The sequence below is a fragment of the Colletes gigas genome, unplaced genomic scaffold (genome assembly GCF_013123115.1).
Source record: "Colletes gigas isolate AHSC1104 unplaced genomic scaffold, ASM1312311v1 Colletes_gigas_Sc00059, whole genome shotgun sequence".
Classification (NCBI taxonomy): Eukaryota; Metazoa; Arthropoda; class Insecta; order Hymenoptera; family Colletidae; genus Colletes; species Colletes gigas.
This window is the reverse complement of record NW_025106688.1, coordinates 243,546-381,369: the sequence shown is the minus strand read 5'-3', so window position 1 is coordinate 381,369 and position 137,824 is coordinate 243,546. Positions and strand designations below refer to the sequence as shown.

General features: G+C 33.5%; 4 protein-coding genes across 11 annotated transcripts; 2 read left to right on the top strand and 2 right to left on the bottom strand.

Annotated features, from left to right (window-relative positions):
- Positions 1–3,169: 3,169 nt before the first annotated feature.
- Positions 3,170–22,042, top strand: LOC122403538 (esterase FE4-like). The gene is made up of 8 exons (XM_043407104.1): positions 3,170–3,304; positions 14,617–14,905; positions 15,000–15,185; positions 16,025–16,224; positions 16,314–16,470; positions 16,547–16,873; positions 21,072–21,216; positions 21,637–22,042. The coding sequence occupies exons 1-8, from the start codon at positions 3,170–3,172 to the stop codon at positions 21,818–21,820; spliced, it is 1,623 nt and encodes a 540-aa protein (XP_043263039.1). The 3' UTR covers positions 21,821–22,042.
- Positions 22,043–22,836: 794 nt separating this feature from the next.
- Positions 22,837–26,191, bottom strand: LOC122403551 (peptidyl-prolyl cis-trans isomerase-like). Of its 2 annotated transcripts, XM_043407141.1 has the most exons (4): positions 26,043–26,175; positions 25,823–25,979; positions 23,957–24,310; positions 22,837–23,754 (listed from the first exon to the last, which is right to left on the bottom strand). In XM_043407141.1, exons 2-4 carry the CDS (start codon positions 25,889–25,891, stop codon positions 23,683–23,685), a joined length of 495 nt encoding a protein of 164 aa, XP_043263076.1. In that variant the 5' UTR covers positions 25,892–25,979; positions 26,043–26,175; the 3' UTR covers positions 22,837–23,682. The 2 variants fall into 2 exon arrangements, with proteins under 2 accessions (XP_043263076.1, XP_043263075.1); XM_043407140.1 differs by having other exon boundaries at positions 25,823–26,191.
- A 1,600-nt stretch (positions 26,192–27,791) lies between these two features.
- On the top strand, positions 27,792–36,665 carry LOC122403530 (cell division cycle and apoptosis regulator protein 1-like). 2 transcript variants are annotated; one of them, XM_043407086.1, is made up of 15 exons: positions 27,792–27,944; positions 28,573–28,700; positions 29,071–29,342; positions 29,541–29,795; positions 29,933–30,196; positions 30,263–30,488; positions 30,970–31,247; positions 31,963–32,218; positions 33,236–33,301; positions 33,380–33,583; positions 33,679–33,858; positions 33,977–34,327; positions 34,418–34,787; positions 34,866–35,209; positions 35,293–36,665. In XM_043407086.1, exons 1-15 carry the CDS (start codon positions 27,887–27,889, stop codon positions 35,575–35,577), a joined length of 3,537 nt encoding a protein of 1,178 aa, XP_043263021.1. In that variant the 5' UTR covers positions 27,792–27,886; the 3' UTR covers positions 35,578–36,665. The 2 variants fall into 2 exon arrangements, with proteins under 2 accessions (XP_043263021.1, XP_043263022.1); XM_043407087.1 differs by lacking the exon at positions 27,792–27,944 and adding an exon at positions 28,071–28,169.
- A 5,174-nt stretch (positions 36,666–41,839) lies between these two features.
- On the bottom strand, positions 41,840–133,950 carry LOC122403531. 6 transcript variants are annotated; one of them, XM_043407093.1, is made up of 15 exons: positions 88,951–88,960; positions 88,673–88,770; positions 88,303–88,485; positions 84,113–85,799; positions 83,276–83,432; positions 82,829–83,035; positions 52,477–52,594; positions 52,274–52,405; positions 52,068–52,091; positions 51,836–51,871; positions 51,492–51,656; positions 49,941–50,060; positions 48,729–48,802; positions 46,529–46,537; positions 41,840–44,517 (listed from the first exon to the last, which is right to left on the bottom strand). In XM_043407093.1, the coding sequence occupies exons 4-15, from the start codon at positions 85,743–85,745 to the stop codon at positions 44,157–44,159; spliced, it is 3,036 nt and encodes a 1,011-aa protein (XP_043263028.1). In that variant the 5' UTR covers positions 85,746–85,799; positions 88,303–88,485; positions 88,673–88,770; positions 88,951–88,960; the 3' UTR covers positions 41,840–44,156. The 6 variants fall into 6 exon arrangements, with proteins under 6 accessions (XP_043263028.1, XP_043263024.1, XP_043263023.1 ...); XM_043407089.1 differs by lacking the exons at positions 88,303–88,485; positions 88,673–88,770; positions 88,951–88,960 and adding exons at positions 110,299–110,421; positions 133,822–133,950; XM_043407088.1 differs by lacking the exons at positions 88,303–88,485; positions 88,673–88,770; positions 88,951–88,960 and adding exons at positions 110,299–110,421; positions 112,451–112,855.
- Between the last annotated feature and the right edge of the window lie 3,874 nt (positions 133,951–137,824).

The following is a 137,824-nucleotide window of genomic DNA, read 5'->3' as shown; positions in this document are numbered from 1 at the left end:
GACTGTATAATCTAGAAGGTCTCAGGTTCAAATCTTGGCAATCCATTTTTTAGTTTCTTTTTGCAATATCCAATTTCTTCGTATAAAATTTAATTTTACATATTCATTAAAATATTCCAATACGATAAAAATCAAATTCTGAAATTAAGAAAACACCATTTCTATACTATGCAATACTTATATTCGTATATATTCATATATTTAACTAATTACACCATCTTACGAATAATTTTTGTATACAAGGTGTTCGGCCACGCCTGGGAAAAATTTTAATGGGGGATTCTAGAGGCCAAAATAAGACGAAAATCAAGAATACCAATTTGTTGACGAAGGCTTTGTTAAAAAGTTATTAACGTTTAAAGTTCCGCCCGTTCTGAATTTTTTTCTCGAAAATGCGCAGGATTTCAGGGGTATATCTACTCACCAAAAATGATTATAATTGACCCTCACAACCGAAAATAATTTTTTCAGAATGATTTGAAATTTTTTTTTTCATTGAATTTAGGAACTTAAGTAAATTTTCGGTAAGGAATTTTTTTCTCGAAAGTGTATAGAATTTCGGGAGTATGCGTAATGACCAAAAATGATTGTAATTGGCAACCGAAAATAATTTTTCCAGAACGATTTGAAATTTTTTAATGTAATTATTAATAACTTTTTAACGAAGCCTCCATCAACAAATTGGTATTCTTGATTTCCGTCTTATTTTGGTATCTAGAATCCCTCATTAAAAGTTTTCCCAGGGGTGGCCGAACACCCTGTATAGTGTATAATTTCCAAGTAATTTGTATTTATAGATTAAAATTGGACATCATGTATAAATATGTATATTGCAATAAATAGTCGAAATTAATGTTAAAATGAATGTACTTGAACTTTGTTCAACTGTCGACACTTTTTATCAGCGTGTCATTAATGAACAGCAAAGAGATTATTGCAGGTTTTTTTAAAAGATAATGCTTAAGTTAATAAAAAAAAAGGACTCTACACTTCTTGTTGCCGCGACGTATCAGAAAGATAACCTATTATGGGAATAACGGACGCAACATGGATTTTTCCTTATTTGTCATTAGGAAATGACATGTTGACTGATAGATAGAAGAAAATTTATGAAATCCACCATATATTATTAAGAGATCCATTGTCGATTGTCATTACTGTTCAGTTGTATTGTTATTCAGTAGACGCGTGAATTCGAAAAAATGATAAAGGTTTAGGGTTATACGAGAACTCGAGAATTTCGGATCATGACCCCGAGACTCGATTCAGAAATGGTATAGAATTTAGGAATAAAGCGAGTATCTTCAACGAAAAATCAGTTACTTTTGGTCATACATTTATTACGAATTTATGAATCTCCAAACTTTTTACAATGCTTCATGCATTTGTTATGAACTTCAAAAATGTAGAAACTTCTAAAGTTGTACTATTTTTCGATATTTTATTATAGATTTATGCGTGTTTAATTACTAACTTACTTACTGATATATTTTTCAGCAATGAATTTAATTTCTTCCAATATAGGGATAGCATGAAGCAGGATGATATTCATCGTAAAGACATATAAAACACAAGAATTGCAGGCAATATATAACATTAAAGTAATTAATATAAATGAATAATAATTAAATCTAAATTTAACTCATTCGATAACAAAAAGTCATAATTAAATAATATAATACGTAATATTAAATTATTTGAATTGCTTAAAAAAAACTTTAAATTATAATCCAAATAAAAAAATATTAAGTTTCGACAGCTGCACAGTGTTTAATTCCGTCGAACGATTAGAAATAAACATTGTAGCGTTTATACATAAGATCTCTGCATTTTTAAACAATAATACCGGTAACGTTGGTCCTTCATTTGTATTATATAAATAATAAATGAAAAGTTGTATGCTTTTAAGTCAGTTAATTTTAATTATTATACTATAAAAATCAAATGTTTTTTAGATTAAAACAGCAATAGCTCTCAATCTCTCAATAATAATTTTACCTTCCTCCTTCAATTGATTCCGCATACCTTAATATTTTTTTTTCTTTTTCATTTTTGTTTCAAGATATTCATTATATCATTTCATAAAATTCGAATATTATATTAATTCTCATTCTACATATTTTAGAATGGTTTGAAACCGAAATTATTGTTAAAAGATATGGAATGAAATAGAAACGTTTAGGTTCCTGGAAAACTTATAAATAAAATTAAAAAAATTTTCTGATAAATTAATATTTCTCACTATTCTTTAGAGAAGTTTGATTTTTAATTTTAAAAAACACCAACATAATTTTAAATAATATATGAAATGCTCGGTAATGTAACAATACAAATTTGATATAATACTACATATATCTTTTGAGTGAAAATAGTTTGGTCCAGTATTTGTTATCAATGTTCACCTCGACATTCTCGCGGGCCTAAGTTTAAGATCGCTGAGAAGCAAAGAGGGAAAACTGTTTCTGGTGCTGATGTAACGTTGATTCTTTTTAATTTTTGTCAAATGTATTTATGAATATCGGTTGCGAGATGAGAGGGATATGTATACATTCTCGATAATACTTACTAGTTGACTTGCGTCAATACAATACTAAACACCAATAAATACATCTTACCAATATCAATGACAGCTTTTCGATAAATTTTTGATAATACAACAGGATGTTCAGATATCGATACATGAAAATATTAACGATCGTGTCGATGGATTGATACAATCATAGAAGTCTACTATCTGATTTTTACTTGGGCAAAACATGTACATTACAATGGTTGTCGATGGTTTTCATCTTGTAAAAGAAAAAATGTCCATGAACATATCTAAATCCCTAAGCAGCTAGTGTTAACAAATGCTATCATATTCGGACATGAAGGTTGGAGGGGTCAATAAAGCTATTTAGATTACTGTATCTGGAATGTCGTTCACATTCACGATTCTTGCAAGGGTATAAATAATACATCTCATATTGCAATTTTTACATTCGCGATGTCAAGTTCGAATAAGATGAGTCTTCTTTGAAACGCTGTTGTGCTGGTATATCCGAATCTGTGTATAAATCAGAAACTATTGTAATTAAAATTAAAATCAGTTTCCGGCAGGGGTACAGATCGCCTCAAGAGCAGATCCCGTGTAGAGTGCAATAAAGTGTTATTAAGTTATAAGTCAATAATGTATAAGCCGCTGGTTACTGTAAAGGAAGGTAAAATACGAGGTGTTGTCGTTAAAAGTGTTTTAGGCCCTTCTTACATCGCTTTTCATGAGATACCTTTCGCGGCATCTCCCACTGGAAAACTCAGATTCAAGGTAACAGACATACTAAATCTACTAGTCTTATTAACACTATACTTATGGACATTAAGAGGATTTTTCTACTCTAGAACCTTAGAAAAATCGATTCTTTTTGTTTGATTTTACCGAAACCATATTTTTCGAAATGGCTGCCGTGATATCACAGACGAGGTATACGAGTTCACCCAATGTATTTTTTCGGCCCATTTTGCTGGGGCTCTAGAATTTCCGTGTCTCTCGCAACATTACTAACAGGTTACACACATGAACACAAGAGGAAGTGGGACAGAAAATGAAATTACAGAAACATTCCTGGCCACACATTATATTTTCGGTAAAGAATTTTTTTCTCGAAAATGGTTAGGATTTTGAGGGTATGTCTATTGACCAAAAATGATTGTAATTGATCCCTGTAATCGACAATAATTTTTCCAGAGTGCTTTGAAACTTTTCAATTTCGCCGAAAAATTTAGGCATTTAATCCCCCCTGTCAATTTTTACTAAAATTCGTTTTTAATTTTTAATAATTTTGTTTGACGCCCTACAGAAAAGTTGTTAAATACTTTCTTGTGGGTACTCATGAGCTCTACGCCAGAAAAAAGTTTCGTTGAAATATATTCACTATTGTAGGAGTTATGGTTGTTTGAAAATTGGACCATTTTCATGGGGTTTTTCTCACTTTACGGGGTCAAGGAATAACTTTTTCAATATTGTCAGAATTTCTACATATTCTTCACAAAAATACGCGTTATTTGCATTTTGAAACATTAAAATCCTTCAATTCGTTCAGCAGTTATAATATTTTAAAGATACCGAAATTATATTTTCGGTACGGAATTTTTTTCTCGAAAATGGTTAGGATTTCGGGGGTATGTCTATTGACCAAAAATGATTGTAATTGACTTCTACCATCGAAAATAATTTTCACCAGAGTGATTTGGAAATTTTCAATTTCGCTCCTATCAATTTTCCTTACAAATTCGTTTTTAATTTTTAGTAATTTTGTTTGACGCCCTACAGAAAAGTTGTTAAATACTTTTTTGTAGGTGCCCATGAGCTCTACTTCAGAAAAAAGTTTCGTTGAAATGTATTCACTATTGTAGGTGTTATGGTCGTTTAAAAATTGCATTTTTTAATCCGTTCCATAGTCAACTCACATGTATTTATGCACACACTACAGCTGCTGCCCATCAATACTAATTCAGTGAATAGTTTTTTAATTGACCACCATCCATGAGAAGAAGCTGCTACAATCACAGACGAGGTATATGAATAGACCTTTCACGTAATGTAATTTTTCGGCCGGAGTTTCTAGGGTCCCGGGACCCCATTACCATTTTCGTGTCACTCGCAACGTTATCAACAGATTCAGAAATTAACACAAGAGGAAGTGAGACAGAAAATAAAATTACATAAATTTTATTATTTTTTAACGGAATTAAAGCTGTAGGGTCTATCATTGGACATTAATCGATTAATTTCATTGGAGAAATCAATCGATTAAGAGTATTTAAAAATTTCAAGATTATTAAAATTCCTAAGGATGTATTTCATTGATACGTACACCGCAAATTCTCTATTTTTTATTTTAAATTGTAATACATCATTTATTAAAAAAATAACTCGGCAGAAACGTATTTGTGACTCGAAATCAGTTTAATCAGACTGTGCATCGGGGCCCCGGAAACTTCTCATTCCTCACTTTCGCACACTATGCCCAATTGTGTGTACGTGAGCTTGTTGAGTTTCGGAGGAGCCAAGAAGAACAGGCTGATACTCGCTTTCCTTCTCGCTCTTGCATCGCTGACGTCGCTTACATTTCTCGAAAGCAAGCCTGCTGGCATCGCCACCCGTTCGAATCGTCAGTAAACGACAAAAGCCATCGTGACTGACAGACCTTACATTTCTCGTAATCGGACCTGGGCGCTTTTTGAAGATTCATTGACTTTCCATACGAAGCGACCATGCGTTATATACATATACATGTTATACATGCTAGGAACTATAAGTTGTATAACTTACGTCGTATATCTACTTTCTAATAACATGGGAAAATTTTAATATATAAAAAAATGTAAGAATACTGTAGAATTTTTGCAATAGAGAATTATTGAAGGAAAATGAATTGATTATATACATATGTATATATCGGACACATCCCTCGCAAACACGCTGCAAACATTAATGAGAACAAAACTGCAAATCTGTCCTTTTTTAAAACCCCGTAACGGATCTTTGACTCGGAACTCGTCCTCTTCATTTAGCAATTATAATAAACGTAGACTCATTAAAATTCGTAAAAATAACAAAGTTATAGCCATTTAGAGGGAAGAGTACCCAACAGTTAATAATCATACCAGAAATTTTAAATGAGTTTTTCTCGAAACCATACTTTCGAAATTGGCTGACATGATATCACAAATTCATATTGATTGATGGATTTGAAATTTATAGAGACATGCCTGTATGTTAGAAATTTTGCCTTTGACGGTTCTGGGGTAAGTCCTGTGCCGTTCCTCACAGTGCTCTTACCGGAAAGTCCCACGCCTTCCCCACTCCGTGGCCAGATCCTTCAGGACAAAATCTTTATTTTTTCCAGCAGTACGACGTCAGGTCGTCTGCCTCTTTTAACTACTCTCTCTCTCCATTCATAAACAATCAATGCCTCGACACGCGCTACCTGGAGACCCAACGCGGTCGTCCGCTATCGCGTCACCCGTTTCCCAGCCTGTTTAGTCTCATTCGCTCTTTAGGCCGCATGCACCCCAAAACTCTGTCATAAATGTATCGTAGACTGAACGTCCTTCAGTGGTCCTTACATTCGACTCTCTTGGAAAATACATTGTCGCTAGCGTTTCTGGAAAACAAAAGCCGATCCCCTATTTCGGGGGAATGTCCACGCGTCGCGTCCAACCATTGTTGCCGTGGCGAAATCGACTTTTTTGCCTTCGCCTTCGAGAAAGATTAAGTAAAAGAGTTTCCTTCATTGGAAGAACAATAATTTTCCAGTCCTTTATTTTCAGTAGGGACGGTGTCAACTTCCATTCATTTTCATATGATTGATTTTAATGAGTCAGCGTTTTTTTAAATTGCTAAACAAAGAGGACAAATAGGACAGTATTCTCAAATATTTTCCGATTTAAAAATTAAAAATTACAGTGAAATTTATTCGGTTGTTTAGACCCAATAGTATTAATAGTATAAATATGTGAACGCACGTTCATAAGCATAGTAAAAAAATGTGTTTTTTTTAATAGATAAAATATGATCAAGGGGTCCTAAAACGTGTATTTCCGTAAAAAAAATTTTTGTTTCATTATGGTATTTTGCTTATACATTGTATACGCCTACATAGGTCGGAAAGTCAAAAATGCCTGGGCAGTCGAGAATCTCGGCTTAAGATTATGCGAGATCGAATTTCGGCTGTGGTAAGAGCAAGAAGGATAGACTGACATTCGCCACCTTTCTAATCCTCGAAGAGATACGAAACGCCAGAACTCATATACAAGGAGGTTGGCATTAGTGTGTGTAAGTGGTGGGGCAGCTCCCTTTGGGCACGGGTCTGCCATCTGATAATACTGCACTGTCTTTTTCAATTCCCCCCATAGTCAACTCACATGTATTTACGCACACATTCAGCTGGCTGCCCATCAATACTAATTTAGTGCCTAGTTTCTCAACTAACCGCCATCCATGAGAAGAGGCCGCTAAAATCACCTCCGAATTTTCAGGTCGGTATGGCAGCAGTGTGGCCAGATCGGGCATAATTGAGTGCATCGAAATCGACAACAGTGACGACGAACTTCCTTAGCGTCTAACGGAATGGTGGGGATAGCAGGCATACACTACCGCACGAGCCACGTGTACGTGAGCTCGGCACTTCGCACAACTTCGGCAAATCGATAAAGAACGGTAGTGTGAGCCTTTCCTTCTTGCTCTTGTAAAAGACAAAACAACTGAAATACGACCTCGCGATAAGTGGCATACGATTCCAAGTCTCGACTGCCCCAGCATTTTTACTTTCCGACCTATATGTAAGGTATAAGGAAATTTATAAAGTATCATAATGAAAAAAAATTTTGAAATTTTTTTTTAGCGGAAATACACGTTTTAGGACCCCCTGATCATATTGTGACTATTGAAAAAAAGACATTTTTTTTGTTCCTCAACGACTAATAATAAGTGAATTGCAATAACGAAAAAAAAATTTCGAAATTTTTTTTGCGGAAATACACGTTTTGGGACCCCCTGATCATATTGGGACTATTGAAAAAAACGATATTTTTTTTGTTCCTATGCTATTAACATGAATGCATTAAAAGACTAAGTGAATTTCAATAACGAAAAAAATATTTCGAAATTTTTTTTTAGCGAAAATACACGTTTTAGGACCCCCTCATCATATTGTGACTACTACAAAAAAACATATTTTTTTTTGTTCCTATGCTATTGACATGATTGCGTCTAAACGGCTGAATGAATTTCAATGAAACTTAACATTTAAGTTTTATGTTCTCGTTTTAAGGTCTCATTATATTTTAAGCGTGATCAGCTCCCATATAATGATGATTATACGTTTTTAGTTTTATAATTATTTCGATACATACACATCATTTGTAACAAATTTTTAAAGCGATTTATATAAATCTTAAGAAGGATTAAGATCAAATATATTTTTCTCCTATCTTTCCCTAGACAGGAAAAATTAAACGAAATCTTATGCCTTGCATACCTACCTAAACCACATAAAAAACGTATTCCACAAATATTTTAGAATAATGTTGTTCAAAGCAGTCTTACTCGTAAAGGGTTAATTAAGGGTTAATTAAAATGAAAAACCACTCTTAGCCAGTACCGTGCACGCTACAGAAATAGATTACTACTGACTTTTCCCACTATGTTTTTTAATAACCGTATCAAATTGTTACACACAATCAAATGTTATATATTTGACTTAACTTTACATAACAAAATAATTGTAACGATAGGTAAAAGAATAACGTGCACGCTACCGTTCAATGGAAACCACGGGAAGGTGGTGGTCACTTCCATCAGGAGGGAAATGTAAAAAATTGTTATTTCTTTGTAACATTATCACATGCCATATATTAGAACGTCTATATTCTTCTTTCCTTTTTTTTTGATTCCCCTCTAAATTCATTTCTGCAAAATGAAATATATTAAATTGACGTCTATATACTGCTATTCATTCAATAGAACTTTATTTCTAATTATTGCCTTTTAAAAACCTATGGGAACTGTGCTATATATATCTACGTCCTTTCTTCGTCCGGGCATTTCAACGGCCCATCGATGCGCGAGCAGTATAAACAAAACACTATCGCCACGTGCTCGAGCCACTTCTGTTTCTCTTGAGTCAGTTGAATTCGGTCGACGAGGACGAACATCAGGACAAATTTAAAGGTACGTGCCGTAGGTCATTCTGAGATATTTAAATTGAAAAAAAGCTTTCGCGTAATTTCTGTAATTTTCTGTTCTTTCGCTTTTCTGCTTTTATATCATGGAAACGGTTGTGAAATCGAAGAATAAGTGTAAGCGCGGTTTTTTATCTTCATGGATAAATGATCATAGGTTTAAATCATGGATACGTGCAGTACCCCATGATAGAAGTCGTTTTTATTGTACTTTATGCAATAAGTCTTATTCTTGCGGTTCCTCAAACGTGTATAGACACGGAGAATCTGGGTGTCATAAAAAAAATAGTACTTCTAAAAGGACTTTTATGCCTCAATGGCTTGAGAATGATTATTTCAAGCCATGGTTGCATAAAGTCGACGGCGACCCTTATTCGAGGTTCTGTTCGGTTTGCAACAATCAATTTTCATGTCGATTATCGACGATTTATAATCATGCAGATTCTCAGTGTCACATTGAGAATTATAAAAAGAGTAACAATAACGCAGACAATTTGAATAATAATTTTACGACGCAATCCGAAGAATCGCCTCTGTCGTTGGATGAAAGGATAAAATCCGCGGAAATCAAATTTGCCAAATTAATAGCCGAAAAAAATATTCCGTATCGAACCGCAGAGACGATTCTTGAAGTTTTCAAAGACAATTGGGCAAGATCCTGATGTCTTGAAACATATGTCGTTCGGTCGAACAAAGTGTTCAAATATTATATCAAACGTTTTGTATCCTTTAGAAACAAAACGTATTTCTAGTGTTTTACAAAACACTAAATTTTCTATTTATATTGACGAAACATCCGACTCGACCAACGAGAAATGGATGACGTTTCTTGTTCGTTATGTTGCACCCGAGACTTTGGATGTTCGAACGGAATTGGTAGAATTATTACATCTTGATGCCAGAAATTGTGGCGCAGATAATTTATTTAAAACATTTGAAATTGCCATGATAGAAAGAGAAATTCCGTTCGAAAATATTGTCGCGTTGTCATGTGACAACGCTGCTGTCATGACAGGGCGACACTCGTCCTTTATGACAAAGCTTGCAACAAAATGCAGGGACAAATTTTTGACTGTCCGCTGTTTTTTTTTTCAATTTAAATATCTCAGAATGACCTACGGCACGTACCTTTAAATTTGTCCTGATGTTCGTCCTCGTCGACCGAATTCAACTGACTCAAGAGAAACAGAAGTGGCTCGAGCACGTGGCGATAGTGTTTTGTTTATACTGCTCGCGCATCGATGGGCCGTTGAAATGCCCGGACGAAGAAAGGACGTAGATATATATAGCACAGTTCCCATAGGTTTTTAAAAGGCAATAATTAGAAATAAAGTTCTATTGAATGAATAGCAGTATATAGACGTCAATTTAATATATTTCATTTTGCAGAAATGAATTTAGAGGGGAATCAAAAAAAAAGGAAAGAAGAATATAGACGTTCTAATATATGGCATGTGATAATGTTACAAAGAAATAACAATTTTTTACATTTCCCTCCTGATGGAAGTGACCACCACCTTCCCGTGGTTTCCATTGAACGGTAGCGTGCACGTTATTGTTTTACCTATCGTTACAATTATTTTGTTATGTAAAGTTAAGTCAAATATATAACATTTGATTGTGTGTAACAATTTGATACGGTTATTAAAAAACATAGTGGGAAAAGTCAGTAGTAATCTATTTCTGTAGCGTGCACGGTACTGGCTAAGAGTGGTTTTTCATTTTAATTAACCCTTAATTAACCCTTTACGAGTAAGACTGCTTTGAACAACATTATTCTAAAATATTTGTGGAATACGTTTTTCATGTGGTTTAGGTAGGTATGCAAGGCATAAGATTTCGTTTAATTTTTCCTGTCTAGGGAAGATAGGAGAAAAATATATTTGATCTTAATCCTTCTTAAGATTTATATAAATCGCTTTAAAAATTTGTTACAAATGATGTGTATCTATCGAAATAATTATAAAACTAAAAACGTATAATCATCATTATATGGGAGCTGATCACGCTTAAAATATAATGAGACCTTAAAACGAGAACATAAAACTTAAATGTTAAGTTTCATTGAAATTCATTCAGCCGTTTAGACGCAATCATGTCAATAGCATAGGAACAAAAAAAAAATATGTTTTTTTGTAGTAGTCACAATATGATGAGGGGGTCCTAAAACGTGTATTTCCGCTAAAAAAAAATTTCGAAATATTTTTTTCGTTATTGAAATTCACTTAGTCGTTTAATGCATTCATGTTAATAGCATAGGAACAAAAAAAAATATCGTTTTTTTCAATAGTCACAATATGATCAGGGGGTCCCAAAACGTGTATTCCCGCTAAAAAAAAATTTCGAAATTTTTTTTCATTATGATACTTTATAAATTTCCTTATACCTTACATATAGGTCGGAAAGTAAAAATGCTGGGGCAGTCGAGACTTGGAATCGTATGCCACTTATCGCGAGGTCGTATTTCAGTTGTTTTGTCGTTTACAAGAGCAAGAAGGAAAGGCTCACACTAGCGTTCTTTATCGATTTGCCGAAGTTGTGCAAAGTGCCGAGCTCACGTACACGTGGCTTGTGCGGTAGTGTATGCCTGCTATCCCCACCATTCCGTTAGACGCTAAGGAAGTTCGTCGTCACTGTTGTCGATTTCGATGCACTCAATTATGCCCGATCTGGCCACACTGTATGGCAGTCAGATTCGGCCGCGAAAGTCCATAAGGTGAAAGGTCTATTCATATATCTCGTCTGTGGTGATCGTAGCACCGTAGAATATGTAGATACATGTAAATACATGTGAGTTGACTATGGGAGGGATTGAAAAAGACAGTGCAGTATGATCAGACGGCAGACCTGTGCCCAAAGGGAACTGCCCCTCCACTTACACACACTAATGCCAACCACCTTGTATATGAGTTCTGGCGTTTCGTATAGCTTCGTGGATTCGAGAAAGGCGGCGAATGTGAGTCTATCCTTCTTGCTCTCAACACAGCTGAAATTCGATGTCGCATAATCTCGAGCCGAGATTTTCGACTGCCCAGGCATTTTTGACTTTCCGACCTATGTAGGCGTATATAAGCAAAAACCATACTGAAACAAAAATTTCAAAAATTTTTTTACGGAAATAGACGTTTTCGGACCCCCTGATCATATTTTAACTATTAAAAAAAAGACATTTTTTTACTATGCTAATGGACGTGCGTTCATATATTTATACTATTAATACAATTGGGTCTGAACAACCAAATGAATTTCAATATTATTTTAAATTTTTAAATCTGAAAAAATTTTAAAATACTGCCCTATTTGTCCTCTTTGTTTAGCAATTTAAAAAAACGCTGACTCATAAAAATCAATCATACGAAAATGAATGGAATTTGAGACCGCCCCTACTGAAAATGAAAGACTGGAAAATTTTTCTTCTTTCAATGAAGGAAACTCTTTTGCTTAATCTTTTTCGAAGGCGAAGGCAAAACAGTCGATTTCGCTACGGCAACAATGGTTGGACGCGACGCGTGGACATTCCCCCGAAATAGGGGATCGGTTTTTGTTTTCCAGAGACGCTAGCAGCAATATATTTTCCAAGAGAGTCAAAGGTAAGGGCCAGTGAAGGACGCCCAGTCTACGATACATTTATGACAGAGTTTTGGGGTGCATGCGGCCTAAAGAGCGAATGAGACTAAACAGGCCTGGAAACGGGTGACGCGATAGCGGACGACCGCGTTGGGTCTCCAGGTAGCGCGTGTCGAGGCATTGATTGTTTATGAATAGAGAGAGAGAGTAGTTAAAAGAGGCAGACGACCTGACGTCGTACTGCTGGAAAAAATAAAGATTTTGTCCTGAAGGATCTGGCCACGGAGTGGGGACGGCGTGGGACTTTCCGGTAAGAGCACTGTGAGGAACGGACTTACCCCAGAACCGTCAAAGGCAAAATTTCTAACATACAGGCATGTCTCTATAAATTTCAAATCCATCAATCAATATGAATTTGTGATATCATGTCAGCCAATTTCGAAAGTATGGTTTCGAGAAAAACTCATTTAAAATTTCTGGTATGATTATTAACTGTTGGGTACTCTTCCCTCTAAATGGCTATAACTTTGTTATTTTTACGAATTCTAATGAGTCTACGTTTATTATAATTGCTAAATGAAGAGGACGAGTTCCGAGTCAAAGATCCGTTACGGGGTTTTAAAAAAGGACAGATTTGCAGTTTTGTTCTCATTAATGTTTGCAGCGTGTTTGCGAGGGATGTGTCCGATATATACATATGTATATAATCAATTCATTTTCCTTCAATAATTCTCTATTGCAAAAATTCTACAGTATTCTTACATTTTTTTATATATTAAAATTTTCCCATGTTATTAGAAAGTAGATATACGACGTAAGTTATACAACTTATAGTTCCTAGCATGTATAACATGTATATGTATATAACGCATGGTCGCTTCGTATGGAAAGTCAATGAATCTTCAAAAAGCGCCCAGGTCCGATTACGAGAAATGTAAGGTCTGTCAGTCACGATGGCTTTTGTCGTTTACTGACGATTCGAACGGGTGGCGATGCCAGCAGGCTTGCTTTCGAGAAATGTAAGCGACGTCAGCGATGCAAGAGCGAGAAGGAAAGCGAGTATCAGCCTGTTCTTCTCGGCTCCTCCGAAACTCAACGAGCTCACGTACACACAATTGGGCATAGTGTGCGAAAGTGAGGAATGAGAAGTTTCCGGGGCCCCGATGCAGTCTGATTAAACTGATTTCGAGTCACAAATACGTTTCTGCCGAGTTATTTTTTTAATAAATGATGTATTACAATTTAAAATAAAAAATAGAGAATTTGCGGTGTACGTATCAATGAAATACATCCTTAGGAATTTTAATAATCTTGAAATTTTTAAATACTCTTAATCGATTGATTTCTCCAATGAAATTAATCGATTAATGTCCAATGATAGACCCTACAGCTTTAATTCCGTTAAAAAATAATAAAATTTATGTAATTTTATTTTCTGTCTCACTTCCTCTTGTGTTAATTTCTGAATCTGTTGATAACGTTGCGAGTGACACGAAAATGGTAATGGGGTCCCGGGACCCCAGAAACTCCGGCTGAAAAATTACATTACGTGAAAGGTCTATTCATATATCTCGTCTGTGCAATCACCTCCGAATTTTCAGGTCGGTATGGCAGTCAGATTGGGCCGCGAAAATCCATAAGGTGAAAGGTCTACTCGTATACCTCGTCTGTGGTGATAGCTCAAGTTCTATAGGACCGATTTAGAGTGCTCAAGGTCACGCGAAGGACATACATTAGAGAAACCCAAATGCATCTTTTCATTTATAAAATTTTCTTTCACAAGATTCTTCTTTAGAAACCATTCAAATGTTATCATTAAAAGCGAAGGAAATATTTAGCTGGCCTGCTTCAGCTTGGATACCCCGTATACTCATACCTTTACGTTAATTAAATTGAACGAAAATTGCCAAGAAATAATAATTACGAGTTCTATAACTCAATTATTAATGTATGCAGGCTACTTTATAGTCACGATTTGCAAGTTGTTCTCTTTTGAGTCGTGTCGTTTTCGCGGTAAGGATTTTTCATATTACGGATCAAATGTTTAAAAAAGAAGCGACAGAATACACGCCAGATTCTGGCTAACGATAAATATGAATCTAAACAAAAACGTCAATATATTGCTGACTACCTGGCAAAACGCAAAGAACGTGGTCCCTTTTCGATAAGTATGACCTCTTCGGTCCCGAGTAACGCAGTAACGCTTAAGGTTGGAGCATCAACTTTTTAAACGACTTTCGTATAAAGCCCCTATAGGGCAGTATGATTTTCGCGTATGATTTCAAAGACAAAATTCAACCGAAAATGTACATTTTCGTAAAATAGGATCCACTACCACCTGCACTATGGACGGGTATAAGAAACGCCACCGTGTGTACCGGGAAAATTTGTACACAAGCAGTAGACTATCCACCTTACAATATTATCGGAGAAGAGGATTGTCTTTATCTCAATGTTTATACAAATTCTCTTAGTCAATCAAAGCCAGTCATGTTTTGGATTCATGGCGGCGGATTCGTAGCAGGAACTGCAAGTTACAGACTGATAAGGCCTGACTACTTACTTGAGAAAGACGTCGTCATAGTCGCAGCTAATTATAGATTGGGAGCATTCGGTTAGTTGGACTATTGCTTTGAAATCAATAACTAAATTTTATTTCATTTATCGAGCGACATTAACACCGAATCGTAACACTTGCAATTTTAAAGGTTTCTTGAATTTGGGGCATCGAGACGCGCCCGGAAACCAGGGCCTAAAAGACCTAATTGTAGCTTTGCAATGGGTCAAACAGAATATTGCCAAATTTGGAGGCGACCCTAACAATGTCACGATTTTCGGCCAGAGCGCTGGAGGTGTATTAGCTCATGCTTTAACTGTATCGCCAAAAGCAAAAGGTACATTTATCAATTTATATCAGCCATTTTGACTCCGGATCCATTTTGAACCGAATTTGAATTTCGTTAATTCATATTTCTGTGCAAGGTTTTCGAATTTCTGCATTATTGTATTTGTAAATTCCTTATTTTTATGATTTTGTGTATTACTATGGTTATTCGGTAAAAACTAAAATAAACTGTTCAATGTTAATGAAAAATAAATTCAGGATTCGACGTTCTTCCATAACTTGGCATAAAAAATATAGCATTGCTCTACCCGTAAAAAAAAGAAATACACAACAGTCGGGCTATTTACTATATTTAATTTGTACGCGATTGTAAGTATGCGCTGCATCGAACAAGTTTACTACATACAGGGTATTTGACCACCCCTGGGGAAAATTTTATTGGGAGATTCTAGAGGCCAAAATGAGGCGAAAATCAAGAATACCAATTTCTTAATTGAAGCTTCGTTAAAAAGATTTTCATGTTTAAAGTTCCGCCTGTAGAACGGCAATCTGTGAACAGCTACGTACGCGCGATAGTGGTTCTCACTCAGCATGAGAAACACTACTTACAGACTTATCAGCAGCCTTACAGTTTTCTGAGTGATAACCACTATCGCGCCTACGCAGCTGTTCGCAGATTGCCGTTCTACAGGCGGAACTTTAAACGTTAATAACTTTTTAACGAAGCCTCGACCAACAAATTTGTATTCTTGATTTTCGTCTTATTTTTATTAAAACTTTTCCCGGAAGTGGCCGAACACTCTGTTTAAGTGTGGTCTGTGGCTGGCAGTTTTTCAACCAAATAGCGAATAATAATCTGATGAACGAAATTTTCTTCTCTTTCTTCAGGACTCTTTCATAAAACGATCTTACAAAGTGGATTCTTGACGTGTCCCTGGGGTTTCGACCAAAGTCGTCCAGAGCGCGGTTTCAAGCTTGCGTCACTTCTTGGAATAAAGTCAACGGACCCCGAGGAAGTTGTCGAAATGCTGCGAAAGCTGTCCGATAAGGATATCACCAAAGCTACTTCTTCCATTCTCACTGAACAGGCAAAAAATGTTTTCTCATTACTGCGTCCCACGACAATCGTACAACTCATTCTAACATATCAACTCAAGTTTCTTTTATTGTTTTGCAGGAAATGAATATCTTTAACATGCCGTTTGGCGTGAATTATGACGAAATAGCCGAAAATCCCGTTTTACCAGCACCGATCGAACAATTATGGTCGAACGATATTAATATTCCCATTATGAGCGGACTTGTGTCGTACGAAGGCATTATGTTTTTCTATGGTGATTTTTCTCCAACAGAATATTTCAACGGCTGAAAGAGTTGGTCGTATTCATTTTATTTGTTTCTTTCTTTCAGAGCAAGGAATAGACGCGATCAAAACTTATAATTATTATCTGCCCGAGTACGTAAAAATCTTAGGGGATTTGAAAAACTTAGGACCAACGGAGATCGAAGAATTATTCCAGTGCATCAAGGATCGATATTTCAATGGGAAGCCAATTACCACGGACAAACTACTCAGATTTATGCACTTCATAACAGATATTTATTTCGGAATCCCGTTGAAATTATACATCGAGGATCGCGTGAAGAGAACGTCCACGCCCAATTACGTCTATAGGTTTTCGTATTTTGGGAAAGAGAGAACGTTCACGGATCTTCGGATAAAACGTCATATCAAAGGTAATTGTACAGTAAGGAGCAAAACTGAACACACATACGACATTTAAAAAAAAATAATTTTTTATTCAATATTCGCATACTAGAATACAAAAACGACAAAATACTTAGTATTATTTACAATCTTCTGGCTCTTCAAAACAAATTAAAATTTGTGATACCATTATTATTCCGTTTCGTACAATTTTTTTTTCGTGTAGTCAGTTTTGCACCGCAACTAATTTTCAGTAAACATTTCGAATTTTGGTACACTTGATATTTTATTCATAAACCTTTAACCTTGATAATTGCTTCAGTATGTTTAGACATACAGGTAACCCTCCTATAACACGGTAGATAGGTTCCTAGAAAATGCCATGTTGTGTGAAACCGTGTTATATGAGACCCAAAGCCAGTACAAAAAGGGGGGTTACGTTCCGAAAATTTATTAAAAACAAATATTTTTTTTAATTCTACATAAGTAACTTAATTTTTATGAAAAATATAAATGTATGTATATGATAGTTTAGAATATGCACTCAGTATTTATATACGTGGATGTAGAAGGATTTCACACAGTCAGACACGTTTTCCAGTTATCAATTTATCACAACGTACTTTTTAAATATAGTATACAGTTTGTAACAGTGCTGCCAAAATTGACATTCTTACAAGTGATACCAACATTGTATTCCAATATAACAACAGTACAACACAAAACAAAAGATATTATTTTAATTTAACACAACCTTAATTTAATAAATTATAATTTGTTTATATATTTTCATGTAAAGCCACTATAGTTCATTATTCCTTCGCGTCATTACTTTGAGGTAATTTAGTTTTTAAATTTGTTAAGCAAAAATCATATTATCCAGTGCTGTAGAAGTACAGTGTTGTACAAAGGTTTTCGCAATTTTCTTATTATGTTAAAACGAAACCGTGTTATCAGATGCCGTGTTGTAGGAGGGTTCTCGCAATTTATGAATCATGTTATAGGATGCCGTGTTGTAGAAGGGCTACATATACTTCATACATTTTCGTGATACTCTGGTGTAATAAAATACCATTGTTCTTGTACTCTATGACACGAATCAGTTATCGTTATTGAGAGAGTACTATATTTATTTTTCAATTTCATTTTTAAGTATGCCCAGACATTTTCAATCGGGTTTATGTCTGGGCCTTAAGCAGGCCATTCTTCATGCTATTCGCACAATGCCTAGGAGTGTTGCCATGTTGGAATACAACATCACACTCTAGTACCAACATATTTTCAATTGTTTCTAGTAAATTTTTTTCTAAAATATCCTTATACATATACTAGTTCACCGTACCTTCTATTCAATGTGCTGAACCTACACCGTACGCAGTAATACATCCCTATACTGTAAGTGAACAACCACCAAATTTAATTGTTTGCTTCAGATGGCACGGTAAAAGAGATTCGTCTTGCTTTTTCCAACACCAACAATAATTTTTGATTAGTTGGAAATAATTCCTTTTTGTCCATTGCTCCATATTCCAGCTTAAATGTTTTTTTGAAAAATTCAGTCGAGCCTTGACATTCTTTTTTGATAGGGTAGATATTTTTTCTTCTCAATTGCTGTAAAATTGGTTTCTTTTAATGCTCTTCGAGCTGTCCACTTATTAGTGTCCTTTCCAATATCACTTTCTAATAGCTTTGCAGTCATTGATGCTATTGTTGCAATTTCTGAAGTAACATATCTTGTCAATCTTCTCTTGTTCTGACAAGATAGTAATTTTGAATGGCTTCCAAAAGATGCTGGGACTTCATTACATTTTCTCCGTATTTTATGTACAACTTCCTGACTGACAGCAAATTTTCTAATAATTACTTGCATTGATAAACTCAATTTTGATTGGAAAATGATATTATTCTTTATATCTTTAGAAATGGTTTCATGACATCATATTGATGCTATTCTATTGCACCAGAGTATTGCGAAAATGTAATATTAAGTATGTTTAAATGTATTGAAGTAATTATCCAGGTTGAAGGTTTATGGATGAAATATTGAGTGTACCAAAATCTGAAATGTTTACTCAAAATTAGTTGAGGTGCAAAACCGACTACACAAACAAAAATTCTACGAAGCGAAATAATAATGATATCACAAATATTAAATTTGTTTTGAAAAGCAGAAGGATTGTAGATAATACTAAGTATTTTGTTTCTTTTGTATTCTACATGCAAATATTGAATAAAAAATTATTTTTGTTACTGTATATTATTTTGAATACAAAAACAAAATGATGGCTATGGATTAACTCATTTGCATCGTACAAAATTCAGTAACTACAGTGCGTATCATAAATATACCAACCCCTTAAAATGTAAGGAATTTGATCTTTTGGAATTAAATTAAGCTATAATAGTAGTTTCTATTCCTTGATAATACTATAAAAATAAATATTCAAAAGCAGTTCCATTTGTTTGTTGTGATTAATAACTTAAATTATGAAAATACTGTTTAATCTGTGTTTCATAAATATATCAATTATAAACAAAACTCATTTTATTTTAAATCTTATGTACGAAAACAAAAATTTAATAATTTATTACGTTTCCACCATTACGAATTATATCGAAAATTCGATTTTGAATACTTGCAATAAGGTTTTTTTATAATATTTTTATCTATATTATTCCAGGCTTCAATAATTGCAAGTTTTAATTCTTGTACATTCGCAAATTTTTGATTATTGCAAAAGATGCGCCTAACTAAAATTTCCCACAAATCTTCAATAGAGTTGACATCAGGGGAACGTGTAGAACAGTTTAAAAGAGGTATATTATTTTCTGCAAACCAGTTCAACGTATGGGTTGATCTATGAATCGCTGCATTGTGCATAAAAATTAAATTTTGATCATCGTTTTCTGCATCAAAGGGTTTTAAATAATTTTCTAACATATTTGCGTAATCCATGCTCTGCATTTTACTTGAAATAAAACTTATGGAACTTTTGCCATGGATTGAGAAGCACGCCCAAATCATCACTGATCCACCGCCAAAATTGTATTTAGAGAAGTGTTTTACTTCCTTTCGTATACAGGGTGTTTGGCCACCTCTGGGAAAAATTTTAATGGGAGATTCTAGGGGCCAAAATAAGACGAAAATCAAGAATACCAATTTGTTTTAGGGAGTTTTTCTCACTTTTCGGTGTCAAGGAACGACTTTTTCAATATTGTTAGAATTTCTACACATTCTCCACTAAAATACGCGTTGTTTGCATTTTGAAAAATTAGAATCCTCCAATCGGTTCTGGAGTTATGACATTTTAAAGATTCGCATGAAATTTCGGAGAATCATTTCTGTTCTGGTCAGACATCGTTTAGAAATTTTTTTTTCGAAACTGCGTAGGATTTCGGGATATGTCTATTCACCAAAAATGCTTGTAATTGACCCCTATAACTAAATATAATTTTTTTCTCAAAAGTGGGTAGGATTTCAGAGGTATGTATATTCACAAAAAATGGTTGTAATTGAGCCCCGCGACCAAAAATAATTTTTTCAGAATGATTTGAAGTCTAATTTAATTTTTTAATTTAATTTTTTAATAACTTTTTAATGAAGCCTCAGTCAAGAAATTGATATTCTTGATTTTCGACATATTTTGGTCTCTAGAATCTTCCATTAAAATTTTTCCCAGGGGTGGCCGAACACTGTATATTATTCTGAAGTGCCGCATCATCATAATCTTTTTCTAATCTTTCAAAATATTTAAATATAGACGGGTTGGTATATTTATGATACGCACTGCATTTACAATGTGAATGAAATACACGTATCAAAATGATGCAAATGAGTTAAGGGAGGGAGCTAAAAGCTACGTTTTTCCCAATACTCCACGAAAAAGTTATTTTAGATTTGCTAACGTTTCTTCAATACGTTAAATCATTTTTTAAATCTTGATTTCAAAGTATTTACACATTCCATTTTGTTACAATGATCGGTCGTTTAGATAGTCAAAGGTCTGATAATCAACATTCTACTGTAGTTAAAATTTGTCAACGTTAGATAAGTTCCGATATGGAATCAGTACAAAACCGATATTAGTAGAAAATTAGAACCGAAACCAGAACTGATATCATAACAGTTTTGCAACCTTACTCGAAAGCTTTGATTTGGCCTCGTGAGGCGAACACGATACGTATTTAGAAATTAAAACATAAATAACATTATAAAAAAACGTTTAGGAGCATCTCACATGGACGAACTGGCATATTTGTTTTACTCGCCTCTTTGCAAAGCCGAAAACCCTGAACCGCCTGCAAGTGGCACAACAGACAGAATTATAATTGAACGTCTAACCACGTTGTGGACCAACTTTGCTAAAACAGGGTAAGTTCCGTTTCCACACTCTACCTTTAACATAAAACACATAAATTCTGTTAACATTAACATTCAAATTAAAATTAATATTACTAACTTATAACTTATAGTTAATTACATATACTCAAAATAATCTCTATAAAGCTACCTATTGCTAAACCAACCATAGAAAACAATTCTGTCTTTATTCTATATTGCCTCTCTCTTTGGTATTAATTGTTCTCTTCCATTGCACTTTTACCTTGCCTTTTCTTTCCAACTTGATTATCCACTCCTTTCCTAATAATATTCTTTTAATATGGTCTTGCAATCTCCTTGATTCTTCCTTAAACTTACTTCCCCTCTTTGATCTCATTTTCCAATTTGTACCAGTTCAATTGAATATTTTTACTATAATACGCTATAATTTATCCACTGTTTGTAATATAGAAATCCAACTCCATCCGACGATAACGTTATCAAGACTAGTTGGAAATCCACGACGAAGGATGAGTTCCATTACTTAGCAATCGATGAAGAGCTTGAGTTATTAACCAAGAAATCGGATCTATCAGTAAATTTAGTAAACAATCTCGACCATTTCACAGTGAAAACAGATTTCAGAGATAAGTAATTACGCGAAACGCTCGTAAGATTATATGCTAATGGTGATAAAACTACGGCTCTTCTAGACCCTTACTGCGGCTCCAGTATACTTACACAATTTGTTGAATCGTTCACAATTAACAAATCGACATAACGCAATTAATACAGTGGGCAATTACTGAATACGAATTGAATTTTAAACAATTAGCGTCACGATTACAAATTTACAACCTTCTACCAGCACAAGTAACGAAAGAAAAAATATTAATATGTATTTACATAAAAAAAAAAAAATTAATTTATGATAAACTTATTTTCTTAAAAAGATATTTTTCCCAGATGGTCTTCTTTACATACCTACCCAAAACTCGTTCTTTACAGTGGCATTCTTATTCGGTGACGTCTATGTTAGGCGATTTTTGGAATAAATTATTACTATTTGTCTAACTAAAGAGATTTAAAAATATTTCTCATGCGTTTAACCATCTTTCGTATACAAAACATTTGGATAAACTGAATCATGTTTACACCAAGGAGAAGCCTATAAAATAATATTTTAGTTCACAATCACTATTTGACCTAAGGTCAAACCAGCACTGATTAGAATATTCATATTATTGTTTTATCTAAGGGCTCCTGTATTTTTATCTCAGTATTAGTTTCACTTATAATGTGTTTGACAATACTATACTCCAATAATGAGAAATAATTTTTTTATTATGTATTATACATATATGTATAATTAAATGCCATACGAATAATATCGTATTTGGTCTTATTTTAATCAGAAAACTTCAAATACGTTGGTAAAATTCACTTAAAAAAAAAAAAGAAATAAAAAAGTTCCATCTTTGCATTAATATTGTTTCGACGATATATTTTTTAAATCACCTTACTCTCGACCATCTCTTTTCTTCGTTTGCCATCCTCTTCCACGTTCGACAAAAGATAGAAGATATGAATCAATATTTTCATTGGGTAAGTGCAAAGCTTGAATCCCAAAATTTTTGCATTTATCAGTGTAAGCGCTAGAAAATCACAACAATGCTTCTGAAAACAATTTTATTTTATAGAAATCCGTTGCAACTACATCCTTCGTTCAACGTTGGTGTTACATCAGTGTAAGATAGAATTATAATCTAGAGGCATTACCTGACATTACAATTCCGATTAATCAAACGCATGTTATCAATCATTCTGTCCTGAGGGGAAAAAGGTGTATACACATAAAATGTTCAAGATTATATGAGCATACTTTTCATGGATCTACATATAAAAGAAAGATAAAATCTACACAATAAGATAAAATATTGTAACTTTGCAGAGGAATCGCATTGTACAATAATTATGTAACACTCACTACTCGTGGACTTTAGAAATTTAAATGCTTGTTAATTTTATTCTTAACAGATATTGAAATTTGAATAGTATACACACAAACAATTATTTTATGAAATGCACTTTTCATATATGTACATTCTAATGTGCCATACCACTTAATACCATTAAAAGAGGAGTATTATATGGAAGAATGAAGATCTAACATTTTTTTAACTGTCTCATATTCCATTTTAGTATACAAGATGTGTGCTGCTTATTAGAGATAAGAATAAAAATGAAATTGAACAATTATTTCTGGAAAAAGATGGTAATAAATTCTAGCTCACAGTGTACTTAAACGTCAATTATTTATAATAAAAAATAGCATAATGCAAGTGATTTGTTGTTTCAACTTGATAAAGTATACTTCTTTACGTAGAGAATTAAATTGATAGCATTGAAGACAAAAGATGACGACTGGAATGAATGTATCATATAATAAAGACAGCAACAGTTGTATGCGCAACAGCTAAATAAAAATGCAGTTATTACAGTATCTAGTTGAACGATCTACAGTTCTCCACAGTCAGCTATCACAATCTTCTTTGAAGTCTTCCCGCTTTCAGATCCCATTGCCTCCAACTATAGCAAAAATAAAACAAATATTGAATTTTAATTATGACAAATATGTATTACACGAATTTACTAATATTTTCAATTACTCTAAAACGTTAATTATTATCATTGGAAAATTTCAAAATTAATTTATAATAAAATTTTATCTTTTTTTTTATGATAAAAAAAAGCAAATAAAAAATAAGATATAAAGAAGGCAATTACATACTTTTCTAAATACATCCATTCCTTCAACAACCTTTCCAAATACAACATGTTTGCCATCGAGCCAACTAGTCTTGCCACTGGTAATGAAAAACTGGCTACCATTAGTATTTGGACCAGCGTTTGCCATAGAAAGAATACCAGGTTCGGTGTGCTTCAATACAAAGTTTTCATCGTCAAATCTTTGACCATAAATAGATTTTCCACCAGTGCCATTATGATTGGTGAAATCGCCACCTTGGCACATAAAAGTTGGAATCACTCTGTGGAAGCTACTTCCTTTGTAGCCAAAGCCCCTGTCACCAGTACAAAGGGCACGGAAATTTTCGGAGGTCTTTGGGACAACATCGCTTCTTAACTGAAAGTTAAATGAATATATTCTAAAAAAGTTACAATACATAAAGTAGTTTTTAACACTAGATTTACAGAAGCCATCAATTTAACGCGTAAATATTATTTTTTAACAACTTATGTTGAATTTGATTAATGCAATGGCATGAATACATAATCTAATTAAAAGAAAAATCATATTTTAAGGTAATCGTTAACATAAAAGGTATCAATAGATGTATGTGCGATCAGTGCCTGTAAATCTAGTGTTAATGTATGTCAATTATATTGCTGACCTAATGTAACGCAAAATGAAAGATAAATTTTCAAATATCAACTAATAAATATGTTTTCTATTAATCCATTATAATATAAACAAAATAACATTACGTAACACACTATAAACTTAAATTATAATTATAATATAAATTATTTTGATTCTTACTCGAAATAATTTATTTAAAATATATCTAAACCAGAATATATTTTGACATGGTAAATGTAAAGATTAAGATAATATTTTAAATGTACCGTAAGGACTTCAAAAATGACATAATATTAGTTGAATATTCAAAAAGTATTATTATATTCTTTTATGCTTTTAACTTCTAAAATTCCGAAATATTTGGAATAATTTGTAGCAATGAAAATATGGTTAAAACAAACAGTTATCCAGAAATGAAACAAATTTTTAAAAAAGTGTCCAAAAATCTGTCCAGAAATACTTATAAATTGACCTTGATGGAAATTACAAGAATCGTGTAAATGAATTTTACGTTTAAAATTGTTTTATTCTGATTTTAATTAGCGATGATAAATAACATCGTGTAATTTAATAAAATATAATAATATAATCTAAATAATGAATCTTTTAAGCCACATCATGTGGACTTAATATGCTTATTGAAGCAGATAAATTTACTATTTATATAACAATATATATATACATATGCACATTATCAATAACTAAACTTCTAGCGTACAATAATTAATTTTCCAATCCTAACTAGAAATAATTTTTTCTCCACTACAATCCCTATCTTGTTCACAAATTTCATATATATATATATAATTTTTTTTTTATTTACTATTTTCAATCGAAAAAAAATATATTATATTATTACACTTAAATATGGTACTCGAAATTATCAGAGTAAATGATAAAAAGTTATATGTTGTAATTTACATCTTGAATTTTCACCTGTAGAGGATGCGTAATCAAACATGTCAGCATCAATCGGTGAATGGAAAATTTTATGATCGAGTAGGAATTCAAGTGCGTTGGTAACATAATACAAACTATAAGACCGCGTGTTTTTGCTAAACCTAAATCTTTATGCAAGAAAAATACCTTATTTTTAACGCGTACCGTAATAATTTAAAAAAATGTATATTAAATGGTTCTATGAAAAATTCAAGTCGAAAATCGAATAGCACAACCGGCTTCCAAGAAAATCCAAGATGGCCAGTCATGCCGGGATCGTAGCGACAATATGTTTAAGAAATGAAAAACCCCTTAATTGGGAAGAAACTTGCTCACCTCCATCACGATTCGACCCACAGGCTTGTCGTTCGCATTCATATCGAAGAAAACACGTGGCAAACCCATTTTCTCGGCAACAGCGGCGAATGTTCGTACGAGCAATGCAAAAGACGATCGTCTCGGGCGGGCGGTGGCTCCCAAATGGCTCAAATGGCTGAAGGTCGAATCAATTGACAGCCGGCGGATCAATTTCAACGCCATGTTCAAATATTCTTACCTTTGAGATCAATCTCAATCGACTCAATCTTTTTTCCTACCCTGTAATATATTCTCTATTATATTTTTAAGAGAATCAATTTATTTTGTATGATTATTATGTAACGCAATGGTGATTTTCAGTTTCCCATCGACGGTTATTGAATGAACAAACGTGCTTCCTACTTCTGACCAATCCAGTGCACATTTTCTGAGCTCGTACGAAACAACCAATCGCGTGCCGTGTTCCTAACTCTCCCGAATAAACTAAGCACGTAAATTATATTGTAAAAAAATTTACGATAAAGATAAAACTATAAAACTAGAGAATCGTGTAAATTATATCTATAAATTTATTTCTAGTTGCAATACTTTTATATTTTCGTCATTTGTTTGTTTAACGCAATAAATTTTATACACTTCCGTAGAATTTATGGAGTTTTCAAATAGGTTTATATCATAGCGCCCTAAGCTTTACTACAGTAACAAAAATTTGTTGTGTGACGTAATTCTTCTTCGGTTGACAATCTTTTATTTTTATTCGTAGTCATATTATAATAAATTATCTACGATTAAATATTTATACTATTTAGAAAAGTGTACATGCTCACGCTTGTGCACATATATAGATAATTTAAATAACATGTTTTCCCACAAATAAAAAATTAATTATATTTTGCGGACAATAGGCGCAACATTTGTGAAACTGCTCTATTCAAACCACCTGTCTTCAATATTTTTCTTTGAATACTATTACAACTACCAAAATTTTATTTTAATTCATATTATAAATGAAACGTACAATTATACCAATGAAACTCATTTAACATAACCAAAGGATGTTATGTCATGCATTGCCTTGGATCTTGATAATCTTAATCGTGGACCAATCACGATTCTGTTCAATTTCATTGTGCATTTACGCCGGACATGACGTTCGATTACCACCATTGCGATAGCTCTTTCAACGAATAAAATACACATATACATGTATATGTACTATTCCCTTTTCACGTTGATATTGTTACATGAAATACACTTAAATAATCGACCGCTATTTCATATTTAGATTTGTTTTTTATGTAGCTACATACATATATAGATTTAAATGTATGGAAATACAGGTACTGATGTTTAAAAAACGTACATTATTTAAAACCAGAGTATGATCAAAAACATTTAAAATATAATGTTCGATAAATGAATGTCAAATTAAATACAAATATTTAATTTCTCAAATTTCCATATTATACTTGACATATGACTATATTGGCATTAACTTTAGCATTTAATATTTAGAATAGTAATTCCAAAACATCTACATATTTCAATTAGTATCCAGGTCTGATATATAATTTAAATAAATTAATTCAAGTAAAATCGAACTTTCATTTTCACAACAATGTAAATAAAATAATATTTTTATATTTGTTCAAACTTGAAAATAAAATAATTTAATTATTATATACTATTTAGAAATCGCATTTTTTCCAGCGTATCTACCACGTCTCAACCATCACGGAATGAATTATTCTATACTTCTGTGACATATATTGTACAATACAATCAAATTAAATTCTTATTTCATACTGTTTACAATTATTTAAGTATCCATTCGCAGTACATTAATAATATATTAATAAAATTAATTGTTGGGTGAATTTAAGACAGTATCAATATCGTAAAACGTTTTAGAAGAGACATTTCATTCGAAATTTAAAATTTAATTCACTTCCTGCAAAGGGCAATATTTGATTTCAGTAGTTGCAGCTGAAAAGATGGCGCCCGAATGAAAGACGCTCAATTAAGAGTGTGCAAGATCTTATTAAACTCGTAATATTAATAATTTTACGTACTTCTAAGAAAATGAGTAATCTATCACCATTTGGAGGTGGTAAAAACCCACCATGGGTTCGCAATGCAGGTAAATGGATTTTGTTATTAATGTATCTTGTTGTCGTCCCGTGTGCAAGACAATAACGTTGCCAAATTTCTGTTATATTTTACACAAGCCAATAGAATGTATTTATAAAATGGGTTTTTAACGATGCTTTGTACAATATCGAAGTATTAAAAAATAATTTGTTGTTTCTATTCAACAGTAATGACCTTGGATATGTTTTATAAAGGGAAGGAAGCATTAAAAATTGTTAGTGTTTATTTGTAATTACAATTGTTCAAAGAAACAAATTTTCCCTTCTTTTCACAGTAAACATTATTATTTGTGTATTCGTAAAGTTCACATATGAATTTAATTAAAAGCTGAATCGTTGGGTACAAATTAACAAGAAAATAATACACATGTGTATTTTCATTTTTTCTAGTTTTTGTAGTCGTACAATTTTTTGAGGCAAAAATGTGGAGTCTATTATACATCAATATAGTTCTAAAATATTCATAAAATATATTATATGCGATGAAATAATTAACCAATATCGCATATTATGCAATTGATTTGTAATATAATTTATGTAATATATATGTATATACTCGTATTGATATTAACAGTTAAACATGTATTTAATACACATTTTATTTGTATTTCTATGTAGGTCAAGGAATCCAAAATATTCAACAACAAATGTTAGGTCAGGCGATGGGTAGTATAGGTGGACAACCTATGGTTCAATATCAGCAACAAACTCAACAGGTTTATCAACAAAGTTTGGGATTACAACAGGTCAGTAATAAAAATGAACGATTAGTAATAGAATAAAGAAAAAATATAGTACATATTTACAATGATAAATAAATGTCCTAATGTATTATCCATTTTCAATTTCAGTTTTATATTAATTTTTTTTCTCTTATATATTAATCATTTTACTCCATAATTTAAGAATTTTTGTTTATTAGTTTCACTTTAATATTATAAATATAATATACATACATATTTTTTGTATATTATCAATTACTCTAAACTATACGTAATTTTCTACTAGATTGCTAGAAATATATTGTTTAATTTTTGATAGATAATATTTAAGAATTTAAGAATTTACTTATATAAGGGTAATGTATTATAGAATAATATATATTTTATAAAATAGCCTAATATAACCATGGCTTCGATGGCAACACTTGGATCTAATTTGCCATCGAGTATAGCAGGACAGTTGTACCCTCAAGTTGCTACAGTTTCATATCCAACACCAAGAGCATTAAATACAAATGCATTTCAACCTTCTGTTGCTGGTGTACCACAGCAAGTACAACAGAATGTACCCTCATCGTCTACCAAACAAAGAGTTTTTACTGGCACAGTGACCCAAGTATATGATAACTTTGGTTTCGTAGATGAAGATGTATTTTTTCAAACAAAGTAATGAAATCAAAATTCAGATATATAATACAAGGTGCATTTGAAAATTTCCAGGATATTGATTGCTAAGTGCATTGGAAGCATAGTAAAAATGTGAAAATCGAATTTATAAAAAATGTTGCGGAATTTTATGAATGCAACTTGTATATTAAGTTTGTAACTTGGGATTTATGTTGTGTAATATTATTTTTATTTTAGTGCATGCGTTAAGGGATCGAATCCAGTTGTCGGCGATCGTGTGCTTGTAGAAGCATCCTATAATCCATCTATGCCATTTAAGTGGAGTGCTACCAGAATACAAGTACTTCCTATGGGAAATAATAATAGTAATACTAATACACAGCAAAGTAATCAAACTGCCCGTCAACAGCAGCAACAACAACAGCCGCAACAAAATCGAACCTCAGGAACATACAATGCTGTACCTCCGCCTGCCGAAAATGCTAACAATAGGCGAGTAATATGCATTTATTTTATGCGTCTAATATTAATGATATTTATTGGTATTTTATGTACATAGAAATTAAGATTTGAACGTTGTTCTCGTATAATATAACCATTTCATGGAGCAAGCATATGATTATATATAGATTTACAACTAGTGCAACGAGTGCTAATACAGTTAGTAATCGCAACAAAGTTGGAAGAGTAAGAGAAAGATCTCCTCGAGAACGAAAAAATGAAGAAGATGAAATTGAAAGGAAGAGGCGTCGTGAAGAAAGAATTAGAGAACGTGAAAAGAAAGAAGAGCGTAGTCCATCGAGGACTAGAAGGAGTAAATCTCCAAGACCACGACGACGTACTAGAGTTGTACCACGTTACATGGTACAAATACCAAAAATAGCACTTGATTTGTAAGTATAGTTTATCTATAATATATTTCTTCTGTACCATAATTTTATTGCGACTTATTACTTTAGGCCTGAAGCAGATGTACTTGAGATAAGAAGACGCTATCAAAATATGTATATACCTAGTGATTTCTTTTCTACTAATTTCCGCTGGGTTGATGCATTTCCACCACATATGCCATTTGCTCTTAATAAACCATGTTCTTTCCATGTCATGCATAAGGACGTTGATCCTTGTCTCGAAAATACAGCAATACTAGAGCCCTCGGATGCTGATTATCTATTCTCAGCGAAGGTCTGTGACATTACATCTCTAGTGATTGAAATTGTTGATGAAATGATGGACAATGTTAATGTCTTATAGAGAATTTTATAATGTACGAATGTGCAGCAATTGTTATACTCGTGCAATGAGCTCATCGAGAAGAATTGAATATTACTTTTATCACGATATTTAGTTGGGAACACCTTTCAATATCTTTTGTTAACTTTAAGTACTAGAAATTGAAATCAGCTATTTTTTATTTTACAAGAAACAAATGCGGACCTAATAATTCTAAATTTTTTATTTAATTTTATATGAAGATTTTTTCATTTTATTCTGTATGTATAAATATCGCTACACGCTCTTAAATGCAAAATGCTCTACACGTCTTAACATTGCTCTTCCTATTTAAGATAGATGATTATCTTGTAAACGGATATCTTTTTTAAAATAGTACAAACTTCGAATTTATGTTTTATAAAATTTGACTAAAGTAACACACATTTTGTAGGTAATGCTGATATCCATGCCTGCTATGGAAGAAATATATAAACGGTGTTGTGGTGTTTCTGAGGATAGAGATCCAGATCGCGATTATGTACATCCCACGCGATTAATAAATTTCTTGGTAGGCTTGCGAGGTAAAAATGAAACAATGGCTATTGGTGGGCCATGGAGTCCTTCTTTGGATGGTCCTAATCCTGACAAGGATCCATCGGTTCTGATCAGGACAGCAGTAAGGACGTGTAAAGCACTTACGGGGATAGATCTGTCCAGCTGCACTCAGTGGTACGATTCTTCAGATATTGACATTTCTTTTTGTTTTTATTTTTAGAATACAATTACAGTGTTCGAAGCACTTCGTTAAAAGAGCAACGTGATGCTATCTAGTTTCTCTGCCCGTTTTTATTTCATTACTAGTCGAATACATTGTCAAAGTTACTTCGGTACTATTCAAATGCGAAAATTGAGAATTATTCTCATATTGAAAATTTTGAACGCGTGGACTTTCTCCTATTATATAGATGTGTGATATGCATTATCTTTGGCAACATATATCTTCAACTGTGTTAAAGGCATGGGACACAATGTTGTAGCATTAAGAAACATTCGACAGGTGTATCATCCGTGAGAGAAAGTAACTTCTAATGCGAGTTCTGGCTTGATAAACTAAGGTTGTAGCTCAATCTGTGTAGAGAAGGGAGGTATGTATTTGTACAATAACACGATCGACCTGATGGAAATTGCTGCACTGGATCCTGTATCGAGCACCAAGATGATGATATACGAGCAGTGGTGGCAGACAAATCATCACTATTGTTGTATTGTCATTGTGACCCACTCAGTCGTGCTTTATCGAATGGTCTACATTATAAGCTGTGTGTGGCTTTGTATGCAGTGCGTGGGCTTTACGAACAAACGAGCGAACACTTAGCATATAAGGCAAAGCTAGGCGGGATTAACCTGAGTTGACGTTTGGGTATTGTTTTTCCTTGCGGCACAGGTACCGCTTCCTGGAACTCTACTACAGACGTGCAGAAACGACCCACAAGTCGGGGCGAGTGGTGCCGTCTCGCGTTGAAACCGTCATACTATTTCTCCCAGATGTTTGGAGCTGTGTACCTACCAGATTGGAATGGGATGGCCTGCAACTCAGCTATAAGAAACAACTGGAGCGAAAATTGCTGCGCACTGCCTCTAACCCTGACGAATCGGATGCTGCCAATGACACTGATGAGGCTGCCGTCGCTGATCAAAAGGCACTGCCAACATCATCCCATATTACTTTACCTTTTTATTACATTATATAATCGTGCAACTGTTTTCCCATTACTAAACTGGATTTTCAATAGGCTCTACTTGCTCATTGATCCAAACTTCAAGTATTTTCTCGTCTTTGGATATTTATTTAATTTTATTTTCTGAATAAAATGAATACATAGTCTTTTATTATTTAAAAAAAAAACCAAGAAAAATTTGTTAACAATTTATTTTTATATATTAATGTTTAATATACTGTGTTCGAATGTAGCTAAATTTATTATTTAACGGACTTTTGGTTTTGCATATATATTACTTTTGAGGCTTTGGACTTAACTAACAGTTCTTGCCTCTAACCAGTCTCCTAAGTCGAGGTTTCACTGTACCATCGCAGCAATATATAATCATTTGTATTAAATTTTTAACGATTCACTCATTTACTGTTATCGATATAAAATGTCACATACCTAGTAATATAAAAGTGATATAATAATTATAGATCGTAAATTGCAATATTTTTACGATGTTTACAGTGTCGAAAGAAATATTTCAGTTATCATAAAAAATGATCAATGAGTAATGTATTGCAAGTATTCCCTTAGCCACTGGCAGTCACATTGCATTAACAAGAGAAGCAAGCAAGCCTAGCTCGGAGAAGAGCGCAGCTGAGCCATTCCCTTTCCTGAAACCTTCACCATCATTGATAAATCATTCAAAAGTTTCATTTGATAATCGTTATATACAACATTATTGATATTATCCATAACCTATCAACCACACAGACACCAGAGCCAGGACACTATGAGAATCTAGCAGTTACTTGAGTCATACTTGATGGTCATCGTGAATGAAGAACCGTGTATATCATTACAATGTGAGAGAGTGGTGGTAAAATAGAGAGCGTTGAAAGAATGAAGAGGGAGTGGTTTCGTTTCGTTATAGGGGCTGCTTCTGTTTTGTAGTTTTTTATCCTGTTCGTTACTTCTGCGACATAATGTGTGATTTTTTCTTTCCAGGATGATCCAGTACCCGAGAAAAAGGACCCCGCTCATTATTCTGAGCTGGACCCAAAATCTATGAATGTCAGTACTTTATTGTTTCGGTTACTCCAATGTCTCGTTATTACTTATCCATGCTTATATATTATTAATCTCGTACAGGTAAACGAACTACGTCAAGAATTAGCTGCTCGTACTTTAAATTGTAAAGGCCTGAAATCGCAGTTGCTTGCAAGACTTATGAAGACGATAACCTCAGAACAGGCTAAAGAGGAAGGAAGACAAGACGACATTGAAGAAAATGAAAAAGATATTTCACCACCACCAAAGGAAGAGGACGATAAAAAATTCAGGGACAATAAAGATGTAATATTCCTTATCTATTACTAATCTTTAGTAATTAAAGTTAAAAATTGGAAATAAATATGCATATTTTAAACATAACAAAATTAATGATTCAGCATGATGAAGATAGAAGAAAGCTTTGCGAACGTGAACGTGCTGCTCTTGAGAAACGGTATACTTTACCGGAATCGTCTCACATAATCGTCCATCCTTCCAGAATGGCTAAAAGTGGAAAGTTCGATTGTACCGTTATGTCTTTAAGTGTACTTTTAGATTATAGGCCAGAAGATACAAAGGTACTACAGATTTATATCCAATTATCAGAATACGATTTCTCGATGCTTTCTGACGAATCCTACTTTTCGTGATTAAACAAATAATTATTATGTTACGTAAACAATACATTGTTTTTAGGAACATTCCTTTGAAGTATCATTGTTTGCGGAACTCTTTAACGAGATGTTAATGCGAGATTTCGGTTTTCGAATTTATCGATCATTGTGTAGTCTTCCTGAAAAACCTAAAGAAAAGGATGAAGATAAGAAGAAGGATAAGAAAGATGATAAGAGAGATGAGAAAAAAGATGATAAAAGGAAAGACGACGAGAAAAAGTGTATCAGGAAAGATGAAAGGAAGGATGATAAAAAACGAGAAGGAAGTAAAGATAAAAAGGACGAGAAGGATGGAAAAATTAAAACAGACGATAAGGATCGTGAAAAAGAAAAGAACGATGACGATGATGACGATGAAGAAGACGAATCCGATGTAATATGATATATCTTTGGATATGTTACTAGATACACGCATCTATTTATATTTTCTGTATACATTTGTTATAATGATTTTACTTTGCAGGATGATGATTCGATTAAAGATGGTAGGAAAGATAGAGAAAGGGATGGAAGGAAGAGAAAAACAAAATTGTATACACATGATCCTTACCTTCTACTTTCTTTTGTTTATTTCGATCAAACTCATTGTGGATATATATTCGACAAAGATATAGAAGAACTTATTTATACTTTAGGATTGAATTTATCAAGAGCTCAAGTTCGTAAATTAGTACAAAAGGTAGTAACAAGAGATTCCTTGCATTATCGTAAATTAACAGATAGATCCAAGGAAGATGATCCAAAAGAGGATAAGAAAGATGAGAAAGATACGGACAAGGATGAATCTACCAAGACAGAGAGCGAAGAAGAAATACTACGTTCGTTAGCACTTGGTACATTTTCAAATTCTTACGATTCGAATATTATTAATATTTCAATACAGTACCAATGTTTTCTAATTTTTATTTTAGGAAATAAAAAATTGTTACCCGTATTTGTTGGAAGTGGACCACCATCAAAGAGAGCACGAAGAGAAAATACAGCCTCGGAACAGTCTGACGAGCCAATTATATCAGAAGGTTTTGTCATGTACAAAGGTTCTTTATTAGATGTGGAAAAACTTGTAAGCCAATTAAAAAGATCGGAAAAGGCTCGATTGGATACAGAAGAGCGCATGATGGAGTTACAGCACGAACTAACGATAGTAAACGAAAAATCTGCAAAACAAACAAATAACATTAAAGCCCTTTCTGACGACTTGAAGATGTACAAAGACAAATTAAGAAGTACAGACGAAAAGCTCAAAAAAGTATCGGTAAGTATTGTTTCTTTCATTCGAGGAAACACAATGAACTTGCAAAATATATTAGTGTTTCGTTTTTTTCTTTTTCTTTGCAGACTGAATGTCATACATACCTCACTGCAGTAAAAAATATGTATCACATAGCAGCAAAAATGATGCAGTCTGACACAAAGAAAGTAGAGATTGTAGAAATACAAGATGAGAAAGTTGGCGAAGTAAATGGATCAGAAATTGAAAACAAATTTAAGGCAGATACCAGGTGGGGAGATAATAAGGTTGCAGTAAAAAGAGAATTTGCAGAAACAGATAAAGATAAAAAGTGTGACAATAAAGTCTCGATTAAGAAGGAAGTCGTGGATACTGATAAGGAAAAAAAGTAACAGATATTACATTCTTTATTTATTGTAAAAGATACGAACGCATCGATATAAAATTCTAATTGTACTAGTAACGAGAAAGCTATAAACGTGCTGAGTGGTGATAGCACAAGGGATAAATGGGATATGAAATTTGTCCATATGAAAGTAAATGACTCTGAAGAAACCTGTTTTATAACTTTTTTCACTCAGTGACAATATGTGGTAAACCTGTTTCTCTGCATATTACATTAGAAGAAAGATCACGCGTTTTATTAGTATACATAAGTGATACTGAATAATGCAAATATTAGAACGGATCACTATATTGCCATTTTTCACATAAATTTGTCAAGTTTTATGCAGATAGACAAAATTCTTAAAAATCTTTGAAATACCTAATGTGACTCTAACCTGTTATAAAGTGCCAGATATTAATAGCCAGTGTATATCGTAGGCTTGGAATAAGTTTACATTGAACATTCTCATCATTTGACCAGTACACACTTTCTAATTTTTATTGTATTTTTAGATAAATTCAATCATCGATCAACTCATTGAAATCTAATATTCTTTCATTTTTTATTTCGTTCTGTAATAAACTGTGATTTATTAAGAAAAATAGTGTATCACAATGCAAAGTTCTTTTCTTTTAATAGTTTGTATTTAGAATTACAACGTTAGCATTGTTGCTTCTACGCATGGATTATAAGCATTATACTTTTAATCCTTAAGTGACCTTAGATAAATTTTTATTTATCGTGGGTACTTTTCTCTCGAAGCAGCAATCGATTAACAGGTTTAACAATAGCAATGTGTTTGTATTATGTTGTAAACGTATTTATTGTTTTGTACACAGAAGACAGTATGAAATAAAACTTTTATGCGATATGCATAACACCAATCATAAAGTAGACAGTAATAATTAATTTAAGGGATATCGTTAGCATTATTTTTTTTGTGCTGCATACAAATTAGAACTTTATATTACTCTATATTTTCTGTAATTGTTGTAAATACTTTTACGAAAACGTTACCTAAGAGTAATTTCAGCACCAAAGTATCTGTAGGCAATTTAATTCCAAGTAAATACATTAATGTGTATAAAGTGTAGCAATTACAAAACGTTACGTACATACATACCAGTTCATTTGTATAAATACAAATATGATTTCTGTTAACATTGTTTAATATCAATTTTACAAGGATTTATATATTAATAATTACATACAATGAAAACATAAAAAGATGAGTCCTCGTGATGTCCCTCATTTAAATACATATTGCACTGAATACTCGTAGAAAATCTTATGTGCTGTGTTATTAAATAGTACACAATGCCAAGGATACTATTTTGTATGTGACGATTTACTGTAGAGAATCATTTTTGTAGTTTATGATTAGAAAATTATATTCTTGTCAACAAGTCGTTAATGCTCTAATAACAAATACAATACAATGAATATGTACGTAAAATAAAAATGATGAAAATTGTAAAATTGCTCTCTTGAAAAACAGTACATACTTGGAAATTTAAGTATATATACAAAAAAGAAAAAAAAAATAAAGTTTAAACAGTTTATGTTATTTTTGTTTCCACCTTTTTATATATTTATTACACGAAAATGCGGATTGAGTATAATCATTTATTAAAAAACTCATGTTTGTTGGAAATGTTTGAGTTAAATAATGCAATTGCACCTTATCAAAGCTTAAATCGAGAATTGCAATACGTTGAATATACGTTGAAATAAATTTTAAGTTCGTTAGTTTTTTTTTAAAATGTTACATAAATCTAATCCTGTGAAAAAAATAAAGATGTCAATAGCCAGGTGACAGTAATAACAATTCATTCAAACATAACTTCATTTATTATTCTACCGCATTTAGGGCCACAGAAGCAACATATTTATACATGTAATGTACAAATGAAAATAAGGTTCATTTATTACAGGACATAAATTATCTATGTTCCTATTTAATTACAAGTGAAAGCTTTTATTTATATTTGTTATTTTGTAAATGTTAAATAGGACTGATATTCCAGTTGTATTTTATTAAGATTTTACAAGGTTGACTTGTGGTTGCCATGTTTTTTAATATTAAACATTTAGAGGTGCTTATTACTAGAAGATTTTACATTTTATAAATGCAGTACTACCACGTTCAAGGAACAACAGCATTTATAACAATATTCATTTCGTTATATTTCATTCATTGCTTAAGTTGGATATATTTATGTTTGCTACTTTGTTGAAACTTAATTATGTTCAACGAACACAAAAACGTTTTGTGCACTTCCTAATATTTTTTTGTTTCTTTTAAAGTTAACGATGTTTTTAGAAAAATGCAAGTACAGTTATTGTACTGCATGTTTTAAAGCATTACAATAGTAAAGCATTAAAAGCATTAAACCATTAATTAAAAGTGGTTTAATCGAGAAAGCTAGCTAGAACAAACAAATATAGTTTTTTGTGCAAATTCATTTACAATCAGTTTTGTAACTTAACAATTAACTAAAGTTACTGGATTTTTGTTACAATAAAGTTACGAAAGAGCATCCTGCTGAAAATTTGCTGTTAGTTTTTATACAACAGCTAAGCATGGGTAAAATTTTCTCAACTATGATAAAAGGAAGGTAACAATATACTTGAAATATTGTACTTGCATACTTGTTGTGTTATTCATATTTATAGGATTAATAATTTGTTTGCATTTTAAATGCACCAGATCTCGTAAAACATTCTACAAATATTACAAATAGTACACGAATCAATGTGTTCAAGTATGCCTATTTTCAAAAAGCAGAATTAAATATACAGATATCTCTTTTACACTGTATTTTTTCAGTGTTTACATAAAATTCCAACGTGAAATTTAAGTATCTTTTGGTAAAAATAAGTTAAGATACATCGGCCCAAGTAGTTTTACAAATTTTATATTTTTCCAGCAGGAAACTGCACATGGTAATAAGTAAGAATGATAGAGAAAATTGTTTATACATGATGATAAACAAAGACAGTTTTTGCTGAAATCAAAATATAATGTAAAAGAATATAAATTTGTCATAGAAATATCCTATTCTTTAAACATATAATCACTATTGAAATTTTGTATGGAACATATTAATTTAAAGCAAAGGAAAAATAAAGAGTATTTGAAAAGATTAAATAATCTGTAGACTTTCATTACTCGCCAATCTTTGACTCTCACATTTTATAGCAACAATTAAAGCAAATAAAAAAGTTTCTACCAATCACAAAATGAAATCACTCTTATTATTAGGACAAGTGTACACTGTAAAAAATTCGCGACAACGTTGCCTTAAACCGTTATAACAGAAGAATTAATAATTAGAATCATTAAATATCTTTCCACAGTTTTTTCCAAAGTAGCATTGTTACTTGATATTCAGTCTGTTAATCTAAAGAGGTTTTGTCTACTGTAGTAGGTACACTCCTATACATGCATACATACATCATACACGCATACATACATACATACTTACATACACATCCATACATATTAGCCTGTATTACATTACGAAGGTGAGACCCACTAAATTAAATATTGTTATTGTATTTTTTCATATAAAAAATTGTTTTATCCTCTTAATTATCCTTCTCTTTATTATTATACCATTGTACAAATTAAAATATGAATAAAAGAATATACAATATATGAGATATTTAGTACCTCCTGATATCGATTTAGTTTTACTAAATCAGAAATTAACTTTTCTTCTTTTTATTGTTATGCCAATCGTTTATAGCTTATTGTCTCGTTTTTAAGGTATGTATATAACTACACTGCAATTTTTCGAATTTTCCTTTAAAAACAACCAATGGACATTACAATCACGATTTTTTCACATTCGATAATTCAGGAGAATCTAAATATTATGAAATGAAAAAAGTTGAATAGCACCAAATATAATCTTACAAATCAGCGATGGAATAAATTATGAGTAACATAAATTATAAAGAAATTTACAAGAATACTCTGATCTTAATAGCTATTACTTTACTATTATAATCAGGACCAATTACAACGTATTACTTATCATCTGAAATTTGTACATTAAATAACAAATAATATAATAAAATTAAGCTCGTATGCCTAACATTTCTGAATAAAGTTAATGTTCGTGATATTTTCTGACACATGTAAAAACAAATGATAATTTTCTCCAGCAATATTTCCAACTAAACGAAAAATACAAATTTTATAAAAGCGATCGATAATGAAATATTTTTAACCAAAAGGCAAATAATAAAGATGATATAGTTTATATTTATTAAATTAAGTACTACAGTTGCAAAAGTATACAATGCATAGCTTAAAAACGTTTTGTAATAGTGTATTATATCTGTATTACGAATGTAATACATAAATTTAATACATTTTATTAATGTAATACGCTATATAAAATATATTTAAGTCTAATGGCCAAATTTGTTGTTAAGTGATCAATCATTTAACTTATCAACACAATTCAACAAAGGAGATTCTGATGCAAGTATCGAGGTTGCACTTGTTAAGATTCTACGGTATATTTTTATATCCTGTGCATTGTATACTATGTACACCCGCTGCGATCATTGATTCTGTTGCGAGGTCATAGGATATTGACTGAGTTGTCAAGCGAACAAGACTTCCAACTGGTTGATTTTCGAATTCCGAGACATGTAATCTTGTATAAATGATATAGTTATATACAATATTATTGAAGAAGTAATTTTGATAGAAAGGTAATAAAAGAGCAGGATGTAACAATTAATCATCCACCTCTATTATGTCATTGATGATATAGTCTGCTCACCTGACAACCCTAGATATTAGTATCGCCAGCAAAGAAATGTTTGATACTCAAAATATATGTATGTGCAAAAAATTATTCGTAGTCCACTGCGACATGATTCGAATTATGGGGACGATCCCCAAGGGAGGGGACATTGTACCATCTTCTTCAAGATTTATAAAATTAAAAAACATTACATTCTAAAAATATTTTTGAGTATACACTTGTATAAATAAATAATTAATATGTTAAAATAAAAACTTGAAAACTGTTATAATATACAGTGAGTCACAGCCAAAATATGTTTCATTCGAAAAAAGAAATTTAGAAATGATTTGGAAAAAAAAATAAAGCAGACATACATATATTGTAAATATATCTGTATTTATTGTGTAATAATGATAAAAGAAATGAATATTGCTTAACATAAAAAAACTAAAGTTACTATAATACGGTGCAGAAAACATCTCACAGCTAAAATCGTACGCTATTCTCCTATTTGGTATTCCCCTCCAGGAATCCCCGAAAAGAAACAGACGACACTAGAGGTCCGAGAAATTGTTGTAAAGAACTTTCAAAATGGTAAAAGCTATCGAGAAATTGCAAAAATTATTGGTAGAAGTATTAACACTGCTCAATACATTATTAAACGCTATAGAGAAGAAAATAAAAATATAAATAAATTAAGAACAGCAAAGCTGAGTGCATCTAAATTGTCGAACGTGGTGGAAAAATATTTGCAAATTTATGTTAATCCAGAAACTGAGTAGAAGAAGAATACTAAGAAAGAATACTAAGATTACTAAGATTTTCATGGACGCACAGCAAGAAATAAACCATTTGTCAGTGATAAAAATAAGAAAAAGAGACTGGAGTTTGCGAGACAGTATCTAACTAAGAATTTTAGTTTTTGGAAAGAAGTCATTTTTGCCGATGAAAGCAAGTTTAATCATTCTCATTCAGATGATAAAGTTACTGTATGGCGTAAACCTAATGAAGAATTTAAAATAAAAAATATGAATCCTACTATTAAACATGGAGGTGGGTCAGTGATGGTTTAGGGGAGTATGTATATCAGCCACTGGAACAGGAAATTTGGAATTTATTGAAGGGAACATGGACAAATTTGATTATTTGAATATTTTAAAAAAGAGTTTGAAAAGTAGTACTGAAAAATTAGGAATTTTGAATTGTTTTAAATTTTATAGTGATAATGACCCAAAACATACGTCGCATATTATCAAAATGTGGCAATTATACAGAGTGTTCGGACACCTCTGGGAAAAATTTTAATGAGGGATTCTAGAGGCCAAAATAAGACGAAAATCAAGAATACCAATTTGTTGATGGAGATTTCGTTAAGAGTTATTAACAATTAAATTCAAAAATTTCAAATCGTTCTGGAAAAATTATTTTCGGTTGCGGGGATTCAGTACGGGCGGAACTTTAAACGTTAATAACTTTTTAACAAAGCCTCCATCAACAAATTGGTATTCTTGATTTTCGTCTTATTTTGGTATCTAGAATCCCCCATTAAAATTTTTCCCAGGGTTGGCCGCACACCCTGTATAACTGCCCAAAAGTTATTAATATACCTCCCCAATCACCCGACCTAACTGTAATTGAGAATATTTGACATGAATTAGAAGTAAGGATTAGAAAACATACGATTTCTAATAAAAATGATTTAAAAAAGGCATTGCAAGAAGAATGGAGAAAAATTGAATCCAATTTTACACAAAATCTAGTAAAATCTATAAAGTACTAATTTTTAATTTAATTTAAATATAAAACAATATTCTTAATATGTACGATTTTAGCTGTGAGATGTTTTCTGCACCGTATTATAGTAACTTTAGTTTTTTTATGTTAAGCAATATTCATTTCTTTTGTCATTATTACACAATAAATACAGATATATTTACAATAATATGCCTGCCTTATTTTTTTCCAAATCATTTCTAAACTTTTTTTTTAGAGTGAAACATTTTCATATACATATATGTGATGTACGATTTTGGCTGTGACTCACTGTAGGTTTAGGTTCTTGAAACAGTTATGAAAAACCTTTACTCTAAATATCTGTTATAAAGGACCTGAATTTCGGACTAAATCATTCTATGTATAATCGTCATATTTTAGGTTCTATATAGGTTTTGAAACGATTTCGAATTTATGTAAATGTAAATATGTATTTGCTGTTCTCAATGGTCAGATCAGATGTTGATTATCTTTTCAAGATATTCGCAAAGTAAAAGTAATAATAATAAATACGGAACACCGACAGTGAAAATCATTCGATAATATGTTTATTTAATTAGGAATATTTATCGATCGACTTTAATCCGAATTGTGTAGCAGTGGATGGCGAATAACTTTTTGCATATATGCAGATCTTGCGCGACAATCGATTCTCCGTTGTTCCGTGGACCTTGCGATAGATTCGATGGTCGTCGGCAGAGTTGGGCAAATTATATTCGCGAATAACAAATAAAAATGTCAGGTTTGCTCGTAAACTGACTGTTGAAAAATTCTTTAATATATTCTAATTTATTAATGAATTTATGAATGAAACGTACATGGCAATTTACGTATCAATCTAAAATTTGTATTCGTTATTCATGAATAAAATTTGCCTAACTTTGCCCAACTTACACAGGTCATCGATGTACAGCAGAGAGCAAAAAATCTATTGCGAGGTCATAGCGTACGTATGACGATTGTTAACACGTTGACTGCCACGATAGTTTTCCGTGTTTAGAGATTGTTATCAATATTTTACACACATGTTGCAAGATATAACTGAAAGAAAAAAAAAACATTTAGAATTCTTGAAAACGAATTTTTAAAATACAGTCGCATATGAAACAGAAGATGAAGAGATAAAATCTTCAAAAACGCAGGCATATACAGAAATGCTATAAATTAATACAGAAGGAATCACAGATTGGTACTCTTCTTATAATATGCATGAAAGGAAAAAGAAGTTTCCTTATCGCATGATTATTATTTTCTAGCGGCATGTCTGTTCACTGCGTGTGTCTTGCTTCTTTTTTTTATTTAATCGATTCTGTTTGCTTCTCTACTGAGTCCGGTTTTGCTGAGTACGTTTCATTGTAAACAATTTTGAAACACGTTGGAAGTTGAAAGCACCAATCACTAGCGACTACCGTGGCAGCAAGCGTGTTAAGAAAACGTACGAACAAAAGTGAATTTGTATAAAACAATTGGAGATTCTTTACAGTATCGCGAACACTATGTAAAATATTTTTCAAATTAAAATTAAAACTGTGCATTTATAATAAATGTACACCTTTAAACAGTCTGCTAAAACTCGATGAATAATTTACAATTAAAAATTAATTTATACAACTTTTCCAGTCTATTATGCAAACGAATTCAGCGATCCTGTTGAAAAATGATTTTATTTCCTTCGTTATGTGAAGCGTAAGAATTAAACGAGAATATAAACTTCAAAAGATAGGAACTTATGAATTGTCCTTAACTCTTCATACATTATTTGTACATTATTTTTGTTATTTATTTGTACCGAATATGTATTAAGAATATTGTGTTTCTTTTGTTGCTCATCGAATGACTGCAAGAGAAATTTTCCATCGTTCGTTTATGTTTGTTAATTTTTTATTTAGAAAATTACGTTCGCGGATCATTCCGAATCACGTTCTACCGATCAAAGGCAAGAATTCGATTTTGTCAAGCTGTCTGTGCAGAATTCCCGCGAAAAAAAAAATTGTAGAAAAATAAACTGAAGTTCAACTTAACTTCGCACCTACATAAATAATTACAAGTTGTGCGATCGGCCTGTCGAAGTTAGGGCCCTCGCTGATCGTGGTATGAGAGTCGATGTTGCAAGTTTTCTAGCTGTTGGGATACATGACTTTGTGGGACTCCCTTCTGTCTTTATCTCACGTTGTTCCATATCGTTCGATTCCGAGGACTTCGAATCTTTCGATTTAAGTGTTTTTCTGCTCAGAGGGCTTTCTATCAACAACTTATCTGTATGCCCGTTTTGACGATGCGAGGTTTCTTCTTGACGAGATCTTATTGTACGCGGTATACGGTCGGCCACCTTACGAAGGCTTCTGTTACCATTAAGCTCTGTGAGCAATGTAGGGCGATGTTGATCCCAAGAATCACTCCAACTGTAAATAAAACGTCAAATCTGGACTTGAAGAGATTCTTCCAGACTTCTGATACAATCTTTTATTATTAATACTTTTTATTCTTGTAAGTATACATATACAGCGGCTCACAGTGAAAATCGTCCACCACATTCGCTTTCTTAATTTTGGCCAAAACGTGCATTATATGAACAAGAGATTTTTGTTATTAACGTAATAATGTTTCATCTCTATTGTTACTTGTTTCCATATAAAAAGAAACCCAAATATTAGCAAATATATGAAGCAAAATGAATATATATAATGACATTTATGAAATTTAACTCACACTGAAAATCGTCTATCTATAATATTCGGGTAACATATGTGTGTTCAACTATTTTTCACATTTTTTCGCTTAGTAAGCATTAGATGAGCATAGTTTTATCACGCTATTTCATTGATTTATCGATTTGGAAAAATGGAATCTCAAAAAAAACAAACAACAATGGAGATACGAAAATTAGTAATTTTCCATTATAATGAAGGTAAATCTCAACGTGAAATTGCACGAATTATAAACAGAAGTCGTATTACAGTAGAATACATTCTTAAAAGATATAAAAGTGAAAGCCGTATATCAAACAAATTAAAAAAAAATAAGAAAAAGATTTTAAACGATCGTGATGAGCGATATGTTTTGCGACAAATTAAGAAAAATCCCAGGAAAAGTGCCTCAGAAATAGCTGCAGATGTTCAAATACATTTAAATAAAAAGGTGCGCCCAGAAAATATTCGTAGAATACTACGGAAAAATAATTATCATGGTCGAGTAGCAAGAAGAAAGCCGTTCATCGGTGCAAAGAATAAACTTAAAAGAATTGAATTCGCTCGGAAGTACAGTAATCAAGGCTTTTTGTTTTGGAAAAACGTTCTTTTTGCAGACGGTTCAGGTGGGACTGACACAGTCTGGAGGAAACCGAACACAGAATTAAATGTAAAGAATATCCAGCCCCACAGTTAAAAAAGGCGGCGGTTCTGTCATGGTTTGGGGTTGCATGGCAGCCAGCCAACCGTGTCGGTACATTACATTTTATTGAGGGAAATATGGACAGATGGATGTACTTGGATATTTTAAGGAAGAATTTGAAAAAAAGTGCCGAAAAACTAGGAATTTTGAATACATTCCATTTTTATCAGGACAACGACCCTAAGCATAAGTCTGCAATCGTTCGGAAATGGTTACTCTATAATTGCTCAAAGGTAATTGAAACACCACACCAGTCGCTGGATTTAAATGTTATTGAGCATATATTGTACAAATTAGACACCAAAATTTGGCAACATTTCATAACAAACAATGAACAATTAAAAGAAGCGTTGAAAATGGAATGGAATAATATTTCTTCTGAATATACTGAAAAATTAATTAAATCGATTAATAATAGGCTTAGAGAAGTAGAGAACAGTAAAGGAAACCCAACCAAATATTAGAAATAAAACTTTTTATAATTAGTGTTTAAGTTTTTGGTTTATAACTAGATGGACGATTTTTATGAATAATTATTATTTTACAAAAATTTGTATTTTTGGGCTATACATATTACGTGATAATAAAAACAAAATAGTTCGCTATTCACAACATATACATATTTTTTACTCGTATTTAGACTTTTATAAAGATTGATATATGTATACTTAACCACGGTGGACGATTTTCACTGTGAGCCACTGTACATATTTGGAATGTTATGTTTCTGAATAATATTTTATAAAATATTTATACAATTTTCATTATATCAATCAGGTTCGTTCCTGGCGGTACAAAAGGTATCCCCGCATCTCAAAACACTCCCAAAATATGTTGACGGTAGCATGCACCCGAGCGACAACGAATATAGGAACGGCCCTGATATTAATTTTACATTTATTACTGTGTAATGAAAGATGTACAATGTAGAAATCTTTGATGAGCAATAAGTGAGATAGTAATAAAAAGTATATTAGATTTATTAAAGTATTTGAAAGTATATAATATTAGTAGTGAACTTACCGCACATGGCTATCAAGTGCAGCATGAAACATTATTAATTGTAAAAACATTATAATCTCAAAACAGTATTTCAGGAAAAAAATGTTTAATTTATATTTTTTAACTGATCATACATTTATCTATTTATATTACATGCTAGGAGTATTAGTATGCCAAGAAAGTTAGAATTTCACAAAAACACTTTTAAAGCAAAATCCGCATCTTATACAGTATGTCAGACTGCTAGAACCATTAAAGTTGTATGTTGAACTGTTGAAATATTAAACTTTGTTAGTTAATATAATTGTATTAGGGCTTACAATCGAATCTAGATTGTTGTTGAAAGAAATTTTACTTTGGAAAGATAAAGCATGTTTGTTTCCAAGTGTTAGTGAATTTACAAAACAGCATTTTACAAAATAATTTTCAAATGTACAACGCATCGTTTCAATATAAATAATGTTTAAAACAATATTCCTTTCTTTGTAAGTGATTGCATGGCATCATATATTTATTTTGTATTGTAAAATATGAAAGTGCGTTTCATTATTATTTTATGTTTCTCATTAAATATTAACAAATATGACACCATGTTTTTTTAATATCATAAATATAAACATTGTTGATTGTTAACTATTTAAATTCTAATTTTAATTAATATACATTTGTAAAGACTTACAAACTACATACAGGGTATTCGGCCATCCCTGGGAAAAATTTTAATAGGCGATTCTAGAGACCAAAACGCCATACGCGTGATAGTCGTAAAGTTTCTCATGTTGACAATGAGTGATAACCACTATTGCGCGCACGCAGCTGTTCACAGATTGCCGTTCTACAGGCGGAACTTTAAACGTTAATAACTTTTTAACGAAGCCTCGATCAACAAATTGATATTCTTGATTTTCGTCTTATTTTGCCCTCCAGAATCTCCTATTAAAATGTTTCCTAGGTGTGGCTGAACACCCTGTATATTAGACTTTATTAGATTTCATATTATTGTCAATAATAATTTCTTTTTCTCTCAGTTTTGTTGTAATAATTGCAGAATTATTGACGGTTGAAACGTTATATGCAAAATAGTTGTAAAAATAAAATATTCGTTACTATGCAACGATGTATGTACTTAAAATGAAATTTTATAGTTCTGAGTGTACAGCAACATTCAAATAATAATTAAAAACGATGTAAATATTAAAATCTTCAAGTTAATAATGCAAGATTCGGTCACAAACCCTGGATATAATGTTAAACGATATTGTATCACTGAACTTACTACAACAATATTTTAATGTTTATATACATTCGTAAGCGGTTAAAATAATTTAATAATTCAGTATGAAAGAAAACTAAAAGCAAAAGGTATACTATTTTCGCATGCAAAAGGAATAAAATACAATAATATCAAATGATTAAACAAGTGATCTTGATATAAAAAAGATGCATGAATATAAAGGCGTTTAATGCAGAAAGGAGTAAATATCCCAATAGTAAGTCACACAAACTGACGGACTCTACCTTCCCGATCCTGAAGCTGTTTCACATGGGATCACCAGAGAAAGATAAATGACCAGAGCAGCAAGAACAACAGGTTATTTATGACAAATTTCATAATCGAACACCAAACACATATTTGTGAGTTTACAACTGCTGCGAATACACTTATAAGGTAAGGTCACGATCTGAATGAGCAATTTTTAAACAAGAATGGACTAAAAATGTTGGGGCCGATGACTATAAACAAATTCTAGAATATTAGGTGTTTATGGTTGAAATGATTTTCAAGATATACTGCAAAGTTTTATGTGAATATTTTTATATAAATCGAGAATAATTTTTTATTCTGTTTCATAGATTTATCAACGTTATTATTTTAATTTTAGGACTCTCGTTAACATTATGCAAGCTATATATTATCAAATCGACTAAATAAAGAGATTTTTTAAAGAAAAATCTTAGGATTTTGTTTTGTAATGTTGTCTTAGCTCTTACTAATTCAGATGTAAATAGTATGAATGTTATATTGTAATAATTTTACATGTACAGACTACTGTTATTTCTTATTTTTTTCGTTAAAATGCATGTTTATTTCCCATAAATTATTCTAAAAGTGTTTCCTAAGATTTTTCTGGAAATTGAGTTTCTTAGTTTTTTATACTCTTAAAGGTAACATTATACAATTTGAATGGAGCTACAAGTAAGATCATGTAAAAAAGCTCACCTAACTAGAGGCCCCATAACACCATCCTGTGGGAGTGTTTGTAAGAGTGAAGGTCCTGCTGACACTGGACGTGTCTGTACCCATAATTAAACAATAATAAATAAACAATATAAAAATAAATTATATGACAAATAGTAAGTTAACGTCATATTATCAATGAGAACTAATACCGATAACAACTATAAGGTTTTTAATAATAAAAACTGCATTAATATAGTATTTGTTATATTAATATTTGCAACAAGAATAAATTGAATATATCGTTAAAATAACAATAAGAAACACATATTATAAAAAAAGAAAATAAATATATTAAAGACATTTATTGTGTTAAATGTATCAAACACATTTAATTATTCATTCTATAAGGGTTAAGAAAAAGTGCAATGTACGAATTAGTACATACAGATGAAAAAGAAAAGGTACCTATATGTAGGCGTCCATTAAATGAATGTGTAAATGTAATCGATGAACTGAACATTACATCGATTGTATTAGGTGAATGGGGTATCATCAAACCATAAAGTGTTAAAAGCAGTGTAAATTTATATCTCACATTGTTTTGGTAAAAATAGCTTGTAAAACATACGTAAAATATTCTGTACATTATTACTTACGGTTTGGGTTATTAATTTTATATCTTAAGAATATAAAATATCATACAAGATATATTCAAATTGATTACAGTGTATTAATTTGTGTATAGCCGAGTTGTACGATATTTAATGCGCAGTTGTTCAACGATATCGATAGTGATAACAAAATTATACCGTCATATACTTATAAAGTTAAATTTCAGATGTAGGTAAACACGATTCCCAATGAAATCGTGATAATAAAGAAGTTCTTTTAGACAGGATGTATGAAATGTGTGCAACTCAAAAACGAAAGTGCAAGAACTCTTATTAAAAAGGAACGTGTAACTATATGCGTTCTACGAATAAAATTGCGAAGATTGGTATCACTATGAAGTATTGAGCCAAAGCGCCTAATAGTATTACTTTTAAGAATGTTATACATATTAAATCCCTATAACGTTGCTACGTGTATTTTTTTTGGCACAAAGCGAAACTAGTAATTGTTATGTGATTCATGTTAGAAACAATTTTAGAACAAAAATAACCATCTGTAAGATGCAAAGAAGTAAATGATAACGTCTATTTACTAAATTTTGGTGGTATTATGAATTGTAAGTAAAAAAAAAGAACATACCCTCTCTGTTTGTGTAGCAGCATTGTACGTATTCACGGATGGAATAGTGTTACGATTATTGGTTAAAGCACAACTTTGGCCGTCGACACCGTTAGATCCTTGAAGCTTTGACATTTGGAACTGTAAAATATAAAATTCTTTATTTCGCAATTTTTTTTAAATTGTATCTGAAGAATTGTTGAACTTAGTTATTGGGTAATAAGGTGCAAAATATTTGCTCACGAGAATAATTCTATGACTATGTATTACGCACACAAACGGAAACTTTTAGTACACGTAAATAAACGTTATCTCAAGAATTATATGTATGTATAAAATTAAGTGAATGAATTTCTTGTAAGGATTCCAAAATATACAAGGCGTTTGGCCACTCTTAGGAAAAATTGTAATGGGAGATTTTAGAAGCCAAAATAGGACGAAAGTCAAAGATACCAATTTGTTGATGGAGGCTTCGTTAAAAAGTTATTAACGTTTAAAGTTCCGCCTGTACTGAATTTTTTACTCGGAAACCCGACATTTTTGTAAAGGAAATTGTTGTTCAGAATCGTCTCAGCTACCCCAGATTTTCGGTTCTTACACTATTTACGGGACACTCATATTAATAAAAGTGTGCTTTTATTAAACCACCCATCTGTATATTTCACAACAGATTTCAAGAATATGTCTATTACCAAAAATGATTGTAATTGACCCCCCCAACCGAAAATAATTTTTCCAGAACGATTTGAAATTTTTTTTTTCGTCGAAAAATTTAGGCACTCCCCCCTGTCGATTTTTCTTAAAAATTCGTTTTTCATTTATAATTACTTTGGTTGACGCAGTATGGAAAAGTTATTTAATACTTTTTTGTGGGTACTCATGCGCTCTACGCCAGAAAAATGTTTCGTTGAAATATATTCACTATTGTAGGAGTTATGGTTGTTTGAAAATTGGACCATTTTCATGGGGTTTTTCTCACTTTACGGAGTCAAGGAATAACTTTTTCAATATTGTCAGAATTTCTACATATTCTTCACAAAAATACGCGTTATTTGCATTTTGAAACATTAAAATCCTTCAATTCGTTCAGCAGTTATAATATTTTAAAGATTCGCATGAAAATTCGAGCTGACATTTCTGGCCCGAAATTATATTTTCGGTAAGGAATTTTTTTCTTGAAAATGGTTAGGATTTCGGGGGTATGTCTATTGACCAAAAATGATTGTAATTGACCCCCGTAACCGAAAATAATTTTTTTAGAACGATTTGAAATTTTTTAATTTTGTCGAACTTCATACCTTCTCGAATTTTTTTCTAGAAAGTGGCTATGATTTCGGGGGTATCTCTATTGACGAAAAATGATTGTAATTGATCCCCGCAATTGCAAATAATTTTTTTAGAACGATTTGAAATTTTTTAACTTAATTTTTTAATAACTTTTTAGCGAAGCCTCAATGAACAAATTGATATTTTTGATTTTCGTCTTATTTTGGCCTCTAGAATTTCCCATTAAAATTTTTCCCAGGGGTGACCGAACACCCTGTATAATTCAATTCATATAAAATATTTTACCTGTAATACTTGTATAGTTCGATCTCTATCTTCCACTTGACCTTGTAAAAAGACAACCTGCCTTCGCAAATCGGCCAATTCGTCCGCAATACTGCTACCTCCGCTGCCTGGTGAGGTACTAACATCAGCGGTACCTCCCTCGTTCAGGTTATAGAAGAGACCATTCTAAAATTTGGAAAATTTGATAAATTTGCAGACCCTCGTTAACATTGATGGTAACGATTCTGACTCTTTAACAATTTCAGAATTATGATGATCGTTAATAAACACAAGTTCTCAAATGTAACCACCTCAAATGTAAAATTGTTATTGTATACTAATTGTTTTGTAAGTAAACTACTGACCTTTATGGAATTATCGAATGGGTTGAGAGTTTCTGCCTGTGGGTATAACGCAACATATTATACACGATTCGATATTATACAGTATAATTATAATATAATTAAATCATTTTAGTAACAATAAGCTAACAATATTTATTACACTAACAGCGATAACAATAATAAGAAACATAATATAAAAAGACACGAATATAAAAATAATGTTTATAATAAAAGAAAACATAAATGAACGTACCCTCGTCAAACCGTTCTCTTCTGACTTGAAGGGAAAATCATGGTTGATGATAATAATGAAAAATAATTAAAAATTGCGTGTTAATAGAGAAGCACACCATACTTGTGCGATATAAAAAAGAAGGATGCGTTTTACAATAAACAAAACATTTAATTATAAACGTGGTGCACCATCGAAATGACACGAGAATAATTCGCCTAACGTACCTCCTGGAGTACTCGTTTAAGTTTCAAGAGCATTGTTTTTATGGAAACAATGTCTTGAAACATATGCTGATACGTATCGCGATCGACTCGAAGACTTCTCTCATCTCCAGAGTCGATGCTTGGTGACTGGACCTAATGCAAATATGTAAAGCATCGGGTAACCATTTCGAGAAATTTATTTCGTACATTTGACTATTACTTACGTTTCTCGATGTTCTCAAAGGACTCGAAAATTGGCGATTTCGTGTGCCATCTAAGGAACGTGGTGAATCCGTCACAGATCTACTTCGCCATACCTTTGCCGTTTTATCACACTCATTTCTGAAACAAGAAAGGTAACAGCGCTGTTTTAACTGTAGAACGCATTATTTTAATTTGAATAAAACATGACATGGGATCGAAATTAATTAAAACGTTACTTATTTATCAAGGCAGAAACTACGGATTATTGTATCCGTTATATAATGAAGACATTTTGACTGACGTTGAATATCGTTGTTAAAATGTGTATAATATGCTGAAAATCATTAAAAAATAAATTTTATCTTCTAATTGTTTATGAGTTATACTTCGGTTTTCATTCCATTACAGATATAGACTTAATTACTATACACAGCATACGACGTGCAATATTACTTACAAACCAGTTTACGCATTGATATACCTATAGTATTATATTGTAATACACATTACAAGATCATAATTTTCCAGCATTTAACAATAAAATAAAATTGTTAAAATTGTTTTATATAAAATTAGGCAGATTATTTTCTATAACCTTAGAAACGAAATTAAAGTTTTGTGATAAATGTATGAACGATGTACCTTCTAGAAAAATTCCTTACCTTTAAAAAATCTGAAAGAAGTACAAACCGTTTGTAGACAAATTATAGTTGCAATAGATGCTGCACATGTGAAAATATTGTAACGACATAAATTATGTCGTTATAAATAAACTTACTTAAATATTTTCGAAATTATTGATGATATCAAAAATTGTTTGAGATAAAAATTGAATAGTTTCGGAGACCATATAATCTGATGCGAGTAACCTCTTCTTAAATGAACGCGTAAAGAGTATATGAAGGTTAACTTCATTTTCTTAAATGGAATGTGTATATTCTTATATTTTCAATATCTTGGAAATGTCAGTAAATTACAGATAAACCGATTTTTATTCAAAGTTTTATCGAATTACCGGTAAATTTACAATCCTTAATTATTAGAAAGTAAGAAATAATCAAATTTTTATAATAACGTAGCAATAGATAACGATACGAAGACACAAAAATCGTTTACAACAAAATTTGCTGTTTATTTCAAATTCATGGAGAATTCTATCAAAAGCAATATACTTAAGTGATAAGCACTATAGAAGCAATAAGAAGCTTGAAAACGCAGTAAAATACGGATTAAGTAAAATCCATATTACAACGTTTACATTCGTTTACATTAAAAATAAATCAGTTTTTTCGTTTTTAATATTGTTTTTTTTTTTTTTACTTTTTAGTATACTTTAATCATTTCCAAACTTGTATTTGAACTTTTTCTATTCAAAATAGTGATGTTCTTATAGAAATATCGACCAATGGACAAGCTAATTCCCATAAGTAATTATTTAAGGTTCCAAAGGTACGAAACGACTGCACGTAGCTGTAAAGAATGTCCCTGAGTGATGTTCACAATACGAAAAATCCGTCTTGTCGCCCATAAACTGCGTTTTCACGGTAGTAATGCCTATTAGTCGTTAGTCTATGCGATACGAAAATGCTGATCAATATTGGTATAAACCTTTTTCCAAAATTTTCATCGCTAAATCTGAATTCCATCCAGGGGCATTCTCTTCTGCTCTTCAATATACCTTCCAGTATAGGCGGTGGCGCGTGGTATCGAAGTAGAGTTGGCGATATTAATCGGATTGCTGGAAGTTTTTCGTTGCCTTGGTACCGGCGATCCGGTCGTCGGCGTTGAACTTTCGGAAGACAGTCCGGAGTCACGACCCTCTTCGTAATTTCGACTCGTCACGAGTCCGTTTTCGTTTTCAACATCCGCATTTCCACTCGTGGTAACAGATCTTCCGGACACAACCGATCGCCTCTTCGCGCCCCTCGATATCCCGTACATCGACGACGCCATTATATTACATCGAACGTATTAGTTTATTTCAAAGTAAATTTTCAATCAACTTTTGGTTCACCTTCGGTTGAATTTTACAAATTATACAATTTTCGATCTTTTTGCAACGATTTGAATCGGATTTTGTGAATTCACAAGAACCATAATACCAGAATCTCATAAGAACCAGAATCTCCAAAACGTGTAAAAACGGGCAATGTTTTCTTTTACATTATAACAATTAAATAGTTTTTCGAGATTTAAAAAAATATCTCACTGAGAACACGACTAAAACCTTAGCAACAGGTAAATATATTGTTATTTCTACAAGACTGTCGATAAAATAATTCGATATACTTAAATGTTATAATATGTAATCCGATATTTATTATTATGTGTACTAGCCATATTAGTTCCGTTTTGAAAGTTCTACCACAAGAAGTGTCGAAACGGTTTTCGATTGGAACAAGACGAGAAAATATAAGTCGGTGACGCGTGTGCGGTGCTTTGCCGCCACAGTCCTTTTTTTTCTCTCTTTCACTTACTGTTCTTTTCTATATTCTGCTACTGTAAAGAGGCCGAGACTACCTCGATCCAGAGTTCTTTTGCTTAAACTCATTAATGTCGTTTTTTAGTATCGAATTTTGTGTCTATTCCTCGATAAATACATGTATATACAAACGATCCGGAACGGTTCGTTTTTATCGCAACAATATTATATAATATTTTACAATAGAAAATACTGATTGCTAATTAGCAAGTAATTTGAATAAAAAAAAGGATGAGTTAATGAAACAGGACTTCATATTGGTAGACGTTTGAAATTTTCTAAAGAAACTTCTGATATTTCCATTTGCCCAGAAAATAACAATTATGTACGTATAGTTTCAGATGCTGTTGACGTTAATTTTAAAGTCGAGCTCTCTTCATTGGTTTTATGCCTCGGTTAAATCAGTTTTAATCTGTCTGTGATGTTTATGATGCTTACGCTTAAAGACGTTACCTAAGTAGCTTGAATTAAGTTCACGGAACTTATAAACTCCCAGAAACATTCCGACAAACACACTTTATTCGAAAAATCAGTCTATATTCGTATCACCCTGGTTTTTCCTGATCCACTACTCCAAACATTTAGATATACGACTCTTAACTACGAGTTACAAATAAATTTATACGTATTTGGTCTCAAGGATATGATATTAGTAAATTAATTTGCGGCGGACACACTATAAAAATCCGCACCAACTGTTTATTTCTAAAGTTCAATTCCATGTGCTATTAGTTGCACACATTAAGTAAATCGAGCGTAGAGCAAGTGATCGATCATTAATATCTTTTTATCGAAATACAAAAACGATTGTAGTACACTCTATGTTTACATCCACTTAGTCGAAATCTGGACCAAAGCAAAGAATGCTTCGAGTTCTTGGAAAAGGAGTATATAAATCCATTGCAAGCTACCGCTGTCACGAAGTTTTCAGCCAAACACGAAACATGGATTTGCGGCACGAACGTATACTATAGTCCTGGTACGAATTTAAATAATTCATTCAATCCCCACTGTCGTTTGCGCAATGCAGCGTTCTTGAAACGTGTGTGCGATGCACTCTAGTGAATTTCGGAATCGCCATTGGCGGGAAATTAGAAGAACGCGTTAGAAATCGGCACGTGACGAAACGAAATATTCGATTGGTAGCCGGTTTCGCATACGCTACTGTCAGGATCGTCAAGTAACCTGTCGCTCTGCGATCTCCGGAATGAGTACTAGCCGGCAGGCACATTGTCGCGATCGCGCTCAGCTTCGACGTTGCTCGTCGCGCATGCGCAGACCGTATAACAGCGTTTCGTTCGATACGCGGAGATTGCGTCAAATAAGAAGAAAAGTGGGGATGACGGGTAAATGAAGGGGATGAAAATCACTCGAGGGCCATAAAAATGAATTCTTGTCATTATTACTCTATGATCCAAATACGTTCACTCCCCCACGATTACACTGCCAATTAATTTATGTCTATGATTTGTGTTATGACATAATTTATATATATCTAAATGTTACAGCGTTTAGACTGATATTGGAAATTACAACTTTTATACGAAATAAGTTTGATACAAAAATCAAACTTCGAGGTATAAATTTTCACTTCCTGTATGCATAGCCATAGGTTCTAGAAACCAAGTGTTCATTAAGGATTCAGATAAAAGATGGTCGCTAAGGCGAATAACGACGCATTTTTTAATCTTAATTCGGTGGGTGTATCGTTGAGGCTATAAGTTATTCAGCTTATAATTAGTCAGCATAAAGATCTCGTAGAGAACGTATAATAAAAGACAATATACATATATAATAGATTAATTGTACTAGAGTTATTCTCCCGTAACCTCATGATTCCTAATATCTATACATATATTACTATAATCAAGTATGTGTGTCAAGAAATAGAGTGTATCATAAACCAGACACATTGACACTAACAGCGACAAAGACTGCATCAAGACAAAGGTTTTTACTTTCATTTCTCGAAAACGAATGGAACAAATGTAACCCAGCTTCGTCTGATTTATACAAAGATGCAACAAAGAACTTTATTATACATCCTGTTGGAAAAATGTAATTGATGATGCACGTTCTATCAATTGAAAATCGAAGTGCGTCTAGTGCTTTTTATTGCATTGGTAATAGTGTGGATTTTGCTTCGTTGGTTGTACGTACATGAAACAGCACTTAGATAATATGGTATGTCTTGAAAAAAATCGATTGTTAAAGTCATTTTGTCACCTTGAATCTTGCAGTCTTTATTATAGATAGGGCACCCATATGTTTCCACACTAAAGATTTAATCAGTTAATCTATAGTTACTTCGTCGCGCGCAATACTTATATGTATATGTACAATGTATAGTAACAGATGATCTACAATAAGGTATAAAGTGCTCCTGGATAATGTTGAAAAATTTATTGAAAATAATAATCGTTTTCAAGGCCTAGATTTTATTACATTTCTTTGCAGATTTACTTGTAAAATAGTTTGATATGTAATAGTGTTCAGGATTTTATCGATAAGGACAAGATTGCCCACTCAGAAAGCTATCATGCAACATCACGCTATTATCGACCCACCGTCTCGTTTAACATTGGGTTGTAAATTATTTTAATTTAACTCCTTCTTCGATTTTCTTCAAATTTTCTTTGCTTCGGTGTATCCAAAAATATTACATTTCAAATCAACGAAGAATAACAATTTTTTCTCCGAACATATTACTTTCATTCACGTATTTCTTTGCAAATGTTAATATTTTGCCTCTGCTAATTTAACTAATAAACACTTGATACCTGACCATGAAAATTATCATTTTTTAATATTCTTTAACAAGTTTTAGCAGAAACTTGATTATTGAACATCCTAGCATACATTGTGACTAATTTAAGTGCACTAATTTGAAGATTCTTTTACCCTCCAAATATGTATATAAGAATATTCTTAGATGTGTATCCTATCATTATTTTTCATATCTGTCACATTGCTTCGAAAAAAGTTGGACTCACTGAAAGTCTACTGCATGAAAAGCAATTTTGATTAAAAAGAGCTCGCAGACGCTTCTATTTGCAACATGTATACTATTCAGCGAGCAATATTCACGCGTCGAGTATTCTTTACTTCTGTCTTCGCTTTCACCAACTCATAAGTCAACAAATGGTCTCTGTAGAAATCTTTCTAGGATTTTAACTTTCATATCTCAGACATCTTTTTATACTTAAAACTCGCTGTAATATAAGAAATAACCATATATAAAATAATTCTAATACTACAAAAAAAATTTAATTTTTTACCAACTTTTATTTATTCTAATCCTTTAATACACTAACAACGAAATATAAATAGGAAGGTCAGTAAACACAAATTTTCAACTATACTCACCCTAGTGTAAGATATTGCAAAAATAGTTGTTTTATACTGATTGTTTGTAAGTCATACTATTGCTCTAATACTTTAATTGATATGTGTTTAGTATTATTTTGATATAAACCAGATTATATTTTGTAGTTTTTGTTTTTGTTTTTGTCAATGTTCTATCGCTCTTATTTGAAAATTTTATATTTCTTTCAAAGATATTTGTAGTTCTTAATCGACCTGCATTATAAAAATTGGAAAACAAGAAACTGTGTTCGCAGAAATAAGGTACAAATATTCTTCATTCGATTAAGGAACTGGTCGCTAAAGGACCAACCGATCAATACTTTGTGCTCTTCTGCTCCTTCGACCCTTGACTACGTTGCGTTTGGCGCGTGTTCTAGCAATTTTCCTTTCGACCCCTAGCCCAACGTTTCTCTGCTTCCGTCGCCACTTTACTGCCAAGTTCGTGAATTTATGTCGTCTCAATTTACGCTTCCGGTCGAGACTGAATGTCGAATGCTCTTGCCATATTAAACGCCTCGAAAGTCGGTAACTCGTATTTACACAAAGTCGATTTGCAAGCATTCGAAAATGTTTGATTCAAACTGTTTCAACTACCTTTGTCGTTCAGATATTATTCTATATTTTATAAAGTGTTAAAGAAAAACGTTTAATCCGAACACTTTGTTTAATCGAGGACTGTTTTCAACCCTTGCACACGGCTGAAGGAAAAACTGTTGGCAGAAGACCAACGTGGTTAATGACTAGTTTGAAATATATACTATTTTTATATGATCTAGAAAAACCGTATTATTCTTAATTAAGCCGATGTTTCATTATTTCGTACAACACGTAGTAAATACCATTTTCCGTTAACAAATTTCTATAATTGTGCAGAATTCAAGTTTCGAGCGTTCGAGAAATCTTTATGGAAACTATTATTTTCCTGTTAATAAATTACAACTGTGAGATGCGTAAGATAGTTCAGCACTATTTACACCAGCACAATCGCACAAGCTACGCACTGCACTTATAGAAGCGTTATAATGGACTTTTCTTGCAACGATTGAAATACTTTAACCTCTTATTATTCGAGCGATCTGTATATTCGTACTGATTGCCTCGAGGCACACGTTAATCGAATACTCGATTGTATTTATAATGTTTCAGTGCAATACTCGCACAGAGTTATTTTTATCAGGTACAGGTTATTTACAGAATTAGACAGAGACATTTTATGCACGTGAAATATAGAAAATTCACGTTACCGTGCACAATTAAAGAGCTCGCATCTAGAAAGTTTTTTTAAATAGTAGAATATTACAATATGATTCAGAATTATTTAAACGACTCTACTCGTCAGGGAAGACTAACGACCATATTTTTCAGTTTTAAGTATAAGTATTTAATTCGTGTATAAACGGCAATTACTGGTAAGAACCGTACAGACGCAACGAACATTAATACTTCAGCATGATATCGTGAGACCGCGATTAATTTTTTGAGCGTTTCAAGGTAATGTTAATGTATCCTTGCTATATTGCGAAATCATGGATGCTAGTACAAGGACAAGAACATGTAAAACCTGTTTTGTGGTTAAATGATTATAACGCGACTTAATAAAAGAACGCATCGAGAATTCTCGTCTCTTCATTAATTTTCTTTCTACAAAATAAACAAAACAATTTTTCTATCTATCACTCGTTATAATTTCTGTTGCATAATAGCAAATTAAATTCTACAAAATAATAAATAGATATTTGCTTTTTGTAATTTGTGTTTTACAATATATTAAAATATTTTATAAATGAATATAAATAAAATATATAATTTGTACAAAACAATTTCGAATTTAGAAAATCCGAAAATTTGGAACAACCGAATCCTCGAGCAATCGAGATTTTCGGATTTTTATTGTATTATTAAATTATAAAGAACGACGAATGCTATTTAAGTAATAACTTAAAAGTTACATCACACCATTTTGCACGCGGATATACATATAGTTCGCTAGTTTCCAACGTATATCTCGCAGTCCTATCGTCTGAATCATACCAGTTTTCCCTTATTATACGCCACAGTGGTAATAGCGTGATATTTAAATAGTAATTAAGAAATTCTAACTGTAACGTACGTAATGCGAGCGTAGTATTTAAACCAAGCCATACGTTCTAAAAAACTTCTATTTTGATGAATACGTAACAGGAAGGAGACTTTCTTTCAAAAGTATTTCCTTTGCGTAATCTTCTTATTTGTAGGATAGAAATTTTTTAGAATTTAAAATTTCTTGATCCAATAACTAGGACTTGCAAGTATGCGAATAAGCTTATCGATAAAATTGATTTTTTACTTGTCTCGTAATTGTAATAATTTAGTACAAACTTACACATAAAAATGGTAAAATAAAGCCACATGTAAAAAATTACTACTGTACTATAATGCCGTTCATATCCTGTTCTAAATCGATGTCTCATGCATAACCAAATAAACTTTCACTATAAACAAGCTAACTCTTCACCGAAACTTCGCCTACGTTCAACTAGAAAAGATAATGTACCAAATAAAAGGACTCATCCAGAGGCTCATTATTCCGTTGATTGACAAACTATAACTTTTATACGTAAATCAGCGCCTAAACGAATCCCAATTATTTTCCCTCCTGTATATTCTTGCCTCCAAAACGATGCTTTGATCGTGATTCAGCGTCTACGGCACGAATATCTTTTACACTGACTGTATAACAACGTAGCAATAGCGAACATACAATACACAATACAGCAAATATACAATACAGTCGAAACATCTATGTAAACGGTAGAGTGTCGACACGTGTTTGTAATTATTTACCCATTCGTTGCAGAAAGATTCGATCGTGAAGCAACGTTATTCTTCGTCACGGACAGTTCCTTCATAGCTTCTTCGATGTTCGGAATTCTTCTCTAGCTGGCACCTATTTTATCTCCTGATCGTTATTGTGTGTTACGGTAATAAAAACACCGCGAGTTGTTCCTTTTCTTTTCATTTAGCACATTTTCACGGCGTTTATTCTCTCGTAAGTATCGCACGAACCACTAACACTCTCTGTTTTAACGATGTCTGTCTCCTAATGAGCACCAAACCACTAACTTACGAATCTCTTGTGCAAGGCATCACAATGAATTACTCGACGACGTTAAGAATAGTATTCGTGGCGCTGTTTTTTCCCCGAAAGAAACCAGGTATAATTTTTCGTTCGTTGGCTCTTTGAGCCAGTGGTAGGAATTCTCGAGATGGTAGTTCACCTCGCTTTCCTCTCGCTTTCTCACCGTTAGTGCCGCCTATTTACGATGCTTCCTTCCGTTCTAACGATTTCCTCTTCCTCTTTGTTTTCCGTTCTCCTTCTCCACGCTCTTTTTTTCTTTTTTACACGGACTGTATTTCGTTCCAGAACTACTGAAAGACGGGACACCAAGTGCAAATTGCAAAGTTGATTACCTCCTTTTTTCACGACGCGAAGTCTAGACACCGCGAACTTCTTTTTTTCAATAGCCGTTGTAACCGATACACCGTAACGAGATTACGATTACAGTTTACACAGAGACGCAGTGTGCCAGTTACACGCGCCGCAACCTTCTCGAGCCTCAAACCTTCTATTCGTTCTGTAGCGCGCCTCGTGCAACGAATCGACGCTTAATCGTCGCAACCAATAATTTACGACTTCAGAAATCGCCGATACAGTCTGAGAACAGACAGTTTTTACATTGTTCACAACAGTCTTATAAAGTGCACTTTCATGGAGACTTACAGTGAGCGTCAATATAAACTCAACAGTTGAAATTTTCAACTTCTCTTTGAAATAATTTAAAAGGTATGAAAGAAAACAGGAAAAAGGTGTATGGTATTGAAAGCTCAATTTGTCTTCTATAGAAAACATATTTTGTTTAGTAATAATTTAACAATAAGCAAACATACAGGGTGTTCGGCCACCTCTGGGAAAAATTATAATGGAAGATTCTAGAGGCCAAAATAAAACGAAAATCGAGAATAACAATTCGTTGATGAAGGCTTGATAAATAACTTCGTTAAGAAGTTATTAATGTTTAAAGTTCCGCCCGAACTGAATTTTTTTCTCGAAAATACATAGGAATTCCGGGGTATGTCTATTCATAAAAAATGATTGTAATTGACCTTCGCAGCCGAAAATAATTTTTCCAAAACGATTTGAAATTCCTTTTTTTTCGTCGAAAAATTTGTCCACCTTCCTGAATTTTTTTCTCGAAAGTGTGTAGGATTTCGGGGGTATGTGTATTCACCAAAAGTGGTTTTATTTGACTCCAGAACCTAAACATAATTGTTTTTAGAACGATTCGACATTTTTTTTTCGCCGAAAAATTTAGGCACCTACCCCCTATCGACTTTTCTAAAAAATTCGCTAGTGATTTTTAGTAATTTTGTGTAATTTAATGTTTTTGGAATTTCATACCTTCTCGAATTTTTTCCTAGAAAGTGGGTAGGATTTCGGGGTATGTCTATTCACCAAAAATGCTTGTAATTGAACCCTGTAACGAAATATAATTTTTTTAGTATGATTTTAAATTTTTTAATTTCGTCTACTTTCAATACCTACTCGAATTTTTTTCTCAAAAGTGAGTACGATTCCGGGAGAATGTGTATTCACCAAAAATGATTGTAATTGGTCTCCACAACCAAAAATAATTTTTTTCAGAATGATTTGAAATTTTTTAATTTAATTTTTTAATAACTTTTTTAATATTCTTGGTTTTCGTCTTATTTTGGCCTCTAGAATCTCCCATAAAAATTTTTTCCAGGGATGGCCAAACACCCTGCATAATGCAAAGAACAAAAAAAGTTCCTTTTCCTTGAGTCAATATAAAGTTAACACCTCTGCTTTTATGTACATATTTATAACTATTGCAATAACTTCTGGTTATGTTGACATCACTATTTAGTAATATGATATTGGAAAATTCCCGTGTCTTGTTTCCATGGAAAAACAACAAAAGGAGATACTATTTGTGTAATCTCGAAATGGGTAAACAAACAACTGTTAAAGAGCGTCAATTAATAATCGAAATGCATAGAAATAGATAGTCCTTAAGAGAAATTGCTAAAGTTGTGCAAAGAAGCCATGTGGCGGTGAAAAAGATCATTGACAAATATAATAATCTCGGATTATTAAGTAATATTGATCATAAACGGTGACCAAAAAAACTCAATGAGAGTGATGTGAGGCAAATTTGCAGAAAAGTAAAAGAAAATTCTTTTTCGAGTGCTGTAAAAATAGCGGAAGAACTGAGTAATCTAAAGAAACAAACGGTTAGTGCAAGTACAATCCGTAGAACACTGAATAGAGCAGGGTTAATTGGAAGAGTTCCGAGGACAGAGTCAATGATTTCTGAGGTGAATCGGAAGAAACGGTTACAGTATGGTAAAGACCACCTCAAATATAATAAATATTTCTGGAATGATATTCTCTTCACTGATGAGAGCAAATTCGAAATCTATCAAGACAGAAAACCGCCGAAAGTATGGAGAAGTAAAAATAGTGCTTTGAAGGAACAGAACTTAATCCATAGAGTCAAACATGTAGGGGGATCTGTGATGGTCTGGGGGTGTATGGCTGCTTCCAGGGTTGGAAATTTCGTGTTCATTGAAGATACAATGAAATAGGAGGATTACGTTGAAATATTGCGGAGAAACTTAGAGCCTTCCGTTACGAAATTGAATTTATCAAGAACATGGACATTTCAAAGTGACAACGATCCGAAGCGTACATCACGCATGGCAAAGGAATGGCTTCTTTACGGGACACCAAAACAATTAAAACATTATTCTGAATCCCCAGACCTTAAACCCATAGAAAATCTATGGGGGGAAAAAAAAATGATGTTATTATACTATAGATGTTAACTTTATATTGACTCATGGAAAAGGGACCTTTTTTCTTCTTTGCATTATGTTTGCTTATTGTTAAATTATTACTAAAAAAAATATATGTTTTTTATAGAAGATAAATTGAGCTTTCAATACCATACATCTTTTTCCTGTTTTCTTTCATACCTTTTAAATTATTTTAAAGAGAAGTTGAAAATTTCATGTGTTAACTTTATATTGACGCTCACTGTAGTTCTGCGTAAACCCAACTGCTGTTTCTATTGTAGGACGAACGGCAAAATTGAAGAATCGTTGTAGAAAACAATGTACGCGCCAAAAATCAAATTTTTTAGGAGAAAAAAGAAACGTTTTAGAAGAAGCCTTTTATTACCTGATCTACAATTTTAGCCGACTATTGCTGGAATTTAAACGTAAACAACGCTAAACGAACTTAGACGTATGTAAACTTAGTATTTTCAGTTCCATTACTTTACTAAATTTATGATTTTGTAATTTATGGTGGATTAACAAAGACATAACAATTCATATAATTTCGTTAGTTTTAATGTCATGAGAACTATATGTAACAAATTAAATAAAAATGTATTTTATTTTTATATGTATACTTTAATCTTGAATTAACCCTGCTGCGGTCTTCAGGACAATTTTGCTCGAAAGCAAAATAAACGCACAAGTCTTTCTTTTATCATACAAGGAATATCAAATTTTTTATACTATAATGTAATCTGAATATTATGTCTGTATGCATAATGTAATCTATGATTTACTGGGTTCAAGTATTTAGCGTCTTAAAACACAAGCATTTAAATTCGTAATGCAAAAGGCAATCGTCGAAAGAGATAGTAACGTTCATTTATAGAAATTACATAGTTAGAGTTTTTGTAATTAATTTATTACTATCTATATAAAAGATGGCATAAATGTACAAAATTTGTATGTAAAAAACGTAACCAAATATGTAAAAATTTTACTTTATTACCTTAAATAAAATACTATATTTTTTATACCAAAATATAGAAGAACATCAAATTCTGAGTAAAAAAGTATTGACCTTTATTATCCCTAAGCCTAATAGCTAACGAGTAATTTCACTTTCTTCCTTGAAAATTTTTTCACACAGCACAGATTTTCGCAGTTTATCAACACGATAACATCTATCACGATCCGGAATACTTTAACAAGATTGCAAAATTGAAAAAACTAATTTCGCATATTTGGGACATTTTTGTCCCGAAGACATTAAGTGTATAGTTGAATCAAAGAACGCAGCAGGGTTAAATAAATTAAGCCGTGTGTCTGTCAAACCGGAGCCAAATAATTTTTTTATTCTATTTTTTCTAGTATTGTAATATATTTAAACAAATGAGAAAATACCTTAATCATAAAGAATACAAATTATTGTTTACAATTTGTTGACGAGCGTTATTTTCGCTTCTGATCTAAAGTGTATTAAGAAGAATGATTAACATTCGCGCTGCTAAAAGTATAATTGGAAGAACTGTTAATTAAATACATCCTCATATTGCTCTACAAGCGTTCTCGCGTCTTCCCGTATTCTATCTGAATCGGAAACAACAATTTAAAGACTCAAAAATTGACGTGAATCTCAAGTTTGGTTCACAGAGATATAAGGAACAAGCAGATAAATATAATGATTTCTCGTAGTTATCTAAAGTGTATGTACAACACTATCAGCTACAATAATATGGGGACGATAATAAATTTTTCAATACTCCATTATGATTACGAAATTTTCGAATTTCCCTTACAGGAATTAAAATAGAATAAAATAAATATTTAAAAGGTTTCGTAAAATCTAAAATGCATACACACATTTTTTCTAACATAAAACTGACAACATGGATTACTCGTGGAAACTAGAAGTTTTACAAATTTCTAGATATAAAAAACGTATACATATACTGATAAGATTGGTAAACAGAAAATCGTTAATTAATTCTGCATTTCAATCGCACAGAAAATTTTTGTGTTCTGAGAATAAAACGACAAACGACGCCAGACTACGATGACTAAAAGACAATAGTCTTTTGTAGTCGTTTTCGAATGAAATCGTAACTCATCTGCATCTAAAAAAGATGCATAAGTTGCTTATGAAAACATCAATGTCCGACGTCGATGACGAGAAACTTTTGTTCCATTCATATCATAATTTTTTAAATGATCGTTTAGAGAATTTTATCCTATTAAAAATCAATAAATTATCATGCCAAGTCAAATAGATTAAAAATAGAAATTCGTCCCCAGATGCATGGCCATTATTGCGTTTATAAAAGTATCAGAATACTTCAAACTTCGAGATGGATTATACATTGCTTCAGATAGCACAAAAAATTCGTGTTTAATAGGGATGAATGCAAGACGGATGACTTGTACGCAATGAATCATAAATGCCGTCTGTGATAACCCCGTGGGTGTGCAAGTTGCCTACCATAGTATTTAAAGCTCCTTTCGTCGTTGTCTAACTACGCCCTTCGTTACACAACCCTACTGGGATACTCCGCAAACACCATTGAGGGTTGCACGCTGGAAGGGTACGGACAACATGTATGATTCACGGACTCACGTGACGCTGCAATTACTCCGTTGTTATTTGCACAAATTTGTTCGACAGAAACTTGAGGCACTTAGTAGCCTATCCCTTTAAATCACGGTTCACAAACGCGTACGGCAGACGGTTAATATATTAGGTCCATAATTCGAGATCTATTATCTCTCTGTATTTCATTTCGACGGTTGAAATCACTTTGGACGACTACGTACACTTGCATAAAAAAAACTATTCGAACGCTTACGCTTGTAACATTCAACGAATGAAATATGATAATAACGCAACAAGGGAAGGGTCCTAACAAGTAGCCCTTGTAAGACTAGATAAGTGAAATTAAAAAATAATTCCACAATATATGTATATCGTTTTTACAATACATTTATCGTAAACATGTGCGTATATAGTGTTGAATTATTTTTCAATTTCATTCACAGTAATGATTATTAAAATGAACCCCAGACCTGATTAGTAAATTGAACATTTCTGTCCCTCGATACCCATATATTTCGTTAGTTGAATGTTATAAATGAAAGCGTTCGAATACTTTCGTGTATGAGTGTACAATTGAAATATACTCCAGTTACTAATTGTTTCTCCTATAGGTATTAATAGAAAACTATGTGTAGGAATAATTATACAAGGTTTTATAAGCATACGTTTAAATGCATTTTCTGCGTATTTATGTAACGTGTTAAATTAATTACAGCATAAACTAGCGATAAATACTACGGTACATATATTAATATATATTCCCTCGAGATAAGCAAATAAAAATCTTAAAGTGTATGTGTATCCTAAGACTGAGGGGACTATGTCGCATGGGACGGTAATAGGAAACCTTTTCAGAGTAGAGATCGACGTCCCTTCTCTTGCAAGTTAGATATTTCAAGTTCTCGAGAGGTATGGAATAAATGACAGGGTACTCCAGAGACACTAAAGGTGGAATTTCCTAGACGCGTCCAGACGCACAAACTAAACTGATCAAGAAAATAGGAAACTAGAGAGCGTCCCTAGCAGAGGTGTCGGTTCTCTGTTAACGCCATACTATAAAAATAAAAAGTTTGAACAAACATTGGGAGCACGGACAATAAACGGTACGCTGTACTCAGATGGATAGATCCGATGAAATAGGTTGGGCAGCTGAACCGCCTTTAAACATGGGGAGAATCGTGTATACGGTGTACGCGCTAAAAATCGACAGATGTGGCTTTGCTACTCGACTGATGTTCTTCTAACGTTCGAAATTTTCAACGAGCAAATATCACGTCAAGAGCTGGCCACTTGACAGAGGCATCAGTTTTACGGATCGTTTGGCGCATACTCAGCCTGAAGTTCGCTCTTTATGGCGACCCAAGAGTTAAGAACCATGTACAGTCCATTAGAAACACGAATATTCTTCATAAATTTATCTTAATGCGTCTGGTCGAAAACTTTCTACCAGGGGTTATAGGTATACCGAGTATACCCAAGAGTTTTAGAGTATGACATTAGCCCACGACTTGTATTCTTCAAGAATACATATTGTTTTCTTATTAGTCGCCCGTTCAGGGAGCAAGAGCAACTTATAACGAAACAGTCCTCTATTTTACAAGCCTTTGTTGTTTGCCGCGGTGAGTGCGATCGACTGCGAACGAGCGCCGAGGTTCTCAAGCGAATTTTATGGCCTGTCGACTCTCCGGTCTCTCATTCATTCGCAGTCTGTCGCATTCACCGCGACAACTGCAAAACCAGTGGAAGGGATAACCAGACTACTTACAACGAAATGGGAATGACAACTTGTAACAAGACAATACTGTTTATGAAAGATATCCAGGTCCAACTCCGATTGGCTGGAAACTGATACTCTGGTTGTAAGGTACTCGCTTCTTTGGTAGCACAAATGTATCTCGAGTACGCGTATAGAGGGGATGTATATTAACATATGTATTTTATAATAACACGATTAATTCTTATTATTGCAAATTACATCTCGCAAGGAAAAATAGAGAGTAATTGTATTACGCTTCGGGAATCCACGATCTATCAAATATACATAGAATATTTTTATGTACATAATGAAATCAGTTGCAAAGTAAATATCTATAATGCAGAACGATAGGAATCAAAAACATCGTGCTAACCGAGCACGAAATTCATTATTAAATAATTGTACAATTACGTTCGATCACGATCATATTGCAATCTATCATCGAAACGATTCTTATAAAAACTACGGTAACATTAATATACAATTAAGACAAAGAGAAAATAAAAAGATAATATTTGGCATTACTTCGCATTTACCTATATATATATCTATAATGGAAGTGTGTTTCATGTATAGTTTACGGAAACAATGAAAAGAAAACTAAATCACAGTGAAACGAAGCAATTTAAAGAAGCAATCGTGCGGCAATAGTGTTCGCAAACATGCTTGTTCAGGAGAATACAAACAAGGAATGCCAGAAAGTGTGGAAACCGAAGACCGATGCGTAAATCGAACACTGGGGCGTCGTTCGATCACTTTTTTTTTTTAATTGATCCATCGCGGCGCAGAGCGTTTCATTAATTATTCTTCGATTAGCACCGCTTATTAGCAGCCTACGATAATAATTAGTATATTCGTATACATAATAATGACATCGAAACTTCGTGTACGAATATTATGACGTAATTATATACTTCTATATATTATCGATAAAAGCGACTTGATTAATTTGGATCGACTACGAGGCTAGAAAACATACTGAAAGAAAGGACAATAAATCGGACCGAAAAAAACGGTTCAGATTTGGAACTTTAACAAGGACGAAAGTTATCGGACGTGACGGAGACTCGTATGAAATTGGAAAAATAATCTCTATCATCCATGCTATTTGTTATCATCGTTATTATCATCATTATCATCGTCGTTCGTCGCCTGCTTGTGCTAGCATTCTGTTACTCAACGATTGTATACGTGTGTATCATAAATACATCGGTTTATTTGGAAGAATCCTTTGTATGGTAGCGGAACGACGTTACCAGGTAATTCATGCATGCATTCGACATATATACTTTCGCCGTTTCTTCATTTTTCCTCTCTGTGTGTGTGTGAGTGTGTGTGTATGTGTGTGCCTCTCTCTCTCTCTCTCTCTCTCTCTCTCTCTCTCTCTCTCTCTCTCTCTCTCTCTCTCTCTCCTTCTCCCGATCTCTCCTCTCACTCGGTTTACTTTTTCGTTATGTCTCTCCTCTGTCGGAAATGCTCATCTCGTATGCCTGATTTCTGTCCCTGCCTAAGTGTACGTCCGTGTTCTCAACGCTATTCCGACTTAGTCGCTGCGATTAGCGTGGTTTCGCTAGTCGACAGAGAAGGGCCGGAGGGTTGTAGTCGCTAGTTAGGATATGTCAGCTGGTAGTAGTCCCCACCCGCGGAGTCCTCATCGGGGCTTTGCAATTGCTTCACTCGCTTTATTAGCGCGCTAGAACACAAAATACTATCGCTGAATTTACGTCTTTCAGTTTTTTTTTTTTGTTTAATTTTTATTTTGATTAAAAATTTTGCTTCTTATACTTTCTACGACGTATTCTCTGAACGGACGGAGACTCGCATTTAGGCGTTAACGATTTCGCTGCACGGGTTTACCGAATCCTTTTTCGCATCGCACAGATATAACACGATCATCACGTTTCACGTAATTGCCAACTCAATGGCAGGTTTTTATTCCGTAAGTTTTAACTTTAACGAACTAGTCTTGCTTTTTGTCGAAAATGTCAAGCACCGCTAGCGCTCAGGCATTATTTGTCGCAGAAATATTTTCTGTTTACGTTTTGTGTATTTAATTCGCAAAGTAACATGAAATCTATTAAATACACTCACATTTCACAGCGCATGAACCATTTATCGATCAAATCCAATAAAAAATTTTTATATAATTTTCTATGTTTGTCGAGATTCGTTATCTACACTTGCAATTCCATCGATAGCAATTGTTGATAATTAGGGAGCAATCGACTGACTAAGGCAAATAGAAAAAAGATAAAAGAAAAGAAAGACAGTAGGGATGTAAGATTAGATTAAGAGTTCATGAAAATATTATTGTGAAATTGTGAGTAGGTTAAGTTAGGATATAAAACAGAAGTGCAATGTGAACAATGTAAACCAAAGTCCATTTCAAGGCCAATAAGACGGAAATAAAGATTGCATGCTGCATGCATAGTGCAGTCTACTTTACGGAAATAAGTTTAACCGATGGATATTTCTGCAATCGTTGGTCATCAGCATTAAGTCCATTTTTAAAATACTGATATTTTGAATTTTATCAACTTATTTGTTGCAAGTTCTCACTCGTAACCTGTTATCGTAAGTTTATATTAATCCTACTTAAGACAATTTTTTTAAACAAACGTTATTGTATTAATTTAAAAAAATTCTACCGAAAAGGATCTTCAAAAAAGATCGAAACTATTTTTTGGATTTGATCAATGAATGCTTGATTGGCCACTTAACATGAATTAATTTTATTTTTACACAAATATTGTTTCGCTAAGCGTTTATTATGAAATCTATGCTTTGTAATTTCTATGATAGAAAAGCGAACGAGATTGCAACGATTTGTACTATCAAATGAGCTTAACCACAACGCAATTGCACTTTCTTGTAGGCTTAAAGGACAACGCAAAAAAAAAAAACAAAATCAACGAAACAAACACAACAAACAGAAAATAACATAAAAAACCGTGTGAGCAGGAACCTTTAATTCAATGAGCATCCGTTCCTTGCAATTATACTAAGAGGACTGTGTGAAAATCTCTGGTATTATTGCTAATAAAATGACACTTTCAAGCGCTTGGCATTGTTACTTTCAAGAATGGTAAAATATTTTTGCTATGAAAAATCGTAGAATGTGGTTGAGACATTGTAATAAACCAGCGACCGAAAATTATAATTATTTTAAACATTTTGTCAAAAAAATCATCGAGTAAACATTAATTTTAATGAAACGATTCAGAAATTTAACTAAAACTTGCTACGAAGGACGTTATTGGTTACTAAGAAGATATTATGTAACAAGGCATATATGTATATTACCTTGTGGAAAAAAATAAAACTACTTAATAAAATATACACGACTCCATAAAAAGTGAATGTATTACGACGTTATAACATGGTTTATAAAATTATACATGAAAATCTATTCATATTAGGAAAAATAGAATTAATTACACATTTGAAAAAAAATAAATTACCAAAACCTTCCCAAAACTTCCAAAGTCAACAAGAGCAAGATTTTGTGTACGCTGTATCGATAGAAATTGTACGTGCAAAAAAATGGTTATAGCGATGGCAATGTAATTAAAAAATGTGCAATTGAAATGGCTAAAGGATTTCATACTCCAACAGCCGTTGAACGATTTCAAAGGGTGCTGTTATCGCAACAAACAATATCACGCAGAATAACCGTTATCGAGAATTAAGTGCAAAATAATTTTAAAAATCGTTTATCAAATTATATTATTCTCTTTGCTTGGATGAAAGCACGAATAACTACGACGCAAGCCAACTGACAATATTTCTAAAGATTTTATTTGCGAAGTGTTAGTGAATTTTATTGTATTGCACGACACGACTAAAGATGTCGATACTTTTTGAAAAATGCTCAGCCATTGTAACAGACCATCAACGATGATAAAAAAAGGAACGTATTTTAGAGCCCCTCTTAGAAAACATGAAATACAGTCTTCTATCAGATTTCTCAATTAAAATTTTTCTAATATCGTTGCCTCTTCTTTATTGAAATCCCATATTTTTATCCCATAACTTCAGTTCTTCGCTTGGAACAATTTTTTTTTTCAATATAAAATTCATGAATGAATCCTTATCATTTTTTTGTTTTCTTCTTTTTTCAATTCTCCTTGGTCGCTTTTTTCTTGGTGACCTTAGTAACGTATCTTCACCAGAATCAGAACTTTCTTTCCGAATTCTGGTTACCATTCTGGCAGAAACACCAGTATATTCGACAACGCGATAGTTTGTTTGATTAACCGGGTAACGAAGCTTTCCCATGTTGGCCATCATACTCGTCACATTTATTTATTAATTAAGAATTTATTTTCATTTTCCATTTCAAATGTATAGAATGGTTGAAATCATGGAAACTATAAGTCTTTTTTATCACATTCTAAGAATATGTAGAATGTTTAATTATTAATGTTTCACTTTGAAAATATTTGTATACAGTGAGTGTCATTTAAAATCGAACGCTGTGATACTTACTACATATCTACTTGAAAAATTGTTATTATGCATTTAGGATGAAGAAAATTTTCATATAATTACATTAATGTGTCTTTATTCAATGCATAATAATTATAAAAAGCTTTATTTATTATTAACAAATTATACATATTTGAAAATGATCTACTGAAATCACCTGTCACTAAAAATCGTACATATGAAACAACTTATTGTTATTGCTAACAAAGCGTATTAATAAAATGATATAAACTGCATTTTAATATTTCGTAGGATAACCTCTGGTTATTATAACTGGTTTCAATAGCTCATAATCGTCTTGGAACTGATTGGACTAAACTTTTGCAAAACTCAAACGAAATATTCAATTCCTCTTGTAATGCGGCCTTTAAGGTCTTGCTTATTAAAAATATTACGTAATCGAATCTTTTTTTCTAATTCATGCCATAGGTGTTCGATGCCATTAACATCCAGCAATTGTGGCGATGTTTGTATCACTTGTGGGCAGTTATACAGGATGTTCGGTCACCCTTGGGAAAAATTTTAATGGGAGATTCTAAGGTCTAAAATAAGACGAAAATTAAGAATACCAATTTCTTGATCGAGGCTTCGTTAAAAAGTTATTAACGTTTAAAGTTCCGCCTGTAAAACGGCAATCTGGGAACAGCTACGTACGCGTGATAGTGGCTCTCATTCACAAAACTGTAAGACTGTCGATACGTCAGTAAGTAGAGTTTCTCATGCTGAATGAGAACCACTATCACGCGCACGCAGCTGTTCGAAGATTGCCGTTCTACAGGCGGAACTTTAAACGTTAATAACTTTTTAACGAAGTCTCGATCAAGAAATTGGTATTCTTGATTTTCGTCTTATTTTAGACCCTAGAATCTCCCATTAAAATTTTTCCCAGGAGTTGCTGAACACCCCGTATAACAGCCAGTTCTTTGCTACATATGACGTATGTTTAGGATCATTGTTCGCAAAAAACTTTAAAAGTGTTTAAAGTTCCCATTTTTTCTGCACTTTTCTCCAAACTATTTTTTAGTATATTTAAGTAGCACCACTTGTCCATTTTTTCATAATTGAAAACTAAATTTCCAACACCTGCAGCAGACATGTATCTCTAAATCATTTGAGATCCTCCTCCGAACTTTACTGTCGGCCGAAGGTTTTTTATTCTTATTTCTTCATTAGGTCTTCTCCAGACCGTTATTTTCCCATGAGATGAAAATATATTGAATTTTGATTCATCTGTAAAGATGACATCTTTCCAAAAGCCGAAATCTTCTTTTAAATAGTCCCTAGGAAATTCTCTTCTCTTCTTTGTGTTCTGATGACTAATGGTCAGAACAAATGCTCTCTATGGTTCGTTTCGGGCAACTCGTCCCTGATATTTATTATCTCCAAGTACTCTACGAATATTAGAATCACTTACTTTTTCCCCTAAATATTTTTCGACTTCAATAACCAACTTCAGAGCACTAATTCGTGGATTATTCTTAACAATTTTAATAATCCAACGTTCATCCCGCGTACTTAATTTTTTATCTGACCTTGTTTTCAACTTATTTGATACACGATCATACTCTTTGTATCTCTTAATTATATATTGAATTGTACTTCTGTTTCTGTTCATAATTTGAGAAATTTCGTTATAACTTTTTTTATTTTTATAGTGAAAAATAACCAAGTTTCGTTCTTCCATAGAAGTTTGTTTCATTTTTATTATTTTACACCCAGTGCACACTAATTTGTGGAGTTTGTTAAGTAAAACATTTGAATGGTGACATAGACAAAGGGCTACCAACACTACTTGTCAAAAACATGGGGTATTCCCCGAATAATTACAGTCGTACCAACTTATACGATTTTTAGTGACTGGTGATTTCAGTACGTTATTTTTGAATACGTTTAATTCCTTGATTACAGATAAAGTTTTTCATTTATAGCCGTCATGTATTAAATAAAAACATATTAGTATACCTGTATCTAAAATATTTTCATCGTAAATGCATAATAACAATGTTTTTCAAGCGGATATCTAGTAAGTATCACGGTGTACGATTTTAAGTGACACTCACTGTATATTTCATGAGTAAATAAATATGCAGGAATCGCAGAACGACCATACACCGTAATTGAAGTTACAAATAAAATTCAAAATATTAAAAGAATGGATCGATAAATAGTTCATTATCAGAGCCCGTAAACAATAATTGAGCGAATTTAGTTCTCGGTGTCCAATTGGTTATTTAGAGAGAAGGCAATTGCTTCTATACGCACTATCGATTTACCGTAGAGACGCGCATCCCAATGTCTAGCTTCTCGACTGAACTGCGGTGGAGCATCGGTACACACGAACACCACAAATAACATCTAATATTCCAAGGAACATTGTCCAGTAACCGTAGCAAGTAATTTTGCAACTAAACAATGTGGTAATCTTGTAAGTAAAACAACAAATTCGGTCGAGGTGTTAACAATAATTTCTATGCATATATTAATACCAAACTACTTTCGATGCATTTAACGAACAACGAGAAGAAGATATAAAACACGGAAAATTTGTGTTTGGACAAATGCTCGTAGAAAGCGAATAAGATCTCTGGCGCTAATTGTTAATTTCCGAAGTTCGATTTAACGTTTTGTTAGTTTTGTACGAACAGTATGAAATGCGTGTATAAGGATTAAATTAATTAAATGAAACATTTTATAGCAGTAATAGTTAGTCACTTAAAAGGGTTAATGAAAGAGAGCGCAAAACACAATGACACGCTTAAACTTTACCGGTAACGTGATTCTTCAAATTCCTATCAAATCAGTTCAAACAATAAAAATATAATTTCTCATTCCAAAGGTTCTTAATGCTATTCAATACTTTGTGATTCTACGTTTACGATTGTTAAAGAAAATTGTTACAAGGTAAAAAAAATTTTCGTTTAATAGAACATAATACTCAAAGTACTATCTACGAGTGCTCAATTTGCTATATTTCTAATACATTACAGATTAGAGAAAACTACGAACGACTAAAGGAAGGAAAAACTCATTATCAATCCTTCAAATTCTCATCACGCAAACCAGATAATTGTGCATGCAGCATACACAATGAGAAGCGCAATTAAATAATTACAACTTACAAAGGAACTACAAAATAAAATAATTCGAAATAAATCTCATATTATAGACGACACGTCGAGTGTAAGATAAAAACTGTTTCTTATACGTATCGTGGTATCTATCACTTACTGTTATTTTCTACGTTCGGAATGATCAAAGAAAGTATCGACAAAAGGGTATCGAATTTCATGGCTATACAGGGTGTTCGGCCACCCCTGGGAAAAATTTTAATGGAAGATTCTAGTGACCAAAGTAGGACAAAAATCAAGAATACCAAGTTGTTGATTGAGGCTTTGTTAAGAAGTTATTAACGTTTAAAGTTCCGCCCGTACTGAATTTTTTTCTTGAAAATGCGCAAGATTTTTGGGTTACGTCTATTCACCAAACATGATTGTAATTGATTTTTGTGGGCGTTTATGAGCCCTACTTCAGAAAAAAGTTTCATTGATATATATTCACTATTGCAGGAATTATGGCAGTTTGAAAAATGGACCATTTTTATGAGGTTTTTCTCATTTTACGGGGTCATGGAACAACTTCTTCAATATTGTTAGAATCTCTACATTTTCTTCACCAAAATACGCATTGTTTGCCGTTTGAAATATTAAAATCCTCCAATCCGTTCAGAAGTTATGATGTTTTAAAGATTCGCATGAAAATTCGGGCAGACATTTCTGGCCAGAAATTATAATTTCGGTAAGGAATTTTTTTCTCGAAACTGCGAAGGATTTCGGGAGTATGTATAATGACCAAAAATGCTTGTAATTGACCCCTGCAACTGAAAATATTTTTTCCAGAAATATTTAAAATTTTTTAATTTCACCGAAAAATGTCAACACCTACTCGAATTTTTTTTCGAGAGTGGGTAGGATTTCGGGGGCATGTGTTTTCACCAAAAATGGTCGTGTTTGACCCCAGAACCTAGAAATAATTTTTTTTAAACGATTTGAAACTTTTTTCACCGAAAAATTTCAACACCTACCCGAATCTTTTTGTCGAAAGTGGGCAGGATTTCGGGGGTATGTCTACTCACCAAAAATGATTGTAATTGACCACTGTACACAAAAATAATTTTTTCAGAATAATTTGAAATTTTTTAATATAATTTTGTTAATAACTTTTTAATGAAGCCTTAATCAAGAAATTAATATTCTTGATTTCTATATTATTTTGGTCTCTAGAATCTCCCATTAAAATTATTCCTAGGGGTGGCCGAATACCCTGTATATCTGGTTAAATACGAACGATCCCGAAGGTTTTGTTTTTTATCGTGACAATACTGTATTATTTTTTCTATTTTGTATGTAATTTTTAGAATTAGAATTCTTCAGTTTAGCCCCCCCGAAAAGTGCTTGGTTCATTATTGCGCTGTGTACCAAAATACTTAGGCTCGGTCCTGACTACGAATAACAAACATTATGGATATCTGATATCACGAGTAAAAAATGTTAATTAAGAATAAGGTGTGCAACAGACTAACAGATAATGTAATCGAATAATCAGATTACTACGTAAATTTAACATTTTGCGTCGTTCAGCAGCGGCGAAACGTGACACCTTGCAACATAATCCTTTACCGGTTGGGTTGTTATTTTTATTGCACGGCATACAGATGGACTTGCAGTAAAGTCTGTGGGAAGGTCATGATCATAATGCTCGCATGGTAAACATTCGTATCATTCGATGTTATTATTGTGCGATATACTATTATTAATAATATGAGAAAACATCTGCTACTATATCGATAAGTAAGGAATGAGCAGCTGTATTACTTCTCGACGCTGATTCAATACGGTGGAAAAACAAATGTATAATTTAATAAGTGTAATAAAATGGAAATCTGCAGTAATCTTGGAACAGAACAAGTTGGATTTTCCGTAAATATAACGAAGCTACGTTTACGCTCGACAAAAGGTGAGAAATGTAAATGAGAAACCTATTTAAAAAAATGAAGCATTAACAATTCGTAATACTTTACGGTCGGTTGTTATTACATAAATCATAATTGATTATATCGTACTGAAAGGATACTCTTTCTCCTATGTACACAGGGTATTCGCAAACTCATGATATAAACTTTGCACATATGTATCGTATTAAATAAAAAAGTATTAATAAACATGTTGAAAAAAATTAACTGTTTAAGAATGTATGGTAAATTTAATATCCCTTTATACTTCAATTCGAAAAATTCAGGACAGTTGCCGAGAGATAGAAACAAAGGAGAAAACATTTAATTACGCTTTCAAATAGCCGGAAGACATATTAAATAATTTCTTCGACGTGCAAAAATATGTTTATTTTATAACTTCATAACGGTTGATTTTAAGAATCATGTTTCTTGATCCTTTCTTTTATTATTCGTTGAATGCTGTTTGAAAAATTCATACCATGAATGTTTGAATACCTTATACAATTAAAGAAGCAAACGGATACATTATAATTAATACAGAATGGCCAACTTAACGTTAATAACGTATTTCCAAGAATTTACACTTAAAATTCGCTAAAAATACAAAGCATATTTTAATCTTACTGTTCTCTTCGGGTCTATTTGGCTCAACAAACTGTACCAATGACCTTACCATTGGACCTTCACTTTTTCTGTTTCAAGAATTATGAACAATTTCATATTTTCGTACGAAAAAATTACGAATCATTTTGAAGTCAAATAGATCCAAACAAAACAGAAAGTTGAATTTGATTATAAAATATACTTTATCGCTGTAATTATTCGCACAATAGCGTGTATTCTACTTCCATAATTATTATTTAAAATCTTTGTTATAAGATGCACACGGTTAGTAACAATGGTTTGTATAAAGAAAAAAAGCAAAATTTATTCGAAATTCATTTGAAAATTGTCATTAGTATACAGATATTAATTTCTATTGTCACAAATTCGTGATAATTTCTTTGCTGTATTTTACTATAAATTATTATATGTAGATGAGAATATTATCTCTAAGGATTCAACCGATACATTACGAACAGTGACATAGTCGCTGATAATGTTTTTTTTCTCGTACGTGTAAAATAGTTTTTTAGAGGAAAAGAAAGATAAATAAAATTGTTTAGTGTTTTCTGCTATAAATTACCCATTAGAAGATTCGCTGACGCAACACTCTTTTGTTGGCAAAACTTCCGTGTTAGACATGAAACAGTGCGTTTGATGTACTTTTTTAATTTCACACTTTCTATTATTCACTGTTGTTTTAACACTTCACGATTTTTTTAGAACTACTGAACGTTGATTGCGAAAACACGAGAACGCGACGCGTACAACAACGAACCACGGAAAAATAGTGCGAATGGTAGGAGCGCACACGCGTTACTACAAACGTTGCGTTTCAAGCTCGTGTTGCCGGCTGCGCCATGATACTGATCTGAGTCAGCGAATGGAGGAAAAGGTAGGCGCATGGTGGGAGGCGGAAAGTGAGCCGCGCGCCAAATTCAAATGCATAGAATTATATTCCAATGCTTGCGTAAATAATACTTTTCATTGCACCTACCACAGAAAACCAAGAGTTGAAAACAGTTATAATGTCGGTTTCAGTTGTTGAAACAATTATGAGAACCGAAAAAATATTATAACTGTTATTCAGAGCTAATATACATGTACGTATAACAATCCCTTTCAATGCGATGGCAATAGTTCGTTTAAACGAATTTGCAAAGACATTAACTTGTTTAATCCTTCCGTTGGAAACCGAAAATTTTACGCTTGTTTGGTAACCGGAGTACCCATATTCTTTCCATACATCATAGAATGATAGTTTCACTTCCATACTTTCCCGAAACTTTTAATTTTCCATTTATATAACTCAGCAAATATACTTTTAAATGATTCATGTCAAGAAATTCTATGGAATTATACTATAGTCTGATACTGAAGTCAATTATCAGTGTCTTCTGTATGTGTACATGTTCTTCTACGAAGAACTCTCTGAAGTACTAGTACAAAGTTCGAATCAGAAAACGTGATGACGTAAATATGTTTTATTTCATAATCAGAAAAAATAAAAAATTGTAAAGTAATGCTAATTCAACCGCCTAATAGTATACGTATGTGTTTATAAGTTCAACTAATCTTCAACTGCTAATAATTAAAAATAACAAAAAATATTTTACTAAACATGGATTATAAGAAATAAAAAAAAATATTTAAGAAGTATCTATCGTATTTCTGTTTTAAAAGCAGTAAACACTATACGTTCAAATAAATTTAACATTACTTAATTATAGCATAAGTAATACGAAATACTACATCCCTTCAATGTTAACATTTTTGTATGGGTTAGGAGTTTCTAACATCCCTTTCACATGAACATATAAAAGCAACTTCTACGGAGTTATTGATTTCGAAATGAACGTTCAGACTAGTGTGATATCTCGCTTGAAGAGAAACCTGCACGTCTGGAATGCAGACGTAGTTTTATACGGATGAATGTACACCATAGAACAATGTTTCGCGCATATCTAAAACTCTGACGTACTTCACAAATGTGCTCGTTAAAGTGATAGCATTTAATCCAGTTCGATACATAATTCGAAAAAAAAACTTCGTTTCCATTCATTGTTCGAAAACGTAAACCCGTACGCATAAGAGATTATTAAAATTCGTGTCGTTAATAAATAGTATTCGTAATATAAAAATGAAATAATTGCAAGTAATAATTTTTTGACATTATTCATTTTTCATATATTCCTATACTAATTTTCCCTATAAACATTTAAAATACAGTAATATATTGTTTATTCTTATGTAAAAAAAAAGGAAACTATACGAAAGTGTAAAAAGTATGTAATTACCCTTAAAACTTCTACTAATTTTTCAGATTAGTTACTGAAACTATTCATTAAAGAGAATTATCTTTTAGTACTATCTCGCTTATAATCATGAGTATAACATACCTGCTTTCATCTATATACATTTTATGTGTAAATAATTAAAGAGTGTTGAATATAAATATAATGATATTTATATTTTTATTCTAATATCATTGTATTTATGTTTCTATTGTATATTATGTGTACCTATCGATTATTAAATGCATATCGTTCTTACCATGATATTAATCGTTGCTGTTTAGAATATTAATATTATATATCTATACATAGACATAAATATCGTAGAAATTTATATAAAAGTATTCTATGTAAGCCAAGCGAACATACATACACCCTGCACCTAGAATTAATGCAGTTTCAAGAGAATAGGTATAACACGCTAAACGAATCCACCTTCTTTACAATAGGGTTTCAGTATCGTATAGCTGAAACGATAGATAACGTTTAGCGATTAAATTTTAAATCGAATCATATTCCCCTCAAACGGCACAAATTCGTGTAATCGGGTGCACACATGTATCATGCATCAAACGTAATACACCTAACATCGCAAAATGTACTAAAGTACATATTTGATTTTGGACTGATTGAAAGAATTGATAAATATTTTCTTCAAAATTATACATATGTATAAAAAAAAGAATTGTAAGAAGTTGAGAAATTATATCATAAAATCATATAGCGATAATTGTAAATGCTTTCGATGAACATTTGCAAATTATTCTTATGTACGAAACGATCAGAAAATAATTAATACGTCACCTCTACGTGACGTAGGAAATACCAATACGAGCCGAAGAAATAAATTTATAATGTTTTTTATTTTAGTTTTTTAATACGCCCTATGTATCGAAAAAACGTTAAACTATGCAAAGAAAACTCAGCAATAACACTGAATATCATAGTATTATACAACTTACCTTAACAATCCTAGAAATTAAACGAAAACTTGTCTAATAGTAAAATCTATATAATTTATCCTCTAATAAAAAACGTAGACTAGTCACTATTTTACTTTCCTTTTGAAAAATGTTCTGTAGCATACTCGTAGATTCCTTTATGAATTAATTTATACATAGGTTTTACTGAATCATGCTTGAAATATTTTCGTTTTTTCAATATAAAGAAAAAATTAAATACATTATTTTTATAGCTGTCTACAAATCCAAAAGTATCTGGCGTTCCAAATTTTGAAACAATATGGAACAACTGGTAGTAATATTACAGTTGATTTTTCTTTCAAATATGTTCCTTATTTCGAATTTTTTCTTACATAATTTATATTTTGTATAATACGAACACCGTGTAAGTATTAAAGATGTTAGAAAGTTTATAATTCCAAAGGAGTTTCTACATCATGAAGTAATTAACTTTAAAATGCTGTTTTTAATCACTTTCATAAATTTTCGAATATATACTATATTTAAAGCAGACGTGAAATAATAAAGTATTTATTCCGTACTTTGAATTATATACCTAAATATTATACTGAACCTTTAATAATATAAAACACGACACTTTATGCACTCATATTTATACCGTGTGATATTACACATTAACGTGTATAATAATAAACAGCAAAGCAACATATAATGTAAGTACATAAAACAAAACAAAAAAAGCATTTTCCAAGCTATAAACAATTGTGCGTTTCCTTGAAGTACATCAACACCAATAGTGATAGGAACACTGATCTATATTTAAAAATAATTCTGAAATTATTTTCAAAGCGGCGAAACGATTATTCGTAATACTTGTAGATGTCTAAAAAATAATATTTAGTAGAATTTGTTCTCGATGCAATCGTATCTACTATAGAAACAAGCATTACGTTAAACCATCGATCAGTACAAAGCGGTTAGAAATAGTAAATGCAATATAAAAGTTTTAAATACACACCCTATTTCGTTGGTAGATTGGTTATTGTTATTGGCCGATCCATTGTTCACATTGTTATTAATTGTATTTGAATTATTAGTTTGCTGCAATGTTTGACATGTACCCAACAATGAAGTCCACTGCCTCATCACTTCTTCTCCTTGGGCTTCCAGTTCGGAGAGAATAGTGGCATCATCCATGTCCTGCAACGCCGTGTTTGAATCCACCCTAAAACAATAAATAATAAACTGATTAATTACTAAAGAAAAGAGTAACGAAACTGAATTTTTTCAATGCATGTTTATTAACATAATTCATGTAATAACATGTAAATACTTAATCTTTTGAACATTTTGTATACGCAGTTCAAGAATTTTAGAACGTTTTTACGTTTCATTTAAGTGACAAAATACTATTTTAAATTAATGAAATAAGCAATCAATTAATAAAAAAAAATAAAATACTAACCGATTTTGTTCCTCGTAGGAGCTCGCATCGCTCTGTTCATAATCCAATATTAAATCGTCAGAAGCAATGGATTCACAGGGAGACAAAGTGTCGACGCTACCAGCTCGGCTAATTCGTTTGCCATGGTGGGGGCTGTTTGTCGAGTTTTTTCCATGTCCTGCAAGAATTGGTAATTTAAAATATGATGAACAAAATTGGATTGAAAAATAACATTAAAAGCAATAATACTCTTACTTAAAATATAATTCAAATAAAAGTAACAGATTCTTACAAAGCGATATACGTGATAATCTCCAAACTGAGACAGTGTATGATAAAATATTTCATATGTACGATACTTATGTAATACTCAGTGTATAGAAAATTATTCTATGTATAATGGAAACGCAAACTTTGTATACGGGAGTCTTTAGGAGGCCTAAAGATCAACTTCGTCTTTTTTAGGAGAATGTTATGTTTTACTTCGTGGGAGATGCCTGTCGCGTTTAAAACAAGTTCAATTATGGAACAGTGTTAATCAAAGTCATAAGCAGAAAGAAAAATTTTTCCAACAAACTGAAAATCGAAATTTTAAATATCTATCGTCGAGAATGATAATAACAAAATACAGTTTCAGTATTCCATACAAGGGACTGTGAAGTTGACCTCGAAAACTCCTTAAAGAGTGTACCTAAAAATCGTTTCCATCGTACATCATTTGCACGAAAAGTTCTTTGAATATATGTTGAATTTTTGCAACCAATTACACACTGATCGCTTTGCAATAATATAATTTGCGCTTAATAATATGATTTAATTTAAACTTCTATTACTCCTACAATTGATAAGCATCCGTACCTGTTTTAGGACTGGATTCGACCAAAGTGTGGCTGTTATCTGTGATCACCTGACCAGCTATAGCAGATTGTGTATCACCTCCGCCTCTCGAATTGTCATCGAAAACAAGCCCAGGTTGATCAGCGATCTCATCGTCGAAGAATTCTCTGCTCTCCGACAAACTCAACGAATTCGAGGCGTTCGTTGGCGTTCCAGGGCTGTCGTCGTCGTTGCCGGATTGTTCCATCGTTTGCTCCTTCTTCGGGGCTTTCGCGTCCGACTGTGTAATACTAGCCGTCAGACTGTCGAAAAGACTATCGACGGGGGATGTTTCATCGTCTATCATCGAAGTCGACGTAGCTGCGGCTGCGGCGAACGCAGGATCTTCGATAGTAAGAAGCACGGAACGCAATGCACTCTTCGGTACCGTTCCGTTCTTAGCGGTGTTCGGAGCAATTTGCAAGTGTTGGATGGTAGTGGAACGATGACATTCGTCACTAGAACTTAACGAATATTCATCAGCCATAGCCTCCCCGTGCCCGTATTCAGGATCGTCCGAACTCGGTGGACTGAAGTCCGACTTGATGGAAGGAATTTTCTCGGAATGCGATCTATCTTTATAAACCTTCTCCTCGCCCAATCCTTCGTCGTATCCCTCCGAGGACGTGGTGGACATAGACGTCGTTGACTCGGTGTACCTATTGTCCTTATTGACGATTCTCTGATATTGCGTGGTTCTTTCTCGTACTAAGCCAGTGGCAGCAGTAACGAACGTTTTCGGTAACGGTATAACGGATATTTCGGTAACAGTGCTATCGTCGTCTCTAACATCTCTGACATCGAAACTTTTTCCGTTCACGACCATCCTTAAGTTCCTAGGTCTGCCCGTGCCGTGCCTTCTCGACAGTACGCTGTCCGTATAATCGACGCCCCTCAATTCGCTTTCTTCCCGACAACCCTGCTGACTACCGACGCCGGAATCTTCCGTGCTGGATCCTTCCTTCGAACTCGTCGAGCTTTTCGACGCTGCGGACACCTTTCTGCTTTGATTCGCCACGGTCTTGGCGATCTTCGAGTTCGCGTCGGTCATTCTTACAGCGTATTGAGGCAACGGCAGATGACTGGTGTGCAGAGTATACCTGCCGAACGGTTCCGGAATCCCAGACGGTCTGCGACTCCCATCCACGTACGTCGTATTAACATTATTGCAACCGACTGTATTCTGTACAGGCGCTTGCTTAATCTTCGATGCCGGTGCCGCGTTGCAAACCTGCACCACCCTGTGCGGTTGCTTACCGAAACTATCTTGTTGATGTTGTTGCATCTTTTCTTGATTGTAGTGACTTACTGTATGACTGCTACATATATCGCCAACCTTGTTCGTGAATTTCGCCTGCGGTTGCCTGTAACCGAAACGATTCGTCCTAACGGCGATACCGCTGGCTTCTTTCTTCGGCGGCGCTAAACGAGGCGTTGATCGTCCAGAAGAGGAATTACGCATCGCGCAGCTACCGTCGTCGTCGTCGTCGCGTCTGCGATTCTGTTCCGGACCGGCTGATTTCGATCGTGGATGCAGCAAGCTCGATTCCGCCGTGTAATTCGTTATCGGCATCGGTATTCCGGAGGCCGGTCGTCGTCGAAAACCAAAGGACATTGCAGTGCCGCGCGTGTGCGAGCCGCCGCGCTTCGACGAGCCCTTATGATCGTTCTGAAACATCGACAAAGAATAGCACTCGAGAGTAAGAACGCCAAGAATCTCGGGAATCTTTTTACAAGCGCCTCGACTTCACCTTTTCTTTTCACTTTCTCTTATAGCATCTAGGGATCGATAAAACGAACGTGCATTTTTTTTTTCTTTTTTACGCAATCCTTTTACAGCTATCGTTGTGTTTACCTTTCACACGTTTCACGCGAAAATGCATATATTGTAAAAATAATTACGAAATGCAACCGTTACGAATTCGTTGCAACGCTATACGGTGGCCATTAGTTTTGAAAAGAACGAACTTCGTTAATATACAGGGTGTAATATCGCTATTAAAACATTTTTTATCATTTTTATTTGTTGTACATTCGATATCGATAAATTTTTGTCCAAAACTTTTGCTAGATGACCGTAAATCACTGAAAAATCATGCGTCGCGTTACAGAATAATATACTTGTATAATTGAACACGGTTGAAACGATTAGTAAAAAGCTACAATTTTTTTAATTTTACGCGTCGATTTTATACAAAATGAACTCAACTAAACAAATACAAATTTTAAGTTATTAGAAAAAAAACGCATTGAACTCGTATTTATTATGAATTAGTACAGGTCTCAATTACAGACAACTAATACTAAACACAGTTTATCTATTGATAATTTTAGAACTAGACACTTGATTGTAATTCATACCATCGTATTCATACGAATAATCCATAAATATATAGATATAATACTTTATCTAATTAATAGTAGTTTCTCTTTTTATCTATCTTTTCATTAAGTTATTAAAAGTTTTAAAAAAGTTAATTTTATCGATTCCTTGTTGCTATTATAATCAAATTCGACTTTTAATTTCATTCTATGATCGAATTGATGTAAACAATAGCTCGCAGCTTTACACCGTAAAGTGGAAAATAATAGAAAGTATCAATAAACTCCTGTTTTCGATATCTTAGTCTGCGAAACAATGATAAATATTATTAAATCATAGACATTAGATATTATTTATTACGTAAATAATGGAACTACTGTAGAATAATCTTCATTTAACAGAGACGGATTAGAATTTATTATTAAATAGCGCGTATTAGCATAATGAAAATTATATAATATAAACAATTACGTTTTACGTTTATATGTTTCAAATACGTTATACCCGCCGATAAATATTTATTTTTAAATATTCTATGCAAACGAATTGTAATTCTATGTGTTTGTTTATTATCATATCGCGGGAAAGTGGCTGATGCAATTATAATGAAAGTTAGAGCGCATTTATAGATATATGTAGCTCGATTTAAAATCCAACATTTTTGCAGAATGTAAGAATTGTGAAAAATGCCAAACTGTAAAATGTACGATAATTTGCTTGCTATTGCTTTAGAAGCAAAAGAACACGTATCAAAAGTTGTTAGAAATTAAATTCAAAAACATGTTTGTTCTATATAAATTGTCGATAGAATCGATAGTATCCGAGATATCGACTCGACCCTTTCTGCCTTTAATACACTATGCGAGTAGCAACAGCGTCTTGTTTATTTATGCACTAAAATAACTTTTGCGCCGAAACAATATTTTCTATCCCAGATGATATCAGATAATTCAACCAGTACACACTCTACATACTTGTTTGTTAAGAAGAGTATAATTGTACCAACGGACAATAGAACGTTAAGTATGCTCGCATTAAAAGCAACAAAAAAGAAGTAAATAGGAGAAATAAGTATCGAAGTATTCATTGTTTAATTAAAGTACTCGTTAATAGTAGTTCGACGAGATTATTTACTTAAAAAATTGCTTTCGTGTTTTCTACAATTTACATCACGTGGGAGTGCGATTTAATGATGCTTTTGGTTTTAAGTTAAGTATTCATAAGTGCGTTTTTCATTTAATTTTCGAGACTTCCAAGAGAATCGAATCGATACGATAAAAATGTTTTTGTACGGTGATTCATACTTTGATGATTAAATAAATATCAATGAAAAAGAATTAGACATCGACGATCAACCATGAAGAATATTGAAAAATGATGTTATCGCGCGTATTCGATTCGATATAACGTATCGGTATATCATCGCACTGTGATCTGTCGCTGATCATATGTAACAGATAAAATCACAGAGAAGGTAGAAGTTCGAAAACATGTAGTAACCCGATTTAAACTCCAGAAATAGAGCAACCGCATTCTCAAATCAACGAACTTCTCTGCTTTTCGTACACGATTGTGTCACGATACGACGTGTAAAACAGTTCTAACGAAGAAAACATACGTATCGCACATAACAGTGGTACTCAATTCTTCCGCTTACCAAATAATACGTGAAAATCGAATCTGTACCGTGGAATTTTACTTAGATCGTTGTCAAGATAGTTTCAATACTTGAAATATAAAACTTACACTGAAGTTCCTTAATCAATCGCTTAATTAAATAATGACACGATCAACGCCGTTTTTATTTCGCTAAAAAAAACAACGTCACGACATGGGTTACATTTATCACCTTTTTTTATCACGATATTTATAACGTCCTGTTGACTATCAATTCAACTTCGTGCCTCTAACGTTATATTCAGCATTAATTGTGGATGTTTCCGTTTATCTTTATTGTTTTGGTGCATGAACCTTCTAGCGTGTTGTCACGGTTGTCATTAATCTTCGTGGCAAAGCAGCGGATGAAAAAGACCTACGTATCAGGGGGGAAAAAAAACACGTGACAATGAGAAACCTATGCGACGTCGAATATAGTGGATTATTTAGGAAAAAAACCCGAAAGAGAATGCAACACCCGTGAAAGCAGAGGCGACACGTCGTAGCCCTAAAAGTCTCTGACGGAACGATTGTGAAATCGCGTAGAAGGATGCATCCCTTACCGCAGCAGCACCGACTCCTTTCTCGTTCTCCAGGGAATCATCCTCGCACCTGGTGCCAGCAGACCGGTAATCCATGTCTTCGGGCCAGTGTCAGCCGGCTGTTAAGAAGACTGTATTACAATCGATCCCGGCGTCCAGCTTGCGAGAAGGTTACGTTTCTCTCTTCTAAATCCGCAACGCCGTCATCCTGCACCGCGCTGTGCGTGAATATTTTTAAACCGAGAGAGAGACACGGAGGCAAAAACTGCCGGTGCTGTTTTTTTCGGCTCGAAACAAACCTTCCCCGTAATCTGTCACCTTGTCGAGAGATCCTGCACGTTCCGTTGTACGCGTTGTGTCGCCAAAAGACACGCGCGCACCAATACCCGTCTGTCGATTCTCCCTTCGCCTCTACACCCTTTCTCTCGCGCTCTCTTCCTTCGTCAGCTTCCTCCCTCTCGTTCTATCCGCCCCCTCAGCCTTTCGTTCCCTCTTTCTCAGACGCACACGCCTCTTCTTTCTATTCGATATATCGTCTCTGTTCGACTTTGAGCTTTCCTCGCCACCAGCCGCGAGAGTACACCGCCAGCAAAACGTTGGGAATCGATCGATGCGACTGCGCCGGCGTCGCGACGTCACCGCACACCACCGTCACACTCGCGTAGACTGCGAACGACTGATTTCACGAGTGCGCCCGCGCTCGCTTTTCGACGTGTTCCTATATCTGTTCGGCAGTCTCCCTCTGGTCTGTACAGCGACATACACAAAAAGCGGACCACCGGAGCCAACTACTCTGCCCGCGAGGATGCACCCGAATTGCTCCGTTACGTCCCGACACTCACGATCGCGTGCAGTGTCAAACTCATTGCCGATTAATATACCGATTTTTAACACTTTGCGACACAGAATTTCAGATAATAAAATAGAAATTTTGTTGCGTTTTAAATTAAACAAAATTGGTATATTTTTATTAATAAAGGTATCATATATTACTTCTACGATTTTTCACGTAAAACCAGGAAAAAAAGATTGTCGCAATAAACCTTCCGCTTGCAACAATTGATGAACTTGTATTGGCATGTTGAATGTTGCCAACACAAGTGAATACATTTGTAATATTGGTTGAAGATATTACCAACTGCTTTACGTAAATAAGACGAAATATAAACCTATGTCGCATGCAGCTATTGCAATATTTCGAGGTGGGACCAAAAATGTCCCACTTTTAATTCCAGCGTGCTTCAAAAAGTTAACCTTTACTACAGTGAGCGAAATTCGTATAAATGCACCTAAAGAAATATGTTTTTTGGGACTATAAGTTTTAAATTCAAATGAGGTGAATATAATAACAACAGAAGAGTAAAAATATGTTTATGTGCTACAGAAATTTACATGTTTGTATTCAAGTAAACATATATACATATACATTTATTTATTTATTACAGTTTTATTCTCTGTGCAAAATTCGTATAAACGCACAGCAAGAAAAAACGAAATAAAACTAAACTTATATTATAATTATAAATTTAATATTTTGTATGGTAATAAAAATTTTGTTTGATTATTAGAAAATAATTTGATTATAATAGAAATCTCTTTCCAGCAACGTTTAATTTCTTCTTTCAGAGCAGCAGTATCGGTGAATTGGCGGCCATTTGCATATATACTTCTGGCCATTATACCCCCATAAGTTTTCAATGGGGTTCACGTCAAGACTACATGCAGGCCATTCAATTAAAGGGATGTCCCGCACCTTAAACCATCCACGGGAATATTTTGAAACGTGGATTGCTGCGTTGTCTTGTTGAAATATAAATTTACGTTCGCCAACTGCATCTTCCAAAAATGGAATTAATGCTGCATCTAACATGTCGACGTACTTTTCTGAATTTATTTTGCTCTTAATAAAACAAAGTTTTAGTTTTCCGTATGAAGAAAATGCGCCCCAAATCATTACATTTCCACCATGGAAATTTCTGGATAATTTTTAGGGTCATTTTTTTCACGTAAATCGTACCAGTAGGAACTGTATGCATCTGTACCGTCTAAATTTAATTTGTTCTCATCCGAAAAAATGATTCTCTTCCATTCATCAATCCAGTGAATATGGTTTTTTGCATATTCCAGTCGAGCAACCTGTCGCAGCACAATTTTTTCTATAATTTTCTTTCAATTTTGAAAAATTGCGTACTGCACACTCTGAACGATGAATTTCCTTTGCTATTTTTGTATTTGATTCACCTCGTCTATTTAAAATTGCTATTGTAGCTTTTTCGTCGAAATTTCCTCTTGGCATTCTTCTCCTTTTTATTAAAACCAATGTATTATGAAATGTATTACCAAATATAGTTTAATACTACACAATTCAACAATATAAAGCACTTACCACTGTTATTTCTCTCAAAATTAATCGAAACAAAGCACTGCGTTCATACGAATTTCACACTTGCAAACACTATTATGAACGTTTTATTCTGCTTCTTGACTATACAGGGTGTTCGGCCACCCCTCAAAACAATTGTAATGGGGGAATCTAGAGGACAAAATAGGACAAAAATCAATAATACCAATTTGTTGATGGAGACTTCGTTAAAAAGTTATTAACGTTTAAAGTTCCGCCAGTAGTGAATTTTTTTCTGGAAAGTGGATAGGATTCTGGGGGTATGTCTATTGGCCAAAAATGAATGTAATTGACCACTCCAACCGAAAATAATTTTTCCAGAACGATTTCAAACTTTTTTTTTCGTCGGAAAATTTAGGTACCTACCCCCTCCTGTCGATTTTTCTTAAAAATTCGTTTTTCATTTTTCGTAAGTTTTATTTAACGCCCCTACAGAAATGTTGTCTAATACTTTTTTGTAGGTATCTGTGAGCTCTACTTCAGAAAAAAGTTTCATTGAAATATATTCACTATTGCAGGGCTTATGGCAGTTTGAAAAAGAGACCATTTTTATGGGGTTTTTCTCATTGTACGGGTCAAGGAACAACTTCTTCAATATTGTTAGAATTTCTACATTTTCTTCGCCAAAATATACATTGTTTGTCGTTTGAAATATTAAAATCCTCCAATCCGTTCGGAAGTTATGATGTTTTAAAGATTCGCATGAAAATTCGGGCTGACATTTCTGGCTAGAAATTATAATTTCGATAAGGAATTTTTTTTCTCGAAACTGCGTAGGATTTCGGGAGTATGTGTAATGACCAAAAATGATTGTAATTGTCCCCTGCAACCAAAAATAATTTTTTCAGAATAATTTGAAATTTTTGTAATTTAATTTTTTCTTGGTTTTGGTCTTATTTTGTCCTCTAGAATCTCCCATTAAAATTTTTCCCAGTGGTGGCCGAACACCCTGTATAAGTAAGTTAAACAAATTGAAACTTAGGAACGTTGACAATTGAAGCCATGTAAACAAAACAAAGCTTTCTGACAACGTTGCCAGTTTTCTACTTTCAAATAAGAGGAAAACTTCGTATTGAAGTGCGTTTATACGAATTTTTCTTACTGTATTCAACAACACTTTGTAACGATTCTATTCAATATCTAATGCAACATTAACCCACAATCAGTAAAACAAAGGTATTCGTACACTTGCATGGAAATCGGAATCCTTCGGGAAGAATTGAGCCACGACAACTACCTGCCTTCAACTTCACAATTATTCAATGAGCAGCGAAACTTTAATCATAAATATCTAAAAAAATATCTCTTAAAATCGGGTTTGCAATTCTCCTTGTTGATATTTATGCGACAACTTTATAAAAACAATTGATACATTGACAAAACTTCTTTCCGTCGATAATCACTTACAGTTGCGGACTAAATCGAGTGAACAGCTAATAGAAATAGTTATCAATAAAGTTTAGTCGGAATAGTAGAGGAAGTGCGGCATATTTGGAATACCGTTGGTAATTCAGAATACCGAAATATTTACAAAAATGCTAAGGTTATTTAATTTGTAACACCACAAATAATAGGGCAGAGTTATTTATTAACCAATGAAATTTGTAGTAGAACCGTAATTTTAACATGAAAAGGGTGCAGTTTGCAACGTTTGCGTAGGCCCCAAAGTGTCAGAATCTAGTTAACAGACGGCATATTATTGAATAGCAGTAAACACAACATCGGTGGAAGCTTATGCATGATCCCTCTTCCAGAGGCGGCTGATGAAGCACAGTCGAATAAAGAAAACAAAGGTATTAAAGCAACGAAAAATCTTGATTAACAGTATTTGGAAGCGTTAGAAGAGAACCCAACGGACCCCGAAGTACTTGAAGTGAAACTACACCTAGCTCACGTTCAAAGATGCAACTCTTTCAGTAGCTGCGATAAAACGTGATGGTCACATGAAAGAGACACAAGATTTTTGGCCGAGACCGTTCTAACAGCAATTGGTTCGCTGGCATCAGCGATTATAAGGGAGGAAGATGACCTAGATATCATCGACTTCGAACAAAGACTAAATGATGCTGCCTCGCTGATATTAGAAACTTTGCTTATGGTACCTGTCGTATCCTTTTAAACGAAGACAGTACTAAATAATACAAAAACAGATAAGTGGCCGTAAAATGTGTCTCGTTAACTTTCGTGCTCAAAATTTTGAGCGTTAGCGAATATGAAAAAATATGAGTAAAAATTTCAGTGGTCTACATTCCATTACAATGTTTTACGTAAGCTCTATTTTTGTCTCAACGGCGAACGTCGTACAATTACACAACCTTTACAATTGATAACTACAATTCACACTCGTGTGCCATTTATGGATATCACTGTAAGCCATGCATCGTGTGCATTAACATAAACGTGTGCATGTTGATTTACGCGAATGTACACGCGTGACAGAAGACGACGATGAGCGGAAAATTAAATGTCACACAAAGAATTTGTTACGTGCGTCCCAATTAGTTCTACTAAGACGTTAAGATCTCCTACGATCGGACAAGGCTTTTTAGTAGTCAATCGAATATATTGCACTCGCTAGCGACAAGATTTTCATTCACGAGATAAGATAAATTCTGGTATCGGCATGTTGTTTCAATTACGTAATGTGTAGTAGAAAATATGATCGCAATTTCAGAGACGAGTTCGAGTTGAAACATATTTTTGGATACTCGACGACGTACTCAACAAGGACAGGCATGCTCAACACTGACGTTCTTTACTACAAATAGTTTATCGTGACTATAATCTCCACTTTTACGAATATCTTATACCGCCTGTATATTGTTTCGTCCATTATTTATTTAAATCCTTATCGATGAGTGATTTATCTGTGTAACTAATCTTAAAATTTTCTTCAATAGAAACGATTGTTTTATCTATTTTACTTCTACAAAAATTGATTCCTGATCTAATCTTATCGAACAGCTTTGTTCTAACAATATTACGCGACATATCAACTCTTTTATCGCATGCTTCTAATACAATTGTTTCTTATATCATGCATTTCAATATATTTAATTAGTCAAACATTAAAACTATAAATAGGATTTCTATAATAAACGATTCGTACAAAAGTTTATAATTTTTAATATTTTCTGCAGCGATGCGCAAGACATAATACAAACGCGAAACTGAAATGCATGAATCAAGCTTCAGTGTTATCACCGACACGACAGGGTACAAGAGGATGTAAAGAGCATGCACCAGAGAACTTCACACAATATCCCTTTCAGACAGCATGATAAGCTCTCCCGTGTTCTTCAGTCTTAAAACTGGAAGTCTGAGTCTTTGCTCTTTAGTCTTCCTCTGAGAACTAGTACTGCTACTTGAATACTCTTCTCTAGCGCGCCCTTTTCTGATTAATATTACACGTCGCGCACGAACTTCAACTCACGGTGGGAAAATATACGCTAAACCACCCTGATACAGTGACGCCTACAATCGATCCAATATTTTCGAAACAACCACATTTTAGGAGTCTATGGAGAAAATAATGCGAGCGCAAAGAACTTTTACTGATCGAATATTTTACATTTGTATAGAATATGATTTGTTTTTGTACTATGTTGCTGATAGTATCACTATTTGTGTTCCATTTTTTATTCCATTCTTCTTTTATCGAGAATTTTATACGGTTTGTAAGATCTTGGAATGGGATATGCAATTTAGTTTGTGAAAGTGTTGAGTCTGAAGCTTCCTTAGCTGCAGAATCTGCTAATTCATTTCTGGAAATGCCTTGATGAGACGGAATCCAAACGATGGTTATGATTATTTTGATTAGTTCGGTGTAATTTTTCTGTATCCTCTGGATGATTTCGTGTTGATTTCTTTTGCTTGTAGTTTCCAGGACTTTGGTAATACTCATGGAGTCCGAAAAGATGATTCAGTTTTGAGCGTCATGCGTATGAAACAATTTCCTATAATGATGGCGAGCCCCGGTTCTTCGTTTGCTTTTGATGCGTCGGTGTAGATTTTTGTATACATCGAGTACTTGTCGTTCAGTTTTTGAAAATTAATTCGATGTTCTAGTCTGCTTATTTGGATTTTCGATCGGTCTACAAGGTCCACGTTCATTTTAGGGATCCTAATCATCCAGGGAGCTATTTACTTTAAATTACATTCTTTTCTATAAATCTTCAAAAAATTGAAAATTGTACCAATACATATCGTTACTTCTGTCAATTTTCTTCCTTTTTGTTAATTTTGCACGCATAACTACTTTCTTGTTTTATATGTATTCTAGAAATGTCCCGAAACATGTACTGACTCATTGTTTGTAAAAAAGAATATAGCTAATAAACAATAATTTCACATACAGTGAGCGAAATTCGTATAAACGCACTAAAAATTTTACGAATATTTCTTCTTATTTGAAAGTAGAAAATTGACAACGTTGTCAGAAAGCTTTGTTTTGTTTATATGGCTCCAATTGTCAACGTTCCTGTTTTAATTTGTTTAACTTACTTACAGAGTCAAGAAGCAGAATAAAACGTTCATAATAGTGTTTGCAAGTGTGAAATTCGTATGAACGCAGTGCTTTGTTTCGATTAATTTTGAGAGAAATAACAGTGGTAAGTGCTTTATATTGTTGAATTGTGTAGTATTAAACTATATTTGGTAATACATTTCATAATACATTGGTTTTAATAAAAAGGAGAAGAATGCCAAGAGGAAATTTCGACGAAAAAGCTACAATAGCAATTTTAAATAGACGAGGTGAATCAAATACAAAAATAGCAAAGGAAATTCATCGTTCAGAGTGTGCAGTACGCAATTTTTCAAAATTGAAAGAAAATTATGGAAAAAATTGTGCTGCGACAGGTTGCTCGACTGGAATATGCAAAAAACCATATTCACTGGATTGATGAATGGAAGAGAATCATTTTTTCGGATGAGAACAAATTAAATTTAGACGGTACAGATGCATACAGTTCCTACTGGTACGATTTACGTGAAAAAAATGACCCTAAAAATTATCCAGAAATTTCCATGGTGGAAATGTAATGATTTGGGGCGCATTTTCTTCATACGGAAAACTAAAACTTTGTTTTATTAAGAGCAAAATAAATTCAGAAAAGTACGTCGACATGTTAGATGCAGCATTAATTCCATTTTTGGAAGATACAGTTGGCGAACGTAAATTTATATTTCAACAAGACAGCGCAGCAATCCACGTTTCAAAATATTCCCGTGAATGGTTTAAGGTGCGGGACATCCCTTTAATTGAATGGCCTGCATGTAATCTTGACGTGCACCCAATTGAAAACTTATGGGGTATAATGGCCAAAACTATACAAGGTGTTCGGCCATCCCTGGGAAAAATTTTAATGAGAGTCTCTAGAGGTCAGAAGAAGACGAAAATCAAGAATACCAATTCGTTGATGGAGGCTTCGTTAAAAGGTTACTAAAAATTTAAATTAAAAAATTTGAAATCGTTCTAAAAAAATTATTTTCGGTTGCAGGAGTCGATGACAATCATTTTTGGTCATTACACATACCCCCCGAAATCCTACGCATTTTCAAGAAAAAGATTCCTTACCGAAAATCTAATGTGAGGCCAGAAATGCTTCCCTGTAATTTCATGCGTGTCTTTAAACCCTAATTTGGAAGTATCTGTTTTTTTTTTTAATTTCACAAAGCCTTATACAGGGTGTTCGGCCACCCCTGGGAAGAATTGTAATGGGAGATTCTAGAGACCAAAATAGGCCGAAAATTAAGAATACCAATTTGTTGATGGAGGCTTCGTTACGAAGTTATTAACGTTTAAAGTTCCGCCGGTACTGAATTTTTTTCTCGAAAATGCGCAGGATTTCGGGAGTATGTCTATTCACCAAAAATGATTATAATTTACCTCCGTAACCAAAAGTAATTTTTTCAGAATGGTTTAAAATTTTTTTAATTTAATTTTTTAATAAGTTTTGAATGAAGCCTTAGTCAAGAAATTGATATTCTCGATTTTCGTCTTATTTTGGCCTCTAGAATCTCCCACTAAAATTTTTCTCAGGGCTGGCCGAACATCCTGTAAGTACATACATATATGTAAATGGCCGCCAATTCACCGATACTGCTGCTCTGAAAGAAGAAATGAAACGATGCTGGTGTGGCGTCGCCTCCCATGCTCGCCACCAGAGGGGTCGCGCTCTCACAAGCGCTCGATCGACCCCTCCGTTGCTATATACATATACACTCCTCGAACGACTTCCCAATATCCCAGTCGTCTAAGGCAGGGCCTGCTAGAAAGCCTTACTGATGAGTCCACTGGCAGGCCCGGACGAAACGCGCCCCCTCCTTTCCTTTTCTGCCCTCCTACGGAATTCTCACGAGATCCCCTAACAGCAGGAAGCAGCGCCACACTGGGAAGGGATTCCTATTACCATAATAAATAATCTCATAAATTCAATGCCAAGTCGAATGTTTACGTTAATTCAAAATAATGTATGATGGTCATACAAAATATTAAATTTATAGTCAAATTATTTTCTAATAATCAATCAAAATTAATCAAAGTCAATGAAAATAATAATCAAACAAAATTTCTATTACCGTACAAAATATTAAATTTATAATTATAATATAAGTTTCGTTTTATTTCGTTTTATTTTGTTTTTTCTTGTTGTGCGTTTATACGAATTTCGCACAGAGAATAAGACTGTATAAATAAATAAATCTATATACATGTTTACTTGAATATAAACATGTAAATTTCTACAGCACGTAAATATATTTTTACTCTTCTGTCGTTATTATATTCGCCTCGTTTGAATTTAAAATTTATAGTTCCAAAAATCATATTTGTTTAGGTGCGTCTATATGAATTTCGCTCACTGTAGTTATGTTTGAAATTGTTCAGTGTACGAATACTTACCACATCTACTATAGTTGATTTTAAACTTTGAACTATGTTTGTTTTCGTTAATAAGTGTATGGCGTTTAAAAATAAATTTTTATCGATTAAATAATTGCACGTCTATTTTAGTTTAAAAAAAGAGATGCAAAAGGTTTGCGACCAAAACGCCGGAAATCAGAAATTGTTTGTTGTTTTCATACGTGTGATCGACAGACTACGCCGAAGTCGACTCCTGTATTGAACACGTTATACGTACATATGTATATGTACATGCGAAGAGAAGTCGACAAATAGCGTTTATAAGCAGTTAGTGTGACGCCGATCAGATTTTTTCGCTACATTAACGCAAGGGTGATGAGTCATCACACTGTGATACGAGCTGTTCTCCGCGTCTATTTTTTAATCCACCCACCCCGAGTCTCGTCGTTGTGTCTACTTCACAACGTCAGCATTTTTAAACACGAGTAAATCAGCTTTATTCCCACGTTCTAACCTCTTTATTAAAATATAGCACAGTATATCGAATGTACCGATGTTTCACTTGTGTTGCAATCATAATTAATTTTATGGTTTCATGTGAATTGTGCGATTATTTCGAGGATAGAAAATGTGACAAGAAACTCAATTTGTTTACCCCTGTATAAAATGTAAACATGAACTCTAATTTATTAAAAGTATACTCAACGTCATAATAACAAAATTTTACTTTTTATGCGACTTTTAAGGTCGCGCAATATTTATTCAAAATAATATGTTTATATTCATTATTATTATTCGAAATTAATAAATGTAATATTTATTCATACATTGTAATTGCTTTTATAAATAATAAAAAATACGCGTTGAAGATAGGCACCTATCACACTGTAAGGTCCTGCCATCTAGCGTTGCATTCGCGAATAAATTCTAATTGCATAGCGAGAGTGGATAAACTCGGTTGGTTTATAAGTTTCCTGATTCACTTTTCTGGTTGCAGAAAAACACGAGGCCTCCAAATTAATGCATGTTGTACGATAAAATTAGAGAAGCACTGGAACAATTTTATAAATAAAATACAGTTAGTTGTTCAATAACATTTTTAAGATTCGCTCGTTTCTCATACGTCTACTATTCTTTAAGACAATCCTTTGCTTTCGCGGTTTCGATAATCACGTACAAATTTTTTTCGATGATCTATGCGCAAGCATGCGGCTTCTCTACAAAAAAAGAAGTGCATATAAGGAAGGAACGTGTCTTTACTTAAAAACTCAAGGCAAAAAGTATAGACAAAAAAAAGGAGAAACTTCTTCGTCTGTACGCTTGGAGCCATAGGTGTCGATCCTCCGGGTATCGCGTTTTTCCAGGCTGTTTCCGGTTAGCGGATACCCGCCATGGAATCAACCGGCATAACGGAGAACAATGGAAAGCGGATATAATGAAAGCAAAGAGCAAGAACTACGCTCGAGTGAATTAGCAATGGTGATGAACTTAACAATTAATTACTTTCACATATCACGCCTACTTTGTCCAAACAAGCAACTTCTTACGTATGCACGTATTTCTTCATACATAAGTGATATTAGGAATACCCATAATGTTTTTTCGCGCCAACATGATACTATCCACGAGATCATTTAATTATAGATTTTTAATAAATTGTTTGCTTGCACATTGACGTAAAAACACCTCGCTTTCGTAATAAAACGTAATCAACTTTCTTAATCGAAGCATTTAATGTCTGACAAGAAATTTTGCCTAGAGTTTCTCGGCTGAGAAAAGAAGATTCTCTTACAAATCTCTAACAAACAATAAGTAAGTATTAATTATTAGAAATTCGAAATACTCATCCCTAAATACTTTATTTATTAGGGGGGCCGGAAAGTAATGTCGTTTCTGCGTATATAGATATTTGTTTGTCATTTATCAGCTCATTGTGTACTTCAAAGTCGTGCCAAAGACATTGCATGGTTAGAGTGACCTGTTTACTCGTATATAATTAAATCTTGAATGTTTTTTGCAATTTATGGTGAAATGGCGAGCCAAATACCAGAAGAGGTACATATCCGGAACTGTATGCTTTTTGAGTTTCACAAGGGTAGTAACGCAACAGTTGCTACCAAAAACATTTGAGATGTTTATCCAAGTGCATTGGACGTTCGTAAATGTCAAAAGTGGTTTTCTAAGTTCAAATCCGATAATTTTGATCTTTTTGATTCGTATCGATCAGGAAGATCAACAACTTTAGACAATGACATGTTAATGGCGGAAGTGGAAGCAAATCCGTGTCAGACAATCGAGGAACATTCAAGAACATTTGCAGCAGATTGCTAAAGTAAGCAGAACAGGTGTTTGATCCCCGTGTAACCTGCCCGAAGAAAACAAAGCTAACCGGCCCACCACATGCAACTTATTGCTACAGCGGCGCAATACAGAACCATTTTTTGATCGTTTGACCACTCAAGATGTAAAGTGGGTCCTGTATGATAATTCAAAACGCAAATGGCAGTTGCTCTCTCCGAATGAATAGCCAAGAAGTACAGCTAAGCCAGGTTTACACCCCAAAAAGGCGCTTTTGTGTGTTTGGTAGAGTATTCGCGGGGTCGTTCATTTTGAAGTGCTGAAGCCTGGACAAACTGTAAATGCAGACCTATTTTTTCTATTCAAATCGCTACAACAATTTCTAAGTGGCAAAAAATTTGAAAATTTGGATAATTGCCAAAATGCCATCTCCAGATATTTTGCTCAAAAACCAATTGATTTTTATTGATCCGGCATTGAAAATTTGCACACTAGATGGCGAAAGGTTGTTGATAACGAGGGTGATTACATCATTGATTAAAAATACAAACTTGTTCAAAATTTATCTGTTTAAATTTAATGTAAAAAAACGACATTACTTTCCGGTCCCCCTAATAAAACTGAGGATCATTGGAAGATCGTAATTCTTATGGAGTGAGAAAATTGTGGCGGAACGGCAATACGAATCGATACGTGAAACGGTAAAATGTGCAGTTAGTTGACGCGAGATAAATGTTAGGAACATGATGAACGTGACAAAAATTTCGTATTCGAGAACATTCAACTCCTGTAGCGAACAACGCGAGACGCGTTGAAACTAACGCGTTATAAGCTCCATACATGATTATTATTCTGTTGACAAAACGAATGGAGTCGCTGTGAAATTTTTGCTTAGAACGAAAAACATTGTAAGTAAACGGTTTATCTGTGTGTACGAAAACGTACCATTAGCTTCAATTTTTTAAGCTCTGTCATTTCGCAAAAGCTCATAAAAATATCAGCGTTACACTTTAGGACCTTTGCTTATTAGTAAAGTTTAAACAGACGATGCATGAAACCTGTAACCATATCGCGTACGTGGTTGCGTTGGTATGCCGTAAATCAACATAATACGCATGTTTCGTTTTTGCAATTAGTATATATGTACGTCTAATCGACGTACGTACGATAATATAGGTATACGTATAGCATCAAGCTAAAAAACGAATGACGAAACGTCTTCCTTTCTGCGGCAACTCTACCGTTATTTTACGCTTACCGATCATACGTTACATCCATTCACGTTTCAGGATACATTCAATAATTAATATGGATTGTTCTCACATTCTTATTTCATTATTCGTTAATTAATAGAATCTACGTAAAAATCTATTGCATCGACACGATTTCATATTACACTCGTGTTATGTTCTCAGAGTTTATTACGCAATGTACTATTAACACGTTGGCTCTAACAAGTCAAATTCGTAAAATTTTCACGAGGTAAACGCTGTATTTTAGACAACCAGAAACTACTTAAGGACACTGTAAAAACCTGAAATAAAGCGTTTTTTTGCAATTTTTTTTGGATGGATGGAAAAGTAAGAGGATAATAATATTCAAGAATATTATGAACCATGTCGTTAAGTGTCAAAAAAAATATTTATTCAAAAATAGTGCAAAATGGCGACGCTGAAGTCATTCTCGCGAGGTGTGTTTTAAAGTTGTGGCGCTCTGCGGCTTGTAGTGTAACTAACGCAAATTTGTATCTGGAAAAAATCAAAAAAATTTCTCTTAATGTACATGAGTATGGCTAGAGAAATACGTAGGGGATTTTTGTGTGATTGGCGAGCATTTGAAGTAGAAAGTTCAATTTTGTACAAAAAATGGGACAATCATTTGTCAATAAATAATGTTACAATTAACTTATCGAAGATCTCCTACGTATTTCTCTAGCCGTACTCATATAGATTAAGAGAAAATTTATTGTTTTTTTTTCTAGATACAAAGGGTATAGCCGAATAAGGGGGTCAAATGTGCCCCCAAACCGAATGGAACGAGCCACGGGTCATTCGATAGCAAAAAAAAAATAACCCCTGTGTGCAAATTTTTAACTTGAAATCTCGACCGTGGGGGTAGTAATGGGGTGAAAACGAAAATCATGTTTTTGAATTATTTCTCTTGACCTATTGAGTAAAAAAATGTAAAAAAATTCAGAGACATTTCGGGTACCGGGGCACATACTTTGGGAGATTTTCAGATTTTTTGATTGAAGAACCAGGTAGTGAAAAATAAAAAACAGCAAAAAATGCCGAAAAATGCCGATTACGTATTGAAGGAGGCCCGGAACTACTTTTATACTTTTACAGTAAACAGGTATTACTATTACTATTACTCTCAATTTTTTTCAGATTTTTCATTTTGGTGCGCCGCAGTGAAAAAAAATAAAAACCGAGTTTTTCCTCGTTTTCTGCGTATTAGAGTAACTTACACGTTGAATTTTTATGCATCCTTCAATATATAAGTGTTTTGTAGACTGTTTAATGTTTCTACACTAAGCAGAATTACATAACAATTGAAACAAATAAAATAAAGCCAACCATTGGGTGTATATATCCTAAAAAATCAACGATATTTTCAACGGCGTCGATGGCGCAGCGTTAGAGTGTCCCAGTTAGACAAAGCTCGAAAAGCATTTTTCGCCCACAAACGTCTCTTCTATTCAAAGGATCTAAACTCGTCTGTTAAAATCCTTTGCTATAAATCCCTAGTTAGACCTATTTTAACATATGCATGCCCAATTTGGTTTAATATCAGTGCCGGAACGATGGAAAAACTACGACTTTTTGAGCGAAAATGCCTAAGAGCATGCTTAAATAAATATAGAACTCCCGAATCGAACTTCATAAAACTATACAGTAACTACAAACTCTACGAAGACGCTAAAATCAAACGAATTGACATGTTTATATTAAAATTAATTAGAAACCACTGGGCAAACACCCGCAAAATCCATTTAAATAGTTTAATCTTTGGCTCTACATACCCAAACCCAATATACCTCGACAAAACAAGATTGACAGGCTACACTCCCCCAGAATCATTCATCCACCTAGACAGCGAAGGCTATATACAGAATAAAGACAACATCCCACTAATATACCACGCCAGACGAAACAAAAACGACAAGACAATACTCTACGACAGAAACTTATCACAAGATAACGCAAACATACGTCACCACTACAGACTCTCAAGCATCGACGAAAAAGATAAACATAGACTCAACATTGGCAAGTACTGGTGGTTGCAGGGAACTTAAATGATCCCAGTATCTTAAGTATATTATCTTTTATTTAATCGTAAACATTCTCTCCCTCTGGATGTAACTGGATTTAATTTCGCTTTGTATAGTTTTTTTGGTGCCATTTTTCTATACAAAATATTAAATCTTGCCCCTAGTATAAGGAACTATTCTTAAAAATATCCTGAAAGTAGCATTAAGTGCGACGGACATTATTTAATGTTAAGATTACGCGAGCTCTATGTTGAGCCATTAGTCTAAATAGTAGTCCTAGTTATAAGTTAGCCGTTTGTACGTTTAGGTTTATTGTACCCCTTTGTATATATATTTATAACTGTTTTCTTGGCACAATAAACGTTCGTTAAAAAAAAAAAGCGTTAGAGTGTCCGACTGCTGAACCGCTGGAAGTTTTTTTACCGTAGGTTCGAGTCTCTCTTCTGGACTTAGTATTTTTTTTTCAAATTCTAACTATATAACAATGCTTTATATTTATTTATAAATGTTCTGATAGCATTTTACAAATATTTTAACCTGAAATATGTATAAATATAGTCTTGGAGTGTTTTTTGCGTTTTTATTCTTTTTGTCAACCACGATTATTGTTTAACATCTCTTACACTGAAATTAATGTGAAATGTTAGTTTTCAAATCTCTTACCTTTGACTATTGTGAATGGATCGGAGCAGAAGATTGTATATTGGCTTACTATTACTTCTTCTCGCCCTTCGATCAAGCAGATCTTTCCTTCTCGTTCTCTTTCTTTGATAAATATGAATGTTTGCTGCGGCTTTAGTATCTAACGTAGACATGTAAGGGCCATTCCACGCCAAATCTATTAACCCACTCTCTGCCAATGATACTTTTTTCTAATAAACCCATTTTTAAGTACCAGTTTGATCGTTTCATGCTTATTTTTGAATGAAGTATCATTGCTCGATGGAAACCACGGGGAAAAATGATTAATTGTCGTACCTGCGTTACGAAGGAAATAAAGGTTCGTTGGGTGAGGGCCCAGACCGTTCAGGTCAATGGGTGATTGTCGCGTTCGGGTTTCACAATGTATTTTTTAATTACTCAGTTCAAGCTACTGTATGCGATGGGATTTATACATAATTACTTGGCATGGTCCGTAGAGGTTGGTCCTACAAGTGTTTTCATTATCTTTAAAACCAGCAGTAAGGAAAGGATAATAACCCTTACATGTCTACGTTAGATACTAAAGCCGCAGCAAACATTCATATTTATCAAAGAAAGAGAACGAGAAGGAAAGATCTGCTTGATCGAAGGGCGAGAAGAAGTAATAGTAAGCCAATATACAATCTTCTGCTCCGATCCATTCACAATAGTCAAAGGTAAGAGATTTGAAAACTAACATTTCACATTAATTTCAGTGTAAGAGATGTTAAACAATAATCGTGGTTGACAAAAAGAATAAAAACGCAAAAAACACTCCAAGACTATATTTATACATATTTCAGGTTAAAATATTTGTAAAATGCTATCAGAACATTTATAAATAAATATAAAGCATTGTTATATAGTTAGAATTTGAAAAAAAAATAATGAAGAAAAAAAAATACTAAGTCCAGAAGAGAGACTCGAACCTACGGTAAAAAAACTTCCAGCGGTTCAGCAGTCGGACACTCTAACGCTTTTAACGAACGTTTATTGTGCCAAGAAAACAGTTATAAATATATATACAAAGGGGTACAATAAACCTAAACGTACAAACGGCTAACTTATAACTAGGACTACTATTTAGACTAATGGCTCAACATAGAGCTCGCGTAATCTTAACATTAAATAATGTCCGTCGCACTTAATGCTACTTTCAGGATATTTTTAAGAATAGTTCCTTATACTAGGGGCAAGATTTAATATTTTGTATAGAAAAATGGCACCAAAAAAACTATACAAAGCGAAATTAAATCCAGTTACATCCAGAGGGAGAGAATGTTTACGATTAAATAAAAGATAATATACTTAAGATACTGGGATCATTTAAGTTCCCTGCAACCACCAGTACTTGCCAATGTTGAGTCTATGTTTATCTTTTTCGTCGATGCTTGAGAGTCTGTAGTGGTGACGTATGTTTGCGTTATCTTGTGATAAGTTTCTGTCGTAGAGTATTGTCTTGTCGTTTTTGTTTCGTCTGGCGTGGTATATTAGTGGGATGTTGTCTTTATTCTGTATATAGCCTTCGCTGTCTAGGTGGATGAATGATTCTGGGGGAGTGTAGCCTGTCAATCTTGTTTTGTCGAGGTATATTGGGTTTGGGTATGTAGAGCCAAAGATTAAACTATTTAAATGGATTTTGCGGGTGTTTGCCCAGTGGTTTCTAATTAATTTTAATATAAACATGTCAATTCGTTTGATTTTAGCGTCTTCGTAGAGTTTGTAGTTACTGTATAGTTTTATGAAGTTCGATTCGAGAGTTCTATATTTATTTAAGCATGCTCTTAGGCATTTTCGCTCAAAAAGTCGTAGTTTTTCCATCGTTCCGGCACTGATATTAAACCAAATTGGGCATGCATATGTTAAAATAGGTCTAACTAGGGATTTATAGCAAAGGATTTTAACAGACGAGTTTAGATCCTTTGAATAGAAGAGACGTTTGTGGGCGAAAAATGCTTTTCGAGCTTTGTCTAACTGGGACACTCTAACGCTGCGCCATCGACGCCGTTGAAAATATCGTTGATTTTTTAGGATATATACACCCAATGGTTGGCTTTATTTTATTTGTTTCAATTGTTATGTAATTCTGCTTAGTGTAGAAACATTAAACAGTCTACAAAACACTTATATATTGAAGGATGCATAAAAATTCAACGTGTAAGTTACTCTAATACGCAGAAAACGAGGAAAAACTCGGTTTTTATTTTTTTTCACTGCGGCGCACCAAAATGAAAAATCTGAAAAAAATTGAGAGTAATAGTAATAGTAATACCTGTTTACTGTAAAAGTATAAAAGTAGTTCCGGGCCTCCTTCAATACGTAATCGGCATTTTTCGGCATTTTTTGCTGTTTTTTATTTTTCACTACCTGGTTCTTCAATCAAAAAATCTGAAAATCTCCCAAAGTATGTGCCCCGGTACCCGAAATGTCTCTGAATTTTTTTACATTTTTTTACTCAATAGGTCAAGAGAAATAATTCAAAAACATGATTTTCGTTTTCACCCCATTACTACCCCCACGGTCGAGATTTCAAGTTAAAAATTTGCACACAGGGGTTATTTTTTTTTTGCTATCGAATGACCCGTGGCTCGTTCCATTCGGTTTGGGGGCACATTTGACCTCCTTATTCGGCTATACCCTTTGCGTCAGTTACCTCAAACTCAAAACATGCCTCGCGAGAATGGCTCCAACGTCGTCATTTTGCACTATTTTTGAATAAATATTTCTTTTTAACACTTAACGACATGGTTAATAACATTTTTGAATATTATTATCCCCTTACTTTTCCATCCATCCACGCTTTATTTCAGGTTTTTACAGTGGTCTTACTCCTCAATCTAACATTTGTTCTAGTATTCACTCTAGTATACACATTTTTTTCTAATAAAAAGAAATTAATGATATCTTATTCAGTGTATACTTAAATCATACGAATAATGAACACCATACATATTTTAATTAATGTATTTATGCATAATATTATTTTGTTTAAATAATTATTATCTTTGATTCAAATAATATTAAACGTGTATCCAAAAGTATTGTGTCATACTTGGTTCTGTTAACTTTTGTACAATACAAATGCTTTTTTTTGAATACTTATTATTAAAACAAACGTAAAACTGCAAGAGATTTATTATTCATGTAGCTAAAAATTTAATCAGACTTTGAAATGAAAATGTCGAATTAAAATACAAAGTTTCAACAGAATCCGTTCAGCCTTCCTTCTTTATAGGTAGAAAAATAAAAACAAAATATCTACATTTTACTATGAAAGATGTTGCATTTTTTCGTCAAAAAAATGATTAAATACTTGTTTTATCTTTAATAATTTCACTAAATAAGAGACAACATTTTCTACTGAAAATTTCTACGATGACGTCGGAATGTTGCTTGCGACCGGACGTGTACAATTACGATGCTTGACTGCCTATGAAGCGCCGGACATGTAAGATTGCGGATTTTGCATACTTCAGAAAAGGTCTACGAACGTGTTCTTCCTTCAATTATAAAACATAAGCTTTAATAAAGTATAGTTCTTCGGCTGACTGTTTAATTGCTAGTAAACTAAAAAACAATTCGTAAAACAACCTATACAGGGTGTTCGCGGCCAACCTGGGAAAAATTTCAATGGGAGATTCTACAGGCCAAAATAAGACGACAATCAAGAATATCAATTTGTTGATGGAGACTTCGTTAAAAAGTTATCCAAAAATTAAATTAAAAAATTTCAAATCATTCTGAAGAAATTATTTTTAGTTGCAGGGCTCAATTACCATCATTTTTGGTGAATATACACACCCCTAAAATCCTACCCACTTTCGAGAAAAAAATTCGAGGTGTGAAATTTTTCGACAAAATTAAAAAATTTTAAATCGTTCTGGAAAAACTATTTTCGGTTACAGGTGTTAATTACAATAATTTTTGGTGAATAGACCTACCCCCGAAATTCTACCCACTTTCTAGAAAAAACTTCATTACGGGCGGAACTTTAAAAGTTAATAACTTTTTAACGAAGCCTCCATCAACAAATTAGTATTCTTGATTTTCGCCTTATTTTAGCCTCTAAAATCTTCCATTTAAATTTTTCCCCGGGGTGGCCAAACACCCTGTATATGCAAAAGAAAGAAAACAAAACGCGAAGTGTGACATGTTGTTTGATCAGTATAAAGGAAATGTTGAAAAATATAATTTATGTATTTAAATACGTAAAAATAATATCACAAATGAAGTTTAAGGATACCAAGAACATAATCACAATACTAGTCCTACTTTGTGTTTACGACGAAGAATATAATTAATATCAATGGGATGCTTTCTACGAGATTTCATCTGAACTCTAACAAACGTTGAACTATGCAGTACGGTATACACGATTGTTTCCTGATAAAATTATGCGCCATTGTATACGCGAATAGAAATCTAAAAAAAAAAATTCTAGTGAGAAGCGGAAGTTAAAAGAAACTGTATTTTGCTCCATTGAAAATATTACATGAACTTATCCTCGTTCTTGATTTCTTTTTCTTGTGACTTATACACGCTTAAAAAAAAGTGTTTCCAAAAATAAATTCTTATGACGAAAAATCGACTTTCAGTATCTGAGAATGTTCGATAACGTGAGCGAGTTTCTCTGCGACGTGACGCACTGAATGTAAATAGAGAAATTGATTCAGATGTACGCTCAAGGCTGTCAACGTAAGCTTATTTCATAAACTCAAACCTAATACTAGGGGGACCGGAAAGTAATATCATTTTTTTACATTAAATTCAAACACATAAATTTTGAACAAGTTTTTCTTTTTAATCAATGATGTAATCACCCTCGTTATCGACAACCTTTTGCCATCTAGTGTACAAATTTTCAATGCCGGATCGATAAAAATTAATTGATTTTTGAGCAAAATATCTGGAGATGGCATTTTGGACATTATCCAAATTTTCAAATTTTTTGCCACTTAGAAAATGTTGTAGCGATTTAAATAGATAGAAATCCGATGGCGCAATATCGGATGAGTATAGTAGGTGAGGCAATACGTCCCATCCCCATTCATTAATTTTGTCCAGGGTTCGTCTTGCACAGTGGGGTCTTGCGTTATCATGTTGCAGAATAACGCCTTTTCTGTTGACAATCGCTGTACTCTTTTCAATTACCGATTGATTTATTCGATCCAATTGTTCACAGTAAAGGTCTGCATTCACAGTTTGTCCAAGCTTCAACACATCAAAATGAACGACCCCGCGAATACTCCACCAAACACACAAAAGCGCCTTTTTGGGGTGTAAACCTGGCTTAGCTGTACTTCTTGGCTATTCATTCGGAGAGAGCAACTGCCATTTGCGTTTTGAATTATCATACAGGACCCACTTTACATCTTGAGTGGTCAAACGATCAAAAAATGGTTCTGTATTGCGCCGCTGTAGCAATAAGTTGCATGTGGTGGGCCGGTTAGCTTTGTTTTCTTCGGGCAGGTTATACGGGGATCAAACACCTGTTCTGCTTACTTTAGCAATCTGCTGCAAATGTTCTTGGATGTTCCTCGATTGTCTGACACGGATTTGCTTCCACTTCCGCCATTAACATGTCATTGTCTAAAGTTGTTGATCTTCCTGATCGATACGAATCAAAAAGATCAAAATTATCGGATTTGAACTTAGAAAACCACTTTTGACATTTACGAACGTCTAATGCACTTGGATAAACATCTCAAATGTTTTTGGTAGCAACTGTTGCGTTACTACCCTTGTGAAACTCAAAAAGCATACAGTTCCGGATATGTACCTCTTCTGGTATTTGGCTCGCCATTTCACCATAAATTGCAAAAAACATTCAAGATTTAATTATATACGAATAAACAGGTCACTCTAACCATGCAATAACTTTGGCACGACTTTGAAGTACACAATGAGCTGATAAATGACAAACAAATATCTACATGCGCGGAAACGACATTACTTTCCGATCCCCCTAATATAAACTTTTCTTGTCGTGGGAAAGAAAATGTATAATTACTCGTATAATAAGAACATGGATTTTTTTATATCTACGTACATGTTACACGACACCAGTGTACAGGTGTTTCCCTAGAACACGTTCCAAATAGCGATCGCTAATCTAAATTACTTACCTTGGCAGGTTTGTCCATGATACGGTAAGTGAGCGAGTCGCGATGACCGGTTGCGATGACGGCGCCCGCCTTACGAGACACGCATTGCCCCATATAGATCCCCCAACCTCGTCCCAGCACAATCTAAATATCGCCAAATAATAAACAAATTAAACCATTCGAAACCTTTGTATTAACAGAAGGTCATATTATGTAGGTACACAATGATCGAACGGATGTTGATTAGACGGACAGAGCTACATTGTAGACCAGTGACCTCGGAAATCGGTGGTCCAACTCTCTGTAATCTAACGTTACGAATAACGTGATTATCGTGACTGCAGTAAAGATTAGAGATGGGAGGAACTTCAATGTACAGGGTGAATCACGTAATTGGGACGGGCTATATCTCGAATAAGGTAACAGATTGAAAAAAAAAACTGTAGAGGGAAAAGTTGTACGGTACGAGGGTCGATCAGTAAGTCCTTGGAAAATCCAAGACCTGGTATACAGGGTGTTCGGCCAACCCTGAGAAAAATTTTAATGAGAGATTCTAGAGGCCAAAATAAGACGAAAATCAAGAATATCAATTTCTCGATTGAGGCTTCTCTAAAAAGTTATTAAAAAATTAAATTAAAAAATTTCAAATCCTACTAAAAAAATTATATTTGGTTACAGGGGTCAATTACAAGCATGTTTGGTGAATAGTCATACACACACTTTCGAGAAAAAAATTCTTCACCGAAAATCTAATGTGTGGCCAGAAATGCTCCCTGAAATTCCATGCGAATCTTTAAAATGTCATAACTCCTGATCGGATTGGAGGATTTTAATTTTTCAAAATACAAACAACGCGTATTTTAGTGGAGAATATGTAGAAATTCTAACAATATTGAAAAAGTTGTTCCTTGACACCGTAAAGTGAGGAAAACCCCCTAAAACTGCTCCAATTTTCAAACGGCCATAATTCCTACAATAATAAAGGTATCGCATTGAAATTTTTTTCTGAAGCTGAGCTCATGGGTACCTACGAAAAAATATTACACAACTTTTCTGTAGAGCGTCAAACAAATTTATTAAAAATGAAAAACAAATTTTTAAGACAAATCAACAGGTGGGTGGTGTAGTAGGTGCCTAAATTTTAAGGTGAAATTAAAAAATTTCAAGTCGCTCTGGAAAAATTATTTTCGGTTGCGGGGGTCAATTACAATAATTTTTGGTGAATAGACCTACCCCCGAAATCCTACACACTTTCTAGAAAAAAATTCAGTACAGGCGGAACTTTAAACGTTAATAACTTTTTAACGAAACCTCCATCAACAAATTAATGTTCTTGATTTTCGTTTTATTTTGGCCTCTAGAATCTCCCATTAAAATTTTTCCCAGGGGTGGCCGAACACCCTGTATACACTCCTGGGCAAAAAGATAGCACACCTTATAATTTCTCCTATTTGGTATTATAAACTGAAAAAAATGAATATTTTAATGCGTTCACATCTATGGGCATGCTTATATGTATAATGTACTGAATATCATCCGCAGTATTTACTTCAACTGAATTCCAGGAATGAAAACGTAAATATTTTGGTGCGCAAGCGGGGCAAAATGATAGTACAAGTAGCAAATTTTGCGCTTCTCAGTTGTGTATAAGTTACTAAAAAATGTGATTGATAATCTGTGTCCTACCGTTCTTCGTGCTTATTTGATTAAAAAAGACGCAGTAAAGTGTTAGGAATGGGTCGTGGAAAAAAGCTAAATGAATGTGAAATACGATATACGATATTGATGTTAATGAAAGAACAATATTCAATTACACAAATCTCGAAAGTTGTAAATAGAAGTCGTAAGGCTATTATGAACTTATTAAAAAATCTCGAAAATTACGGAAATAATAAGAGTTCTGGTCGTCCACGAAGTTTAAGTATTTGCTAAAAACGTGCAATATTGAGAATAGCATCAAATTCAAAGATGACTTCGAGACAAATTGCAGAAAGTGCTGGTGTAAACACTAATGTAAAGAATGTGCGTCGTGTGTTTTACAAAAATGTAAGCATTTAGTGCAAAGGCAATTGCAGAAGAAACCTTGGTTAAAGAAAGAGCATAAAGCGTTCCGCTTATAGTTTGTCGAAAAGCATATAAATGTGACAACAAAGTGGAAAAGAGTCATATTTACCGACGAAAGAAGATCTAATTTGGTTGGGCCAGACGGCTTAGGTTGTTACTACCATGATTTGAGAAAAGAACAGCAATTTTTATGTCGTCGCCAAATGGGTGGCGGCAGCGTAATGATTTGTCCCGGTATTGGATACTACGGTAAAACCGAAATAAAATTGATAAAAAGGCGAATGAATAGTGAACGATACATTGAAATGATAAATGAACAACTAAACACATATGATGTAAGAATTGCTGGAAATAAATAAATTTTACAACAAAATAATGCCGCAATTCATACGGCAAAAGCGCTAAAGAAATACTTTTCTTCGCAAAACATTCGTACTTTGGATTGGCCAGCAAGATCCCCCAACCTCAACATTATTGAAAATTGTTGAGGACATCTTGCCAGAACCGTATACCAAAATGGCAGAACAACGGTTCACGTCGAACGAGGAAGTCACCGCCCAAACAGATGAAGATTTGAAGACCTTCCGAAATCTTACTTTTTAAATGGTTCAAAAAAGTTAGAGAAACGTTTGGAAAAAAGTGTATAGAGCTAAAAGGAGATTATGTTGAAAAATAACAAAAAAATCTACCTAAAATAATTTGTTTTTGTATCTTTTTCTAAGGACTTATTGAACGACCCTTGTATAATAATGTCTACTTTTTTATAACTTCTTTTTTTTCATAAGTGCACCAGAAAGATGCAGATGAAACTTGACCACATTTTTGTTTCTTAAACGATTAAATAACAAAGAAATGATTTTTTGTATAACATTGTAAATATAAAATGAAAGGTATCTAATAGGTGGTCAAAGCATCTTTTAAATATCTGTTTCCGACTGTGAGCTGTTGAAACAATTCTGTCAAAGAATAGAATGATATGTCTTTTTTTATACAGTGATATATCACTTCATTGTTAGGTACGTAACTTCGAATTTACGTATTTCGAAAACATTAGTCAGCAAAAATGTTAAATACAGAAGTTTCTTAGTTTCCAGGGGAAAATATATCTGACTTGTTTCTTTTTTATTTGTTGAACGCGTTCAACAAGTATATTTGAAGAGTAACTTTGTTCTTTTAAGTAGAAACCTATATTTTTATTTATAGATTCTTATTCTACGCAAAAAAAAAGAAAAAAAAACAAATAAGTCGAATATTTCTCCTTTGAAACTAAGAAACGGTTTTTCCGAAAAGAACATAGTTTCGATTTTTTTTATACTCTGGATTCTTACGTATTTCGACGCGCTGATTACGAGTATGATAATGAAAATTGGTGCAAATTTTATTTTCATATCGGAAACCATGAAAAAACCATAAAAATCATATTTTTTTATTTACTTCCGTAAATAATGGGAATCTTGAAAAATACTTCAGGTAAAAGATGTAGACTTTATCAAAATACACATTTTATGTCCTATTCATTTTTGTCATAAAGACAATAGTTTTTGAGAAAAACGATATTAAATGTTTAAAGCTTCATACACTGTGGAGCATAACTATAGCACCACTAACATTTTTAACATTTCCGACCTGTAAGAAAATAATTTGAAACAACCAATTATATGGTATGAAAAAGCATTGTAAATAATGGATTTTAGGTGAAATTCATTGAAGTTGTCTACTTGTATGTCAAGATCCAATCTTGAAGGGTTTCTGTTGGAAGTTTTTTAGTAAACGCGGAAATTCTTAGTTAACTAATACAATACCACGCGGTAGCTACTTTAACCAACAAGAGCAAGGTGCAATTTTAGCGTACATAGAGCAAGAAATGGGGATACATGAAATCGTACGTAAACTCGGGCGATCTCATAAAGTTATAATGAATTTTTTACGCGATACTACTGACAAGGAACTATCGCGAACGGTCCGGCTTCGATTTTGATGAAACTTTGTACACTTATAAAGCAGCCAAAAATAATCGACATGTACTTTTTTTTAGCTGCGGTAACTCGAGTTTAAGGGGTGAAACCACCCCTTGAAGTTTTGGCTCGAAACGGCTATCTCGAAAACGGAAAGAGATACAAAAAAATTGTTAATGGACGAGGTTAATGGTTTCTTATGTACAATAACATGGTGTTAAAAAATTTAAAAAAATACAATTTGTTTATAACAAAAAAAATTTATTAACTTAATTTTTCATTTTATTGAAATTTTCATAATGACAAAAAATGACGAGCATTTTATTCCAAATCCATTGGTATGTAATATTTTAAAATTGCCTCTTACAGTTTTGCAGATTTTGATGATTTACATCTTGCGCGCACATCCATTATGGTAGTAGCCGTTCTAACTTTGATTTTAATGAAGCATTGTAGGCTTGCACTAAATTATACAGTAACAAGTAACAAGTAACAATAACAGTAACAAGTTTCTTAACAGCAATGAAAAGATTTTTTTTATGCCCACCTATGACATTGTGGCAAAGGGGGAGCGATTTATAAATTATAAATACATACAGTGTGTATACCAGGAGATAAAGATACACTTATTATTCTCATGATGTACTTGCTTTAAAATACAAATTGAATAAATAAATATTGTCATTTCTGCGGCTCGCCTATCATGCAGTTTACGCACGTTATCTAAATCTTCACTGTTGTGAAAGCATTCTGTGTAATTTGTATAATAAAAATACGTGTCAAATGAGATTAGTATGTGCATCTGTATCTCTGTTGTTATTAACATTCTTTAAAATCGAGACGGTTTTTGTAATAAACATGATATAATGGGTATATTGAAATGGAGTTTGTATTATACCTTTTGATAACGTGACATATCGTAAAGTTAATTAAATTGATTGCCCTTGTCATGTGAAAATAATATTTGTTGGTAGATAAGTGGGAGAACTTGGATATATATATATTGCAATTAGCTCTTTATAAGCGTGTAGAACATTGTTGGTTATCCATACAGCCGAGGTGCCGATTCTGGGCATTTAAACGTTGCACTTATCCAGCCAATCTTTTGTTGCATATATCCAGCTTTTACTGTATTCGGAAAGATGGTAAATATTAATCCTATTAATGTAATAACTTTACTGTCTGCTGCGTTTGATGAGTGGAACCAGGGACCCACGCCAATTAATAGCGCAGAAGAAAATTTAAGGGATGTATTATTCGATTTAATTGTAAGAAGTGTCGAAGACACGGCATTCCTGGTTGAACATGAAACGTGTGTTGAAATGGACGGGACGCCTATCGACCAAGAAAATCAGGATGCTGATTTGAACTGGTTGTGGGTAGATGAAGAGGAGGAAAATAGGACACCGAATATTCCAAACATATACGAACAAGACGTTGTATGTCATTCGAATAAGGAATACATCCCATTCGAATATAAAAGGAAAGCTGTGGCGTACTGGAACAGCGGGAAGTCGAAACGATTAAAATTAGATACCGTACGTTCCAAATTCCGTCACGTGAAATCCGAAAGAATGCTTCGTAAATGGGCTTTACAAGTTGAACAGGGTGGCACAAAAAAGGAAAAGATAAAACGTATTGCAGAGTATACATTTAATAAATTTATGGAAGCTCGGCAGTTAAGAGTAATTGTGCATGAAGTAGATCTACGGCGATGGGCTTTACAAGCGAGGGATATAGAAAATTTACAAACATTTAAAGCCGGATATACTTGGCTATATACTTTTAAAAAGATGTTTAGATTAGTGTCCAGAAAAATTACCAGATTTGTAACCACAAATATGGTAAATCGAGAAGACGATATTCATTTGCAATGCAGCGCATTCGTGAATGAAGTAAAATCATATATAGCCCGAAATGAACCACACAATGTTTACAATTCCGATCAAAGTGGTTTTAATTTGGAATTACATTCAGGGCGCACTTTGGCTGAAGAAGGTATAAAAATCGTAGAAGGAGGTGTTCAATCAGTGTCATCCACCACTCATAGTTACACCATCCAGCCAATCATTTCAGCTGATGGACAATTACTGTCACCATTATTTATTGTACTGAAAGAGAGTACAGGACATTTCGGGCCGATTGTGGAACAACATTTATTTCGCCCTGACAATGTAGATCTTGTAGCTTCAAAGTCAGGCAAATTAACTACGGACCATTTCAAGACCTGGTTAAGAGAGATTTACTTCGCAAATACTGGGGCCGCAACAGTTCTAATTCTTGATTCCTGGAGTGGTCACTGTAAGAAGACGGTGAACGAAGTTACTCCCGAGGGTAAAAATGTAAAACTTTTTATAATACCAAAAGGTGGAACAAAGTATGTTCAACCACTGGATGTTTACGGTTTCCGCACTTGGAAAAATTTCGTCCGCCGATTTTCCGATATAGTTCTCGTTTTAAATCACGACATTAATCTCCACGCTAGGAATAATATAATTAAACTTCAATCTCTGGTCCACAATCAATTTTCATCGCCAAGGTTCCAAAATTTTATTAAATACTCCTGGTATAAATCCGGATATATAGATGAAAAGCCAAATGCATTCCAGAATCCTGTTGAGTACTGCTATTCTGTTGAAAATGAGCCAACATGTCATATTTGCGGTGACGTGGCAATAATTAAATGCGCATGGTGTAAGAAATCTTTATGTTTCAAACATTTTTTCGACGAGTACCACTATTGTCGGAACTATATAGAATAATTGTTATACACACTGCATATATTTATAATTTATAAATCGCTCCACCTTTGCCACGATGTCATAGGTGGGCAATAAAAATAATTAATCCTTTCGTTGCCGTTAAGAAACTTGTTACTGTTATTATTACTCGCTACTTATTACTGTATAATTTAGTGCAAGCCTACAGTGCTTCATTAAAATCAAAGTTAGAACGGCTACTACCATAATAAATGTGCGCGCAAGATGTAAATCATCAAAATCTGCAAAACTGTAAGAGGCAATTTTAAAAAATCGCATACCAATGGATTTGGAATAAAATTCTCGTCATTTTTTGTCATTACGAAAATTTCAATAAAATGAAAAATTAAGTTAATAAATTTTTTTTGTTATAAACAAATTGTATTTTTTTAAATTTTTTAACACCATGTTATTGTACATAAGAAACCATTAACCTCGTCCATTAACAATTTTTTTGTATCTCTTTCCGTTTTCGAGATAGCCGTTTCGAGCCAAAACTTCAAGGGGTGGTTTCACCCCTTAAACTCGAGTTACCGCAGCTAAAAAAAAATACGTGTCGATTATTTTTGGCTGCTTTATAAGTGTACAAAGTTTCATCAAAATCGAAGCCGGACCGTTCGCGATGGTTCCTTGTGAGTATGGGAAAAATAAGAAAGGGGGACCTAAGAAGAAGTTATCCCCTCGTATTGAAAGGCAAATTACTAAAGTTGCGAGCAATACGTCAAAAAGCTGTGAACAAATTGTGAAGGAATGTGATCTTGGCGTTTCTCGTTGGACTGTCCAACGTGTCTTTAAACAATTCAAACATTACAAGACAAAAAATGATGTCCGCACCTACACTTCTGAAACGTCACAAAATAATCAGGCTTGAATACAATGTACGTTAAGTTTAGACATTCATAAATCGAGATTTTAACTTCATATTTAATATTCCTTATTTAACTTAGATTATTTTCTCTGAAAAAAATTCAATTTGGACGGTCCAGATGGATTTAATTCATATTGGAGGGACCTTCGTAAAAAACAAAAATACTTTTCGAAACGTAATTTCGGTGGAGGGACACTTATCGTGTGAGGTACCTACATTCTGCTCCTGTGACAAGTTCAGATTAGCTTTCCCAACTGCACGAATGAATAGTGCGGAGTATATTGGAATACTCGAAAATCATTTATTGGCTTTTATTCATGCAAACAATCACATTTCATGTACTTATCAACAAGATAATCCATAAAAGCCGCCAAACCACAGCATGGTTTGAAACGTTTGATGTCAATGTATTGAAATGGCCTGCATGCTCCCCAGACCAAAATCCAATTGAAAACTTATGGGGTATAATGGTACGGCATATTTATGGAAATAATCGACAATTTTTGAACATTTCGGAGCTAAAAATAGCAATTATTGAAGCGTGGAATCAAATTAGCGAAGAAACTTTGAAAAAACTAATTACGAGTATGAACAATCGTATTTTTGAATTAATACATAAAAAAGGAGGTCCTACTCATTATTGAAACTGCTCACTTTAATAAACTGAATTAGAAAGGGTATAGCCGAATAAGGGGGTCAAATGTGCCCTTGAACGAAATGTGACATACGATGGATCCATCGATAGAGCAACAAGAAAAAACGTTCTGTGCCAAATTTTAACCCTCTATCTTGTTTGGAAGAGTAGTTATTGAGAAAATTCGGATTAACGAATCTCTGCCTATTTCTCCTATTTAATCGAGTACAAAAATTATGAAAAAAATCTGGTGCATTGCGACTATTGAGATACGTGTTTGAGAATTTTTTCCGTTTTTTCGATTTCAAATCCTAGGTGTGAAAAATTAAAAACGCAAAAAAACGCAGAAAAATACCGATTTCGTATTGAAGCTTTCGAGACACTAGATTTATATAATTACTGTAAATGCATATTGTCATTGGTTATGTCCCTGAATTTTTTCAGATTTTTTGGCAGGGTGCGCCGTAGTAGCAAAAATGAAAAACCGATTTTTTCGGCGTTTTTCGCGTGAAAAAGCAACTTATACTTTGAATTTTTGTATTCCCTTTAATAGATAACTATATTCTGTGGTTTTAAACATTTCCATGTTGAGTAAAACAGTGTATACAAGAAGAAAAGCAAAAATAAGTCAAGAAAAAAAACGTGCTATGCGCGTTGTATTCAGAAGTATCAGCATTATTTCCAAGAGCTGCGATGGTGCAGTGAGTAAGATGCTTGGCTGCGAGACTGCTGCAAACTTTTTGACGCGCGTTCGCGCCCTGCTACGGTACATTTTTTTTTATTATATTAATTTTTTTTTTTTCAATTTCTAACTAAACGACAATGAAAAACTATTAGTTTATTAATATTTAAAAAATATTTTTACCTAAAATATACGCAAAAACAATTATGGAGCAGTTTCTATTCCATCATTTCTCTAGTCGTATATTTGCTTAAATACCCTACTGTTTCATTTTTTCTACGTTAAATGAATATACGTACTTAGTTTTAAAATCGCATACCTTTAATAACTTTGAATAGTGGAAGAAGATTTCTTCAATAAAAAGAACATTAGCAGTCTTTGCATATAGTTACGGATATCATGATGACAAGATTTATGATGTGCAAGGTTTATGAATGTTTACGTCTATTGGCAGTTTTAAACGAGAAATTGTTCTCTTATTATCCATTTCCGTTACACATGTCCACATTTCAACAAAGGCGAATATATGTACCGTCAAAAATAAGTGCTAGCTGGTCTGTTATATTATATAACTGTTTAGCAATAATGGACGTTTCATTTTCTATTAAATGTTGACGAGAAAAAGCCGCGACTCCGAAATGATATGGTAAAATATCTTTTTCAAACGAGTTCCTAACTGCTTTACAAAAATCGGATACCTGTTGTTCGCGCTCTAACCCAAAAATTGAAGCTATCATACTATTCGAATTTCCAGTACGCAATTTAAATAAAAAGACAACAATAGCCTATTTCACAGCTCGTTTTTCCGTATTTCTCATGGACTTCATCATTTCTCTAAGTTGAATTAGATTTTCCCAAGTTAATCCCGCGAATATTTTAAGACGTTCTTCTGATAATGTAAAATCACCTATTTTATCTTTAATACTAGAATCACTACTAACTGCTAGGTATTCGAGTAAGAGAAATAAGTAATTTAGACTGCCAATAGACGTAAACATTCATAAACCTTGCACATCATAAATCTTGTCATCATAAATCTAGTCATCATGATATCCGTAACTATATGCAAAGACTGCTAATATTCTTTTTATTGAAGAAATCTTCTTCCACTATTCAAAGTTATTAAAGGTATGTGATTTTAAAACTAAGTACGTATATTCATTTAACGTAGAAAAAATGAAACAGTAGGGTATTTAAGCAAATATACGACTAGAGAAATGATGGAATAGAAACTGCTCCATAATTGTTTTTGCGTATATTTTAGGTAAAAATATTTTTTAAATATTAATAAACTAATAGTTTTTCATTGTCGTTTAGTTAGAAATTGAAAAAAAAAAAATTAATATAATAAAAAAAAATGTACCGTAGCAGGGCGCGAACGCGCGTCAAAAAGTTTGCAGCAGTCTCGCAGCCAAGCATCTTACTCACTGCATCATCGCAGCTCTTGGAAATAATGCTGATACTTCTGAATACAACGCGCATAGCACGTTTTTTTTCTTGACTTATTTTTGCTTTTCTTCTTGTATACACTGTTTTACTCAACATGGAAATGTTTAAAACCACAGAATATAGTTATCTATTAAAGGGAATACAAAAATTCAAAGTATAAGTTGCTTTTTCACGCGAAAAACGCCGAAAAAATCGGTTTTTCATTTTTGCTACTACGGCGCACCCTGCCAAAAAATCTGAAAAAATTCAGGGACATAACCAATGACAATATGCATTTACAGTAATTATATAAATCTAGTGTCTCGAAAGCTTCAATACGAAATCGGTATTTTTCTGCGTTTTTTTGCGTTTTTAATTTTTCACACCTTGGATTTGAAATCGAAAAAACGGAAAAAATTCTCAAACACGTATCTCAATAGTCGCAATGCACCAGATTTTTTTCATAATTTTCATACACGATTAAATAGGGGAAATAGGCACAAATTCGCTAATCCGAATTTTCCCAATAACTACCCTTCCGAACATGATAGAGGGTTCAAATTTGGTACAGAATGTTTTTTTCTGATGCTCTATCGATGGATCCATCGTATGTCAAATTTGGTTCAAGGGCACATTTGACCCCCTTATTCGGCTATACCCTTTAACACTTTATAGCCATTTAACCTTAATATTATGTTCCAAATACATTGGTGCTATAGTTATGCACCATTGCAATATTTCATTTATTATTATAGTTCATGTTAAATAAATGTTATTTTTGTACTTTTTCCATTGATTATAATTTTGTTTCTAGTCCTTTTCGCGTGTTATTATTAACATTTAGAAATCATTAGTTACAACTACAAAACTCTTGAAAATGATAATGGTACTATAGTTATTCTCCACAGTGTATAGTGTCTCATCCAACACAAATCAATTTTTATTGTTAATTTCATTAGTTAATACTAGAAAGGGATACAGCAAAGGTCCTCCCTCGCCCACGTGTTTTCTGTATCATTGGATTTTTAACTTTCCACGCGTAGCGAGATTCACCCTCTGCGGGAAGCTCCATCCCCAAAAAGAATAATCCAGACCTAACACAAACCTAAACCTAAACCTAAACTTAAACATTAAATTAAACGACTGTTCGTTATAAAAGAAATGAAGCAACCTCATATAAACTAAAAAATAAACCTGTTTGTTCTAAAAAACGAAAACAAAGCGAATAGAACAATATCATGTACTTCTTTTGTTAATAATTCTTTAACGAACAATGTATAAGTGAATAATTAACTATCATTTTTTCTCAGAAAGTATTATCTTTATGACAAAAATTAATAGGACATAAAATGTGTATTTTGATGAGGTCTACAACTTTTATCTGAAGTATTTTTCAAAATTCCCATTATTTACGGAAGTAAATAAAAAAAGTATGATTTGTATGGTTTCTTCACACTTTAATAAAATACCAATTTTCACTATCATACTCGTATTCAGCACGTCGAAATACGTAAAAATCCAGAGTATAAAAAAAATCAGAGGTATGTCCTTTTCGAAAGTACACCCTAAGAAACTTCTAAACTTAATATTTTTTGCCTAAAATGAGTTATTTTCGAGGTAGTTGGATTTAAAGTTTCTAAATGAATACCCTGCATAAAGGTTGAGACGTAAAAGTCCTAAATAAAAGCAAAAAATTGTTTATTTTCATGTTAAAATATATTCGGAACACTATGCAGCCGAATAAATTAACTAATTTAAAATATTATGCTTTCCTATCTATTATTTTTACAATTCTATTCTTATACTTATACAGTGATAAATTGGTTGGGACCAATTCTTCGCGATACCCATTTAAAGTAATGTCATACAATTTTCGCTTTCCCCTTATATGCGTTCTCAATACAGGTTAACAGTTCACCAACGATATCATCGGGCAATTGAGCACTTTCAAACTCAACGAACGGAAATACTCAACCGACGACAGCGTGTATTCGCACGTGCACACAAATGAATGGGGCCCAATGCCGTAAATGGTACAGTCATTGACCTAAAATTAAGGCGTCTGGCTAGCTCGTAAATAAAAAATTATTTCCTGTTACGTTTTGTTAAATTAAAAGTTTTAAAAACGTAATTGTAAATTATTATCGTAAAATTTGAAAACTTGGCACCTCTAAATCCCAGGCACATTGACAGCATCTTGGAGATGTACTACGTAAATGTGATTCTTTATTAGTTTGTTTATCCCGAAAGTGGAACGGAATACGCGAGGGAATTTTCTATAATTATTCTCGTTCGTATCGTATTTTGTTTTTGAAATACTTTACAAAACTAGCTCTCAAATCTGTTAATTATTATATTAGGTTGTTCGGAAAGTAGTTTCGTTTTCTTACCAACAGACACGTTAATTGTATTTTTAACCAGCCAACTTTATTCTAAACCGTACTCTCATTATATATTTTCATAGCTGACACTTCAAGGCTTGTTTGTAAAAAATTATATTTGTTTCTGTGCAATTGTATTTCTTTGGTGTCCCGTCAAATATGGAAAATCAGAAGCTGCATTTTCGGCATATTTTGCTTCTTTTTTTACCGAAAAGGTAAGAATGCTGTTCGAGCAAGAATAAAATTGTGTAACGTGTATGGAGAGGATGTTTTAACAGAATGGCAGTGCCAAAACTCGTTCGCAAAATTTTGTTCCTGCAATTTTGATATGGAAGGTACCCCACGTTCTGGAAGGCCAGATAAAGCCGACGAAGGCGAAATAAAAGTATTGGTTGAAGCAAATCGACAAATAACAACACGAGAAATCGTTAAGAGGTTAAATTTGTCGAATTCGACCGTTTGTGATCACATGAAACGACTTGGTTTCGTTTCGAAGCTCGAAATATGGATTCCACCATGATAATGCCAGACCTCACACAAGTTTAGTAACTCGTCAGAAGCTATTGCAGTTTGGATGGGATGTGCTACCACACCCGCCATACTCGCTAGATCCGGCATCATCGGATTATTACTTATTCCAGTTTTTACAAAATTTCTTAAACGATAAAACATATACTTAAAGCGACGATGTCAAAAATCACTTGCATCAGTTTTTTATAAATAAAGATCAGAAATTTTATGAACACGGAATCATGCTACTACCAGGAAGATGGCAAAAGGTGTTGGACTAAAATGGCCAGTACATAATTCACTAAAATATTTATATATGTATTATATAGAAAATTGTTCCTCAGTCTCACTCCGACTGCGGAATCAATCGGACGTGTTATTGTTAGCTCGTACCGTCACGCGTGCCGTAGTTTCAGTGTTGGTGAGTGCCGTCTCGTAAACAAAGTAGCGGTGATATTATCACCACTACATAAACCTCTGACATAGGTATACGTACGCCGTACGTATCACCATGTCATAGACAGTAAACCGTTACAATGTCAAATCCCAATCTACGTATCCTTTCCAAACTAACGAGAACCAAAATATCCAATCGAAAAATAGCTAAATAACCCAAAAATTCAATACGACCGAAACCAAAACTTCATACGCCAACATAACAAAACATCAATACACCCCAACCCAGGATCAAGTTATTATTCTGCAATCAATCGATGGAATCACCATTAAGGAGTACGCTCGGGCAATCGGTAACATAACAGGACCCAAAGCTATAAAATACCTATCAAGGATCTCTAATGGAAGAATCTGTATGTACCTAGATAGTAAAGAAACGGTTGCAAACTAAACCTCTAAACACAAAACAATTACAATAAATAACGTAAATATAGAAATCCGCCCTATGGTGCTACCGGCCAGAAGAATCATATTATCAAATATCGCACCTATAATTCCCAACTCAGCTATCGAAAACGTGTTCAGAACAAACAACATCAAATTATACTAAAAAATAACCCCACTAAAAGCAGGAATCGTCGACCCGGACCTGTCGCATATTCTAAGCTTCAAGAGACAAGTCTACGTAAGTCCAGACGATGCAAAACCAATCCCGAGCTCCTTTCTTATTACGTTAGAAATCCATCCATCATTTGCCTACAAGAGACAAACCTCAAAAAACACCACCTCCCAAGGCTCCAAGGGTTCGTCATCTTCAACAAAAACAGGGACTGCGATAATCACGCGAGTGGAGGATACTCATCGCAGTATCCGAAAAATTCAATGCCGTCGAAATTCTGTTAAACACAAACCTAGAAGCAATCGCAGTCACAGAACTACTTCCAAGCAAGATACACATATGCAACATCTACCTCCCGAATAGCCATACCCAAAACCCAACTGACTTAGAAACGCTTACAAACCAACTGCCAACACACTTTATACTAATGGGCGATTTCAATAGCCACCATTATACATTGTGTAAAATACGTTCCGGAATCTCTCACTTTCAAATCCCACAGTGCATGTATTGAAACAAATTTTTGTGTGTAAGTAGGCAACATTGTATTCAGTTGTTACGCTAAACGCAATATAGCAACCAGTGTGTTCACGGCAGTTATTTACACCAGTCGATCTCGAGTGTGCTCTGCGATTTTTGCAATGGAAAGAACTGTCGAGCAAAGAATTTGCCTTAAATTTTGCGTTTCTAACGAAATTTCTTGTGTCGAAGCGTTAAAAATGTTACAGAAAGCCTAGAGTAAGTGGTGCCTATCAAAAACGCAAACATACGAATGGTACAAGGCATTTAAAGAGGGCCGAGATGAAGTGCAAGATTTGCCGCGTGCTGGCCGACTGTCAATGGTTTCGAGTGACGAAAACATCGTAAAGATAAAAAAAATGGTCATCGATAATCGTCGCCTGAGTGTTAGAGAGGTGGCTCATGAAGTGGAAATGTCTCACATATCTGTACATAACATTTTAACTGAAGTTTTGGGCATGAGACGTGTCGCTGCACGACTTGTTCCGAAGGAGTTGAATTTTCTGCAAAAAGAACATCGAAAAGCAGTTGCTGAAGACATGATTTCACGAGCTTCTAGTGACTTTACCTTCATGAAACGCATCATAACCGGTGACGAAACATAGGTTTATGAATACGATATGCAAACAAGTCAACAATCTTCGGAATATCGCTTAGAAAATGAACCAAATTCTAAAAAACCGCGTCAAAGTCTCTCGAAAATTAAGGTCATGTTCACTGTTTTCTTTGATTATCGTAGTGTTGTTCATTCGGAATTCCTTCCAGATGGACAAACAGTAAATAAAAAATATTATTTGAGCGTCATGGGACGCTTGCGTGAAAATATTCGTCGAAAACGGCCAGATATGTGAAAAAACAATTCTTGGATCCTACACCACGATAATGATCCGTCGCACACGTCGATTTTGGTACACGAATTTTTGGCCAAGAACTCAACAAATGTGATCGAACAAGCACCGTATTCACCAGATATGGCTCCCTGTGACTTTTTCTTATTTCTGAAACTTTAATTACCCCTTCGGGGAAGATGTTTTGAGTCGATAGAGGCCATAAAAGAAAATTCGCAGAAGGAGCTGAAGGCGCTACCTTCTTCAGCGTTTAAAAAGTGTTTTGAAGACTGGAAAAAGTGTTGGTGTATGTGCATTGCTTCTGATAGGGCCTACTTTGAAGGCGACAAAATAAATTTGGATGATTAAATAAGCAATTTGAGTTTTATTTACATATTCCGGGTACTTATTTTACATAATGTATTTGGGGATCATACAAAATAGACGGCTGCGGGAAAATAATTGAGAATCTACTAGAAGACCCCGACATCACTCTGCTAAACTCATGGAGCCCAACACATTTTACAGTAAGTATTGGGAAAACGAGTGCGATCGATCTAACACTCTGTAAGTACTAAATTGACGCAATCCCTAGAATGGGAATCCTTATTAGACCTCCATAACAGCGATCATTTTCCCATAAAAGTTACATACCTAGATTCTACCCCACAGCTGCAAAACAAGCCCACTGCCAAATGAAACATTAAAAAAATAGAGTGGTGTATATACAAAACAATAATCACAAATACCTTCCAAAAAGCCCCAAAAAGCGAAATCGATCCTAACATCAACCAAGAAATCGAATTACTGGAAACAACTATTAAAAAGGCAGCGCAGGAATTCTCTGGTCCAATTAAACCAAAAAGCACAAAAAAAAGAAACACTCCTTGGTAGAACGAAAATTGCCACGCATCCATGAAAGAAAGCCATAGGGCCTTTAACAAAGCAAAGAGACAACCAACAACAGAAAATTTAGTCAACTTTAAAAAACTTCAAAAAACTTCGGGCAAAACTTCGCAAGATAATAAAAGAAAGCAAAAGAAAATCTTGGCAATCATATATATCAACCATTACAAACAAAACCCCAACAAATACCCTGTGAAAAAAAATCAGAAATATTAATGGAATAGAATCTTACACTGAAATCCAATTTTTCAATCTAGGAGATAACAAATTTATAACTAATCCACAGGATATAGCCGACACCCTTGCAGAGACATTCCAAAAAAATTCAGAAAATAAAAGTCACGAAGAAATAGTGCACATACCCTCGCCGCCCGTCACAAACCCAAAAAACGACAACAGCAATCTAGTAGACCCCGTTTCCGAATCCACTTTAAATTCAATCATAACCCTAGAAGAGCTAATAAACACTCTCCGCGCCACAAAAAATTCTGCTCCTAGGCCCGACAATATACCTAACAAACTGATAAAGGAACTGCCACAAATCGGCATCAACCATCTCCTCAATATCATCAACTGCATTTGGACGCATCATGCATTCCCGAACAACTGGAGAAAAGCTACAGTTATACCCACACTTAAATCAAATAAAAACAAAAACAAACCCAAAAGCTATAGGTCGATCGCCTTAACAAACTACATTTTTAAACTTCTAGAAAAAATAATTAACAAAAGGCTTAGATGGTTCCTCGAATCAAACAATATGCTATCACCTAACCAATACGGATTCAGACAGCACCGCTCGATCACTGACGTACTGATAAACTTAGAGACAAGCATATGCGAAGCATTTCTGAAAGACAAATTCCTCATCACAGTATGTTTGGATATTGAAAGGGCATACGGCTCAATACCAATGACTACAATTATCAACGCCCTAACTAAAACTAGGCTAAACGGCAACATATTAGCTTTCATCAAAAACTTCCTAACAAAACCATCCAAGTGAGAACGAACGGAATCTTCTCCAAACCAACCACCATACACAATGGAGTTCCACAAGGTTCGGTAATCAGCGTTACGCTTTTCCTGATAGTAATTAACGACGTTCTAAATAACATCAAGCCACCAATTCAAGGAACCCTGTTCGCAAACGATCTAACAATAACCTGCAGCGGGAAAAACCTATCCACTATCATCGAGCTCCTACAGAAAAGCATCTACGACCTTCTGTCATGGTCCGAAAAATCAAAACTTAAATTCTCCCCCCCAAAAAACAAAATACACCATCTTTTCTAGAAAACGCAAGACAATCATACTTCCCCCTAATCTCCACATACGAAATACTGAAATCGAAAAAGTAGACAGCATTAGAATACTTGGACTCATCTTTGACCATAAGCTAACGTGGGGGCCACATAAGAAATATTTAAAAACCACATGCACAAAAAAATGAACATCATGCAAGTTTTGGCAAATTATAGCTGGGGAGCTGACCAAGATATCATCATACAAACCTACCAGGCTTTAATCAGATCCAAACTCGACTACGGGTCAATAGTTTATAACTCGGCTAAACCCAATACTCTGAAAACAATCGACTCAATTCATAACGCTGCTCTAAGAATAGCCACTGGAAGCTACAGGACGAGTCCAATAAATAGCATATTGTTTGAATCAAAAGAACCATCATTAGAACAAAGAAGGAAATACCTAAGCCTAAAATACGCAGCCAAAATGTCCTCCACTCCAAATAATCCCACCTACAACAACATATTTACAAACAGATATACCCACCTACAAGCTAAAAAACCCAAGTTTCCAAATCCATTCTATGGAAGAATTGCCAAATACGATAGTTTCACTATGATTATATCAACACCAACTATTCCATATAAATTCAGGAAAACAGCTCCCTGGATCCTAAAAACACCAGAAATCAACGTCGACCTCGCAAAACTTCCCAAAGACTAAATAAGCAGCACAGAACACAGATTTTTTCATTTCCAACAATTATGCAACAAATACCCAAACCACCAAACGATATATACTGATGCATCTGCGACACCACGACCAAAAAATTCCACCTACCAATAACCTCATCCATCTTTACAGCAGAAGCCAGGGCAGTTCTTGAAGCTCTTAACCACATACGGAACCACTATGTCTAACCTTCCATCATTTTCACTGACTCAATGAGTGTACTCATGGCAATAGCAAACGTAAATCGCGAAACCAAACATGAAGTCATTCTAAATATCCAATATACCTATGCGGACCTCATCGATAACGGCAAATGTATAACCCTAGCCTGGGTTCCATCTCACCAAGGCATCAAAGGAAACGAGGCAGCCGACACAGCCGCCAAAGAAGCAACAGCACTTCCACCAGATAACACCGGCAGACGAGTCCCACGCCAAGACCTCATTGTCGTATTACGCCATATCGAACAACAATCATGGAATAAAATATAGGCCACATCTAGGAAAATAAAAACACACGACGTTACCCAAGACTTCTTCCAAATAATGCCTAGCAGCAATATGAGAAGGAAAGACAGGATAATCATGGCCAGGCTTAGAACTGGTCACTGCAAACTCACACATGAATACTTAATTAAGAAAACAGGACCACCAATGTGCACTGTCTGCATGAAAATCATTACAACCAACCACCTACTATTCGAATGCAGGAGATACAACATCCAAAGACAAAACTATAAAATAACATCGACAGAAGTTCTAACGACAAAGAAACACATAGAAAATACCCTAACCAACCTAAAAGACATCAACATTTACCACTGCATATGACCGGACAGAAAAGAAGGAAACTGATCCTAATCGTTGCTAATGACCCGTAGGTCGACGCGACGTAAAACCCGAAATAAACAAAAATAAAAAAGAATTGTTCCTTTTCACGAAGAAGAAAAACGAAATTACTTTCCAAACAATCCAATATTATTAATTTATATTGAATGTAGGTACAAGTAACAGTAAGTCTGTTGTCCAGTTTCCATGATTTGTTGCCTAATACAAAAACTTTCGTATCTCGAAAGGAATCGCATCAGATGATTAGTTCCGTGCAATTCGAAATAATTGAAGGCCAAGAAATGTTCTCACGTACAAGAAATTGGCATCTTCCTAAACATTCGGTTCGTGCATTCAGAATGCTCTGAATGCAGTGAATTGGGCCAGTGCCATTTATCGTCCTACATCTCGGAATCACGACACACCGCTACCTTTCACCATTGATTTGATGTATTTAAGGTTAAATTCCTTGCTAAGGTTCTACCTTTCACCTGTATCCGTTTGGCCATTTACGAATCACGTTACAATAATATAATTCATCATTAACTGAGAGTAACGTCGGTTGAAAGTATTTACTAAGCATCTTTACCAGAGAAGCTATGATGTTCAAACGCTCGCAGTGAATAATACCATTATATTTCTTTATACAGGTTTTTAACTCTAAATTTAACTTTTTGTAAATCAAATTCATCCTAATGTTTTCAAGTACCTGCATAATTTTGTTGGTAAGACGATGTCAGCATGCAGCTGTTTCAGTAGAATGCAAGCGAATGTGCTTGGCGAAGTGAATACGATAAAATCCAGTTTTCGATGATTGGCTACATCTCACGAATAATATTTGCTTTGAAAAGGACAAAAGATTTAACATGATCACACAAGAAAAACTCTAATAACGTCGTGTCACAAGATCTTGGTGACTAGTCGACAGCTGCATTTCTCAAAATAATCGTATCATTGAACTTTGATTTCGATAAAGTGATAGTTTCGGCAGAAGTGTGGCACGTGACGAACATCTTATCGAAATCACATCTCGGACAAATCAAATCCACGCGATTCGCACCAAAGAAAACGGTAACAGTCACAGTCACATCTTTTTGGTTCCACTAGCCAACAAAATTACACCAGATAATAACATTTTCTGGGTAGAAAAACCGCTCGATGATCGAGCGAGAATTAGTATCTGGCTAAATTCGACGAATTTACTTATTAACAAAGCCATTCGTCCAAAAGTTAGCTTCGACACTGAAGATGAATTTTTTGGCAGAAAAGGGTACTCAGTTATTGGGACAAGTGTTATTTTCATCGACTCGATAAAATTACTTTCTGTTTAGGCAATTAACTATCTTAAAGCTGCTTGTTAAGCAGTAAATGCTTGAGAATGTGTTAGGAATATTGTTGGAATCATTTTTAGAATACACATTTATGTATGTTTCTTGAAATTCTGGAGATTAAAATAATTGCAAGTGTCTCTTGCGAGGAGCATCTACGGTTAGTCACTCCTCGCCAGTACATACACGGTGTTGAGCCACCCTGAGAAAAATTTTAATGGAAGATTCTAGAGGCCAAAGTAAGACAAAAATCAAGAATACTAATTTGTTGACGGAGGCTTCGTTATAAAGTTATTAACGTTTAAAGTTCCGCCCGTACTGAATTATTTTCTACAAAGTGGGTACGATTTCGGGGGTAGGTCTATTCACCAAAAATTATTGTAATTGACACCCGCAACCGAAAATAATTTTTCCAGAACGATTTGAAATTGTTTAATTTTGTCGAAAACTTTCACACCTCGAATTTTTTTCTCGAAAGTGGGTAGGATTTTGAAGGTATGTCTAATGACCAAAAATAATTGTAATTGACCCCCACAGCCGACAATAATTTTTCTAGAACGATTTGAAATTTTTTTTCGCCGAAAGGCACTACGCCTGTCGATTTGTCTTAAAAATTTGTTTTTCATTTTTAATAAATTTGTTTAACGCTCTACAGAAAAGTTGTCTAATACTTTTTTGTAAGTACCCATGAGCTCTGCTTCAGAAAAAAATTTCAATGAGATACTTTTACTATTATTGGAATTATGGGCGTTTGAAAATTGGACCAGTTTTAGGGGGTTTTTCTCATTTTACGGTATCAAGGAACAAATTTTTCAATTATGTTAGAATTTCTACATATTCTCCACTAAAATACGCGTTGTTTGCATTTTGAAAAATTAAAATCCTCCAATCCGTTTAGGAGTTTTGACATTTTAAAGATTCGCATGTAGGGAAGCAGTCTGGGCCGCACATTAGATTTTCGGTCAAGAATTTTTTTCTCGAAAGTGCCTAGGATTTCGGGGCATGTCTAATGACCAAAAATGATTGTAATTGAGCCCCGCAATCAAAAATAATTTTTTCAGAATGATTTGAAATTTTGTGAATTTAATTTTTTAATCATTTTTTAATGAAGCGTCAGTCAAAAAATTGATATTCTCGATTTTCGTCTTATATTGGCCTCTAGAATTTCCCATTAAAATTTTTCCCAGAGGTGACCGAACACCCTGTATACATATATTCACATACAAATCCAAAAGAAAATAAAGCTTATGTTATTTACACGTTAAAATATATGCTTCTACATTTTTATACGTCTTTTTCCGATATTTACGATTTTAGTAATATAATATTAAGATCGTAAAATTCAAAAATTCTACGCAAACGTAACAAAATTCCAGCTACGCTAATTTAAGAAAATGAAAATAATCTAATAAGAGAAATTTACTAGCATACCAAACAAGAAAATACTTATTTCTTTATAAACAAAATTTATTTAGCATCAACAAGCTTATAATATATGTATAATACTACGCATTAAGAACAAATAAATTTCAATGATTTCATTCAGATCAGTTATAAAGAAATTATTTATTGGCGAAATTTAGAAAGTATTTATAAAAAGGAGGAAACGTGGTATCAGAATCCGCATTGTGATATTTCAGGTGGAGGACCCTACCCAGTTTCACATCCTGCAATCGATAGTGACCAAAATATTGAAAACTGAATGCATCGCTTAAGAGAAACTTACGTATTATCAACGTAAAATTTACTTTTAGCTTTGCATATGCATAACAAAAATATTAAGTTCATTAAATTTGTTACTGTTAAATCTTATATAATACTTAAAACCGGTATACGATCGTACGCATCCATGTACGCACGCACGCGAGTATCAAACGCATACACGATACGCACGCACACGCAAACAATTCGTTAGTCATGCACTTTAATTCTCCCCTTCATTGAGAATTAAACGTTGTTCGATCAACTAGAACTTTCTCAAATTTCTTTCAAAATGTGAATTGCTTTAAAGAAATGAATGTACTCTCCAAGAATTTTTGTAGTACAATGCAACCACCGTAAAGACACTGCGTTTAATCACCTTATCATAATTTAAAGAAAAGAAAAAGAAAGAGAGTGAAAGATTTCTTAGTTGGCCGTGAAAAAATAATAAAAAACCTCCAAGTATGTATGCGCATGCACCTTAACCTTTCATAAACACCATTTTGCCAAAAGTATTTGGAAATCGTATTACAATACACTCGTGTTTACTCACAGAAATAAAATTCCGTATGGCCCTATGCCTGGCTTGTTGTATAGCTGTCTCAAAAACACTGTAAAAAAGTAAATCCCTTTTCATACCAAAACTTGTCACAAATGTTATTAAACCTTGTCCAAGATTACGTCGAGTCTTTTTTTCTAACAATTTACACCGAATGTCGTACGTAGTATAATGTGCAGAATGTGGGCAAGATTGAAAAATTACATTTCTCATTTACATATGGAAAATCATCGATCTCAGTACAAAGTAAATTAATTTATCTTCTTATCGTTCTTCTTCGCGAAATTGTTACGATTATACGTCCTTATTAAATGCACGGTCCTGTCCAAAAATCAATGATTAACAACTAAATAAAAAATTAATCGATTTCTGTTTAAACCTTTCCAAGGAGTTCGAGTGTAAAAAATAATTAATATTTGAAAGATTAGATCTGAGGAAATTTATTAACATATTCGTAGAACATAAAAAGTATAACGTGAAATGTTTACGGAAATTAATATCTTATCTCAATGGAATTTCATTGATCTTCGATGTAAACATGATGGAGACACTAGATTGCGAAGGATCAAAATTTTAATAACGTAATGGATAATAAACTTACCTCCTTTTGCAGAGTCAAATTTCTCACGTAGTTTCTGTGAAATCGTGATATACATCACAAAACTTAACACTGATACCTACGAATAACAACGTGCCGATCGCGTGATGCGAGGATACAGCCAGTATCCTCGATACACAGTACGTAACAGAACTACTACACCACCTGTCACTCAGCATATTCGATAGTACGAAACATGCGTCGTGATGTCATAGTCACCCCACCAAACCTCAAGCACCAATGGCCACGTAACACACCAGACAGAAACTCGTCCATACAATATCTCTACTAACGCCACCTACCGTGCTTCAACAGAATTTCAATTCATTCGAGTTACTATCAGTGTTACCAAAACCGGGAATTTCTCATCCACTTTCGCATCCTATGCCAGCCAGATGATGTGTACGTCAGCTCATAGAGTTTCGGAGAATTGAAAAATATAAACTGACATTCATCCTCTTTCTCGATCGTTCGCGGAGTTGGTTTATTTAGTAAATTACGTGATTTTAATTTGCAGTAACAATTTATTCAATAACAATAATAATAACAAATAGATATTTATCAAGCAAAGTTCTCAATCTAATTTAACAAATAAGATTCTCTTATTCGCATCCGGTGTGAAAGCAAATTCAATGTCGAGATAAGTTCGATCAGAAATCAAGTTCTCTGCCCAGTGAGAAGACTAATTCACTTCTGTCAGATGACTAGTTCACTTCTATCAAAAGGCAAAATAACTTCTACTTTTGTCTTTTGATTCATCTTACCGATTCTCCCCCTTGGCGCCTTTCTGGAGGTGTCGATATCTTGATTGGACCTTGTCCTGCTCAATCCGAAATTTGAACAGTTTTGAATTGTACAACGCCTACAGCCTGATTTATTTCATCCTTGCAAATCAAAGTCTGCAGGACATTACACAATCCCTGGGTTAATTTATGACGCGTATTATCCTATTGTCCTGATGGTCAACACGCGAGGGTTTGTGTTACGTCAATTGCCGTCGAAGGTGGTCTAACCTAGTCCTTTAGAAATTACATATAGTCCGTAAAAAATTGCGACTTCGTCAAAAATGGCACTGTTCAATGTCGACTGCAGTGGAAACCCTTCACGTGGCGGCAACAATAGTTATTACCTATAAGCATAGCTACAGCCCTCATTTTTTCAAATTCGATTGTATCGCCATCTACTGGCAAAAACAACGTACTATTTCTCGACAAACTTGAACATTCTGCCGAAAATGGCGATGAAGTCGACTAGAAAGAGAGGTTGAAATCATATTTCCGCCATTTTGATCAATCGATCCACTGCTTGATAATTTACTAATTATTCTTCTTCTGAGATTAATTTATAAACTTTTAGAGTTTAATACTGTAGTTTAGACCCTGGACAAAATTCAAGTATTCTTTGTATAATCATTCCGTCCGTAATTAAATAGTTACTAACAAATATCGAAAGTCAGCACATTTTATCGAATTTTTTAACATAACAGCATAGAGAACTATTGCTAATAACTAATTAATTTCAGCGACAATCGTTGCAAAATTGGTCCTTCGATGTTACCAAGAATATCTACTTCGTTATGTTATAACAAAAATATGCACTATGATTTTAATTTTTTATTACTATAAATATGAGGAATGTTTTACACATTTCTAACTCCATTAAATAAAAACATGCCTCGAAATCTTATTCATACGTTTTGTAGATGTATTGAATTGATGAGTAATATGTTTTTATAATACTTTTATGATTGAAAATATTTGGTTTTAAGGCTCAGAACGATTTTTGTAATCTCTGTAATAAGCTGAGTGACTCTGTGCATATTAAATAAGATTTGGTGTGGTCTACGTTGCCATAATCAACAGTCATTTCCATTGCCAAGTATTCAACAGAAAAAATGGAAGCGTGCTTTACAACATGTTGATCATATTTCAACTATTGAAAAAAAAGAAATTTTTATTTATAATTATTATACTAATTTTTAGTATAATAATCATTATTATCCATAGGCTGATTATGCTTGAAGTCTAATCAAACCTTGAAATGAGAGTACAAAACTTAAATGTAAAGATTCGTTGAAATTTATTCAGCTATTTAGACTCAATCCTATTAATAATATACATACGTATACTCGTGGCATAGTATGCGAAAGTAAAATGAGGAATTCTCGATGCACCCAGTGCCTGGTCTGGTAACATTGATTACTATACTTCTTTAGTCATTACCTTGTTTTTCATGTGAATTTGATAATATGATAATTTGAAATCCCTTTATATATTTACATTAATACCATTTAACTATAAAATGAAGAAATGTTGTCTGGGAACACTTTAATTAATTATATACATAAATCTATAATCTTTACAAAATTTAGAATTGTCAAATAATTTAATTAAATCATAATACATATTTTAACCCCCTTAACGCTACGATTTAACTACAAGTCATTTTTCAAATCTATACTATAAATATATACTATTTAATTACATTTAAACTTATAAACTTGTTCATCTCAAAAAAGTACAGATTTATTTTACGAAATATGTGACTCACAAATTTGAAAATATCTTAATTTTAATATATCAAATTTCATTGTAAAACTTGGCATAAACTTTTGATTAATCAAAATTAAGTTTTCATTAAATGTCATTTAATCAAATTAAATTTAAATAAAATTAATGAAATGCAGTTCTACAGGTATAAAAATAAGTTGCTCTTCTCAATAATCATAGCTGGTGTTCTTTTCATAAGCTATCTTTTGCATACAGTATAGTCATAAATATTTATTGTCTTTGTAATTTATAAATGTTTCCTTTATCAGAAAATTACCAAGTTGTTTTTTTTCAACCCAACACTAATTAAAAATCTAAATAAATAAAAATAAAATACATTACGTAGACCTAATGTAAATGAACAATAGGTATTATTTTCGTGTGATAGATCACTACTTTATATTTAGTTGAAATATAGAATACTAATGAATATATTTTCGATTACTTAATTTTATATAAATTTTATTTTTCATTACCACTTATCAAAATCGTTAATTATTTATGTACATAAATTATGGGTTATAATACAATAACAATATAAGTACATTTCCATTATATATGGTTTTGTTATAGATTCCTTTGTATTAAATACATACAAATATACATCCATATATATATATGTATATAATGTTCTTCATGAAGAAGAACTGTAAACAGATTCAAATTTTAAATCTGATTAATCATCTGACTCTGTCTCAGAATGCATTAAATTTGATTCGTACAAAGCTCTTTGAATAGCACTTCCTTGCTCATTCACTACATATTCTTGATAGGAACAATAACACCCATAACTAAGTGTTCCTATGACATAACTCCCAACTGCTATATAATAAGACTTTCTTGGTTGACTTGTAAATAAAAATGATATTAACCCAGAAGCCATGCCACCGATGATACCATAAAACAAAGAGTCTCTTTGACACTGAGTTCGAAGAATTCGCTGTCCAAATATTGTAAAATGTTTCTTTGAAGGCCGTTCTTCTGTTCTTTCCAAACTTTCCATGTTTTCAATCTCAATTTACAACTTCATTAACCGATATTCTTCCATACAACTGTAGAAAATAATATCAATTGTATATTACCTAACATTAAAACGATAGTTGAATGCCATGTGACGCCACTAAACACTTTGAAGTCATGCCATCAGTGCAAACATGTTTTACTTAGACATGAAATTACTAGGCGTCATTGAAGACAGTGATACCAGAAAAGCACCATCGGGTGCACACTCACACATGCTAGATACGCGTACGTGAGCTCGTGGAGTTTCGGAAAGACGACAAAGGCAAACTGACGCATGCCCTCTTTCTCGATTCTCCGAAGCTGCCCGAAGTAATTTCGGACCGTTTCGTGGGAGTCGAGAGAGAAAGGCTCACATTTGCGTTCTCGCTCTTAACAACTGAAATCCGACCTCCCGTCAACGGCATACGATTTGGATTCTCGAGCCGAGATTCTCG

What these genes read in the sequence shown, in the direction of transcription:
- LOC122403530 (XM_043407086.1), top strand. Translation starts at nt 27,887, where the DNA reads ATGAGTAATCTATCACCATTTGGAGGTGGTAAAAACCCACCATGGGTT. An exon ending in GATGTATTTTTTCAAACAAA is followed by an intron (nt 29,343 to 29,540) that starts GTAATGAAATCA and finishes TTTTTATTTTAG; the next exon opens with TGCATGCGTTAAGGGATCGA. An exon ending in ATGAAGAAGACGAATCCGAT is followed by an intron (nt 34,328 to 34,417) that starts GTAATATGATAT and finishes TTTACTTTGCAG; the next exon opens with GATGATGATTCGATTAAAGA.
- LOC122403531 (XM_043407089.1), bottom strand. Translation starts at nt 110,391, where the DNA reads ATGGGGCAATGCGTGTCTCGTAAGGCGGGCGCCGTCATCGCAACCGGT. An exon ending in TCATGGACAAACCTGCCAAG is followed by an intron (nt 85,800 to 110,298) that starts GTAAGTAATTTA and finishes TCGATGTTTCAG; the next exon opens with AACGATCATAAGGGCTCGTC. An exon ending in CTGCTACACAAACAGAGAGG is followed by an intron (nt 48,803 to 49,940) that starts GTATGTTCTTTT and finishes TTATGGGTACAG; the next exon opens with ACACGTCCAGTGTCAGCAGG.
- LOC122403551 (XM_043407140.1), bottom strand. Translation starts at nt 26,026, where the DNA reads ATGGCGTTGAAATTGATCCGCCGGCTGTCAATTGATTCGACCTTCAGC. An exon ending in TGGGTCGAATCGTGATGGAG is followed by an intron (nt 24,311 to 25,822) that starts GTGAGCAAGTTT and finishes TTTAACTTTCAG; the next exon opens with TTAAGAAGCGATGTTGTCCC. An exon ending in GAATGGATGTATTTAGAAAA is followed by an intron (nt 23,755 to 23,956) that starts GTATGTAATTGC and finishes TTTTTGCTATAG; the next exon opens with TTGGAGGCAATGGGATCTGA.
- LOC122403538 (XM_043407104.1), top strand. Translation starts at nt 3,170, where the DNA reads ATGTATAAGCCGCTGGTTACTGTAAAGGAAGGTAAAATACGAGGTGTT. An exon ending in CTTCCATTCTCACTGAACAG is followed by an intron (nt 16,225 to 16,313) that starts GCAAAAAATGTT and finishes ATTGTTTTGCAG; the next exon opens with GAAATGAATATCTTTAACAT. An exon ending in GATAAAACGTCATATCAAAG is followed by an intron (nt 16,874 to 21,071) that starts GTAATTGTACAG and finishes AAAAACGTTTAG; the next exon opens with GAGCATCTCACATGGACGAA.